This window comes from Rhinopithecus roxellana, chromosome 10 (assembly GCF_007565055.1).
Source record: "Rhinopithecus roxellana isolate Shanxi Qingling chromosome 10, ASM756505v1, whole genome shotgun sequence".
NCBI lineage: Eukaryota > Metazoa > Chordata > Mammalia > Primates > Cercopithecidae > Rhinopithecus > Rhinopithecus roxellana.
The window spans coordinates 101,814,777-101,955,537 of record NC_044558.1 but is presented as its reverse complement, the minus strand read 5'-3'; the positions used below and the strand labels follow the sequence as shown (position 1 = coordinate 101,955,537).

General features: G+C 40.3%; 2 protein-coding genes and 1 long non-coding RNA gene across 5 annotated transcripts; 1 reads left to right on the top strand and 2 right to left on the bottom strand.

Moving 5' to 3' along the window:
- Window positions 1-21,184: 21,184 nt before the first annotated feature.
- On the bottom strand, window positions 21,185-36,518 carry LOC115900030. The gene is made up of 3 exons (XR_004059715.1): window positions 36,283-36,518; window positions 21,671-22,056; window positions 21,185-21,267 (listed from the first exon to the last, which is right to left on the bottom strand). It is a non-coding gene; the product is annotated as an uncharacterized LOC115900030 (long non-coding RNA).
- Window positions 36,519-36,799: 281 nt separating this feature from the next.
- Window positions 36,800-80,314, top strand: HCFC2 (host cell factor C2). Of its 2 annotated transcripts, XM_010357290.2 has the most exons (15): window positions 36,800-37,059; window positions 38,489-38,637; window positions 40,243-40,403; window positions 52,034-52,242; window positions 53,340-53,424; window positions 55,101-55,207; window positions 55,314-55,502; window positions 60,357-60,524; window positions 61,443-61,495; window positions 66,840-67,017; window positions 69,049-69,252; window positions 70,049-70,122; window positions 72,011-72,148; window positions 75,751-75,936; window positions 76,741-80,314. In XM_010357290.2, exons 1-15 carry the CDS (start codon window positions 36,897-36,899, stop codon window positions 77,053-77,055), a joined length of 2,379 nt encoding a protein of 792 aa, XP_010355592.1. In that variant the 5' UTR covers window positions 36,800-36,896; the 3' UTR covers window positions 77,056-80,314. The 2 variants fall into 2 exon arrangements, with proteins under 2 accessions (XP_010355592.1, XP_030795467.1); XM_030939607.1 differs by lacking the exons at window positions 75,751-75,936; window positions 76,741-80,314 and having other exon boundaries at window positions 69,049-69,155; window positions 72,011-72,134.
- A 13,505-nt stretch (window positions 80,315-93,819) lies between these two features.
- NFYB (nuclear transcription factor Y subunit beta) lies at window positions 93,820-114,611 on the bottom strand. Of its 2 annotated transcripts, none has more exons than XM_030939643.1 (8): window positions 114,463-114,611; window positions 111,765-111,849; window positions 104,403-104,496; window positions 102,110-102,240; window positions 99,254-99,451; window positions 97,262-97,343; window positions 96,415-96,494; window positions 93,820-95,798 (listed from the first exon to the last, which is right to left on the bottom strand). In XM_030939643.1, the coding sequence occupies exons 2-8, from the start codon at window positions 111,768-111,770 to the stop codon at window positions 95,766-95,768; spliced, it is 624 nt and encodes a 207-aa protein (XP_030795503.1). In that variant the 5' UTR covers window positions 111,771-111,849; window positions 114,463-114,611; the 3' UTR covers window positions 93,820-95,765. The 2 variants fall into 2 exon arrangements, with proteins under 2 accessions (XP_030795503.1, XP_010355593.1); XM_010357291.2 differs by lacking the exon at window positions 114,463-114,611 and adding an exon at window positions 113,697-114,339.
- Window positions 114,612-140,761: the final 26,150 nt, after the last annotated feature.

Here is a 140,761-nt window from a genome sequence, read left to right as displayed (position 1 = left end):
AAAAACGTTGGGAACTCTTTAGAGGCTTGACAATGTGACAATGAAATGGAAAGTGTGAACCTTGGCTGGGCACAGTGGCTCACGCTTGTCATCCCAGCACTTTGGGAGGCTGAGGCAGGTGGATCATGAGGTCAAGAGATGGAGACCATTCTGGCCAACATGGTGAAACACCATCTCTACTAAAAATACAATAATTAGCTGGGCATGGTGGCACACACCTGTAGTCCCCAGCTACTTGGGACGCTGAGGCAGGAGAATCGCTTGAACCCGGAAGACTGAGGTTGCAGTGAGCCAAGATCACACCACTGCACTCCAGCCTGGTGACAGAGTCAGACTCCATTTCAAAAAAAAAAAGAAGTGTGAACCTTGACTGCATCCTGGACCAACTGTTTAAAAAGAGCTACAAAGTTTATTTTTGGGAAATTGGGGAAATATTATGGTATTAATGTTAAATTTCCTGAGAGAATAAATGTGGTATGGTTATGTAGGAGTACATCATTGATAGCAGGAGACACATATATTCATTTAGGGGTGAAAGGTCAAGAGGTTCAGGGGTGTTTGTGTGTAGAAAGAGAGAGTGAGAGGTACTGAGACAATGCTAACGTGGCAAAATTGGTTGAGCCATTATACTCTTCTTGCAACTTTTCTATAAATTAAAATCATTTATAAATAAAAAGTTGAGGAAATGAAGGTAATATAAGGCTTTATGAGGATTAAATGCAGTAATACATTTACATGCATTAAGTACTTACAACAGTGCTTGGCAAACAGTTGGAACCCCACTTGTACAAGCCATTATGATTGTGTGATCCCAGGGAAATCACTCCATCTCTCTCCGTCTCAGTTTCCTCATCATTATGACTGAAGAAGACAATTCTATTAGATCTAACATTCTAGAACTTTATATAATTATGCCCTCAAAAAAGTGATGGGGGTTGAAAGAATCAACATTGTCAAAATGTCCATAACACCCAAAGCAATCTACAGATTTAAAGTAGTCCCTATCAAAATTCCAGTGGCATTTTTCACAAAAATAGAAGAAAAAAAAAATCCTAAAATGCATATGGAACCACAAAAGCCCCCAAATAACTAAAGCAATTTTGAGCAAGAACAAAACTGAAGGCATCACATTTCCTAATTTTGAATTATATTTACAAAATTATAGTAATCCAAAAAGTATAGTACTGACATAAAAACAGACACATAGACCAATGGAACATAAACCAATGGGACAGAATAGAGAGCCCAGAAATAAATCCATGCATATATGGTCAATTATTCTTCCATAAAGGCACCAAGAATACACAATGGGGAGAGGATAGTCTCTTCAATAAGTGGTGCTGGGAAAACTGGATATTAATTAAAAAATTTGGATCTTTATCTCATATCATACACAAAACCAGTTGAAAATTAATTAGGCCGGGCGCGGTGGCTCAAGCCTGTAATCCCAGCACTTTGGGAGGCCGAGACGGGCGGATCACGAGGTCAGGAGATCGAGACCATCCTGGCTAACACGGTGAAACCCCGTCTCTATAAAAATACAAAAACAGCCGGGCGAGAGGTGGGGGCGCCTGTAGTCCCAGCTACTCCGGAGGCTGAGGCAAGAGAATGGCGTAAACCCGGGAGGCGGAGCTTGCAGTGAGCTGAGATCCGGCCACTGCACTCCAGCCCCAGCGACAGAGCAAGACTCCGTCTCAAAAAAAAAAGAAAGAAAGAAAGAAAGAAAATGAATTAAATATTAAATAAGTAAATATTCATTTTTATTAATTATTAATTTAATAATAACATAATTAAATGTTTAAGATGTAAAACTATAAAACTAGAAGAAAACAGGGGGAAAGCTCTGTGGCATTGGTCTTGGCAATGATTTTTTAATATGACACCAAAAGCACAGTCGACAAAAGCAAAAACAAGTGGGAATACATCAAACTAAAAAGTTTCTGCACTGCAAAGGAGCAATCAGTAAAACAAAAAAGCAACCTGTGGAATGGGAACGATTATTTACAAACCATATACCTAATAAGAAGTTAATATCCAAAATATACAAAAAACTCATACAACTCAATAGCAAAAAAAAACAACTAACTTGATTTAAAAATAGGCAAAGGACCAGAATAGACATTTCTCTAAAGAAGGCATACAAATGGCCAACAGGTATATGAAAAGATACTAAAAATCACTAATAATCAGGGCAATTCAAATCCAAACCACAATAAGATATCACTTCACATCTGTTAGAATGGCTATTATCAAAAAGTCAAAAGATAACAAGTGTTGGTGATGATGTAGAGAAAAAGGAACCCTTGTACATCGCTAGTGGGAATGTAAATTAGTACAGCCATTATGGAAAACAATATGGAGGTCTCTCAAAAAATTAAAAATAGAGCTACCATATGATGCAGCTATCCTACTTTGGGTTATATATCCAACAGAAAGAAAATCAGTATCAAAGCTAAATCTACACTCCCAGATTCATTGCAGCACTATTTTTTTTTTCTTTTTTTTTTTTTGAGACAGAGTCTCGCTCTGTCATCACCTGGGCTGGAATGCAGTGGCACAATCTCAGCTCACTGCAACTTCCACCTCCCGGGTTCAAGCAATTCTCCTGCCTCAGACTCCCGAGTAACTGGAATTACAGGTGCACATCACCACGCCTGGCTAATTTTTGTATATTTTTAGTAGAGACAGGGTTTCACCATGTTGACCAGGCTGGTCTCCAACTCCTGACCTCAGGTGATCTGCCCGCCTCGGCCTCCCAAAGTGCTGGGATTACAGGCGTGAGTCACCATGCCCAACCTGCAGCCCTATTCAGAATAGCCAAGATATGGAACTAACCTGTGTCCATAAATGGATGAGTGGATAAAGAAATGTGGTATATATATATGAATATGTGTGTGTGTGTAGACATATATATACACAAAATAAAATATTATTTCACCTTAGAAAAGAAGAAACTAATGCCATTTGTGACAATATGGGTGAACCTGGAGGATGTTATGCTAAGTGAAATAAGCCAGGCAAAGAAAAATAAATACTGCATGTTCACTTATATGAGAAATCTACAAAGTTGAACTTAGAGAAACAGAGAGTAGAAGGGTAATTACCAGGGACAGGGAGATGGAGAAATGAGGAAATGTCAGTCAAAGGGTACAAGCTTGCAGTTTTAAGATGAGCAAGTTCTGGAGACCTAACACACAGCATGGTAACGGTTATTACTAATAATGTATTGTATACCTGAAATCTGCTAAGAGGGTAGATCTTAAGGGTTCTCACCACACCATACACAAAAGGTAAATATGTGAGGGTGATGGATTTGTTAATAAGCTTGATTGTGGTAATCATTTCACAATGTGTATATTAAAACATTGTACTCCTTGAAGATATATATATATGTGTGTGTGTGTGTGTGTGTGTGTGTGTGTATACGTATGGGTGTATATATATATTTTTTTCAGAGACAGGATTGTCACCTAGGCTGGAGTGCAGTGTGCAATCATAGCTCATTGTAACCTTGAACTCCTGGGCTCTATCAATCCTCCCACCTTGGTCTCCCAAAGCACTGAGATTACAGGCATGAGCCACTATGGTTGGCTGAATATATACATTTTTTATTTGTCAATTATACCTCAATAAAGCTGAAGAAAGCAAACAAAAAAATCTTATTTTAAGAACTAATAGTCGATAAAATGTTCTTGTCCACAACTTCATGTCGTTTTAATTATTTAGACAATATATACAAGAATATGCTTACTTCCTTAAAAATTATTTATGCCTGGATTCTGTTCCAAGATGGCCAAATAGGAACAGCTCCGGTCTGGAGCTCCCAGCATGATCGACACAGAAGACGGGTGATTTCTGCTTTTCCAACTGAGGTACCTGGTTCATCTCATTGGGACTGGTTGGAGAGAGGGTGCATCCCACAGAGGGTGAGCCGAAGCAGGGCAGGGCATTGCCTCACCCAGGAAGCCCAAGGGGCTGGGGGATTTCCCTTTCCTAGCCAAGGGAAGCCGTGACAGACTTTACCTGGAAAAACGGGACACTCCCGCCCAAATACTGTGCTTTTCCAATGGTCTTAGCAAACAGCACAACAGGAGATTATATACTGTGCCTGGCTTGGTGGGTCCCATGCCCACTGAGCCTTGCTCACTGATAGTGCAGCAGTCTGAGATCAACATCGACCTGCAAGGCAGCAGCCTGGCTGAGGGAGGGGTGTCTGCCATTGCTGAGGTTTGAGTGGGTAAACAAAGTGGCAGGGAAGCTCAAACTGGGCGAAGCCCACCACAGCTCAGCAAGGCCAGATGCCTCTGTAGACTCCACCTCTGGGAGTAGGGCATAGCTGACCAAAAGGCAGCAGAATCTTATGCAGACTTAAACATCCCTGTCTGACAGCTCTGAAGAGAGCAGTGGTTCTCCCAGCATGGTGTTTGAGCTCTGAGAACGAACAGACTACCTCCTCAAGTGGGTCCCTGACCTCCGTGTAGCCTAACTGGGAGACACCTCCCAGTACGGGCCAACTGACACCTCATACAGGTGGGTGCCCCTCTGGGACGAAGCTTCCAGAGGAAGGATCAGGCAGCAATATTTGCTGTTCTGCAATGTTTGCTGTTCTGCAGCCTCTGCTGGTGATACTGAGGCAAACAGGGTCTGGAGTGGACCTCCAGCAAACTCCAACGGACCTGCAGCTGAGGGACCTGACTGTTAGAAGGAAAACTAACAAACAGAAAAGAATAGCATCAACATCAACAAAAAGGACATCTACACAAAACCCCAACTGTGGGTCACCAATATCAAAGACCAAAGGTAGATAAAACCACAAAGATGGGGAGAAACCAGAGCAGAAAAGCTGAAAATTCTAAAACCCAGAGTGCTTTTTCTCCTCCAAAGGATCGCAGCTCCTCACCAGCAAGGGAATAAAGCTGGATGGAGAATGACTCTGACAAGCTAACAGAAGTAGGCTTCAGAAGGTCGGTAATAACAAACTTATCTGAGCTAAAGCAGGATGTTCGAACCCATTGCAAGGAAGCTAAACACCTTGAAAGAAGATTAGACGAATGGCAGTGTACAGAAGGCCTTAAATGACCTGATGGAGCTGAAAACCATAGCATGAGAACTACATGATGCATGCACAAGTTTCAATAGCCGATTCAATCAAGTGGAAGAAAGGGTATCAGTGATTGAAGATCAAATTAATGAAATAGATTGAGAAGAGAAAAGAAAAAAGAGTAAAAAGAAATGAAGAAAGCCTACAAGAAATATGGGACTATATGAAAAGACCAAATCTACGTTTGATTGGTGTACCTGAAAGTGATGGGGAGTATGGAACCAAGTTGGAAAACACTCTTCAGGATATTATCTAGGAGAACTTCCCCAACCTAGCAAGGCAGGCCAACATTCAAATTCAGGAATACAGAGAGCACCACAAAGATATTCCTCGAGAAAAGCGACCCAAAGACATATAATTGTCAGATTCACCAAGGTTGAAATGAAAGAAAAAATGTTAAGGGCAGCCAGAGAGAAAGGTCAGGTTACCCACAAAGGGAAGTTCATCAGGCTAACAGCAGATATCTCGGCAGAAACTCTATAAGCCAGAAGAGAGTGGGGGCCAATAATCAACATTCTTAAAGAAAAGAATTTTCAACCTAGAATTTCATATCCAGCCAAACTAAGCAAAGGAGAAATAAAATCCTTTACAGATAAGCAAAAGCTTAGAGATTTTGTCACTACCAGGCCTGCCTTACAAGAACTCCTGAAGGAAGCACTAAACACGGAAAGGAACAACTGGTATTAGCCACTGCAAAAACATGCCAAACTGTAAAGACCATCAATGCCAGGAAGAAACTACATCAACTAATGGGCAAAATAACCAGCTAACATCATAATGACAGGATCAAATTCACACATAACAATATTAACCTTAAATGTAAATAGGCTAAATGCCCCAATTAAAAGACACAGACTGGCAAATTGGATAAAGAGTCAAGACCCATCAGTGTGCTGTATTCAGGAGACCCATCTCACATGCAGAGACACACATAGGCTCAAAATAAAGAGATGGAGGAAGATCTACCAAGCAAATGGAAAGCAAAAAAAAAAAAAAAAAAAAAAAAGCAGAGGTTGGAATTCTAGTCTTGGATAAAACAGACTTTAAACCAACAAAGATCAAAAGAGACAAAGAAGGTCATTACATAATGGTAAAGGGATCAATTCAACAAGAAGAGCTAACTATCCTAAATATATATGCACCCAATACAGGAGCACCCAGATTCATAAAGCAAGTCCTTAGAGACCTACAAAGAGACTTAGACTCCCACACAACAATAATGGGAGACTTTAACACCCCACTGTCAATATTAGACAGATCAATGAGACAGAAGGTTAACAATGATATCCAGGACTTGAACTCAGCTCTGCACCAAGTGGACCTAATAGACACCTACAGAACTCTCCACCCCAGATCAACAGAATATACATTCTTCTCAGCACCACATCACACTTACTCTAAAATTGACCACATAGTTGGAAGTAAAACACTCCTCAGCAAATGTAAAAGAACAGAGGTCACAACAAACTGTCTCTCAGACCACAGTGCAATCAAATTAGAACTCAGGATTAAGAAACTCACTCAAAACTGCACAACTACATGGAAACTGAAAAACCTGCTCCTGAATGACTGCTGGGTAAATAACGAAATGAAGGCAGAAATAAAGATGTTTTTTGAACCCAATGAGAACAAAGACACAACATACCAGAATCTCTGGGACACATTTAAAGCAGTGTGTAGAGGGAAATTTATAGCACTAAATGCCCAAAAGAGAAAGCAGGAAAGATCTAAAATTGACACCCTAACATCACAATTAAAAGAACTAGAGAAGTAAGAACAAACAAATTCAAAAGTCAGCAGAAGGCAAGAAATAACTAAGATCAGAGCAGAACTGAAAGAGATAGAGACACAAAAAAACCCTTCAAAAAATCAATGAATCCAGGAGCTGGTTTTTTGAAAAGATCAACAAAATTGATACACCACTAGCAAGACTAATAAAGAAGAAAAGAGAAAAGAATCAAATAGATGCAATAAAAAATGATAAAGGGGATATCATCACCAATCCCACAGAAATACAAGCTACCATCAGAGAATACTATGAACACCTCTATGCAAATAAACTAGAAAATCTAGAAGAAATGGATAAATTCCTGGACACATACACCCTCCCAAGACTAAACCAGGAAGAAGTTGAATCTCTGAATAGACCAGTAACAGGCTCTGAAATTGAGGCAATAATTAATAGCCTACCAACCAAAGTCCGGGACCAGATGAATTCACAGCTGAATTCTACCAGAGGTACAAAGAGGAGCTGGTACCATTCCCTTCTGAAACTATTCCAATTAATAGAAAAAGAGGGAATCCTCCTTAACTCATTTTACAAGGCCAGCATCATCCTGATACCAAAGGCTGGCAGAGGCACAAAAAAAAAAAAGAGAATTTTAGACCAATATCCCTGATGAACATCAATGCAAAAATCCTCAATAAAATACTGACAAACTGAATCCAGCGGCACATCAAAAAGCTTATCCACCACGATGAAGTTGGCTTCATCCCTGGGATGCAAGGCTGGTTCAACATACACAAAGCAATAAATGTAATCCATCACATAAACAGAACCAACAACAAAAACCACATGATTATCTCAATAGATGCAGAAAAGGCCTTCAACAAAATTCAACAGCCCTTCATGCTAAAAACTCTCAATAAACTAGGTATTGATGGAACATGTCTCAAAATAATAAGAGCTATTTATGACAAACTTATAGCCAATATCATACTGAATAGGCAAAAACTGGAAGCATTCCCTTTGAAAACTGGCATAAGACAGGGATGTCCTCTCTCACCAGTCCTATTCAACATAGTGTTGGAAGTTCTGGCCAGGGCAATCAGGCAAGAAAAAGAAATAAAGGATATTCAATTAGGAAAAGAGGAAGTCAAATTGTCCCTGTTTGTAGATGACATGATTGTGTATTTAGAAAACCCCAAAATCTCCTTAAGCTGATAAGCAACTTCAGCAAAGTCTCAGGATACAAAATCAATGTGCAAAAATCACAAGCATTCCTATACACCAGTAACAGACAAACAGAGAGCCAAATCATGAGTGAACTCCCATTCACAAGTGCTACAAAGGGAATAAAATACCTAGGAATCCAACTTACAAGGGATGTGAAGGACCACTTCAAGGAGAACTACAAACCACTGCTCAACGAAATAAAGGAGGACACAAACAAATGGATGAACAGTCATGCTCATGAATAGAAAGAATCAATATCGTGAAAATGGCCATACTGCCCAAGGTAATTTATAGATTCAATGCCATCCCCATCAAGCTACCAATGACTTTCTTCACAGAATTGGAAAAAAAATACTTTAAAGTTCATATGGAACAAAAAAAGAGCCCACATTGCCAAGACAATCCTAAGCAAAAATAACAAAGCTGGAGGCATCATGCTACCTGACTTCAAACTATACTACAAGGCTACAGTAACCAAAACAGCATGGTACTGGTACCAAAACAGACATATAGACCAACAGAACAGAACAGAGGCCTCAGAAATAACATCACACATCTACAACCATCTGATCTTTGACAAACCTACAAAAACAAGAAATGGGAAAAGGATTCCCTACTTAATAAATGGTGCTGGGAAAACTGGCTGGTCATATGTAGAAAGCTGGAAGTGGATCCCTTCCTTACCCCTTATATAAAAATTATAAAAATTAATTCAAGATGGATTAAAGGCTTAAATGTTAGACCTAGGCTGGGCGCGGTGGCTCAAGCCTGTAATCCCAGCACTTTGGGAGGCCGAGGTGGGCGGATCACGAGGTCAGGAGATCGAAACCATCCTGGCTAACACGGTGAAACCCTGTCTCTACTAAAAATAAAAAAAAATTAGCCGGGTGTGGCGGCGGGCGCCTATAGTCCCAGTTACTCAGGAGGCTGAGGCAGGAGAATGGCGTGAACCCAGGAGGCGGAGCTTGCAGTGAGCCGAGATCGCGCCACTGCATTCCAGCCTGGGCGACAGAGCGAGACTCCATCTCAAAAAAAAAAAAAAAGTTAGACCTAAAACCATAAAAACCCTACAAGAAAACCTAGGCAATACCATTCAGGACATAAGCATGGGCAAGGACTTCATGACTAAAACACCAAAAGTAATGGCAATAAAAGCCAAAATAGACAAATGGGATCTAATTAAACTAAAGAGCTTTTGCACGGCAAAAGAAACTACCATCAGAGTGAAGAGGCAACCTACAGAATGGGAGAAAATTTTTGCAATCTACCTATCTGACAAAGGGCTAATATCCAGAATCTACAAAGAACTTAAACAAATTTACAAGAATAAAACAATCCCATCAAAAAGTGGGCAAAGGATATGAATAGACACTCTTCAAAAGAAGACATTTATGCAGCCAACAGACACAGGAAAACTGCTCATCATCACTGGTCATCAGAGAAATGCAAATCAAAACCACAATGAGATACCATCTCACGCCAGTTAGAATGGCGATCATTAAAAAGTCAGTAAACAACTGATGCTGGAGAGGATGTGGAGAAACAGCTTTTATACTGTTGGTGGGAGTGTAAATTAGTTCAACCATTGTGGAAGACAGTGGCGATTCCTCAAGGATCTAGAACTAGAAATACCATTTGACCCAGCCATCCCATTACTGGGTATATACCCAAAGGATTATAAATCATGCTACTATAAAGACACATGCACACGTATGCTTATTTCGGCAATATTCACAAAAGCAAAGACTTGGAACCAACCCAAATGTCCATCAATGATAAAATGTGGTACATAAATACCATGGAATACTATGCAGCCATAAAAGAAAGATGAGTTCATGTCCTTTGCAGGGACATGGATGAAGCTGGAAACCATCATTTTGAGCAAACTATCACAAGGACAGAAAACCAAACACCACATATTTTCACTCATAGGTGGGAATTGAACAATGAGAACACAGGGCAGGGAACATCACACACCAAGGCCTGTCATGGGGTGGGGGCAGCGAGAGGGATAGCATTAGGAGAAATACCTAATGTAAATGACGAGTTAATGGGTGCAGCAAACTAACATGGCACATGTATACCTATGCAACAAACCTGCATGTTGTGCACATGTACCCTAGAACTTAAAGTATAATAATAAAAAAATTATTTATGCCTGTAGAATTGCAATCTTTGATAACAGTATCTGCAATTCACTCACCGTTATTCAAATGAGTCAGATTAACTATACATCTCTTTGAAATAAAAAACAACAAACTGAAAAATTAAGCATCCCATTTTCTAAGTACTATGAGACTTGAGTGTATAGGTACTTTTAACTTTTTAGATGCTGTATTGTAACTTTACTGGCTGTAAATTTGTAAGTTCAGAATTCTACTGAATATGAGAATAAATAAATTTATTTTTAACCTTACAAAAGTGATTGGGAAGTCAGCACTGTTTTCTGGCAAGGTGTTAGAGATTTTGCTATTAGAATGTAAATATGAGTTAACTAGTTATAGCTAAAAATGATAAGGGGCTGGGCACGGTGGCTCACACCTGTAATCCCAGCACTTTGGGAGGCCGAGGTGGGTGGATTATCTGAAGTTAGGAGTTCGAGACCAGCCTGGCCAACATGGTGAAACCCCGTCTCTACTGAATATACAAAAATTAACTGGGTGTGGGGCCGGGCGCGGTGGCTCACACCTGTAATCCCAGCACTTTGAGAGGCCGAGGTGGGTGGATCATCTGAAGTCAGGAGTTCGAGACCAGCCTGGCCAACATGGTAAAACCCTATCTCTACTAAAAATACAAAAATTAGCTGGGCATAGTGGTGGGAGCCTGTAATCCCAGCTAGTCGGGAGGCTGAGATAAGAGAATCACTTGAACCTGGGAGGCAGAGGTTGCAGTGAGCCAAGATCGCATCATTGCACTCCAGCCTGGGAGACAGAGAGAGACTCTGTCTCAAAAAAAAAAAAAAAAAAATTAACTGGGTGTGGTGGCACACACCTGTAATCCCACCTCTTTAGGAGCCCGAGACAGGAGAATCGCTTGAACCTGGGAGGCAGAGGTTGCAGTGAACATAGATTGCACCACTGCACTCCAGCCTAGGTGACAAAGCAAGACTCTTTCTCAACAATAACAGCAACAACAACAAAAAGCTAAGAAGGGATAAGGGCCCAACCCCCAGGACAAGAAGGTAATTAGGGTGGCTCCCTTGACGTTTCATTTATTCATTCAACAAACATTTACTCAACCTCCACAAATATACCAGGCACCCAGGCACTAGAGATTCAAAGGTAAGTCCCCAGTTAGTCCACATTTGGGGGAAGGGAGGGGGAGACACCAGTAAATATATCATGGCAATGCAGTATGCTTAGATGCCTTGGTAGATGTAAGCATGGGATATTGTTTAAGCATCAAGGAGGGGCACCTGACCCAGAACATGGGGGTCAGAGAAGGCTCCTGGTCTTCACCAAACCAAGCTAAGATACTCTGTTCATTCTTATGTTTCCTTAGTAGAATGCAAGCTCCAGGGACAGGATGGGTACTACGTTAATCATTTCTGTATTTCCAGTTCATGGCAAGCATTTGGCAACACACTTGGTAGTGTGTGTTCATGGCAACACACTTGGTAGTGTGGCAGCTTTGATAGCTGGCTGATCCAACAGCTCTTCCCATCCTTTTCTCCTTTGCCTGTTTCCATATGAGAGATAGGAAAATTCAAATAGAGATTTTACCAGCCTTCTTTGCAGCTAGTAGTAGCCACATAATATAGATCTGATGTTCAGAGACTTAAGTGGAAATCTACCGGGAACATCTGAGAAAACTTTTCCTTTCTGGATGAAGTGTCAACTCCCCCTTCCTCCTGCCTTGCATGGGGCCATAATGGCTAGAGCTAGAGACCATGAGGGAGAGGTCAAGAGCTACACAGAATGGTCAGCTCTTATGTCATTGAACTGCTGAATCAATGCCATCAATACCTACCTCCTCCAAACTTCTTATGTGAGAGAAATCAACCCATGTGTTTAAGCTGCTGTAAATCGGTGTTTCTGGTATTTGAAGTCAAAGATATTCCAGTAGATTAAATAGGTGCTCAAGAAATGTTTGCAGAAGCCCTGGGATAAGCTGATTGTGGGGAATTAAGAGAGGGATCAGAGTTATAAAGAGGTAGAAAACTGATAGTTTCAGGGATGGAGAACTGGAGAACCAAGGAAGTGATGCTGGACAGCTTAAGAATGTGTAGGGCGGAGTGTCCTATCTTCTGGCTTCTCTGGACCACATTGAAAGAAGTGTTGTCTTGGGCCATATATAAAATACACTAACATGAACCACAGCTGATGAACTAAACAAAAAAAAAATCACACACACACAAAAATCTCATAATGTTTTAAGAAAGTTGACAAATTTGTGTTGGGCTGCATCCAAAGCTGTCCAGCACTGCATGCGACCTGTGGGCCACGGGTTGGACAAGCTTGGGGTAGGGTAAAAGGCAGAGATCGGGAACCAAGAGAAACTGGAATGGGGCAGAGTCTGGGGGGAACATCTTCTGGCTAACAGACTACGTGCCCACTCTCTCCTCCTTACACGCTTCCTGTATGTGGTTCAGGGGACTCAGCTCACCTGCTTTTCCTCCACCTTTCTGATGGCTCATTCTCGGTCTCTTTCACTGGTTGCTCCTACCTCCTGAGCATCCACATGTTAGAACACCTTGGCGATTTCTTCTCTTCTTTTTCTAAACTCCCTCCTTAGGAGGCTTTATCCTGTCTCATGGCCTTAAATATAATTTATATGATGACAACTCCCAAATTTGTCTCCAGGCCCGCCTTCTCATACGGATTCCAGACTCCAGATGCCACTTGGCATCTCCACTTACAGGAATCCACATGTCCAAAACTGAGCTTCTGGTATTTCCCTTGAAACATGCCCCTCCCATAATCTTCCCCAAATCAGTTCATGGTGACTCCATTTAGTTTTTATTTTTATTTTTGAGATGGAGTTTTGCTCTGTCTCTCAAGCTGGAATGCAGTGGCGCAATCTTGGCTCACCGCAACCTCTGCCTCCCAGGTTTGAGCGATTCTCCTGCCTCAGCCTCCCTAGTAGCTAGGATTACAGGTGTGTACCACCGCACCCAGCTAATTTTTGTGTTTTTAGTAGAGACGGAGTTTCGCCATGTTGGCCAGGCTGGTCTTGAACTCCTGACCTCAAGTGATCTGCCCACCTCAGTCTCCCAAAGTGCTGGGATTACAGGTGTGAGCCACTGCGCCTGGCTGTGACTCTGTTTTTTAAATTGCTTCACAAAAAAATCAGCTTGGTGTTTCCTTGACCCCTCTCTGTTTCTCATTCCCATGTGCACTGACAGCAAATCTTGTCAGTTCTACTTTCAAAATAGATCCAGAATTTTTACCACCTTCTGTGGCTCCACCTTGGCACATTGTTAGCCTTTGACTATATTATTCTGCCTTTGTCTCCCTTCAGCTGATTTTCAATAAAGCAGCCAGAGTGAACCTCTGAAAATATGAGTCACATTGTGCTGTGCTCTGTTCAAAACCTTCCAAGGACTTTCTGTCTCTCTCAGAGTAAAAACCAAAGTCATTACAGCATCCTTCCATCAGATCTCGCATGATCACACTGGCTTCCTTGCCAGACAGCCTCCTGCCTCAGAGCCTTGCCACGTGCTATTCCTGCTGCCTGGAATCCTCTTCCCAGATATCTACATGGCGTGCTCCCTCATGTCTCTCAGTCTCTTAGTCAAAAGCCTCTAACCCCAACAGTGCACAAATTGCATCCTCTCAGCAATTACCATCTTCCAGCAGACTGCCTCCTCATCACCAGTGTACTGTCTGCCCTCCAAATGATAGATTATAAGCCCCATGAAGGCAGGAAATTTTGTTTCATTCATTGCCATATATCCAGCATCTAGACAAGTGCCTGGCAATATAAGCCCTCAGAAAACATTTATGGACCAAAGGGATGAATGTGCAACCCTCTCCTCAGGGTGCTGCAGAAGTATCTCAAACCCCCTACACTCACAACTGAAATTAGCACCTCCCCTACAGAAACTCTGGGGTTCTCAGATTCCTCTTCAACTTCTCTTTCCAAATTCTCCTTCAATCACTGAGTCCTACTAATTACACCTCGGCAATAACCTCCCACCTGGTCTTCCTGTCTGTAGAATTTCTGTACCCTCCCCTTCTTCAATCCATCACTGGCCTAACGGCCATAGTAACTTTTTGTTGTTTGATAATCATATCAAGTTCATTTGAAACACAAATGCAGCTTGAGTAGCCTTAATTTTTTGTTTTGATTTCCTTTTTCTTTTTTTCGCTTGAAACATTTCAAGTCTGCTGAAAAGTTCGAAGAATAAATAGTCACATACCTTTCACCAGATCCACCAGTTACTAACATGGTGACATATTTACTTAACTGAACTTCATATGTACATATGTATTTTTGGAATTGTAGACATCATGACACTTCTCCCCCTAAATATTTCAGCACATCTATCTTTAAAAGAAAGACATTCTCCTGTATATCCCCAATGCCATTATTACACCTAAAATCACATTAATAACATCCAGTAAGCAGTCCATATTCAAGTTTCCCCCATTATTCAAATATTGTCTTTTTTATATATATAATTATTTTTTACTCCTGATCAGCCCCATCCCATACCCACTGCCTTTTTTGGATGACATTAATTTTTTTTTTTTTTTTTTTTTTAAATACAAGCCAGTTGCCGGGTAGAATTGTATTGAATGATTGAAACCCAACTCTGAGTGTTCCTTTCCTGCCTAAAGCCTTTCACTGGAAGCTGCTACAGGGGGTTAAGGTCTGAGCTTCTTAAGTTGGCCACTGGTCCTCCGTAGCATGCCTCTGTTCTTGCCAAACTGCTTCACAGTCTCTGGGCCTCCACTGTCCTCCACACCCAATAGTCTATACTTTTCTTCCCTCTGGACTTTGATTCAGGCAGTCCCCTCTGCTTGGAACACCCTTCCCCTTCCTCCTTCCATAACAAATTGTTACTTATGCATTAAGAATTCAACTCAGGCACTGCCTCCTCCAGGAAGCCTCAGCTGACTACCCTGGCTGGGTGCTCCTCCAGTCTCCATTCCTATCCCTGCACTCACCAGAATTTTTTTTTTTTTAAGATGGAGTCTTGTTCTGTCAACCAAGCTGGAGTGCAGTGGCATGATCTTGGCTCACTGGCAACTTCTGCCTCCCAGCCTTCTTGTGCCTTAGCCTCTCGAGTAGCTGCAACTACAGGCGTGGGCCACAACGTCTGGCTTTTTTTCTTTGTGTGTGTGTGTGTGTGTGTGTGTGTGTGTGTGTTTAGTAGAGACGGGAGTTTTACCATGTCGGCCAGGCTGATCTCAAACTCCTGACCTCAAGTGATCCACCCACCTCGGCCTCCCAAATACTGGGATTACACACATGAGCCACTGAGCCCAGCCTAACCAGACCGTTGTCTAATACTGTGGTGTGCCTATCTCTTCCACTAAACCACCAGACAGACCACTGAGGACAGAGACTGTGGCTTCCTCACCTCCATCTGCCTGTCCTGCCCCAAGGTGGGAATTCAATAAATGTATGTTGAATCAATGAGAATCAGGAGAGAGAAAGAAAAGGGAAGAGGTTCTTGTTGCTCTGCTCTTCAGTCCCAGAAAGAAACGGGTCAGCCAGAAGGAGGGAAACTACTGATGATCCCACTCCAGGAATAAAAGCAGAGGGCTCTGGTTGTCTTATCAGCCTTCCTGCTACCATCACAACAAAGAGCCCCAGAACTGCACCCCTTGCACCTCTGTGAGCTTTCCTAGCCCGAGTGACTTCTGTGTATGGTTTCTCTGTGGTAATAAATAGCCAAGACTTTAACATGAAATTGCCTGCAGGCCTGTCTTCAGGACAGACAAAGAGGTGGAGCTGGGAGCCACTGCAGGGCAGGCAAGGTACTGGGCAGTGGCATCCTCAAAGAGGGGAGAAAAGAAGGTTGAGGTTCTAGGGCCTGTGAGTAGGAAGAAAAGGAGAGTTCAGAGAGTTGTTCTGGGCCTGAGAAGAGGCCTGTAAGTTTAAAAATCAGCCCCTGAAGAACTTGCATGGGGAGCCATTTTACCAGATGCCAAAGAGTTTAGGCATGTGGCCAAACCTGGAAAGAATGTTTTGAGACCTGGCAGTGGCTAAGGGAATTTGCTCTGCCTTGGAACAAAAAGCAAAGTGGGAAAGGCTCTTCAGAAAAATACTCCAAAAATCAGTGCCCCTATGCTTCAGCTCTGTCATGTTAGCTCTGGTCAGCTATGGTATGGGCTGTTGGGATTGCTAGACTGAGAAGAAATCTAAAACCATCACTGGAAGGAAGGAAGGAAGGAAGGAAGGAAGGAAGGAAGGAAGGAAGGAAGGAAGGAAGGAAGGAAGGAAGGAGAGTGCTGTGATTGATTAATTATGTCTGCCATGGGTACAGGTAGGGAGTAATAGGAAATGATCTGGGAATCAAAGGGAAGATAAAAGGGGGGGTTCCTAAAAGTACTGTTGAATGACTTAAATATGAGAGCTGTGTACATTAGTGGAAATATGGGCTTTATCCTTAGACAGAGCTGACTGTGAATCCCAATTAGCTGTGTAGTTGTGGGTGACTTACAAAACCCTATCTGTAAAATGGGATTGTTCTGCATATTACAAAACTATTGCTACATAAGTATTAACTATTATTATTTTAACACTTACATAGCAATTCTATGTGTCAGGCATTGTTCTAAGACTTTTACAAATATTAATTCATTGATTATCACAACAACTCCTTAAGGTTATTATTCCAATACACAGGTGAGAAAACTGAGGCTCAGAGAATTAAGAGCTCTGCCAAGGGTCGCACAACTAATGAGTGGCAGAGCTAATATTTACACGCAGGCAGCCTGGCTCTGAGTTCACATTCTTAACCACCTTGATAGTTACTACAGCCAACCACTTTCCATTGCTATGGTTGCTATCATTGTGACAAGCAACTGACACAAGCTCTGTAAGTTAACTCTGCAAGACTTGCACCCTGAAGTTCTCAAATGCATAAAACACATTTAACAGAGCACTTCATTTTAAGCTTTGTGAGCTACAGAGTCATTAACAGGACAAGAGTAAGGGTTCACTGAAGGAAAGAAAAAAATCAGGACTCAGGAGTCTGTCCTCTAACAAAATACCTCTTGCCTTTTGACTTTTTGCTATATGTGAAAGGCTTACTCAAGATTCACCAAGATACATAGAACAGGTGTCTTACTCCATTCACTGAGCTGCAACAAAATACCATTAAATGGGTGGCTTTTTTTTTTGGACAGGGTCTTACTCTATTGCCCTGTATCAGGACAAGCCTCAGACAAAACTCCTCACACACCGAGTTAAAGAAGGAAGGGGTTTATTTGCCCGGGGGCATCAGCAAGACTTCTGTCTCAAGAGCCGAGCTCTCCGAGTGAGCAATTCCTGTCCCTTTTAAGGGCTCACAACTCTAAGGGGGTGCAAGTGAGAGGGTCGTGATTGATTGCGCAAGCAGGGTGTATGTGACTGGGGGCTGCATGCACCGGTAATTAGATCGGAACAAAACAAGATAGGGATTTTCACAGTGCATTCCTATACAATGACTGTAATCTATAGATCACAGAACCAATTAGGTCAGGGGTCGATCTTTAACTACGAGGCCCAGGGTATGGCGCTGGGCTGTCTGCCTGTGGATTTCATTTCTGCCTTTTAGTTTTTACTTCTTCTTTCTTTGGAGGCAGAAATTGGGCATAAGATGATATGAGGGGTAGTCTCCTCCCTTAGCCCAGGCTGGAGTATGGTGGCATGATCGTAGCTTACTATAGCCTCAAATTCCTGGGCTCAAGTAGTCCCCTCACCTCAGTTGCCCAAATAGCTGGGACTACAGGCATGCACCGCCACCACGTCCAGCTAATTAAAAAAATGTTTTTGTAGGGACAGAGTCTTGCTATGTTGCCTAGTCCAGTTTTGAACTCCGGGCCTCAAGAGATCCTCCCACGTTAGCCTCCCAAAGTACTGTGATTACAGGCATGAGCCACCATGCCTGCCTGAACTGGGTGGCTTCTAAACAACACAATTTTATTTCTTATAGTTCTTGAAGCTGGGAAGCCCAAGATCAAGGTGCCGGTAGATTCAGTGTCTGGTGTCAGGCCTCTGAGCCCAAGCCAAGCCATCGCATCCCCTGTGACTTGCACATACAAGCCCAGATGGCCTGAAGTAACTGAAGAATCACAAAAGAAGTGAAAATGCCCTGCCCCGCCTTAACTGATGACATTCCACCACAAAAGAAGTGAAAATGGCCGGTCCTTGCCTTAAGTGATGACATTACCTTGTGAAAGTCCTTTTCCTGGCTCATCCTGGCTCAAAATCTCCCCCACTGAGCACCCTGTGACCCCCACTCCTGCCCGTCAGAGAACAACCCCCCTTTGACTGTAATTTTCCTTTACCTACCCAAATGCTATAAAACGGCCCCACCCAGGCCGGGTGCGGTGGCTCAAGCCTGTAATCCCAGCACTTTGGGAGGCCGAGACGGGCGGATCACGAGGTCAGGAGATCGAGACCATCCTGGCTAACACGGCGAAACCCCGTCTCTACTAAAAACTACAAAAAACTAGCCGGGCGACGTGGCGGCGCCTGTAGTCCCAGCTACCCGGGAGGCTGAGACAGGAGAATAGCATGAACCCGGGAGGCGGAGCTTGCAGTGAGCTGAGATCCGGCCACAGCACTCCAGCCTGGGTGACAGAGCGAGACTCCGTCTCAAAAAAAAAAAAAAAAAAAACAAAAAAAAAACGGCCCCACCCTTATCTCCCTTCGCTGACTCTTTTCGGACTCAGCCCACCTGCACCCAGGTGATTAAAAAGCTTTATTGCTCACACAAAGCCTGTTTGGTGGTCTTTTCATACGGACACGCATGACGGTGAAGGCCTACTTTCTGGTTCACAGATAGCACGTTCTAGCTGTGTCCTCCATGGTGGAAGGGGTGAACCAGCTCTCTTAGGCCCTTTTACTCTTTTTTTTTTTCTTTGAGACAGAGTTTCACTCTTGTTGCCCAGGCTGGAGTGCAATAGTGCGATCTCAGCTCACCACAACCTCCACCTCCTGGGTTCAAGCGATTCTCCTACCTCAGCCTCCCGAGTAGCTGGGATTACAGGCATGCACCACCATGCCCAGCTAATTTTTTGTATTTTCAGTAGAGAAGGGGTTTCTCCATGTTGGTCAGGCTGGTCTCAAACTCCTGACCTCAAGTAATCCACCCGCCTCGGCTTCCCAAAGTGCTGGGACTACAGGCGTGAGCTACTGTGCTCAGTCTCTTAGGCCTATTTTATAAGGGCACTAATTCCACTGGTGATGGTGCTGTCCTCATGACCTAACCACCAGGTTACCAATGCCAAAAGGCCCCACTTCCTAATAGCATCACCTTGGGAGTTAGAGTTTCAACATATGAATTTTGGGGGGAACACAAACATTCAGACCATAGCACTAGGGGAGCCGGACAAGAGAGTCTTCAGTTTACAAAGAATGTGTTTTGCTTTCTCCTGTGCTGACATGAGAAATTCTTTCACAAAAAGCCTTTAGATTAGGGGTCAGCAAACTATGGCCCCAGGTCAAATCCTGCCTGACACTAGTTTTTGTAAATAAAGTTTTGTTAGAACATAGCCATGCTTATTTTTTGTTTTCTTTATGTCTATTTTAACACTACAACAGCAGAGTTGAACAGTTGCAACAGAAACCATATGGCTTATTATCAGGCCTGTTGCAGAAAAAGTTTGCTGACCTCTGATCTCCACTTTAGGCCAGATTTTCTATATACCAATACAACACATATGATAATCTTACGTCCTTAACTTGAGAAGGAAAAACAAGGTATCCCCTTGGATGAGCTCCAGGGAAGGTGGGAAATAGGATGTCCATAAGAGAAACCAAAACGAAAACAAGTGTGGCCAGAATAGCACATTCCAGAGTGTGGTCCTAGAAATGTTAACTTATATTATGCGATAAAGCGGTTCAGCCATCAACTGTTTGGGAATCATTGCGTTAAACAACCTTAAGAGGATTTCTCTACTACAGGACTTCTCAGGACCTTTAAAATGCTATTATGCCTTGCGATCTCTAAGAGGGTAATATAGTTCACAGAGTTTCCCATGGGACTGTTTTTCAGAACATTCTTTGGAAAATGCTGAAATTAAAAAGGATTTAGAATCATTTTCCTCGGGAACTAGAAATGATAACTATGAGGGCTGTGGCTTAATGAACCTCATTTTCTCTCAGCAACGAAAGAGGAAGCACAAAGAAGAAATAAAGAAAGAATGGAAAATAAAAGAAAGAGAGGTGTTTGAAGGAAGAAAGGAAGAAAGCAAAGTGCTGGAGAGATGACATATTAGGGTATGAGGAACACTTGGACGACTGGACTGTCAGAGGGAACCATATGCCAAAAGCAGAGGTGTTGCCAAAAACAGGATGCATGATCACCGTTGTCACCACTGCCATAATCAGCACCATCAGAGAAGCTAACCTTTCCTGAGGCCTAACTACTTTGCAGGTCCTGTATTATGTCCTTTATAGACATTAGGTCATTTAATTTCCATTTTACAGATGAGGAACTAGGGTGCACGCAAGTTAAACAATTCACCCAGAGTCAAGCTTAGAAAGGTGTGTAAGTGGCAGAACACAGATTCAGTCCTGTAAGCCTGACTCCAGAGCCTATGTTCTTACCACTGCATTGCACAGCTCTACTTCCAAGTGCATTAAAGGGAGAACTGGAATTTCATTATGTAATATAGAAAGGATATTACACAGAAGTGCCACACCAGAACATTTGGAGGAAAAGGAAAAGACAAAAACCAACCAATATGACTTTGGATAGTTGGCTGCACAGGGCCAAACAACGAGAGGACTGATTTTGTTTTCCAAAGCACATCCAGACGCTCAGATATCATCATGTTTTCTTTCTCTCACTCTCTCTCTCACTTTTTTTTTTTTTTTTACTCTCATGTTAACTATCCTTCTTATTTCATAAATTATATATTAGGCTTATCCAATGTGTGACACTTGCTCATAAAGTAAACATAAGAAATTTTTTGAATGTTTAAAAAGCATTTTCAACCCAAATACCATGACTACTGTATTTACAATAAGCCTCACTTGGATTTCCACAATGGCCAGTTCTTTCTGGGGGGATGGAGATCCTCAGAACAGCTTCCTAAGACAGATTCTGAAAACATGAATCACAGCTCAGTTAAATCATTTGTGGCTCAGGACATACCTTCATTAAATGCTAGCATTCACCCACATCCTAACTGCTGATTTTTATGTTTAAAATCTGATACAAATAGTAAATTATAATATTTGTGGAAAGAAGGAGGAGAAACCCAGGTCTGGAAAAGCAGCCCAGGACGTGAGAAACATTGCACACCGGATTTGCTGGAAATGGCCGAAAAGGGCTCCGCTGGAATGCTACAAATTCGTACTGGGAAGTTTCTGAAGGCAAAGTTTGTGTGGGGCAATCTGACACCTCTGATTTGCTTTCTTGGGTCTGTAGCAGAATAAAGAACTGCTGCAGACCGGCCAGGATAAAATGGAACAATTGCACGCTGCTCGTAAATTTCTCTATTTACCTGGTGAATGGTGAGGGTAGGGCTTTGGGCTCCTCGGTCCAGAAGAGCTGTAAGGCAGAGCGTTCAAATCGTGGCTGGCCCTGGGCTGCCGCCCTCACGATGCTTCTGCCGCTTCTAAGATCTCATTGGAAGTCCCAAAGGGCTGGCGATCCCCAAGGCCAATATTACGTTTCCAAAAGAATATTCCTCCCCGACCCGCACTCCCCTTTGCTTGCGTTGACTTTGGAGCGTCTCGGGTTTCTTCCACCTCTGTGCTGGGAACCCAGGAGTTGCGCTGTCAGAGAGGGGCGGCCCCAGAAACCACTTCCAGATGTGCTCGGCTGGCCGACTCGGATGAACCAGACTTCCTCTGGCTGCGTGCAAAACATTCAAAAAACAACGCGGTTCTGGAGGAAAAGACACAAAACCAGAGAAGAGCAAATGCTTGCAGGGTGAATTTCTACCACACGTTGGGTCGAAGCAAAGTTTGACAGAACACAAGTGAAAAATAAAGTTCATGCTGATTTTGAGAATCTTCATGGCCACTAGCTTCTCCTGAAATCTCCTAGTCATTGAAATGCTGTTGTCCCCAACTCACAACCCAGGTAACAATTGTGGTCTCCTTCTACCAAAGCAATAATGACAAAAGTTTCAAGATGGAGTGTTTTTGTGCCTGAACAAAAGAGGAATCAGAGAGGAATGAGGCAGGGAGCTGGGAGCTGACCTCAACAGCAATCTGCGCTGTTCTGTATGGGTTCTCAAACCCAGGAGATGGTGCCAGCACTTTGGGATCACAGAATTTACTTCTGCAATGGCTCCTCTTCCTAGTTCCTATAAGGATCTCCCTGTTCGCTGTCTCTTTCTAAAGTGGTGCTCTCCAACAGAAATAAAATGCAAGCCGGACTGGAATTTTACTTTGTGTGTTTTTTTCTTTTTTGAGACAGAGTCTTACTCTGTCTCCCAGGCTGGAGTGCAGTGGTGAGATCTCGGCTCACTGCAACCTCCGCCTCTCCGGTTCAAACGATTCTCCTGCCTCAGCCTCCCGAGTAGCTGGGATTACAGACACCCGCCACCACGCCCAGCTACTTTTTGTATTTTTAGTAGAGATGGGGTTTCGCCATGTTGGCCAGGCTGGTCTCAAACTCCTGACCTCAGGTGATCCGCCGCCTCAGCCTCCCAAAGTGCTGGGATTACTGGCGTGAGCCACCTCGTCTAGCCAATTGTACTTTTTTTTTTTTTTTTTAAAGAGACAGGGTCTTGCTCTGTTACTTAGGCTGGAGTGCAGTGGAGTGATCACAGCTCACTGCAGCCATGAACGCCAAGGCTCAGGCGATCCTCCCGTCTCAGCCTCCTAAGTAGCTGGGATTACAGGTGCACATCACTACACCTGGCTATAATTTAAAATTTTCTAGTAGCCACATTAAGAAAAAAGTACAAAGAGGTAAAATTTATCTTAATGATATATTTTACTTTACCCAATATATACACAATATTATCATTTCAACACATAATATAAAACATTATTAAGAAGATGCTCTATATATCTGTTTTGTTTTTAAATTTAATTTGTTTTGATACATATTCATGTAATAATTGTATATATTCATAGGGTACATAGTGATGTTTCAATATATATAATGTATAGTGATCAGAACACTGTAATTAGAATATCTATAATCTCAAATATTGATACTTATGTTGGAAACATTCAATATCCTCCTTCTAGCTCTTTGAAACTACATATTATTGTTAACTATGGCCATACTACAGTCATATAGAACACTAAAACCTATTCCTCCTAACTAGCTGTAATTTTATATCCTTTAACAAATCTCTCCCTATCTCTCCCTTCCTCCTACACTTCCCAGTGTTTTTTTTTTTTTTTTTTTTTGTAACTAAGTCTTTGAAATTTGGTGTGTATTGTACACTTGCAGCACATCTCAATTCAAACACTAAATTTAAACAGAAACACTGCACATATATTTAGACTTTATAAAATTTACCATTTAAAAAGTAGATTCATTTAAGGTAACAGATATCCCAGTTACACTGATTTCATCTTTACAAATTATATGAATGTATTAATATTAAATGTTTGAATGCACACTCAAAATATATATATCTATTATGTATCAATAAAAAATTAGAAAAAACACCGGGAAAAAAAGTAGATTCACAAATCCAGGTTGGTCCAAATGTACTTAAAAATTTTCCAGTAATTGAATAGAGTATCAGTTTTTCAATTAAAATTAGTTACAGTTAAATAAAAATTAAAAAGTCAGTTCCTCGGTTGCACTAGTCACATTTAAGTACTCAGTAGTCATTGTGGCTAGTGGCTACTATATTGAGCAGTTCCATTCTAAAGGATTTAGTAGGGATTTTCTTAGACATGAACTTTGAAGGTGGGAGGATCCTGAATATCTTCCACGTATATAGAACTTTGAATATAGCCAAAGCATTTTCATATCTTCTATTTCTTTTTAGCCACACAACGTTTCTGGTAGGTAAGTTGAACAGATGTTATTTTTGCCCCAATTTACAGATGAGCAAACTGAGGCTTTGAGCAAATTAAAGCCCTAGTTCCCAAAGCAAGTTAGTGATGAAGCCAGGATTGGAATTCTTATTCAGCACTTCTTAAGTGTTTCGTTCTTGAGGCATGTTTCAAATACTAGGATCTGGGGCTGCAACAGTAGGGTTAAGTGGCATCCACATTGGTCATCCTTCAGCATCAAATTTGCTGCTTGTGTAGAATTATTGACTGCCTTGTGATCCCTTGGGTGCCCCTATTCTAAAGCCCCCACACAATCCAGCAAGTGTGTCCTTTCTCCTGGAGAGGCTTGACATGATGCCACTCCTCTTCTCTCTTGACCCCCAGCATCTTGTACCTTATTTTATTTATTAATTATTATTATTATGATTATTAGAGACATGTCTTGCTATGTTGCCGAGGCTGGACTTGAACTCCTGGGCCTTTCTCCTTAGCCTCCCGAGTAGCTGGGACTGTAGTCATGCACCACCATGCTCAGCAAGTTGTACCTTATTTTAAAGCACAATTCCATTAAAACATTTAGCTAAATGTTTTTAGCTAAAACATCGGTCACCTCTGGGAAGTCAGAAGGTTGGGGGCAGTGCAATATACTATACTTTAAATACTCACTGCACACACATGAGCGAAAATAAGATAACCATTTCTGGCTCAGGGTTTCCCACCGCCCTTCCAGAATTATGTGCCGTGAGGTGCAGCAGGCCAGTCCCTCAGACATGTCCCAGGCATCATGTGGACAGCAGCCTGAGCTGACACCTGCCCTGTGTAATTTCCTTCACAGATCATGTCATCTCCTTTGCATCTCTCATCCACCTAGCAGAGAATGTTGTAGAACTTTTCCCTGACCCTCACTGTCTCTGATTCCAGCTTCTTTCTCCTTTATTCTCGCTGTGCCATACTCCAAGGGTGCAATAGGCTTGTTATCTATGACTTAGATATCCACACTGTATGCACAGATTCTTCCCTGGGGAATAAATGAGAAAAGAAACAGAGGATATGCATGACACCAGAGTGGGCTTCGGAGACAGACAGACCTAGTGTGAGCTCAGCCACAGGTCTTACCTCCGGTTTCCTCATCTGTTAAGTGGGGACTACCAATAGGACTCTTGTGTGGGTTAAAAGACATCATGCATGTAAGGCACTCAGTAAGGACTCAAGAAATGGAAGTTTTTATTGCTATTGTTTTTAAACAAAAATAATATTTAATTGAAATTGAATTATATGTAATTGATTTTATTGAATAATATATAATTGAATATTTAATTTTAAATTTAAATGTTTGACAAATAAAGACTGAATACATTCAAGATGTACAATGTGTTGACTTGATATGCACATACACTGTGTAATGATTACCACAATCAAATCAATTAACACATCCAACACCACCCATTTTCTACACTAGATCCCCAGAACTTGCTCATCTTATAACTGAAAGTTTATACTGTTTGACTAACATATCCCCATTTTCCCCTCCCCTCACCCTAGTAACCACCATTCTACCTACTCCCTGCTTCTATGAGTTTGACTTTCTTAGATTCCAAATACAAGTAAAATTGTACATATTTATTTTTCTGTATCTGGCTTATTTCATTTAGCATAATGCCCTCAAGTTTCATCCATATTGTCAAAAATAGCAGGATTTCCTTTTTATGGCTGGATAATATTCCATTGCATATATGTACCACAATATCTTTATCCATTCATCCATCAATGGATACTTAAGTTGATTCCATATCTTGACTATGATAAATAATGCTGCAACGAATATGGGGAGGCAGATGTCCAAAGGAAATAAAATCAGTATTTCAAAGAGATATCTGCCTCCCCATTGAAATACTGATTTTATTTCCTTTGGACATCTGCCTCCCCATATTCATTGCAGCATTATTTTTCCCTTTTAATAGAAACATGATTTCATTTGAACAGCAATATGCCCATTTGAAAAAATTCTCCTTCTTGGATGTCTTGCAGCTAGAGTGGCATGTGAGCAGATGTCTGCTGTCTAGCACTTCCTCGAAAGCTAGTGTTTTCCTGGCAAAGAGCTCTTTGGTGTCTTTTGCCCTTTCTTCCTGTTTAAAATCCAGCCTTGAACCTTGTATGTGAAGTAGCCACCTTGCAGCCCTGGGGATAAGAGGCCCACACTGCGCTGCTGCGTATGGCCACATTGGCTGTGCACAGTGACTACACAGTTGAATCAGTCAGGGTCCTGGTGGGATACAGACAGCTCCCTCCAATAAGGTAATGGTGGAGACTTTTTAAAAAGGCACTAATTGAAAAGGTATAATCACTGTCAGGGAAACATGGTTAAGAGATGATGCAGTACCCTGGGGCTAGCAATAGCAGGGAGTTATTACAACCCCAAACTCTGAAGGGCAACAAGACAGAGTGGTTTCCGGGACTTGGAGAGAGGATATGGAGAGGGGTGGCCAGCAAGAGCAGCCCTCCCACTGGGATACAGCCAACCTGTGGTGCTCTGCACAAAAGGAACCAGGGGCTGATTACCCCAGCCTCACAGTCTCCTGTTGGTAGTGTCTCCCATTGACCAAATCCAACTAGAAGTCAGAGGGCAAGGAGCTCAAGTGCTATAATCCATTGAGGTCAGCCTTTCAGGACACTGAACAGGTTGAAGGGTGGAGAGTAGATCTGTAGAAGTAAATGAAAAATATCCTTGCATGATACGAATGGGGTCCCTGGCACTGTGTCATTCTGCAGCCTGGCATATGCTAAAGATGGCAGAGAATCACCACAGCAGCCCTGAACGAACTACTTATGGAAAATCTTGCTATGTGATGAAAATAAACCCTTAAGTGGTCAAGTAACTTCGGTTAGATTTAGTTACATGCCTGAGTGCAACCACATGCAATATGTATGCATTTCACATGCATTTTATATTTGTGGTATCATTTGTCAACAAAACATGTATCTGAGTCATTATTATTCTGTGTTTATATCTTACTAGTTGAAGGTCAGATGTTCATTGTTTCTTCTTGCTAACTGGGTCTGCCTTGACTGTGTATATTACTTTTAGATAAGGTCCTAGATAAAATCTATTAAAGCTGATAATGTTGCCTGGGAGGAAAGGAATAAGTCTTCTCTAGTAGTACATGAATTACCACATTGGGTCAGGCTGACAAGCCTCTTTGCCACGTTTGTCTCCCATGGCTGGGCTCCAAGATCACACACATGGGGCAGGAATTACCATAGCAGGCTCAATTCCCTCTCTTTTGCCTGGTGTGGTTCAGTTGCAGGTCATCTTCTTGTTGCCCTGAGCTTCAGTGCTCTTGCTCTCCCCTGCTACTCCCTAAACTGCAGCAATTACTCCAGCACCTGAGTCTCGCACTAGAGTTCCCTCTCTCCCACATGCTGTAACTGTTTTTCTTCCTTGGCCCAGTTCCCTGTTCTGGCAATTAAGTTAGGTTCTATCTAGCCTGGAGCACTGCCTTGCTCTTGCCAGCTGCCCTCTCTGTGCTTTGGCCATAGCTTCAGCCAAGATCCATGGTTGGAGCCCTGCAATCTGTAAACAGACCTCTCAGACACCATCTGTTTCCCTCACTTCGGCAACAGTCCCTGCCCAGGATCTCTGCTACTGAGTTCTGCCCACTTGCTAGCACTCCCCAGAACCTCTTCTCAGACCTCTGGCAAAAAGCCCTTAGCCCTTGGCCCGAGTCCTCAATTGAGATTAAAGACATTGCAATTTACACTCTTGGCTGAAAACACAGGACTGTCTGCCACCTCCAGCACCAGATTCTCACTCTAGGGTTGACTTTTTGGCCTGCAGCTCAGGAAGAGGAATAGAAACTGTAGAAATATAATAACATCATGATAATGATAGAAATAAAACAATCTACTGCTTACTAAATGCTCACTACATGCCAGTCCTTGCATAAGTATAGCACAGTCCTTGCTTGGCATGGCAACAGCACATATTTCAATTAGCACCATTTAGTTATATAACACAAGTCCCCCAATAACACAGTTCAAATTTCAGTTACCACAGTATATTAACTGTGAGTAATTGCATAAATACAAGCTTTGCTGTCAGGTTTTCAGTCCACAAAATTGCTATGCAAATAACAGATGTACACCATGATCAGTGACCATAGCATATCGCTTCATTTGTAGTCTGCTGATGACTGGTCACTGGACATCTGTTATTTAGTTATGCACAGACAGCAAAGTATGTAGTTGTGTTGCCTCCTTATCTCCCCATGTGACATTTTAATAAATGGACTATAGAATTTGCCAATAAAGATAAAAGTGAAGCAAAGAAACGAAAAGTGATAATTGTGGGAGTGAAGTTCAAATCAAAGATCACTGGAGTTACAGAAGAAATTGTTGGCCATGGGAATGTTGTTGTTGCCACTGTTCAACTCCAGATGGGCATCCAGAAAAACTTAGTAAAGGTAAACTTATGAACATAAATAAGGAAGGAAGTTGGAAGTTGTAAGGACAAGGATAAAGATGTTCCAGAAAGTGCATGAGCAAAAAATTCACATTAAAGGAACACTCAAAGATATCTCACAACATTGAAAGCACAAAGGAAAACTTAGAAAGGAGGCTGGGCGTGGTGGCTCACACCTGTAATTGTAGCACTTTGGGAGGCTGAGGCAGGAGGATTGCTTGAGCTCAGGAGTTCAAGACTAGCCTTAGCAACATAGGGAGACCCCGTGTCTACAAAAAATAAAAAAGTTAGCCAGGTGTGGTGGTATACACCTATGGTCCCAACTACTCAGGAGGCTGAGGTGGAAGGATCGCTTTAGCCTGGGAGGTCAAGTTTGTGGTGAGCTGTGATCATGCCACTGTACTACTTCAGCTCAGATGACAGAGACCCTGTCTCAAAAAAAAAAAAAAAAAAAAAAAAGGCCTTAGAAAGGAGTATGACAATTTGCCACAGCATAGAAAAGATGTTCACTCCATATAGTAAGCTATATGACAAGAAGGTGGTAAGCATGGTTTAAACTACTCATGGTAAGTTTTATGCGAAGAAATAAAACTCTTTAATTTTCAATATTTCTGTTTTAAATTATGGCATAACAAAGAAATATTAGTTTTACAATTTTTTCATTTTCTCTATATAGTTATAAGCAATAGTAAGAAAGTTTTTAATACTTTGACAAAAACGTTTTTAAACATCACAAAACAACTGTAATTTTTCCCACTGGTAATTAAGATCACTTTGAAGGGTGTTGGCTTGCATATCATGTTTACAGAACAGTATTATCATGCAAAGTGAAGGCTGCCTGTACTTTACATGTATTATTTCATTTATCTATTGATTTCTTTCTTTTTTCCCCCTCGCTAGGTCGATGCCCCATTTTCAGCACTAGATGGTGCTGAAACCCATGTTTGCCTCCATTCTAATAAATATTCAGTGTCCCTTGTCCTTAATGGGGGTATCCCAGTAGTATGGGAAGGCTGACTAGGGGTTCAGCGTCCAAGGGACCCATGGACCCAACCTCCTACAGTGTGGTGCTACTGAACAGCCACTCTGATTTGGTGTCACCGTCTCTTTTTGTCAAGTTACACAGCAGTTTCCAGAGCTGGGATACTAGTCTCACCTCTCCCCTTGTCTCTGGCTATTCTCAGGGATATTTTTCCTCCAGGGACTGCTGATGCTTCTAGTGGTTGAGGCAGGGACAGGTCTTCTGCCAGGGAACCTAAGATTGTGGAGAAGCTGGTTGTCTATGCCTTGATCTCACTTTTTACAGTGTACAGACTGTGAGCTGGGGAAAATTTTCATGCACTTGGTGCCTGGCAGATTGTGGGGAGGGGATTACAGATGTGGAAGTCTACTTCTCTTACCATCTACTCAGAGTTTTTTAAACTTCTCTGTGGCCCCAGCAAATGTCTCACCCTCATAGTTGAGTTCTTGGATATTGCTGGTGATAATTTCAGTGATGAATATTAGTTTTTGGTTTTCCATTGGGGGGTGTGAAGCCAGCTTGCTTCCTTGCTGCCACTTTGGAACCATATTATCTCACTTAATCCCTTGACTAATCCTGAGAAGCAGATGCTCTTACTATTCCCATTTTCTAGACAAAGAATCTGAGGTTCAAAGAAGATAAATAATTTGACCAAGGCCACACAACTAGTTAAGTAGCTACAACCTATTGGGTCTTAAAGCCCATGATCTTAACCCCAAATGAAATAGTCCAGGTAAATGACTCTGGTGGGTGTTTGATATGGAGGAGTAGGCAGAGAGGAGAGGAAGTAGTGAGAGATGAAAGTACCTTCTCTAACATATGCCTAAAAAGTCTAGAGCAGCACTGTCCAGTAGAGCTTTCTATAATAAAACAGATGCCCCCTTACCCAAGGGGGATACATTCAAAGACCCCCAGAGATGCCTAAAACCACAGATAGTACCAAATCCTGTATAACTCTAACTAAGACAGCTACTAAATGACAAATGGGCAGGTAGCATATACAGTGTGGAAACACTGGACAAAGGATGATTCACATCCCAGGCAGGTAACAGTGGGACAGTGCAAGACTTCATCATGTGACTCAGGATGGTACACAATTTAAAACTTACAAATTGCTTATTTCTGGAATTTTCCATTTAATATTCTCAGACTGCATTGACTGTGGGTAACTGAAACCATGGTTAAAGAGGGATTCCTGTATATGTATAGAATACATAATATTTATATAATCTATAATAGAGAATTAATATATCTATTCAGCTCTGGTATACATGTAGATATACATGGACTTCAGGATCCATCTTTTCTTGATCCTCCAGGACCTTGATCCACCAAATCCCAGCTCTTTCTGAACAGACCTACTTGCCCTATGGGATGTAATTTCCAGTAGAGCTGCTCTACTTCACTAAGTCCTCAGGAAATTAGGCTCCTTCCAGCTCATGGTCCAAGATGGCTGCCCCAGCTCTAGCCATTACATCTACATTCCAGCCAGCAGAAAAGAGTAAGAGAGAGGAGGGTTCCCTCCTCCTGAACACATTTTGGAATTATATACATTACTTTTGTACACCCCATAGGTCAATATTTAGCCACAGGCCACAACTAGTTGAGGGAAGTTTGGGAAATGAGTTTTTATTTAGAATGGTCATGTGCCCAGCTCATAGTCCAGATTCTGTTACTGAAAAGAAGAGGAGGGCAGACATTGGGGGTCATCTTGAAGGAGAGTGGGTACAGTAGTCTGGGAAAGTGCTTATTTGTTTGTTTTTTTCCTTCCCAGTCTCAATAATGAGAGGCAGGCAAGGAGAAGAAGGTTGGAAATGATTGCTGGTTGTGCACTTCCAACCTTTTGTTTGCAACTGGATCCTTCTTCTGGGCCTGCAATCATGCTCAAGTCTCACCATCCAAAATAATAACAATTTACACAGTACCTCTCTCTCCTTGCCAGCCATTGTTCTTTCTTTCCTTACATGGCCAAGTCTCTGTAAATAGTAGACTATACATGTTATCCGCATTTTCTAATTCATGCTTCAGTTCTCTCTGGCTTCTTTCCCTCCCACTCCATTGAAAACATTTTAATTCTAGGCCACTACTAACCTCCTAATTTGCACATCCAACAGTTGCTTCTTCATTCTCTTCTTCCCTGACTTCTCTATGGCTTTTGGCTTTCCTTACCACTTCTGCCTCTATGAAACCCTCTTTGCTGGTGGCTTCTTTGACATCACCCTCACCCAATTCCCTTTTAACTTCTCTGGCTACCTATTCTCTATTTCCTTCATGAGTGCCTCCTCTTGTCTTTACCCCATCAATGCTGGCTTCTTCAGGGTGCTATTTTCCATCCCTCTTCTCCAAACTCTCCTCCTAGGTTGTTGTTTCCAAACTACAATCTTGAAGTTTCAAAGACTGAAGGTACTTTATTGTGAAATGGGGACCTCTTTTAGATGCTTCCCTCAAGGAGAGAGTACTCAAAACTGCTCTACTAAAATAGCTTTCCCATTGGATTACGTACTTTGTCACTGATTGAATTGTATCTCCCCCAAACGATATGCTGAAGTCTTAACCCGCTGTACCTGTGAATATGACCTTATTTGGATATGGGGTATTTGCTGATATAATCAAGTTAAGATGAGATCACAGGATGACCCCTAATCCAATATAGCTAGTGAATTTGCAAGAAGAGGAGGAGGTTGGGCGCAGTAGCTCATATCTGTAATCCCAGCACTTTGGGAGGCTGAGGCAGGAGGATCACTTGAGCTCAGGAGTTTAAGACCAGCATGGGAAACATGGTAAAACCTCATCTCTAGAAAAAATTTAAAAATTAGCCAGACATGGTGGTGCACACCTGTAATCCCAGCCACTCCAGAAGCTGAGGTGGGAAGATCACTTAAGCCCAGGAAGTGGAGGCTGCAGCAAGCTGAGATTGCACCACTGTACTCCAGCCTAGGTGACAGAGCCAGACCTTGTCTCAAAGAAAAAAAAAAAAAAAAAAAAAAGAAGAACAAGAAGAAGAAAGAAGAAGAAGAAAAAGACAGACACACAGCGGGAACACCATGTGATGATGTGATGGAGACAGAGATGAGTGATTCATTGATAAGCCAAGGGTTGCCATGGATTGACAGCTGCCACCATAAGCTAGAAAGAGGCATGGAAGCATTCTCTCCTACAGGTTTTGGAGGGATCACAGCATTATTGACACTCTGATTTCAGACTTATATATCCTTCAGAACTGTGAGACAAAACATTCCTATTGTTTTAAGCCACCAGATTTGTGGTACTTTATCACAGCAGCCCTAGGACACTAGTACACATTTCCTCATCACCCTGCAGCTCCCTATCTAAGCCACCAATTATAGCTTGCAATCCCTTTTGTCTTAAAAATATTTGCCTTCATTTTCCTCCTAGTTCAAGGGTTCTCTGGCTTTCAAATATCATAGACTAGTGTTTTTTTTTTTTTTTAATTTGAAGTTCAACATTAGGGTTGCAACTTTTGATTTTTCCTTTAACCTTGTGCTGTAAGGGCATTAGAAAAAACTACCATCTAGGCACAAAACTCTCAGAACAAAGTAGACTTCCTTAAATTAAACACTTTGGGTTTTATGAAAAACTCACTGCTTTATTCCAACTCTTCCAGTTTTATTTCAGATTCATAAAAACTTATTATGGCAACATTTAAGAGCCTATCTTATGTACGTGACAAATAAAAATATTAATAAATATTCATAACCTCTTTTCTGTTTGTAGGCATCTTATTTCTCCCTCCCTTTCCAAATTCTCTTTGGACATATTATGAAATTGGACTGGCTGGGCACGGTGGCTCATGCCTGAAATCTCAGCACTTTGGGAGACCAAGGCGGGCGGATCACCTGAGGTCGGGAGTTCAAGACTAGCCTGACCAACATGGAGAAACCCCGTCCCTACTGAAAATACAGAATTAGCCAGGCATGGCGGTGCATGGCTGTAATCCCAGCTACTCAGGAGGCTGAGGCAGTGGAATCACTTGAACCCAGGAGGCGGAGGTTGCAGTGAACCAAGATCACGCCATTGCACTCCAGCCTGGTGAACAAGAGCGAAACTCCATCTCAAAAACAAACAAACAAAATTGGGTTATACTCAGTGAGAGGGAGAATTTAAGAAGCAGAAGCTAAAAAGAATAGTGAGAATTCCTTTTCCTTTTTATTTTATTTTTTTTGACAGAGTTTTGCTCTTGTTGCCCGGGTTGGAGTGCAATGGCACCATCTTGGCTCACTGCAACCTCTGCCTCCTGGGTTCAAGCGATTGTCCTACCTCAGTCTCCCAAGTAGCTGGGATTACAGGCATGTGCCACCACGCCCAGCTAATTTTTGTATTTTTAGTAGAGACGGGGTTTCACCATGTTGGCCAGGCTGGTCTCGAACTGCTGACCTCAGGTGATCTGCTCTCCTCAGCCTCTCAAAGTGCTGGAATTACAGGTGTGAGCCACCATGCCCAGACTGAGAATTTCTTTTTAAAAGCTAGAGAGGGCCGGGCGCGGTGGCTGAAGCCTGTAATCCCAGCACTTTGGGAGGCCGAGACGGGCGGATCACGAGGTCAGGAGATCGAGACCATCCTGGCTAACACGGTGAAACCCCCGTCTCTACTAAAAAAAAAAAAAAAAAAAAAAAAAAAAAAAAAACTACAAAAAACTAGCCGGGCGAGGTGGCGGCGCCTGTAGTCCCAGCTACTCGGGAGGCTGAGGCAGGAGAATGGCGTGAACCCGGGAGGCAGAGCTTGCAGTGAGCTGAGATCCGGCCACAGCACTCCAGCTTGGGTGACAGAGCGAGACTCCGTCTCAAAAAAAAAAAAAAAAAAAAAAAGGTAGAGAGTTCTCTTTCAAAAAGAAGCTTAGATGAATGAGAAGGTGGAGAAGCATGCTGAGGTTTAAGGGAGTTGGGTGAATGAAGCATATAAGAGAAATTGAAAATGGTAAAAGATGAGGAAAAAAGAGCTTTAGGAAATTTACTATACAGTGTATTCTCCTTTCAGTACCTCTTGAGAATCTGAGGTAGGGATTTAAATTGCTTTCAATTTTTTCTTCCACTGGACTTGTATCTCTATTTATTTTATTTTATTTTGAGACGGAGTCTCGTTCTGTCGCCCTGGCTGGAGTGCAGTGGCGCAATTTCCGCTCACTGCAAGCTCCGCCTCCCGGGTTCATGCCATTCTCCTGTCTCAGCCTCCCAAGAAGCTGGGACTACATGCGCCTGCCACCACGCCCGGCTAATTTTTTTTGTATTTTTAGTAGAAACGGGGTTTCACCACGTTTGCCAGGATGGCCTCGATCTCCTGACCTGGTGATCCGCCCGCTTCGGCCTCCCAAAGTGCTGGGATTACGGGCGTGAGCCACCGCGCCCAGCCTTATTTATCTTTGTTTAATAAAAATAGGGATAGGATCTCACCATCTTGACCAGGCTGGTCTCGAACTCCTGGGATCAGTGGATCCTCCTGTCTCAGCCTCCAAACGTGCTGGGATTACAGGTGTGAGTCACTGTGCCCAGTCCTTTTTCAATTAAATTTTTAAAAAACAACTTGTGCATTTTAAAGATATACAATATGAAGTTATGATACCATATAGACCAGGGGTCTCCAATCCCCAGCAACCAGTCCTCGGCCTGTTCGGAACCCCCACGACCTCCCGAGCTCCGCCTCCTGTCAGATTAGCCGCGCATTAGATTCTCAGAGGAGCTCGAACCCTACTGTGAACTGCCCATAGGAGGGATCTAAATTGTATACTCCCTATGAGAATATTATGCCTGATGATCTCAGGTGGAACAGCTTCATGCCGAAACCATACCCTCCACCCCCTGCCAAGTCCATACCCCCCACTCCCCTGCCAAGTCCGTGGAAAAATTGTCTTCCATGAAACCGGTCCCTAGTTCCAAAAAGGTAGGGGACAGCTGATACAGACAGTCACAAGGTTACTATAGAGCAGCATATTAACATATCCATCATCTCATATAGTTACCACCAACCCTTTTTGTGTTTCTGTGGCAAGAGCAGCTAAAATCTACTCATTTGGCATGAATCCCATATGCAGTGCAATTTTACTCCTAATGGACTTGTGTGATTACCTATAGGATCAAATCACAGGGCAGCTAGGCCTTATTAAGAGTTGCATTGGCTGGGTGCGGTGGTTCATGCCTGTAGTCCCAGCACTTTGGAAGGCTGAGTTAGGAGGATCGCTGGAGCCCAGGAGCTGGAGCTTGCAGTGAGCTCTGATAGCGCCACTGCATTCCAGCAACAGAACCAGACCCCATCTAAAATAAATAAATAAAAATAAAGAGTTGCGTAAGGCTGCTATCAGAGGCAGTATTGTACAATGGTTGGATATGACTGCTATCAGAGGCAGTATGGTATATAGTATAAGGGCTTGGGGGTTCTGGAATCAGAAGCCCCGTGGTTGAATCCTGGCCCCAATCTTTTTTTCAACACCTTTCCTTTGTGTCCATCAGAAAATTACTTAACTGCACTGTGCCTCATTTCTCCATCCACGAAAGGGAGACAACAGGAGCCACATCACTGGATTGTTGGATGGATTACGTGAGTTACTTCAGGCATTCCTGGCTGTGGACAGCCCTCACTTGTTAGCTAGCAATGAAACAGAAACCTACAAATCATCTCTTCTCTGCTTAAGCCAAACAAACCAAAAATACCTCTTGTGGCTCACGGTTCCCAAGCTTCCTGGCATGGCTCCCCACAAAGCTGCCCTCGGTTCGCCCTGGCAGGCTTTGTAGCGACCTTCCCTGCCCGGGTCCCAGTCACGGTCGGGAGAAGCGGCCGTAGCCCGGGCTCGCGAGGCGGGCTCCCGCCCGCACCCTCCCATGCGAGGTCCCCGCCCTGCGCTCCCAGCTCTTCGCACCTCTACCCGAGCTTCTCTCACGTTGCTTGTGAGACTGCCTCGCCCACACATCCTAGATGCTCAATTAAAGTGGACGTAAAGGAAGATGCTGTGCCTTCTCCCCAAAATACCTAACGGGAGGCTCTGGGTGGGAACCCGAGACGTGGTCAATGGCAAGTGTCCTTCCACCCTAAGGTGCATTGCCCCGGGTGGCCGCTGGACACGTCGCCTGGGGTGCGGGTGGGGCTCCCCTCTCAGGACCCCCCCTTCCCCAACGTCTCTCCCCTGCCGGCGGGCCTCCAGCCTGGCCCCCGGCGCCCGCGGCCACGTGACCCCAGCACAGCTGGAGGCGGTTCCCCGCCCTCCCCAGGGAGCAGCGGGTTGAGGCAGGAGCGGTGCATTGTGGGCAGAGGGGCGGGGGTTGGGAAGATGGCGGCTCCCAGCCTCCTCAACTGGAGGCGGGTTTCTTCCTTCACGGGGCCGGTACCCCGCGCCCGACACGGACACCGAGCGGTGGCCATCCGGGAGCTGATGATCATCTTTGGAGGGGGAAATGAGGGCATCGCGGATGAGCTGCACGTCTACAACACGGGTAAGCGCATCGGTGGCTCGTCGGCCCCGCCTGCGGGAGCCGCGGAGGGGGAGGGGAGGCGAGGCGGCGGCCGCGGCCCTGACAGCTGTCACTGCCCGGTCACTGCTTCCTCGGGCGGGCGGCGGGGAGCGCGGCTCGGCCGGGCGGCCCGGGTCCCGCAGCTCTGTCCCGGACGGCAGCTCTGGATCTTCAGGACCCGCGGGGCGCAGCGGACCCCGAGCGGGGTGCACCGGTCTTCAAGCGGGGGATCCCAGACGCCCCCGCCCCAGGCCGGCTGGAGGACGCAGGCTACAGAAGACCGTGTCCAACTGCCTGGGCCACTCCCCGAAATCTCGCCCCTGTCAAAAACAAAACCCACTCCAAACCAAAGTTCCGTCGGGCCTTTCCCGTCTTTGCCTACCTGCCTACATCTAGGGGGTGAGGAGGGAAAACGAGAGGCCTTCTGGCACTCTCGCCTCAAATACAACCCGGTGTTTGGCAGGTAACGGTCAAGAGCCCCTCCGTGGGCCGCGCTCTAAACCGGCGGGGACGTGGTGAGGCGGCCTTGTGTCTGCATACTCGGTGTGGGCGCTCTTCTGGACTGGCCCTCGGAAAGAGGACTGTCATAACTTGAGCACCACTGCAGATCACAAGTGTCCCTGGGCAAGGAGCCCCTCTCTTTGAGGACCTCTGTGGAATAGAAAGGAAACTGGAATTTAATTTTTTTCCCCCTTGTAAATGCTCAGGCTGTCACAAGAAATCTTTTCGGTGTAAAGACAGTGATGGAATTTTGGGTCTACTTCATGCCCGGTAACTTTTCTTGGACGAAACAGTTTAATCACAGGAATAATTTGAAGGTTAACAAAATAGTGGAGTCTGAGAAATTTTATTTTTTTCACCCTCCTCCCAGCGCCCCAGCATATGAAATTAAAAAGTTACTGACAGTTTGGTCTTAGTGTTCAAAACCCTGGCTTTGGAACAAATTAGACCTGATTTGAATCTTGCTCTGCCAGTTTCCCAGGATCAGCGCTAAAGTTACCAAACCTTTTTTAGCTTCACAATTTTCAGTTGTAAAATGGAGATTTTTATACTCACCCAGCAGGGGTTTTATAAGAATTAAATGATATAGATCAGGGTTTTTCAACAGCAGCACGGTCGACCTTTTGGGCCAGGTAATTCTTTGTCGAGGTCGGGGGAAGCTGCCCTGTGTTGCCCTGTACATTGTAAGATGTTTGACAGCATCCCTGCCTCTACCTACTAGATGCCAGTAACAGCCCCCTCCAGTTGTGACAACTAAAAATGTCACCAGACTTTGCCAAATGTCTTCTGGGGGGCAGAATCATCCCCAGTTGAGACCCACTGATAATGATGATATATGTAAAGTACTTGCTGATAGTATGTGATAACCGTTGTTGGTTATAATCAGTTTTAATTTTATTTTGGCAACTAGCAACGAATCAGTGGTTTCTGCCAGCTGTTAGAGGAGATATCCCTCCAGGCTGTGCTGCCCATGGATTTGTCTGTGATGGTACCAGAATATTAGTATTTGGGGGTATGGTTGAATATGGAAGATACAGCAATGAGTTATATGAGTTACAAGTAAGTGTATTTAATATTATTTCATTCTGAGGCTTTAATAATGATATTGTTCATAATTTTTCAAAAGATTGCAACATTACTAACATTGTTTAATACATTTTAACATTGTTCAAGTAATGTAAACTTCACATTTAATAGCTTTATAGAAAATGTTTCCACTTCACTTAAAAGCCAAAGTTTCCTGGCAAGTCTTTTTCCCATACCCAGTGCAACATTTATAACATCAAGATACCTGTTACTTAGTATCAGTTGTACATGTTATATACTTAAGTTTTTGTATCTTAGTGCAGTAGAAACTTTAGCCTGCAACAGGAGCACCTGGAGGACCTGTGAAAACGCAGATTGCTGGGTCCTACCCAGAGAGTTTCTGAGTCAGTAGTGGGTGATAAGCATTTGCATTTCTACCAAGTTCCCAGCTGCTGATGCTCCTGGTTTCTAGAGTATACTTTTTGTTTGTTTGTTTTGAGACAGAGTCTTGCCCTGTTGCCCAGGCTGGACTGCAGCCGTGCGATCTTGGCTCACTGCAACCTCCATCTCCTGGGTTCAAGTGATTCTCCTGCCTCAGCCTCCTAAGTAGCTGTGACTACAGGCACGCACCGCCATGCCCAGCTAATTTTTGTATTTTTAGTAGAGACAGGGTTTCACCATGTTGGCCAGGCTGGTCTTGAACTCCTGACCTCAGGTGATCCACCCGTCTGGGCCTCCCAAACTGCTGGGATTACTGGCGTGAGCCACCGTGCTCTGCCGCAAGTTCTTAAGTATTAAGTACTGCAGGACTCACAGAGGGATAGTTGGCATTGGCATCAACTGACAGATTCACAACTTTGAATAAAACTTTCCACATTTGGAAAATCACCATGCCTGGCCCCTGGGCTATACTTTGATAACCACTGCTTTTGTGTTTTAGAAATTGTTACCCTCATACTAATATTTGCTACACCTCCCACCTTGACAATACATACAAAAGAGGAGTAACAGTTTCCCATAACCTTTCTAAATTTGACTCTTATTAAACCAGACTCATAGCCCTTGTTGACTTTTCTTCCTGACCTGTGCCTTATCCCTAGGGTGGTGATCATGCGGGTATCTGCTAATTGGCAGATGTGAGTGGTTATACCTATTTACAAGCAACTCACTGCAAAAATAATTTCAGCTAAAGAAAACATCCATGGCCAGAGAATACGTTTTGGAATTTTATTTGTTAAATGAGCTTTATGTTTACCTTTAAAAGGTTAAAATATTTACCATTCATGGATTACCTTATTTCAGAAAGTAAGAATGTATAAATTACATTTAATCTTGAAGCTATGTATAATATTTTATTTTTCATTTGGAAAATACTTTAGAACTGTTGGAGTTTATTATTATATGGTTAGTTTGCCATTGTGGAAATCTGTGAATTGGAATAGTAACTTGAATGTCTACTGGAACATATATTTTAATTCCAGAAGTTAGCTTGTTATTTGTCATTTGTCCCAAAAGTAGTTTATTAGTGCCTTCTGATGGGATTTGGATTAAAATGTATTGATATGATGTTGCACTATTGACAATATAGGCGTGCTTTCTTGATTTTGTTTGACTGTATTTGTGCTCTTTTTTTTTTAGGCAAGTCGTTGGTTATGGAAAAAAGTGAAACCCCATCCCCCTCCTTCTGGTTTACCTCCTTGTCCTCGGCTTGGACATAGCTTCTCTTTATATGGTAACAAATGCTATTTGTTTGGTGGCCTGGCAAACGAAAGCGAAGATTCAAACAATAATGTTCCCAGGTATGCTGACTCTTTCAGACCAAATGCATATTTTATGATTTAGAGTAGGAACATTTTATTTTTTCCATCTTTAATTTTTAAAAGGGATGATGCTTAGCTTTTTGCATTTCAGTCTAACAGTGGACAAATTTGTGTGTGTTTGTGTTTTCCTTAGTCCCTGGAGCATATTTATTTTCAAAACTGTGTCTTCAGAAAGCATTGGAGCTAAAAACCAAAAAACTGTGTCTTTTCTAATGAGAAATCATCTTATTAAATTAATATTAATGTAACTGCTTGTATCAATATATTTGTATATATTGAGCCATTATGCATTTTAGCTACCTCATAAATGATAATGAAAAGTAACAGATGGTTATTTTAAAATTAGATTTCTCTGGGAATTTGGCAATGAAACTCTGACTGTAAAATGAAAGCTATCATATCCATGTTTTATACAGGAAGCTGTTAGAGTGGTTCACACTAGCAAATACTTTTACAATCAATTCTTTCCTCCTTTTTCCCAAACAGAATTAATTCACTACCTCTTTTCTTTTCACATCGTGTTTTATTTGTTTGTTTGTTTGTGTATTGAGTTCCAATAAGCCTTTATGAAACAGCTCGTAGGCAGGTTTGGTCCACAGGATGTAGTTTGCTGACACAGATTGTAAATAATGGGGATATCTACATTGTTGACCCCTATTATAGCTAATGTTGGTTTTGTCTGCAAAGAATTCCTCTTTCCTTTGGGGAATTGTACTGTTCCATGTAGTGGGTTTTTTTTTAAATAAATTTTATTTGTGTAAATTTAAGGTATATAACATGATGGTATAAGATAGATATTTTATATATATATATATAAATGGTTATTATAGTGGTAATATATCCATCATTTCATATAGTTACCCATTTTTTTTCTGCCTGTGGCATGAGCAGCTGTAGTCACCACCGGGCGTTGTGGCTCATACCTGTAATCCCAGCACTTTGGGAAGCCGAGGTGGATGGATCGCTTGAGCCCAGCAGTTCGAGATCAGCCTGGGCAACATGGCAAAACCCCATCTCTACCAAAAATACAAAAAATTAACTGGGCATGGTGGCACGCGCCTGTGGTCACAGCTACTCGGTAGGCTGAGGTGGGAGGATTTCTTGAGCCTGGGAAGTGGAAGCTGCAGTGAGCCAAGATCATGCTGCTGCACTCCAGCCTGGGTGACAGAGTTAGACCCCATCTCAAAAAAAAAAAAAAAATCCTGAATACAATGCATTATTATTAACTGTAGTCCTCATGTTGTACATTAGATCTCTCAGTTTGTTTATGCTATGTATTTGCTACTTTGTATCTTTTGACCTACATTTCCCCATTTCCTTCTCTTCCTGCCACCCTGACCCTGGTAACCACTGTTCTCTGTTTCTATATGTTTTACCTTTTTTGTTAAAACAAAACAAAAATCAAGATTTCACATATGAGATAATACAATATTGTTCTTTGTGTCTGTCTTATTTCACTTAGCATAATGTCCTGCTGCTCCATCCATGCTGTGGCAAATGGTAGTATATTTTTTCTTTCTTTTTTTTAGACTTTCTCTTTTTTTATTTTTTATTTTTATTTTACTTTAAGTTCTGGAATGCATGTGCAGAATGTGCAGGTTTGTTATGTAGGTATACATGTGCCATGGTGGTTTGCTGCACCTGTCAACCCATCATTTAGGTTTTAAGCCCTGCGTGCATTAGGTATTTGTCCTAATGCTCTCCCTCCCCTTGCCCTGCAACCCCCGATATGCCCTGGTGTGTGATGTTCCCTTCCCTCTGTCCATGTGTTCTCATTGTTCAACTCCCTCTTATGAGTGAGAACATGCAGTGTTTGGTTTTCTTTTTCTGTGCTAGTTTAGTTTGCTGAGAATAATGGTTTCCGGCTTCATCCATGTCCCTGCAAAGGACATGAACTATTTTTTTGAGACGAGTCTCGCTCTATTGCCCAGGCTGGAGTGCAGTAGCGCAATCTCAGCTCACTGCAAGCTCCGCCTCCTGGGTTCATGCCATTCTCCTGCCTAAGCCACTCGAGTTGCTGGGACTAAAGGCGCCCACCACCACGCCCGGCTAAGTTTTTGTATTTTTAGTAGAGACTAACGTGGGGTTGCACCGCGTTAACCAGGATGTTCTCGATCTCCTGACCTCATGATCCACCCACCTCGGCCTCCCAAAGTGCTGGGATTACAGGTGTGAGCCACCGCGCCTGGCCAAACTCACTCTTTTTTATGGCTGCAATATTTTTTTCTTTTTAAGCCCAAATAATATTCACATAGTGTTTTGATCATTGTCATTCTAGCACTCAAGCTTTGGAGATTTAGAGTCCAAAGGGCTGTTTTCTGATTCAGCGCTTATCATGTGTGTCCTTTAGAGCAAATAATCTAAGCTTGTTTCCTTCGCTGTGAAATGGGAGTGATTAAATACCTGTTTTACAGTGTCATTGTGATAGTGAAATAAGATCATTGGTGTAATTTTCAAAGCACTTTCAAGTTGCCATAGCATATAATACAGTAGAGTTATTAACCGTTATGTCTTTTTACTTGCATTAGACTGATGGTAGGATCTTAACTTTTTTTCCAAACTGTTTTAAAATATAGAAATACTAAAATATCATGGAAAATTTGGAAACTGTAGAAAAGGAAAAAAAAATTATCCCACCACAGTAATCCAGATACTTTTACTTTTTTGTTTGTTTGTTTTGAGACAGAGTCTCGCTCTATCACCCGGGCTGGAGTGCAGTGCTGCGATCTCGGCTCACTGCAAGTTCCGCCTCCTGGGTTCCCGCCATTCTCCTGCCTCAGCCTCCCGAGTAACTGGGACTACAGGCGCCCACCACCATGCCCGGCTAATTTTGTTTTTGTGTTTTTTTTAGTAGAGATGGGGTTTCACCATGTTAGCCAGGATGGTCTCAATCTCCTGACCTCGTGATCCGCCTGCCTCAGCCTCCCAAAGTGCTGGGATTACAGGCGTGAGCTACTGCGCCCGGCCAGTACTTTTACTTTTAACATATGTCTTTTAAAAAAATTTTTCCATTAAACAGGTTTTTAAAATAACACTGGTAAAAAGTCAAGAAATTGGAAAGTGTACAATGTTCTTTCAACAGCACTATCTCCCAACATAGGCAGATACACATAATTCAATTTGATGTACATCTTTTGGAACCTTTTTCATGTAACACTTTTCATGTACCCTTTTTCATATATTAGCTTTTGTTAGGTTATTGTTTATAATGGGGCAGTCTTCTCAAGGTTATTCTACTTCAGAGGGCCAGTAGGTGCATACAATTACGTACAATGCTTTTTAAAGCCTGTGTTCAAAGCACACATTCATTTCTGGTCACATTCCGTTAGTCAAAGCCAGCCATATGGCAAAGGCCAGAGTTAGTGGTCTAAGGATATATACTCTGCCTACTGGGAAAGAATGGGAACACATTAATTCGATTCTCCATACAGATCTATCTATTTTTTTTTTTTTTTTTTTTTCGAGAAAGGGTCTCACTCTGTTACCCAGACTGGAGTGCAATGGCACAATGTCAGCTCACTGGAGCCTCCACCTCCCAGGCACAAGTGATCCTCCCACCTCAACCTGTTTAACTTCTTAAGAAATTCTACCAAATTGCTTTCCAAACTGACTACACCATTTTACATTCCCACCAGCAATATATAAGGGTTTTAATTTCTCCACCTTTGCTAATAGTCATTATTGTCTGTCTTTTTTATTGTTGCCATCTTAGTGGGAGTAAAGTGGTACCTCATTGTGGTTTTAATTTGCATTTCCCTAATGATTAATAGCGTTGGACATTGTTTCATGTGCTTTTTAGCCATTCATGTATCTTTGGTGAAATTTCTATTCAAATATTGTGCCTGTTTTGAAATTGATAGTTTTCTTATTATTGAGTTGTAACAGTTCTTTATATATTCTGGATATAAGTTTTATGTTTTGTTTTATTTTTTAATCAGAAATGTGATTTGGCCAGGTACAGTGGCTCACACCTGTAATCCCAGTACTTTGGGAGGCTGAGGCCAACAGATCACTTGAGCCCAGAAGTTTGAGACTAGCCTGGGCTACATGGCAAGACCCTGTCTCTGCAAAACATTAGAAAATTAGCTGGGTGTAGTGGTATGTGCCTGTGGTCCCATCTATATGGGAGGCCAGCGCAGGAGGATTGCTTGAGAGCAGGAGGCCAGAACTACAGTGAGCCATGTTTACATCAGTGCACTCCAGCCTAGGCAACAGAACAAGACTCTGTCCCCCTCAAAAAAAAGTAAAATTTGTGCAAAAAGGCTTACTGGGATTTTTCTTTTTTTTTGAGACGGAGTCTTGCACTGTCACCCAGGCTGGAGTGCAGTGGCTGGATCTCGGCTCTCTGCAAGCTCCGCCTCCCGGGTTCACGCCATTCTCCTGCCTCAGCCTCCTGAGTAGCTGGGACTACAGGCACCCACCACCATGCCCGGCTAATTTTTTGTATTTTCAGTAGAGATGGGGTTTCACCGTCTTAGCCAGGATGGTCTCGGATCTCCTGACCTCGTGATCCGCCCATCTCGGCCTCCCAAAGTGCTGGGATTACAAGCATAAGCCACCGTACCCGGCCCTTACTGGGATTTTGATAGGAATTTCATTGATTATATATTAGTTTGAGGAGAATTGCCATCTTAGTAATATTGGGTCTGCCAATTCATGAACATGGGATGTTTCTCCATTTATTTAAATCTTTTAAATATTCTCTCAGCAATATTTTGTAGTTTTCAATGTATGTGTTGCTCTTTCTAATTTTGATTAATGTATTCCTAAGTTTTTTATTCTTTTTGAGGATATTATGAATCGATTTGGTTTCTTTCCTTTTTTTTTTTTTTTTTTGAGGTGGAGTCTCGCCCTATCGCACAAGTTGGAGTGCAGTGGTGCGATCTCAGCTCACTACAAGCTCCACCTCCTGGGTTCAGGCCATTCTCCTGCCTCAGCCTCCCAAGTAGCTGAGACTACAGGCACCCGCCACCATGCCTGGCTAATTTTTTTTTTTGTATTTTTAATAGAGACTGGATTTCACCATGTTAGCCAGGATGGTCTCGATCTCCTGACCTTGTGATCCACCCACCTTGGCCTCCCAAAGCGGTGGGATTACAGGCGTGAGCCACTGTACCCAACCGATTTAGTTTCTTAATTTCATTTCTGGATTGTTCATTGCTAGTATATAGAAATACAGTTGGTTTTGTTATTTATCTTGTATCCTGTGACCTTGCTGAATTCATTGATTATTTTTAATATTTAAATGGATTTCAATTTTTTTATTACTGTTGATCCTTAGGAGTTCTTTACATACATATTTTTCATATGTTCCAGATGTGTTTTCTAAGTCTTCTCTTTGCCTTTTTTTTTTTTTTTTTTGAGACAGCGTCTAGCTCTGTCGCCCAGGCTGGAGTGCAGTAGCGCGATCTTGGCTCACTGCAACCTCTGCCTCCTGGGTTCAAGTGATTCTCCTGCCTCAGCCTCCCAAGTAGCTGGGATTTTAGGCGCCTGCCACCACGCCCAGCTAATTTTTGTATTTTTAGTAGAGGCGGGGTTTCACTTTGTTGGCCAGGCTGGTCTCGAACTCCTGTCCTCATGATCTGCCTGCCTCGGTGCTGAGATTACAAGCACGAGCCACTGTGCCCAGCCTACTTTGCTTTTTTTAAAAAGGGTTTTCAGTTTAGTTTTATCACGTTTGACAATATTTTCTTTTATGGCTTTCTGGTTTTGAATCTTGCTTTGAAAGACTCTCCTTCAGAAATATTATAAAAATAAATTTTCTGTATTTTCTTCTAGTACATTCATAGTTTTGTTTCTGTTTAGAACATTAATACATTTGTGATATACTTTTGTGACTAGTGTGAGGCTTTTTCTTTTCCTAATTGATTTTTAATTTTCCCAACACCATTTATTAAATAAGCCATTTTTTCTATTGATTTGAAATTCCATCTCTGTCATATCTTTATTGTATAAATGTGTCTTTCTAGGCTTTCTAGACCAGGGGTTGCAAACTATATCCTGTGGGCCTGCTGTCTTTTTATATTAATAAAGTTTTATTGGAACACAGCCATCCCCATTCATTTTGTATTGCTGTTGGCACCTTTCATGTTGAAACAGCACAGTTGAGTAGTTACAATAGATTTTATGGCCTGTGAAGCCTAAAATATTTACTGTTGGACCCTTTACAGGAAACATTTGTTGATTCTTGCTCTATATTCTTTTCATTAATATATTTACCTTTCTATCATTAATTGTGGCATTTGCTATAGGTTGTTGGTATGTGATTTTAATAACATTAGGGACATTTTCTTTTCTTTTCTTTTCTTTTCTTTTCTTTTATTTTCGAGATAGAGCCTCACTCTGTCACCTGGGGCTGGAGTACAGTGGCATGATCACAGCTCTCTACAGCCTTGACCTCCTGGGCTCAGGCAGTCCCCCTGCCTCAGCCTCTTGAGTAGCTAGCTGGGACCACAGGTGCATGCCACCATGCCCAGTTAATTTTAAAACTTTTTTTTTCTTTTTCTTAGAGACAAGGTCTTTCCATGTTGCCCAAGCTGGTCTTGAACTCCTGGGCTCAAGTGATCCTCCCACCTTGACCTCCCAAAGTGTTGGGATTATAGGCGTAAACTGCCATGCCTGGCCAAAATGTTCTTAAATTTCCAGCTTATTAGTTTTATTTTTCTCTTTTTTTTTTTTTTTTTTTTTTTTTTTGAGACGGAGTCTGGCTCTGTCTCCCAGGCTGGAGTGCAGTGGCCGGATCTCAGCTCACTGCAAGCTCCGCCTCCCAGGTTTACGCCATTCTCCTGCCTCAGCCTCCCGAGTAGCTGGGACTACAGGCGCCCGCCACCTCGCCCGGCTAGTTTTTTGTATCTTTTAGTAGAGACGGGGTTTCACCGTGTTAGCCAGGATGGTCTGGATCTCCTGACCTTGTGATCCGCCTGTCTCGGCCTCCCAAAGTGCTGGGATTACAGGCTTCAGCCACCGCGCCCGGCCTTTTCTCTCTTTTTAACAAGAAATGTATATTGAGATAGTTTAAATTCATTTTGCAGCTTACTGTGTCTCTCCTTTAATCTATGAATTTTGTGAATTTTTTCTTTGCTGAATCACATTTCTAACATTTATTTATAATACCTATGTTTATTAGCGATTTTGCCTGTATTATCTGGGGGAGTAGGGTGCTATTGTAATCTGATTTGAGTATCAGGATTATGTTATCCTTGAAAACATAATCAGGGTTATGTTCTGAGGTCATGGAAAGCCCTCCATCTTTTATTATATTTAAATAACGTAATTCCTTGAATATTTAGTAGAAATTTTCCATATTTACCTGGGATTGGTATTTGATCTTTGATTGCCTTTTCAATTTCTTCTTTAAGTATTGGTCTATTTAGGTTTTCAACCTTTTGTAATTTTTGGTAATTTTTTTTTTTTGAGAAGTTACCCATTTATCTAGATTTTTAAATTTATTTCTAAAAGTTATAAGATAGCCAGGTGTAGTGGTACACACCTATAGTCCCAGCTGCTTGGGAGTCTGAGGCAGGAGGATCATCTGAACCCAGGAGTTCAAATCTAGCCTGGGCAATGTAATAAGCCCTGTCTTAAAAATAAAAAAAAATTATTTATTTAAAAATGTTTTAAAGTTATAAAGACAATTCTCTCTATCTTTAAAATCTCTATATCTTTTGTTATATCTCTTTTCTTATCCCTAAGTGTTAGTATTGTCTAATCAGACTTGCTAGTGATTTGTTATTTTATTTATTTCAAAGAGCCATTTTTTAGTTTTATTGACTGTTTTTCTTTTTATTTTCTTTAACTTTTTAACTCTATTCCATTTCTTTCAACTTCATTCCTAACCTTTTTTTCTTTTTCTTTTTTTTTTTTTTTAGAGACAGGATCTCATTCTGTCACCCAGGCTGGAGTGTGGTGACACAATCATAGCTTACTGCAGCCTTGAACTCTTGGGTTCAAGCTATACTCCCACCTCAGCCTTCTAAGTAGCTAGGACTATAGGCACATGCAGCCATGCCTCGCTAATTTTTAAATTTTTTGTTGAGACAGGATCTTGCCAGATTGTCCAGGCTGGTCTTGAACTCCTGGCCTCAAGCAGTCCTCCTACCTCAGTCTCCCAAGGTGCTGGGATTACCCGCTAAAGCCATCACGCCCAGCATCTTTTAAACTTCTAGTAGTTTGAATGCTTTTTCTAACTTCTAATAATTTCAATGCTCCTTAGTTCATTTTTCAGTGTTATTTTCATGTGATTCTATCTTTGGCCGTATCCCATAGGGTTTGATACATACTGCTTTTATTGTCATTGATTTCTATTTTCTCTTTAAAAGTAATTTGCTACAATTTTTTAAAGATCTCCAAGTGGAAAGTTTTGTTATTATTGCCAATATCTAGTTTTATTATATTGTGGTCAGGAAATGCAGTCTATAAAGATGTTTGTGTCTATTTCACAGTCAATTTTTGTGATTCCATAGGTGCTCATTAAGACCATGAGTTCTTGACTGTGTGCAAGGTTGTTTATCTATTAAATCAATGTTTTATGTATTTATTATTATTGATTTTAGAGATGTGGTCTTGCTGTGTTGCTCAGGCTGGATAACTCCTAGGCTCAAGTAATCTTCCCACCTCAGTCTCCTGAGTAGCTGGGACTGCAGGCATGTGCCATTGCACCTGGCTCTATTAAATAAATGTTCAAAGCTTTTTATTTTGTGAGTCTAGGTCTCATCAACTTTTGAGTGACATGCTCAAGTCTCCCACCGTGATTGTGGATTTGTGTTTTGTTTCTTGTATATCTAATTTTCAACTTGTGTACATCGTTTTGTTGTAGATTTATCTTTTGTAAATGGGGCTAATAGCCAGTATGAACTGGATAGCATACTGGCTGATGTCCATTCTCAACAGTTCAAGCCTATTCCACATTATTTTAAGATAGTGTTAATATTATCCTTGATTTTCATCACTTATACTTAGATTTGGGGTTCTTGTATTTTGTTTCCTCTGTATTTCTGCCCCCACCACCAACCCTGATCAGACTTTGTCTTATAATAGGGCAGTTTTATTCTGCCCTTGTGTTTTGTGTTTTCCATCTACACTGCTTTGTTGCCCTCCCTCCCTTTTCTTGCCTATGCCAGATTTTTTGCTAAGTTGTGATGAAGGAAAACATTTGCATATGTATATGTATATGAGTGTTCGTGTACATGCATGTTTATACGTCTGTGTCTGTGTGTCTGTATGTATATATATGTTTATGTAATTTTTATTTCCTGTTCTGTGAACTGTCAGTTTATATCTTTTTATCTGTGTCTGTTGTGTGAGTGGTCATTATCTTGGTTTTTAGGAAAATTTGACCTTTTTTTCTGCAACCTGTGCTAAACTTTTTAAGTTTGTCCTTTTTTCTTTTGACATTGTTTATGGTGGGGGTTTTTTGTTTTTTGTGTTTTTTTGAGACGGAGTTTCGCTCTGTCACCCAGGCTGGACTGCAGCCGTGCGATCTCAGCTCACTGCAACCTCCACCACCCGGGTTCAAGTGATTCTCCTGCCTCAGCCTCCCGAGTAGCTGGGATTACAGGCACCTGCAACCACGCCCAGCTAATTTTTGTATTTTTAGTAGAGACAGAGTTTCACCATGTTGGCCAGGCTGGTCTTGAACTCCTAACCACAGGTGATCCACCCGCCTCGGCCTCCCAAACTGCTGAGATTACAGGTGTGAACCACTGCACCGGACCCCAGCCTGTTTTTTTTTTTTTAAACTATCTTATTAACTGCTTTCTATATACTATACTTTGCTTTTTTTTCCCCCATTTCTTTACTTTTCCCCTATTTATTATTTTTCTTTGACTGTTTCCCTCTAGTGATCTAAGAATTATATGTGCTAATTTTGTGCATACCTTAGTTGCTTGGAAATTAACACATTTAAAATGAAAATATCCTGTTAACCTTGGGAATAAATTACTGTCTTTATTTTAACATTCTTTTGCCTACCTCCTTTTTCTGTATGTTCCATGTATTTTTGAATCTTAATCCAGGTTATGATAAATTTTAAAAATTAACTTAGTAGTAAGTTTTTCTTAGTGGTTATTTAGATCTTATAACCACAGATTTCAACATCAGTTTAGATGTAACCACAAATTACTACCATTTCTCTTATTCAAAGTATTATTTCTTTCTTTATTTTTTATTTATTTATTTATTTTGAGACGGTGTCTCGCTCTGTCACCCAGGCTGGAGTGCAGCGGTGTGATCTCGGCTCACTGCAAGCTCTGCCTCCCAGGTTCACACTATTCTCCTGCCTCAGCCTCCCAAGTAGCTGGGGCTACAGGCGCGCCCACCACCATGCCTGGCTAGTTTTTTGTATTTTTGTTAGTAGAGACGGGGTGTCACCGTATTAGCTAGGATGGTCTCGATCTCCTGACCTCGTGATCCTCCCGCCTCAGCCTCCCAAAGTGCTGGGATTACAGGCATGAGCCACCACACCAGGCCTATTCAAAGTATTGTATTTCTTTTTCTTTCTCCTAGATAACATCCTAGAATTATTTTCCCCAAAACAATTATGTAGCTAAACTTTGAAGTTTTATATGTCCTGAAATGTTTTAATTTTTGCCCTTACACTTGAATAATAATTTTGTAGGAAATAAATTTCTACAAAAGTCATTTTGCTCAAAACTTCAAAAACATGCATGAAACTTACTGCCAGTTTCTAAAGTTAAAAACTATGTAGGACATTGCTATGACAATATAATGAAAATTTTAATAGTTGCAAAGCAGTATTTTTAGTATGCCTCATTTATCCATATGTGTTTATCCATAGACAGAGGTGTCTTAAGGGATATTTACCAAAATATTTTCAATAGTGATTGTTCTGGTTATCTAGTGCCATACAGTAAACTGCCCCAAAATTTAGTGATGCAGAATAATAACCATTTGATTATGTTCATGGATTCTGTGGGTCAGGAATTTAGATAGGCCACAGGAGGGATGGCTGGGCCCTCAGCTGAGAAGTCTTGAAGGGGTTACTTCTGTGTCTGATGCCTCAACTGCGATGGCTGAAGGACAGACTCAGCTGGTTCTGTCACCCTACATACCTACATATGGCCATCCAGATGGTAGTTTTATGGGAGTTGCACTTCTTACATGGCGGTTCAGGATTCCAAGAGTAAGTATTCTACTTAAGCCGTTTAGGCCTTCTGCGATGCAGCCTCAGAAGTCACATAGTGTTCTTTCACCATACCCTATTAATCAAAGCAATCACAAAACAGTCCAGAATCAAGGGAAGGGAACATAGACCCAACTTCCTGATGGGAAGAGGGTCAGAGGATTTGTAGCTATGATTTAACACCAACAGTTGACAAGTTGTCATTGATAAGAGTGTTGGCTAAATGATAACAGGAATTATTTTTAATCTCTTCTGCTCACTACTGAGCTCCAGAAGAGTGCCTGGTACATAGTAGTGTTTGATAAGTATGTATTGTATGAATGAGGTTTGGGGTTTCTGCTCTCCTAATGCCTTTCTGTACTATATGAACTTTTCATAGTAAGCACATTTTATCTTTATAAATAGAAATAAAATGCAAATAAAGAGTATATATTATCTGAATATTTTAATTTTCCCTATGATATCCTAGATATTTAAATGATTTTTATGAGTTGGAGCTACAGCATGGCTCTGGTGTTGTGGGCTGGAGCATTCCAGTGACTAAAGGGGTTGTGCCTTCTCCAAGAGAATCCCACACAGCTGTTATATATTGCAAAAAAGATTCTGGAAGTCCAAAAATGTATGTTTTTGGTGGAATGTGTGGTGCTCGCCTGGATGACCTATGGCAGCTTGACTTAGGTAAGTTTAACTTGATTCAGGCTCAGGAATAAGGCAAATTAAAAGATGCTTTGAAAAATATTATTGATTGCAGTATTTATTGAGTTGTACTTAGATTTATAACTAGCACTTGTGGCCCCAGGGACGGCTGATGTGTTATATGAATGGTTGCTGATAAATCAGATTGAGAAAATGAATGTTTGGTTTATGATAGTAACTCTCTTGTGCGTTCTATAAACAGGGTTACCGTATGTCCTGGTTTACCTGGGATGATTCTGGTTTATGCTTATTGTCTTGTGTAATTATCAATAGTACAATACTCCCTTTCACTCTGAAAAATGTCCTGTACAGGATGATAACTTTATATGGTTACCCTATCTACAGGAAATGTAGCATTAACAATGTTATTCGTGGTCAGTAGAAAACCCTTAAGTAGTTCTCTCTAAAGGGATCTTAGGAATGAATGATTGGAGGGTAGTGTGCCTCTCACCTTTGACTATCTTCTGTCCAGTGTACTCTTACTTTAAATGATAAAATCTCTAATATTATTCTTAATTCAAAATTGGTGGCACCCTAAGCACACTTATTTATTACAAATACAGTCATCCCTCGGTATCTGTGGAGGATTTATTCAGGACCAAAATCCTCCCCTGATACCAGAATCCATGGATGTTCAAGTCCCTGATATAAAATGGTGTAATATTTGCGTATTCACCCATATACTTTAAATCATCTCCACTTGAGATTACTTATAACACCTAATATAATGTAAATACTATATAAATGGTTGTTATACTGTATTGTTTAGGGAATAATGACAAAAAGAAAACATGTTCAGTGCAACCAAAGTTTTTTTGTGAATATTTTCAATCTGTGGTTAATTGAATCCATTGATGCAGGACCCATGGATACAGAGGGCTAACTGTACTAACATTAAGTGTAAATAGATTTCTGATTGGCAGTTTATGTAAGCTAGAAATGTTTAAGATAATGTTCAAATAATTGTTTTAAAATACTTTGTTTTATTTTGGTAAGTCCTTGTTTTATTTTTTGAAATTATGCAAGTTGAAGTAATTTACTGTTGTTAGATCAAGTTGCTAATATATTTTTACTTTTAGAAACTATGTCGTGGTCAAAACCAGAAACTAAAGGGACAGTGCCACTTCCACGAAGCCTTCATACAGCCAGTGTTATAGGAAACAAGTATGGTGGTTTTTGTATTTTGCTTCTGTTTTGTTTGTTTTTTTTTAAAACAACTTAAGCACACAAAGAAAGTAACGCTAGTAGTTTCTTAGAAATAGATTATGAAGCTTAACAAAGTTTGATTGTGCTTACTGGAGCTAAAATAATTTGTCTGTAGAAGCAAAAATACTTAATATGCCATTTTCTTATGCTCTCTCTTTTACTTCTTTGCATTCCTTATAATGCCTTGCCCAGAGTAGGCTTTATGTAAGTGTAAACCTGGGTGTTGCCAAACTAATCACCTAACTCACTGTTTCCTTTTTCATATTTTTGGTATTGCTTCATTTGTACTGAGGCACATGCTCTTAATGATTATGCTTTAGATGGCAATATAGAGTTGATGGTTAGAATACAAACTCTGTAACCAGATGGCCTAAATTCAAGACTCAGCTTTGGCACTTGTCGTGTATGACCTGGGGCAAGAAAATTTAATATGTTTGTACCTCACTTTCCTTAAGTATACAATGTGGATTAAAGTAAAACCTACTTGACAAGGCTGTAATGAAGACAAAATGAATTAATACATATGAAATGCTTAGAACAGTTTCTGGTATGAAGTGAGCACTCCATAAATGTTGACTATTACTACCATCAACAAATTCCCTTATTTGTGCAACATTGTGCCACAATTAGGAGTACTGTTTAATCAGAATTTAATGAAATAGTTACTATTTCAGGGATTCTACCTTAAATGTAATATTTTAGGAAATGATTGTTGTAATTTAGAACCTAGTTTTTTTTTTTTTTAAATAAACTCAAAACCAAACAGGATGGTCTTTACATTTAAACAAAATCTTATACATTTTTGTACTTTTTTTTAACTGAAGAGCCATTTTATAAAATGAAATTTTCCATTGAAACCCCAACATATAAAATGGATTTTAAAAAATAGAGCTCTGGCTGGGCATGGTGGCTCACACCTGTAATCCCAGCACTTTGGAAGGCCAAGGTGGAAGGATGGCCTGAGCCCAGGAGGTTGAGTTTGCAGCGGACCATTATCATGCCACTGCACTCTAGCCTGGGCAACAGGACAAGATCCTGTCTCAAAAAAAAAAAAAAAAATCTCTGATTTGCATAAAAAAAAAATAGATCTCTGGTTGACATCAGGTCACATGGGCCCTGATATCTGCCTGATGAGCATTTCTCTTCCAGCAGCCATCAGGCTTGTCTTAAGAACTCCTAGGGCCCTAAAGGAACACAGTTTAAAGTTTTTTGTTTAAGTGATATCAATGACCAAAGTTATATGAAATTTAATCCTCTTCGGTTACTATATGCATACAATTTTAAATTTGACTTTGGATGTCATAGATCAATTGAGTATCTTTCTGACTGAGGTACCCTTAGTATATTATAGGCAATATTGATTTTTAAATATATTATAATTGAAATATTCTTCACTTTAAGTAACTTGCCAGAGAGAAATAATTGTGATTCTGTATTGCTTCATAAAATTGTAAACTCTTGAAAGAAGACCACTTTATTCATCTTCTTATTCCCATTACTTTGACAATGGTAAGTGAATGAATAGTTCTGAAGCTCTGAGTCAACTGATAGGAGAGTTTTCTATTCTTAGCACTTCAAATCCAAGAAGTAAAATGAAATAAGCTACTTTATGTTTTTGTTTTGTTGTTGCTCAGGATGTACATTTTTGGTGGATGGGTCCCACATAAGGGGGAAAATACTGAGACTTCACCTCATGATTGTGAATGGAGATGTACCAGTTCATTTTCTTACCTAAATCTGGGTGAGTTTTTTAAGAGTTACTCATTGAATTAAACTTTATTAATAAGGTAATTTTTGTAATTTTGTTAAGAACAAAAGATTAGTCATGGATATTTCTATCTTTTCAGATACAACAGAGTGGACCACCCTAGTATCAGATTCTCAGGAAGATAAAAAAAATTCAAGACCAAGACCAAGAGCTGGCCACTGTGCTGTTGCAATTGGCACTCGATTGTATTTTTGGAGTGGAAGAGATGGCTACAAAAAAGCACTGAATAGTCAAGTTTGCTGCAAGGATCTTTGGTATCTTGATACTGGTAGGTAAGAGTAATTAACAAATAAACTTTTTCCTTTAGGTAAGCACTCAAATGTCTGCCTTTTGAGACTTACTGTAAATGTTACTACCTCTGTTTCCCATAATTAAGTATGAATGGAAGAAACAATATGTGTAGTTATTCTCCACTCCTGAGAAGTATATAATTATCCTCTCCTTGAGTGTAGACTGGATTTAAAGACTCCTTTGCAAAGAATAGAGTATGGAAAGGGAAAATAGTAGCTTTACAGAAACCTGGCAAGCAGGAGAAACCTGGCAAGTACCACCTTAATCAAGTGATCAAGGTTAATATCATTAGTGATAAGTTAGTATCATTTACTCCCTAATATCATGTGATAAGTAAAAGTACCTTGGTGGTATTCCCAAATCCATAATCTCAGTCTAACTATGAGAAAATATCAGACAAGCCCAAATTGAGGTATATTCTAGATCTTCTGCAAAGAATATGTGAGCAGTACTATTCAGAAGTTTCAAAGCGAAGGAAAACAAGGAAAGACTAAGAAATAATCAAAAAGTGGAGGAGACAAAGGAGACATTACAGCTGAATGTGATGTTGTGTTCTGGATTGGATCCTGGAACAAAAAAAGACATTAATTGAAAAACTGGTGAAATCTGAGTTGTCTATAGTTGAGTTAATAGTATTACACCAATAATTTCTTAGTTTTAACAAATGTGCTTCTATTAGGGGAAGCTGGAGAAAAGGGAAAACTGGGGCCAGGGGGTTATGGCAATGCTGTACTATCTTTGCAACTCTTCTGCAAACCTAAAATTATTTTAAAATAAAAGGTTTTTAAAAAGAGGCTGGGTGCAGTGGCTCACACCTGTAATCCTAGCACTTTGGGAAGCTGAGGCAGGAGGATTACTTGGGGCCATGAGTTCAAGACAAGCCTGAGCAATATAGTGAGACCCCCATCTCCACCAAACAAAAAATTAGCCAGGTACAGTGGCTCATGCCTATAGTCCCAGCTTCTTGGGAGGCTGAGGCAAGAGGATCACTTGAGCCCAGAAGTCTGAGTCTACCTGCAGTGAGCTCTGATTACTCCACTGCACTCCAGTCTGGGTGTCAGAGCAAGACCCCATCTCTAAAGGAGGAAAAAATTATTAGAGTGCCACAATTTTTAAAAATGTGTACCTCACATCAATTTTTAATAAATATTGATTGACAGCTGTGTAGCAGGAATTGTTCTAAATGCTGAGAATATAGCAGCAAACAAGACTGATAGTGCCCCTGCTCTCACAAAGAACTTACATTCTGAGGGGGTACGACAGCAAGGAGATAATGAGCAATAGTGAAACAGATTAACAAAATAAGTTCAGTTTCTGTTAATCATGTGAATACATGAGATAGTGGTGTTAGGTATTGGGCACGGGAGTGGTGGCTGCTTCAGGGTGGGTAGGCAAAAAAGGCTTCTGTGATGAGATGACGTGGGATGTTATTCGACTGGTGAGAAGGAGATACCCACATAAAAAGGCCAGAGAAACCACTGCAGGAAGAGGGAACAGCACATACAAGGAGTCTGAGATGGGAATACTTGGCATGTTTGGCAACAGATTTGAACTGGGTAAACAAAGAGGAAAGTGTAGGAATGGAGGTTAGAGAGATGACCACAGGACATAGGGCCTTGAATGTGGTGGTAGAATTTCTAAGTTATTTTTAAAGTGCAGCAGGAAGTTACGTGTAAGTTTGAAGGAGAGATGTGACACATTCTGATGTGCATTTTGAAATGGTCACTGGCAGTTGTATGGAAAATGAATTTTCTTTTTTTTTTTTTTTGAGGCGGAGTCTTGCTCTGTTGCCCAGGCTGGAGTGCAGTGGCCAGATCTCAGCTCACTGCAAGCTCCGCCTCCCGGGTTCACGCTATTCTCCTGCCTCGGCCTCTGGAGTAGCTGGGACTACAGGTGCCCGCCACCTCGCTCGGCTAGTTTTTTTGTATTTTTTAGTAGAGACGGGGTTTCACTGTGTTAGCCAGGATGGTCTCGATCTCCTGACCTCGTGATCCGCCCGTTTCGGCCTCCCAAAGTGCTGGGATTACAGGCTTGAGCCACCGCGCCCGGCCGACTCCAGTGTTTTCAAAATTATAAATAGAAAACTTGGAAGGACACACACCAAAGCATTATCTGAGAGCTGAGATTATACATTTTCTTCAAAGCTTTTCTGTCTTTACTTGTCTGTATTTTCCACAGTAGCATGTGTTGTTTTTGTAATGTAAAAAGAGTTTAGTGTTAAAATTAAGATAGTTGAAAAAATAATGAAACAATGAAGAGAGTAAATGCTTCCTATGAAAGAAGCATGTACTAGCAAGCAAGAAAAAAAGATAGAAAATTGAACTTACTGGTTCATCTTTGAAATTGGAAATTATTATTATTATTATTTTTTTTTTTATTTTTTTTTTTTTTTTGAGACACAGTCTCACTCTGTCGCCCAGGCTGGAGTGCAGTGGCCAGATCTCAGCTCACTGCAAGCTCTACCTCCCGGGTTCACGCCATTCTCCTGCCTCAGCCTCCTGAGTAGCTGGGACTACAGGCGCCCGCCACCTCGCCCGGCTGGTTTTTTGTATTTTTTAGTAGAGACGGGGTTTCACAGTGTTAGCCAGGATGGTCTCGATCTCCTGACCTCGTGATCCGCCCGTCTTGGCCTCCCAAAGTGCTGGGATTACAGGCTTGAGCCACCGCGCCCGGCCTGAAATTGGAAATTATTAACTGAAGTCTAAGGATAAGCTTCAGTCTCTGAAATTGGATGAAAAAATGTGTATGACTGAATTTTCTCTGTAGGGATTATATGACTTTGAGCAGATTCTCTAAGGGATCTATGACTTAAAAAGGTTTTAAAAAATGGATTTGAATGGCCTGTTTTTCTATAAACCTTTTCATAATAAGTTTTAGATATCAGTATTATTCTAAAAGTAATCATGGCCACGATCATAAGGGCAAAATATAGATTTTGCTTTTCCTCTTGATAAGTTAGCATCAGTTTTGGTGGAAGAGGGGGCTCATCTTGTTTTGTTTTTTTTCTTCACTTTTAGTTAAACTTTGTGCATTTGATAGCATGTAAAAGAGTAATAGAATTCCATGAGGCTTTCTATGAAAAATCACAGTTCTTTGCTCGCACCTTTCCTCATTTTACTTGCTTTACAAGCATTTATTTGTTCTTAACTCTGTTAAATGATTCTTTAGGTATTTACTTCCATATCTCTATATCACACACATATATTATTACTTTGATATATATATTTTTTTTCATTCAGGGAATAATGTGCTCACTTTCTGCTATGGAAGTTGAGGATTTATCTCTTCCTCCCACCATTCCTTTTTTTTTTTTTTTTTTTTTTTTTTTTTTTTTTTTTTTTTTTTTTTTTTTTTTTTTTTGAGACGGAGTCTCGCTCTATCTCCCGGGCTGAGTGCAGTGGCCGGATCTCAGCTCACTGCAAGCTCCGCCTCCCGGGTTTACGCCATTCTCCTGCCTCAGCCTCCCGAGTAGCTGGGACTACAGGCGCCCGCCACCTCGCCCGGCTAGTTTTTTGTATTTTTTTTAGTAGAGACGGGGTTTCACCGGGTTAGCCAGGATGGTCTTGATCTCCTGACCTCGTGATCCGCCCGTCTCGGCCTCCCAAAGTGCTGGGATTACAGGCTTGAGCCACCGCGCCCGGCCCCTTTTTTCTTTTTTTTTTTTGAGATGGAGTCTCACTCTGCCACCCAGGCTGGAGTGCAGTGATATGATCTCGGCTCACTGCAACCTCCACCTCCCATGTTCAAGTGATTCTCCTGCCTCAGCCTTCCAAGTAGCTGGGATTACAGGTGCCAGCCACCACGCCTGGCTAATTTTTGTATTTTTAGTAAAGACAGAGTTTCACCATGTTGGCCAGGCTGGTCTTGAACTCCTGATCTCAGGTAATCCGCCCACCTCGGCCTCCCAAAGTGCTGAGATTACAGGCGTGAACCACCATGCCCAGCTGGTAGTACAAGTCCTTTTTTTTTTTTTTTTTTTTTGAGGCGGAGTCTCGCTCTATCGCCCAGGCTGGAGTGCAGTGGCCAGATCTCGGCTCACTGCAAGCTCCGCCTCCCGGGTTTTATGCCATTCTCCTGCCTCAGCCTCCCGAGTAGGTGGGACTACAGGCGCCCACCACCTCGCCCGGCTAGTTTTTTGTATTTTTTAGTAGAGACGGGGTTTCACTGTGTTAGCCAGGATGGTCTCGATCTCCTGACCTCGTGATCCGCCCGTTTCGGCCTCCCAAAGTGCTGGGATTACAGGCTTCAGCCACCGCGCCCGGCCGGTAGTACAAGTCTTGATAAGGGGGTATTAATTTCAGAGAAGTTATGCTTTTATAAAATATCATGTCCAAGTTATCTTTGCTAACATTAACAGAATTGCTAACATGTATGCTGTTGGCTGAAAATTGGCTCATAAAATTAAAGAATATTAGAACTTCTAAGAAAGATAAAATAATGTAGCGTTAATACTTAGCTCCCCTTGCCTCTCCCCAGCCTCCCTCAAAAAAAAAAAACTCCTTCTAGGATTCCCAGCTTCCCCCAAAAAAACTCCTAGGATTAAACACATTTCCGAATCTGATGACTCAAATAGTTCGGTAGTTTCATACTGGATTGTTTTGTTTATAGATATGTTTGTCCAAGAAAATAAATAAATAAATAGAATAGGAACCCCAAACTATTTTAATTTGACCTACTATAGCTGCATTTATCTGAGTAAACTTTCCTTGTCTTGGTAAGCAGATGAAATGTTCATTGCTGATGTTTTCAAAACTCAAGTCCAAACAAACTATATCAGCAAACCATTTATACACTGGAAACTTAAATGTATAATATCTTTATTGTTCTATAGAGAAACCACCAGCACCATCTCAAGTACAGCTGATCAAAGCCACTACCAGTTCCTTTCATGTCAAGTGGGATGAAGTGTCTACAGTTGAGGGCTATCTTTTGCAGTTGAGTACGGACTTGCCATACCAAGCTGCATCATCAGATTCTTCAGCAGCACCAAATATGCAAGGTAACATAATTTTCATGCTTAAAGTATGTGTGCTCACATGCTTTTAAAAATATATACTGCAGGCGAGGCATGGTGGCTCACGCCTGTAATCCCAGCACTTTGGGAGGCTGAGGCAGGTGGATCACCTGAGGTCAGGAGTTTGAGACCAGTCTGGTAAACATGGTAAAACCCCATCTCTACTAAAAATACAAAAATTAGCTGGGTATGGTGGTGCATACCTGTAATCCCAGCTACTTGGGAGGCTGAAGCAAAAGAATCACTTGAACCCAGGAGGTGGAGGTTGCGGTGAGCTGAGATCATGCCACTGCACTCCAGCCTGGGCAACAGGCGAGACTCTGTCTTAAAGAAAAAAAAATACACACACACACATGCATGCACACATATACTGCAGTACGTATATGTGTGTGTGGGGGGGTGTGTATACATATATATATATATGTAGAATATCTGCATAAAAGTCTGTGATTAGGTTTGGTTTAAGAAATTTTATGGCATTAGGTCCATGCCTGATAATACATTGTATTTCAGTTCTGAAACTTGGCTGTCTTACCATTATGCTGTAGTAGGATACATAGAAACGTAGGATAGATTGTGTTTTCTGCAGTTCATTTTTATGTACTTTCCTAATTTGACATATTACTTGACTTCAGCAGATTGGCTTTAATTTGCTTTCATAAATATCTCAGCTTTTCAAAAGTATTTTTAACTAAATAGGCCTTGGAAGTAAAAGCAAACACAAATTTTGCACATTTTTCCAGAGAGAATTTCAGTCAACTTAAGCAAACTATTAAGAAAACATATAACCTTTGGTAAAGATACTACTTTTTAAACTTTAATATGTAACTTTAAAAATATTTAATTATATTTTATTGAAGCTAATTAAGAGCATATCAGTCTGAACCTTTCTCATTCCTGCAGGAGTCAGGATGGACCCTCACAGACAAGGCAGTAATAACATCGTTCCTAACAGTGTAAGTAAAAAAGTGTATGAAGGTAATTGGATGTTTATGGTTATAGTTTCAATTTTTATTCAGATTTTTAGCATACTACTACTCTAGAAGAGGGGTCCTTAATCCTGCCTCCACTTGAGAGTTATCTCTGAGCTAAACAAACAAACAAACACACACACACACACACAGATTCCCAAGCTCTTCCTCAAATCTAGTGAAGCAGAATCTTTAGGAAAATGCCCAGGCAGCTCTGTTTTTAAAGAAAGCTTCACAGATCACTGTGACAGAAGCCTGAATTGAAAACCCCAGGCCAAGAGAAGCCTAGCTGCATTACACAGAGCATCAGACTAATTCAATGTAATGTGTACTTACGTGTCTATATTTTTGTCATTTCTAAATGTCACACAGACATCTAAAGATGTACTTTAAAAATATGTATAAAATATTTTCTTTACTATGTATTTTGTTTACTGAAAAATTTCAGTTACTAAATTGAACACGTGTTATTTCTTGTTTATGAAGTGCATCATAATAGGTCTTAGTAGAGGCTAATGAATATGCTTACTAAGATTATTTTTATTTGGTAAACTGCCGTCTACCTCAGTAGACTGTTTTCAATCTTTGATGAAAATGATGTAGGTATTGACTAATATGTTCTGAGTGTGACAGAAGACCAGTAAAGGCATAGGTCTGGAAGTATATCATGTCATACTTATAGTATGTCAGGAAGGTGTTATTACAAGTAAAGCTCATGCAGTTTGTAAGTAGCCTGTCATATTAGACATAATATTTCTGTTATATGTAGTCATACGTTATATGTTGATTATATACTATGTATGTGTATATATATGTGTGTGTGTATCACAAATTTAGATGATACTGTAAAGCTTATGATGAAGAGCAGTAGTTTCCTACCCTGTCCCTACCTGCTCTTGATTTCTGTTCCCTAGAAGCAACTACTTTAAACTATCGTAGCTTTCTTTTAGTATCTAACTATGCGCAGTTGTCCTTCTGTATCTGCAGGGCATTGGTTTCAGGACCCACCCCCCAACAGTCCCCTCGATATTCAAGTCTTGTAGTTGGCCCTGTAGAACGTGCAAATGCAAAAATTCGGCCCTCTGTATTCACAGTTTTTGCATCCTGCGAATACTGTATTTTCCATACATGTTTGGTTGAGGACATGGAACCCACAGATATGGAGCACCAATTGTATTTCTTAAAAATAATCCACGGCCAGGCACGGTGGCTCACACCTGTAATCCCAGCACTTTGGGAGGCCGAGGCGGGCGGATCGCGAGGTCAGGAGATTGAGACCATCCTGACTAACATGGTGAAACCCCGTCTCTACTAAAAAAAAATACAAAATATTAGCTGGGCATGGTGGCGGGCACCTATAGTCCCAGCTACTTGGGGAACTGAGGCAGGAGAATGGCGTGAACCCAGGAGGCAGAGCTTGCAGTGAACCGAGGTTGCACCACTGCGCTCCAGCCTGGGTGACAGAGCAAGACCCTGTCTCAAAAAACAAATAAATAAATAATAATCCACATAGAAATGGACCCTCACAGTTCAAACTCATGTTGTTGAAGAGTCTACTTTTAGATCAATTGTCTTCAATAATGAAAGATGACAATTTTAATGATCTCTTACAATTCTGCCTTATCCCCTCCTTTCCTGTTCCCACATCCTTCACATATTTTTAGTAGAGTTATGGCTTGATGTTTATACTATGATGGTGAAACAGTTGCAGGTGAGCCATGTAGTGTGCTATGAGAATTACTCCTTTTTCATGCAACTTTGTTTTTCCTGGCATTAACTGCCTCATTTTTTCACTTGCTTGGTTTTCTTCTTCTCTATCATTAATTCATAATCAAATTTTCCAAAAAGTTATAAAACTTAAGATATTTGGACATAAAGGTAGTTTCTTTTTTCCACCCTTGGAACAATTCCTCCTGGAGCCCCCTGTCCTCTAGGCCTGCTGCACAGCTGTTACCTTAGAACTACCTTCTCTGTTTCATAGTAGGAATTTATCTCTTTCCTGTGTTACAGCCCATATTTCTTGACCTTATTTCTTCCTCTTTCTTTGTGTTTTCCTTTATTTTGTTGCAACCCCCTGAGAAGTGGGCTTATGAAAAGTAAAGTTTTTGAGATCTTGCATATCTGAAAATGTCTTTAGCGTATTTAACTGATAGCTTGGCTGGCTTATAGAATCCTATATTGGAAGTTTTTCCCTCAGAAATTTATAGGAATTTTTGTAGTGTCTTTTAGCATTTGGTGTTGCTATTGAAAAGTGTGATGCCATTTGTATTCCTGATCCTTTATATATGACCTAATTTTTTATCTTTTTATCCCCAGTATTCTGAAATTTCAACAATGATGTGCCTTAGAGTGTATGTCTTCATTTGGTGTGCCTCACCCAGTGGACCCCATTGTTCTGGAAACTCATGACCTTCATTACTGATGATTTCTTCCCTCAATTTCTTTTCATTTTTTTTTTTATAACCTAGTCCTCTGATTTTGCTTTTTATCTTCTGTTTTCTCTGTCTATTCCAATTTTTACATTTTAAATATATCCAACCACATTTTTAATTTCTAAAAGCCTCATTTTATTCTTTATTTCTGTTATAGCACCCTATTCTTGTTTCATAAATATAATATCTTTCCTTCTCTCCTGAAGAATTATACTTTAAAACATTTTGGAGTTTTAGTCTGCTCTTTATTATGTTTCTTTTTTGCAAGCTCTTTTTTATTTTTTAATGTGTTTTAATCTTGGACTTCCACATTAGAGGTTGTCATCAAGTGTCTGCTGATGCTTGGCTGTCCCTTTATGTTTAAAGTGAGGCTTTAAGAAAGCCTGGAAGGCCTATGCATGTGGATGTGGCTTGTTACTTAGTAAACCTCAACAAGAGTAAGTAGGTGGGGACCAACAAATGTCAATATCTGTGGGTCTTTTTTCTTAGACCAATTAGTTTCCCCTAAGAATTCTCCAACCTCTTGCTTAAGGGTTATGAGCCTGGCTGTCAGAATCTGGGAGCTTAGTAAGGGGATTGGAGGGAAGGTATATTTCTGTTCAGCATTTAGACTTTCATTTAATTCCGATTTTCAGTATGGCGCCTCTCCCCATACTTGTATCATCTTCATACTTGTATCACTCGTGGGATACTGTAGTGTAGTCTAGAGACTCACATTTCAACCTTTATACCTATTTTCCATCTTCAGCTAGAATGGAGGAGAGGAATTTCTCTGCCTTGGTATGCTGGGAGAGCAGAACTAGGGCTACAACACTTCTTAAACCGGCTTCTGTGTGACAAATTTCCAGCGTTTTCTTGTACTCTGCACCTCTGCCACCACTGACTGCCCTGGGCCCTGGGGCACAAACAGGCCACATCTTAGTGACTTTCCACTTAGGAGAAGGGTCTTAGCTCCAGCTGTTCTGTTTTACATCTTATCTACTATTTTCTTTCCTGCCATTCTCTTTTTTCTTAAAAGGTTATAGCTTCATACTTTAAAAAATTCCTTTTTTGTCATTTGAATTGGGTTTTGGAGAAATCTGAAGCAAATGTGTTTAATCTATCATGTTTAATGAAAATTCTCAGGATTTATTTATACTTATTTTATAAAATTTCAGTTAGACTGAGTGTCTGATTTTAAGCAAAAAGCACATTCCAGATGTAAGGATTTTGAAATGAAATAAACCAAATTCGAATTCTAGCTGTTACTTACTAGCTACCTGCCTGTAGGTTTGTAACTTAAGTTCTGTGAGTATCATTTTCTTCATCTATAATGGTGTCAAGTTATCTTACTAATAGGATTCTTGTGAAGATTAAGTAAGATTCAGAGTTTATGGGTATATATAGTACACTGCCTGCCATAATGCCTGGCATAGTTGTGGCTATCATCATCATCATCACTTATAAACAGTACCACCACCAATTAAGGGCAAGCACAGGGCATATTATAGACAAGTATCCTCAGAGCCATGAGAAATTATGAGCTGACAATAAAAATAGAGACAGAAAAGTAACAAAAAACAGGTAATTAGAAAGAACAACAGTATTAGGGTATTTGAATGAAGCCAGGTCACTTTTATGGTTAGGTAGACCTGTAGGTATAATAACTGATAATTCACATTGATGACTTGAATTATCAAAACATTTTAAACCTAGCAGCTGGGTTCTGTGGCTCACACCTGTAATCCCAACATTTTGGGAAGCCAAGGCGGTAGATCCTTCAGCTCAGGAGTTCAAGAACAGCCTTGACAACATGGCAAAACCCCATCTCTACAAAATATAGAAAAATTAGCTGGGTATGCTGGTATGTGCCTGTAGCCCCAGCTACTTGGGAGACTGAGGCAGGAGGATTGCTTGGCAGGTGGTGGCTGCCGTGGACTGTGATCGTGCTGCTGCAGTCCAGCCTGGTCAACAGAGCAAGATCCTGTCTCAAAAAAATAAAAAATAAAAATAATTTTTTAAGACCAGGTATGGTAGCTCACTCCTGTAATCCCAGCACTTTGGGAGGCTGAGGTGGGTGGACCACCTGAGGTCGGGAGTTCAAGACCAGCCTTTGCCAATATGGTGAAACCCCGTCTCTACTAAAAATACAAAAAATTAGCCAGGCATTGGTGGTGGGCGCCTATAATCTCAGCTACTCGGGAGGCTGAGGCCGGAGAATCACTTGAACCTGGGAGGTGGAGGTTGCAGTGAGCTGAGATTGCACCATTGTACTCCGCCTGGGCAACAGGAGCAGAACTCCATCTCAAAAATAATAATAATAATAGTAATAATTTTTTTAAAAGTTTGAATGTGTTTATTATAGTGTGTTTAAGAAGGTTAAGAAAAATGTAATTAGGGAAATTCTTATCCAAAATACCTCATGCTATAGGATAATTATATGTGTATGTATGAAATCTTTATATGGAAAACTCAGTCATATAGAATAGTTTATTTGCTTGAAGATTCTATATAGCTGAGATTTTACTTTTGGAGTTACCATATTTTTAGGATACATGTCTGCCCTTTAAGAAAATTTGACCAGATCCAGTAGCTTTGTTCTCTCCTGTGTTATATATGTATTTGCTTGTGATACTAGCTACCACTTATTAAAATGTAGATTTTTTTTCCTCAAAATATACTCTCCCTTTCCTCTTCAAAACGGATCTTTTGAGCGTGGAGATTAAGTGAAAAGAAATTGTTTTCTTAGAAACTATTATAAAATTGAATAAAAATCCTGTAGAAATTAATAATGTAATTTTTGGGTGTTTTATATTCTGATAAAATATTTAAATTGTAAATTATTTTGCTTGTTTTTTACATGTATTTTTATTTCATTGAATATTGCTTGCTACAGTAATCTGTTATATTTCTTGTAGATCAATGATACAATAAACAGCACAAAAACTGAACAGCCAGCCACAAAAGAAACTTCAATGAAAAACAAACCAGACTTCAAAGCACTGACGGATTCTAATGCCATTTTATATCCATCTTTGGCATCGAATGCTTCTAATCATAATAGTCACGTGGTGGATATGCTAAGGAAAAACGAAGGTAAATGGATGACATTTTAAACTAAAGCTTTTTATAAAATTGGTAGGGAATTTAATAGTCATTGAAAAAGTAAATGTTGTACAGTTTTGATCCATTTTCCTAATAGCAAAAAACTGCCATGTTCAACCTGGTTAGAATGATAGGTTTTTGTTTTTTTTTTTTTTCCTTTCTTTATATAACTTTTATTATAAAATTATATAAAGTTATATAATTACTGAATCTCATAACTTGTATTCTAGTACAATTAGAAAAATCTTTCGATAATGTAGTAGCCTTTTATTTTTTTTTATTTTTTTTATTTTTTATTTTATTTTTTTTTTATTATACTTTAAGTTCTAGGGTACATGTGCATAACGTGCAGGTTTGTTACATATGTATACTTGTGCCATGTTGGTGTGCTGCACCTAGAATGATGTTAAAATACTAAGTAAGCACTTACCAATAGTAATGATTGGTTATGAACTATGGAATTTAAATGAGGCAAATTTTTTTTTTTTTAAAGAATAGCCTCTCCATCAGGAAGAACTATAGTAGAAAATGATTAGGAGACTTGTTAGGGATTCTTTTAGGACTCCAGGAGATACATAGAGACTAAAGCAGTGGCTGAAATGGAGAGGAGAGAATTCATCATTTAAGAGACTTTTAGAAGGTTTCATCTATTAGACTTGACAGCTGGCTGTATATGAGAAATAAAAATGAGTTGAATATGACTCCCAGTGTTTTCGGTTGGATATGAGAGTAGGTAATGATAGTCTTCATCAAAATAGAAAATATAGGAGCAAGAACGGATTTTGGAAAAGATAGGTTCAACTTGGAACTCTGTTTTTGAGGCACTTCAGGAATATACTGGTAAAGATTTCTAATGGGCAGTTGGATACTTAGGCCTGGAGTCTAGAAGGCAGTACTAGGCTAGAAACATAAATTTAGAAATTAAGAGTATTTAAATGTAATCTCCAAAAGAGCAAGGATCTTGTTGACTTGTTCACTGCTAGATTCCTAGCACCTGGTGCAGTGCCCGGGAGATATGTATGGATTTGGGAATGGTATTTAACGCACAGAAAAATATGTAAGGGCGACAAGAAGAAGGCTTAAGTTTGTGAGGCATAATCTATGTCTGCCTTATTTCACCATTATAAAAACAAATACAATATCTCATACATGGTAGACTTCACTGTTATGGAATGAATGAATATACGTCCTGGGGGGGAAAAAAACAGCTTCAAAAAGGAGTATGTGGTCAGCATTGTTTACAGTGCAGAAAAGTCAAGTAAATGAAAATTGAAAAATACCCCCTAGAAATCATTGATGTTTGCCAGAATTATTTTATTAGAGTAGTGTGCTAGAAATCAAATTTTGGGGAGATCAAGGAAGTATAAACTGCTCTAAAGGGAATTAGTAAAGGGAGAGGGTAATTGGTGGGAATTGTTGGGTAAACGAAGAGGTGTGTTGTTTGCTTCAGGAATTTGATGATATTTATGGGCCAAGGACCAAAAACTACTGACAAAGAATCTGAAAACCCTAAAGAGAGAGGAATGATTGATGAGGGTCCCAACATATAGGGGAAGGAATGGGACCAAGAATACAGGAAGATATATTCAGATTTTTTAGGAGAGAGGTCAAATCTTCTGCAATGGAAGATAGGGAGGATGAGCACAATTATTAGTACAATTCCAGTTTGCAGCCAGAGAAGGCAAAAAAATTGAGATAATTCATGCCTAATGACCTCTAATATTTTTTTCCTGAAATGAAGGGCAGAGCCATTTGATCTATGATTTAGTGAAAAGTCAAGAACAATGGCTCAGTGTTTAGAATGAACGAGGAAGGTAAAAAGTTGGACATCCATTATGGATATAATGTACTTTATTTTTCTAAACATTTTATGCCTAGTGGTTAATTCATACTAATACCATTTGTGGTGCTCATGTATGATTTTAAAACTGAAAGTACCAAGAATCGTATGACAAGAACTATAAGACACAACAATTATCTGCAGATGTTATATTAATAATTACCTTTTCCCTTTTATTTTAGGTCCTCACACTTCAGCAAATGTAGGTGTTCTAAGTAGTTGCCTGGATGTAAGAACAGTAATTCCTGAAACTTCTGTATCCAGTACTGTTTCCAGCACACAAACTATGGTAACCCAGCAGACCATTAAAACTGAATCATCCAGTACAAATGGGGCAGTTGTTAAAGATGAAACTTCACTAACAACATTCAGTACCAAATCTGAAGGTTTGAAATGTGTTTCACATACTGTATTTTGAGCCATTTATGTATGTAAATTCATCAAACTTACTTGTCTTAGATGGGAATTGCATTTCATCTTGGAATTTTGTTATTAGTCATTTCAACTTAATTTCTGTGAGCAAGAGTTTTCATTTGACCTAAATTTAACTTTTAGAATCTTTAAGAATTCTCTTTAGTTTTTGTTTTCTTTCAATCATGACTTTATGGATTTTGACCATATATTTACCTTTATCAGCTTTCATCTTTCCAGAATGTAATGTAAACAGATAAAGCATTTCAGTTAAAATTATTTTATAAACTATTCTCTGCATAAAATATTTAGATTAGCACACACTACTGAAATACAATCAGAATGTGTCTTTCCTACTGTGAATAAATTTAGCAAACTGTTTTTTAGATAAGATTGGTTCTAGACTGTGTATTAACAATTCTTCCAACTTGCTTGATTTCTAATTTGATAAATTTTTATTCTTTTGAAATAGGAATTGTATTGCATCTTTAGTAAACATTCTCTGAAGTTCTAGCTAGTCATCAAACCCTTAAAAAATGAAGTTTATGAATTGTTTTGAGTTAAAGGGTCAATATTACTACTTACTGTCAATAATAGTATAATACCCTCTGGCTGTTTTTTTATTGTGATAAAATACATATAACATAAAATTTGCTGTCTTAGCCGTTTTTAAGTTTACAGTTGGTGGCATTAAATATATATTTAAAAATTATATTTTAATGTATCTGATAAGTTATGTAAATCTTATCTGATAAATTGTTTAATTTTTAGTTGATGAAACATATGCACTGCCTGCAACGAAGATCAGCCGTGTAGAGACACATGCTACAGCAATGCCGTTTTCTGTAAGTACATGACCTGGTGATGATGCATGTTTACACATGATTATGTACTTTTAAATGCTGAGCAACTTCTAAATAACTTCATAAAAAGATTCTCAGGTCTCAGTAATGAATTGACATACATTTAGAAATAAATGATTGAATAGGAAAATGTTCACAGTATAATGTTTAGTGAAAAAGCTGGATAAAAAACAACATGTGTTGTGTTCCCAATTTTGTTAAAAAATACATGCAATTCATACATTTATACTCTCACATGTACCCACACATAACCACTCTAAAATCCAGGTGGGGGGCCACAGATACTTTTTGCTTTCTTCTTTATGCTTTTTATATTTTTCTATAATGAAATGTTATTTTTATAATCAGAAATGTGTGTATGTGTATATACATACATATATGTGTATATATGTGTAAATTACATTAATGGTTAAAAGATAGGATGTGTTATGGAACATAAAACTTAAATGGCTGTATTGCTAGCTACTTAATAGGAGCACAACAGAATATTGCAATAGTGGATTGACATAAATGTAGGGTAGCCCAATAATCTCTGATATTTGGTTGTTTTACGTAGGCCAAATTTGGTATGCATGGCACCAAACTTGAAATGTCAGGAAAGTGCCTTACAAATATACCAAGATTGTCTTACTTAGATAAATACAAAGATAAAACATATATATACTTTTGAGGGTTTTTTTTTGTTATTAGTCATTTCAACTTAATTTCTGTGAGCAAGAGTTTTCATTTGACCTGAATTTAACTTTTAGAATCTTTAAGAATTCTCTTTAGTTTTTGTTTTCTTTCAATCATGACTTTATGGATTTTGACCATATATTTACCTTTATCAGCTTTCATCTTTCCAGAATGTTAAGTCCTAGTGTTTTTAGACTCTTCTTAGGGAAGGATTACTAAAATGAATTTTTTTTCTCTTGAGTCTATTTTGCCATGCATCAGCCAGAATTGTATTTGTTATTTGAGTTGGAGCCAGTTGTTTTATAAAAGTTGTTGAAGAGAGTTTTTACAACAAGTTTAAAGCTATTACTCTTTTTTTAACTTTAAAGACTCTTCTAGTTAGCTCACTTTGTCATGTGTGATAGCCTAAATATTAAAAAAATGTGAATTATAAGCATGTACCTCTGCTGTTATATATTTAAGACAGAAATAAATAACTGAAGTGCACATTTGTTTTGAGCTTCTGGAAACAGTGTCTCATTTATAAGAAGATGGCTTTAAAAGGTTAGTTCCAGGGATAAGTATAATTCACTTACCACTAAAAGTAGCTTAAGGTAGAGGAAGTTTATTTGTTTTAAAACAGGATAAAAAATGTAAAACTGTTTAATCTACTCCTCTTTAGTATATACTAAAGTATATTCAAATTGCATTTTAGTTTTGAACATTTTTTCTCCTTTTAGGTTTGGAGAATCACAGGTATTTCAAGTGCAAAGATCACTGAATTTTTGCTAGTTGTTTTTGGATCTAGAAATGAGCCAGCTTGGAATGAATTTTTCTTTATTTGCTCCTTTTGGAGCAAGTTGTAATGTTAACGCTAAAGGAATTACATTTTCTGAGAGAGTCTCTGAAATGACAATGTTCTATAAAATAGCTGGCATTTTAACATATCACTGATTGGAAAGCATGCTAACTCCAGCTAGGTTGATAGTACAGAGCTACTGACTTGGAGAATGCCTGTCACTCCTGTGTTTGAATTGGCATCCCTGTTTCACTGTCAGTTGACCTAATCTGTTAAGACTTTATTTACATATGAGTTGTTAATGTTGTGGTGTTTATCCAAATACCTACTTGTAGATCACTGCATGGACTTATTAAATCTTGAAATTTTTCATATATTCAATAAGAGTCTTCATAAATTTTTTTTCTCTGAAATTAGAAAGAGACTCCTTCAAATCCAGTGGCCACAATGAAAGCAGGAGAACGACAATGGTGTGATGTGGGAATTTTTAAAAATAATACAGCTTTGGTGAGCCAGTTTTATTTGCTGCCAAAAGGGAAGCAAAGCATCTCAAAGGTAGCTATTGATATATTTTCTACATTGTAAATCATAAGCCTAAAGGATGAGATTTTTCTCTACCAATAACTAAGAAAGGGAAAGAAAAAAAATAATTAATAATGAGATTTCTTTTTTAGAACCCTAATTCAGGTCACTTGAATGAGTAAAATTGGGATCCATCCACAATCTGTATAATTGTGAATTCTGTATACCAAATGTATTAGGCCATTCTCACATTGCTATAAAGAAATACGTGAGACTGGCCGGGTGCAGTGGCTCACGCCTGTATTCCCAGCACTTTGGGAGGCCAGGGTGGGTGGATCACAAGGTCAGGAGATCGAGACCATCCTGGCTAACACGGTGAAACCCCGTCTCTACTAAAAGTACAAAAAATTATCCGGGTGTGGTGGCAAACACCTGTAGTCCCAGCTACTCAGGAGGCTGAGGCAGGAGAATGGCGGGAATCCAGGAGATGGAGCTTGCAGTGAGCCAAGATGGCGCCACTGCACTCCAGCCTGGGAGACAGTGCAAGACTCCATCTCAAAAAAAAAAAAACAAACAAAAAAAGAAATACCTGAGACTGTATAATTTATAAAGAGGTTTAAATGGCTCAAGGTTCCACAGGCTATACAGGAAGCATGATGCTGGCATCTGCTCAGCTTCTGGGGAGGCCTCAGAAAACTTCCAATCATGGCAGAAGGTGAAGGAAAAGCAGGCATGTCTTACATGGCAGGAACAGGGGCAATGCGTGGGGTGGGGAGGTGCCACACACTTTTAAACAACCAGATCTCATGAGAACTCACTATACAATACTAAGGGGGGCTGGTGCTAAACCATTCATGAGAGCTCTGCCCCTACGATCCAATCACCTCCCATCAGATCCTACCTCCAACACTAGGGATTACAATTCTGCATGAGATTTGGTAGGCAAACAGATCCAAATCATATCACCAAGTTACACTGTATTCTTTGTTAAGGCCCTTTGTATGGACTACATCACAAGCATGTCATTTAAAAAATCTTTGAACCAGGTGTGGTGGAGCATGCCTGCAGCCCCAGCTACTCAGGAGGCTGAGTCAGGAGGATTGCTTGAGCCCAGGAGTTTGAGGCTGCAGTGCAGTATGATTGCACCTGTGAATAGCCACTACATTCCAACCTGGGCAACATAGCAATACCTATCTCTAAATTAAAAAAAAAAAAAAAAAACTTATACAATCACTGAGGTGGAGAGTTTTTTGTTTGTTGTTTGTTTGTTTGAGACAGGGTCTTGCTCTGTCACCCAAGCTGGAGTGCAGTGGTGCGATCAGAGCTCACTGCAGCCTCAACCTCCTGGGCTTAAGTTATCCTCACACCTTGGTTTCCTGAGTATCTAGGACTACAGGGACAAGCCGCCATTACCAGCTAATTTTTGTGGAGACTGGGTTTCACCATGTTGCCCAGGTTGGTCTCCAACTCCTGGGCTCAAGTGATCCTTCCGCCCGAGCCTCCAAAAGTGCTGGGATTACAGCTACGAGCCACCACACCCAGCCAATGAGCTGGGTTTTGAGTCATAAATAATTTAGTCTGACTAGCACAGATAAGAGTTTTTTGAAATATCTCTAATTTTGTTAACCAATGTGTCTAGAGAATGGAACTTTATTTTTCTATTGAAAAAAAATTTTTTATTTCTGATTTTAAAATTTAAAAAAAATCTAAAAGCCCTGATACACTATTAAATACAATCTAATGTTCCCTTGATGCTGAAACCCCTTAAAGAGGACCTCATATACATATATGAGATATTTTATATATATGTAAATTAGACATTTAACCTTCTAAGAATTATTACATAGATAACAGCTCCAAAGCACATTGAAAAAATTTATAAAGGCCAGGTGCAGTGACTCATGCCTGTAATCCCAGTACTCTGGAAGGCTAAGGTGAGAGGAGCTTGAGCCCAGGAGTTCCAGACCAGCCTGGGCAACATGGCAAGATCCTGTCTTACAAAAAATAAAGAAATTTTATGGGCAAGGTACATGCTTCTGCTCCCAACTACTTGGGAGGCTGAAGTGGGAGGATCATTTGAACCAGGAGGTCAAGGCTGCAGTGAGCCATGTTCAGGCCACTGCACTCCAGCCTGGATGACAGAGTGAGATGCTGTCTCCAAAAAATAAATAAATAAATAAATAAATAAATAAATAAATAAATAAATAAATAAATAAATAAAAATTGAAAAAATTATTAAATGGAGAATTTCTGAGAGAGAATTGCCAAGGAAATAGATGTTCATTTTGAATCTCCCGAAGATATGTACAAATGGGGAATATATCCTATATATTTATATGTATTTTAGTTGCTCTACTATTACTCCTCATATCCCTCTTTTTCATATAGAATTTTTCTAACTCTTGACAAAAATAGAAATTCTAGTTAATAATTAGTATTATGCCCAATGAAATTTCTCACTGTAGTTGGATTTCATATATAAAGATGTGTCTGTGTCCAAGGGCCTAGTAGCTACCTGATTTTTCCTAAAAGAAAAAATAGCCTAAAATTTAGAGCTAGTAAACTTAGGTTTGAATCACTAGTTCCAGCATTCAGCAGTGTGATCTTGGCAAGTCAACTTGTTTAATCTCTCCTAGACTCAGTTTCCTCATCTGTAAAGTAGGGATGACATGGCTCCCTTAAAATAGGAGAAAACATTGGCGCTCTCTGTCTAACTGGGAGAGTTAGGGAGCATATGTAAAAATTGTTTGAAAGTTGTAAATGTTATTATATTCCTACCTACAGTATATAATCTAATTATTTAAGGTTTATTTGGTGTCTGCTGAATTTTAATTTTAAAAAATGCTCTATAGGCCGGTCGTGGTGGCTCATGCCTGTAATCCCAGCACTTTGGGAGGCCGAGACAGGTGGATCACCTTTGCTCAGGAATTCCAGAGGGGTGGATCACCTTTGGTCAGGAACTCCTGGCCAGCATGGCAAAACCCTATCTCTGCTAAAAAAATATGAAAATTAGTTGGCTGTGGTGGCAGTCATCTGTAATCTCAGCTACTTGGGAGGCTGAGGCAGGAGAATCGCTTGAATCTGGGAAGCAGACTGTTGCAGTGAGCTGAGATTGTGCCACTGCACTCCAGCCTGGGAGACAGAGCGAGACTCCGTCTCAAAAAAAAAAACAAAAAACACTCTGTACTACATGCTAGTTCCTCCTTTTCTATCAAGCTTGCCTGCCTGTCTCTAAAGGGTATTGTTCCTGGGCAGACTATTATTTGACAGTATATCTTCTGAGATTTCTGCTTCAAGATAAGTTTACATGATGATGGGATAGTTGATACTTTGTTTATAGTGGTTGTCAGCTTTTTTTCTACCTTCACATTGTTCGCGTGAAGAATGCTCTTACATTTATCTGTATAATCAGTGATTCTCAGTTGGAAAGAGTGCTCCCCTCTGGATAAGGAGCAGATGTATGGACTTAGTTGCTTCTCTGTTGTGAGAGAGAGCGAGATAAATGTGAACCAGAACCTTAAAACATAATTTATGTTTTAAAAGTTTTTTTGTTTAATAAAAATTGAATTAATTCTTGAAACTTTAACAATGTTAGTTGTACCTTTTCTTTGACTTTTGCATATATTACATTTTAGGTAGGAAATGCAGATGTACCTGACTACAGCTTGCTTAAGAAACAAGATCTTGTTCCAGGCACAGGGTACAGATTCAGGGTTGCTGCAATCAATGGTTGTGGGATAGGTCCTTTCAGCAAAATCAGTGAATTTAAAACTTGTATTCCTGGTTTTCCTGGAGCTCCTTCTGCAGTCAGAATTTCAAAGGTGAGACATCGGGTCAACACTTGTTGATTTTAAATTATTTGAAATTTCATATGTGAAATAAACTGTCAGTTTAGAAATTCTTGTTACCATCTAATGAAATGAGAGATACCTAAAAGAATGGATTAAAAGTTTAAAAAATAATTTTAGCTAATCATTCGTATTTTTTTAACTTTTATTTTAAGTTCAGGGGCATATGTGCAGGTTTGTTCCAAAGGTAAATGAGTGTCATGGGGGTTTGTTGTGCACATTATTTCATCACCCAGGTATTAAGCCTAGTACCCATTAGTTATTTTTCCTGATCCTCTCCCTCCTCCCACCATCCACTCTCCGAAAGGCCCCAGTGTGTGTTGTCTGCCTCTACGTGTCCATGTGATTTCAAGCAAAATTACAGCATCCGAATCACAGAAAGGCAGGGAAATCTGGTATGCTTCTAAATTTGTTCTTGTTATTATGGAATGAAAACATTTGGCTGGAGAATTTTAATAGAGCACTCGAAACTGAATTATATTTTATCCTAATGTCCCGTCCTTCCCTAGAGATTGTTTAGGAAATAAAAATCCCTGTTTTGGGACATTACAGGCAGACATTTAAACTTAGTTGTTTTTGAAAAGCAAGCATGAATTAAACATTGTAGATTCAAATGAGGTAGGTTTTAAAACTCAACAAAAAAAAAAATCTAACATCTAATGCAATTATTTTAGCAAAAATGAGCATTTTTTATTCTAAAGATAGACTCAACATAATGAATGATAACAGAGGAAACTTAAGAACCTTTAACCTGTTTTTTTTCCCGCCCTCTTCAAGAATGTTGAAGGTATCCACCTTTCCTGGGAACCTCCAACTTCACCTTCTGGAAATATTTTGGAATATTCAGCCTACTTGGCTATCCGCACAGCACAGATACAAGATAATCCAAGTCAACTTGTGTTCATGAGGATTTATTGTGGTCTTAAGACATCATGTACAGTAACTGCTGGGCAACTTGCAAATGCACATATTGATTATACATCCAGGCCTGCCATTGTGTTCAGGATATCAGCAAAGAATGAAAAGGGATATGGACCAGCTACACAAGTTCGGTGGCTTCAAGGTAATAATAAGAAAGCACCTTTAAATTGAATTTTTTTTTACTGAAGCTATTGTGATGATGATTATTTATTAGTAACTGGTTATGAAGATTTGTCATTTAAAAGAGTATTCTCTGACTGTATTTCCAGCAGTTATGAACTTAAGTTTGTAAATTGTTCTTAAAATGTATTTGCTGAATTATAGATCCAAATAAAAGAAAAGAAGCAAAGACTCTCTGAAAATTAGTATATGAATTCTTCCTTACAGATATAGCTCTTTTATAAAGAAAAACAGTGAAATTAAGATAAAAGCTAGAAAGCTTTATTACCCCAATATATTTTATAAGGGCTATGTAACCCAGTCATCCTAGAGTTATTGAGATAATTCTAGTAACTGGCTGTTGTATACTATGCTGTCTTATGTAGTAAATGTTCTCTACTTTGTAAATGTCCTATCTTTGAGTACTCCCTCTATCTTTATTCTATATGAGTAGTATTCCTCTAACAGCTGTCTTCTGTTGGATACTATGTGTGATACTATAATAATTCTAGTAGTTGTTTGATTCCTTTCTTTGTTTACAGTTAGCACAGAGCTTAAGAAATTAAAAAAGAAAGAGGCAAGTTTAGAAACTGCTTTTGAACTTTTATTGTTTTCCAAGAATCATGGTAAAATACAATAAGAACAATGAGTTTTCTTGATTCTTACCAGGCCAATATATTTGAATATATTTTTGGCCAAAGCACTTATCTGGCCCTCATTTTCCTCATAACAGATGAGGGAGTGAAAACAGTTTATCTTTTAGGTCCCTTTCAGCTCTAAGGTTTTGTGTTTTTAGTAGAAGTGAAATATATCCCTGAACATTTTCATCTGTCTTAATGGCTCTAATTTTGCTTTTGCTAAAATTAAAATCTTCATAATTGAATTCAAAATTAAAGTATATGTCCTCCTATTGGAGAAAGAAACAAGCACCTTAACAGGACACAAGTTTTAAAATAGTGTTTTAAACATTTGTAAGATTTTTGTAAATGCTCTAAATGTTTTATTTTTGCATTGTTTTTACCTTGAAATTGTATAAACTTTTTTACTATGAAAATATAAGCATTAGACAGCTAACTCAGGTTCCATTACAACCTTAAAGATACAGATAGGTATTATAAACACTCTGCTACAGGTAACTTGTTTTAAACCTTTTAGGAATTTCATGGTTCCACTGCCTATTTAAACCTGGAATTAATATACAGAGCAATAATTGCAGAAAAGATATTTCAAACTAAGAGCTTCAATAACTACAGGGGCACAGGTCTATCTTTTTTTATACCACATAACCTTATGCCAGTTTAGGTTGACTGAGTAGCTATGTCCTCAAATTTCATGTATAATACCCCCCAGCAAAGATGGATTTAATTGTGCAGAATTGATATATATGTGTGTTCCAGTTACTAATTTAAAGTGTATAGAATATTTTAATATATAATTTTTGTAAAGAACTGGGATTTTTATACTACAGTATTTGTAATTAATGTGTCTCACTAATTTTCTCTTGAAGAAAATATGCAAATTGTTAGACACATAATAAGTGGTTTCCAAACTCTAAAGATAAAATAAATGCACTACTATGGTGTTGTTAGAATACCTTTTTTGTGGCTGTATGAATCTTTACTCTTTAAATGTGTACTTTACAATGTTTACAAGGAGCTTCTCTGGTTTGTTATCCCAGCAGTGCCCTTGGTGAGAGCTTCATTCTGCATTTGTTTAATTCATATGCTTTGCTTTTGGCATATGCTTGCTTTTTGCACTAGTAGAATTTTAACTTACCTCATTATTATGTTTGTAATCATTTGTCTAGCTTCTGTAATGTGTCTGATGTAGGCTAAACAAATACTTAACCAAAGTTAAAATACATGGTAAGCAATTTTGCACATATTAAATATTAGGGTTTGTTGTGTATATGTGTATACTTAATTATAAAAAGAATATGAATGGAAAGTTATACTAAAAGTATATGTTTGAAGCCCAATTATTTTAAAGATCTATTGCTTTAATATAAAAAGTTTGGCTTTCAACGCTTTCTTTTCTGCATTAATTAACAACGTGCATCTTGAAGCACTTCTAATGACAAGGAATAAGTTGATTTTAAGCAAAGGATAGAATATTTGTTTGAGTGTGCACATTTATACCTGTTTAGTATTTGATTCAGTTTACTTTGCTTAAATGCCTCCACTCTTCTGGACCAGGAGGTGATTCTGAACCTGTGGTTCTAACATATGACTTACTTTTTAGAGGGAAGAGAAGTCTTTCTGTACTGAGGGATTTGTTAAAATGATAAATGTTTTTTGTCTTGATACTTAGCCCAGATTCTTTTTTTTTTTTTTTTTTTTTTTTTTTTGGCATTTGTACTTTAAACACCAGTCGTATTTATCTCTGTGATAAGGGATTGGTGACTAAAAAATGCCATTAAGAAATCTCTGTGGCTTTGACATTAGTGGTTAATAAGGAATCTTAGAGCTGTGTGCTGATGAATAGAATGAATTGGAGTAAATAGCAGGAGAAGTGCATTTAGCTTCTTATGATTTGCACATTTTCTAAGTGAAGATCCCTCTGTGTAGCAGTAGGCTGTATCATGCAGATATTTTTCATAGGATTTGCACTGAGTTGAATGACTTTCTTTACTCTTCCCAGTCGGGTAAGCAATTCAAATGTAACAAGCCTTTGTGCCAGTCCTCTTCTGTGTTCTGCAACTCTGGCTCTCATAAGTAGTAAAAGTATTTTTGATGTTGCATGCTCTCAGAATTATGTTTTCTAAAATATCATATTGGCTTCATTTTAGTTTAATAAACTTATTTGGCAACTTAATTAGACATAGGGTATATATAAACTCAATTTTATCTGCATTCTTTAAAAAATTGAAATAATCTGATTGCATGTATGAAGGACTCCTGCCTCATTACCCAATTACATAAATACAATTATCTGTAGGAAGGTGAAATTGTTGATCTATTATTTCAAAGACTCGTAGACTAGCAAAGATTCATTCTGATTAGAAATAAGGTCTATAGCTAAAGATATTTTTATTTTTAAAAATTACAGCCCTTGTAACATAAAAATCATTTGTAACATTGGATATGAAGAGATTAGTATTTAAAATTATTGTAGTCATTTGATCATAAATGAAGTAGATTGCAAAATAGCCTTGGTCTTTGACCCTTTGAGTTGTAACTGACTGACTGTTGTGTTTTCCAAGACTGATTTTAGGCAGTTTTATGTATCGTGTACCAATGATATGTAAAATAAAGCACCTTTTCTACTATAAACAATTACAGGTGTTATTTATTTTGAAGGATATGAAAGAAAAGTTAGTGATGGCAGAGTGAATCTGTAGAAATGTTGATTTTATATTTAAAATAACATGTAAACATATTAAACATATTAACATGTTTAATTAATATTTGATAATTAACATGTTTAATAATTGTTAAACATATATTTAAAAGGCTGCCTGTATTGTTTGAAATAATATAGGCAACCTTTAAATTAAGAATGGATTGTGTTTAAAAACTTGTTTTTAAGTTTTTAAGATGGCAATTGGGAGTAATTTTCTCATAGAAATGTAAATCCTATGTAAGTAACCCTTGTCATACCTGAACTAGTATGCTTGAAAGTAAAAAGGCCAATGACTCCAAGAAACAGTCTAAACTTGTTGTCACCTTTTTTTTTGTCTTTCATTTACTCTAAAATATTTTTCTTTATTCTTTTCATCCTTTTAAATTCGTAGCAGCCAGACTTCTGACCTGCTACTCCATTGAAATGGCTCTAGCAAAGTTCAAGGATAACTTCCCATTTCCCAAATCCAGGGAACTCTTTTATCGTATTTAATCTTGTCGTTTGAAACTTTTGTCCACTGTCTCGGCACTTCCTCATTTTTGTAGTGTCTATGATACCATGCTTTCTGTCCATCTTTACACACCTCCTTCTGTCTATGGTCCCCCTTTTTACTCCCACCTGGTCCCATTCATCTTTTTTCCTAGATTCAGGCCAAATTGCCAACCTGAAGAAGTCTTTCCTGACATACTCCACCACCAGCTAGATTTAACCCCTTCTTTTTGTTCTCCCACTGTCCTTTGTTAAATCTTCTGTCATAGCAGTCTAAAAACTTAGTGCCCCTATTTGTTAGCATGCCCCTCTCCGTCTGCTAGATGGTAGGTCTTCGAGGCAGAGATTGTGTCTTTATACCCGTTCCATGTTGGCCGGCTAGTTAACTGGTACTTAAATATTTTAACAAGTGGGTAAAGAAAATTTACCTTTACACCGTTACACTTCTTCATATTCCCACTCCTCCTAAATAGAGGTCAAAAATGGGAGGGAAGCTTTGAAAGGGAAAGAGATTTTTTGCAGATTTGCCAAGTTCTGAAGGAAATACAAACTCTTTAGCTTTGTCTTCCCCTGCCCTGCTTTTAGGTTAAAAGAAGTTCTGGGATAAGAGATTTAGTATAGGAGGTCTTTGATTTGAAAAGGTCCTTCTATCAGATCAGGTTTGTTTTTTTAAAAAAAAAGGAAAGAAGAAAGATCATAGTCTTTGATGAGGTTATGGGCATTGCTGGATTATGATTTTTAACACTGGATGATCAAAATGAGCTAAAACTGTCAAAGTTAATCTCTGTCTGACACTAGAAATTACCTACCTATATAAGTTCAGGAACTGCTAAAGGACATGGGTACCAGGATTGGAACTGCACTGGATTCTGTTACATATCAAGTCAGGTCACTGTTACCACCTCTAAGCTTGTAGGACAAAAGATTCTTACACTCAGGAAAATGAGATGACATTGACAAAACTCCCTTCTAAGTTTTCTAGTTATAGTTGTTAGTCCCTAGACTTATAGATTTCTGTGACTCCAGAAAAAAACTTACTTTGATCATTCCTGGAAAAACATGAACTACAAAATTCTGGGGGAAAATTAATAAATTCTGTAAACTAAATGAAGGGCTCATGTCTGTAATCCCAAGCCAAGGTGGGTGGATCACCTGAGGATTGACCAGCCTGGCCAATATGGTGAAACCCCGTCACTACTAAAAATACAAATATTAGCTTGGTGTGGTGGCGGGCGTCTATAATCCCAGCTACTTGGGAGGCTGAGGCAGGAGAATCACTTGAACCTGGGAGGCAGAGGTTGCAGTGAGCCAAGGTTTTGCCATTGTACTCCAGCCTGAGCGACAAGAGTGAAACTCCATCTCAAAAAAAAAAAAAAAAAAAAAAAAAAAAGCCATAAAATCTGAGAACACCAGCCTCCTTGTTCAAAATAGATTTCTACATTTCATTAGTATCAATTTGCTTCTCTCCTGTTTTCTGCAGAACTAATTATCAAGAAAGTATCCACTTGTGGGCCTGTTAATCTCAGCAGAGGGGATCTGGAACTGAGCATGAGGTTCTTTTGTTTTATATATTTGGTATTTTGGATAAATTAGGTTGAGCAAAGGCCTGCTACTTAATCATCAAATTCACAATCTGGCCACCACTCCTGTTAGTACCTCACATTCAAAAAAGTTATGAGAATGCAAGATTATAAAGCCTTTGGTCTTGGATAGAGAGAATGCTGGGAAGTCATAGAGATGAGGTTGTGAAGGTTACAGAAGTGTTCCTTATTTACTGATTTTAATTTGCTTGTTCAAAAGATATTTGAAGAGTGCCTAGAGCTGTCAGGGTGTTTACATATAAAAGAGAAGAAAGTATGAATTGGTGGCATATCAGATATAGAAGATGTCATGGAGAAGGAAACGTCCTCCCCTCCACCCACCGTTTTACCCACTTCCCCCTTCATGGTCTTCTTACCCCCCAGAGATATGAAACTAAAAGATCCATCATTCCTGAGCATGAGAATTGAGGAAGGCACAAAAGGAGCCCTTTGGTATGAGCACATACAGGTTAAAAATAAAAGTTAGCAGCTGGTGTTTGGTTTTGAACATAGAAAAACCATGTCCACTAGTAAATTATACTCCAACAAATGTCCAGCGCCAACCAAAAAGATTATCCATTCCTCCTACTGAGAAGATACAGTAGACGTTCTCTGAGAATTTAAGAAGAGTTACCTCCTTTTCTCTTTTCATACTGGGGAAGGGGCAAAAAGCTACAGCCATAATGTTCATCATCCTTTTTAACAAAGCATAGCATGTAAGAGCGCGGGCAGAGATCTGAAGATAAAACTGCTTGATTCAAAATCATCCTTCCAGTTGTGGTTTAGCACCCCCTGGTGGCATTGTCCAGTCCAGTTTACATGTGGGTAAGATTCTAGGTCTTGTAGCTGCCCAGGATTTAAAAAATAGCTACAGCAATATCTGGAGCTTTCTGGTGAGTTGGCAACCCTGTGTTAGACCCAGTTGGAGAGACTGGACCTGGAGAATATACTTTCTACTTTCCTGCAACTTCCTAACCCAAGATAATAACTTTAACCCGCCCTGTTTAGATACAGGGACACACTGATATTTCAAGATTCATTTAATTTTTGAGGATTTCTAAATTGTATATCAAAAGTTCTAGCTAGTTTTCTGAATCAGGAGAAATTGCATCTTAACTATGTCTCATTTAAGTCTACAAAATGGCACTGACATTGATAATCTTGGTAAAGACATGATTGCAAAATTGTTATAACATTTGTGTGACCAGTAAGACACCTGTTATTGAGCAATGTGGAGAAACGGTCAGTTGCTGCCATGCACTTTCCATATTTTTGGAATACTTAATACATAAATGCATTATTAGGAGAATATGTGAAAGGAAATTTGTACTTTTGAAAGTCAACATAATTCAGTAAAGAGGTGGTGTCTTTGTCAATTTATTTGGAATATATATCACCAATCATTTCATTATCTGCTTTATATAAATAATTATACCCAGAGAACAAAGTAACCAGTTAACCAGAGTCATGCCAGTGAGTCCAAGCCAACTTGGAAGAACAGTGCTATAATATTGCCATCTCACTGGATCTTGACCCTGTGGGAATCTCGTTAACTTTGGTGAGGAATAGTCCATACTCATTTCTTTTTCATATTATCATGTATTGCTTCCCTCATTATTATAATTGACTGATTTGCATAGCACAGTAGTGGCTGAAATATCAGAAAATGTTTTCTCTTTGTTGGTGAAAGTATGTATTGCATAACCTTATATCTTTTTTCTTTTAAAATGTTTGTTGTGAAATAATACATACAAAAGTATATTGTGTATGTATGGTTTAAAAAATAACATGGCCACACAGTACTCAACCTTCAGCTTAAGAACTAGAACATTCTCAGCTGCCTAGAATCCCCCATTTGTTCTCCCTCCATAGTTTATATGAGGTAAACATTCTTCTGGATTTTTTGTTAATAATTCCCTATGTTTTCATTTGTGACTCTACCATCTATGTATGTATTCCTAATAATATATTGTTTAGATTTACTTGTTTTTGAGCTTTTATGTAAATGGAATCATGCTGTATGTATTCTTCTGTGACCTCTTTTTTCTGACATTGTTTTTGGGATTCCTATCCATGTTTATGCATGTAACTGTATTTCATGTCTTCACGGCTGTATGATATTTGATTGTTTATGACTGTTTCACAATTTATTTATCCATTCTTCTATTTATGGAGATTTCGATTGTTTTCAGCATTTTGCAATTACAAACCATGCTGCTATAAACATTCTGCCCAATTACAATGTAAGCTGTGTGCGGGCAGAAGTTTTGTCTGTTCTGTAATCTACCATATTCCCAATGTCTAGAACAATGTCTGGCACCAGGTAGATGCTCAATAAATATCTGAGGAATGAATGACTTCTTGTATTGTCTCCTGGTGCACTTTTACAGCAGTTGCTCTAGGACAGTTGTTGTCAAAGTGTGGTTCAGGGACCCCTGGGGGTCCCTGAGACCTTTTTGGGAGGGGTCTATGAGGACAAAACTATTTTCATAATACTACTAAGGCAATATTTGTTCATTTCATTCTCATTTTTTCACAATTTTCCAGATGTATGATAACATCATCACTCTGGCAGCTAATCAAGTATACTTGTATATTTTTTTTTTAAAGTCTGAATTTTAATTTCTAATATGGTAAATATTGATAGATATAACCCACATGAACAACAGCTCTTTGAGGCCGTCAATAGTTTTTAAGGTTAGAAAGAGGTTCTGAGACCAAAACTTTGAGAACTGCTGCTTTAAGGAGTGGGTTTTACTTGGTAATTGTTTTCTAAAGCATTTGTACCAACTTACACTCCCACTGGCAGTGGTTGAGAGTTCCCATGGCTTCACATCTTGGCAAACACTTGGTCTTGACTGTCTTTGTATGTGCCAACTGGATGGCTATTATGTGGTTTCTTACTGTGGGTTTAATTTTCATTTCCCTGATTACTAATGACATTAAATATTTCTTCATATATGGGTCCATCATGATTCCTCTTCTGTGAAATATTCATGTCTTTTGCCCATTTTTCTGTTAGGTTGTCTGTCTTTTTTTCATTGATTCATATGATGGATACCAATCCTTTGTCAGTTAAATATATTGCATACATCTTCTCTCAGTTTGTGTATTGTCTTTGTAATTGTAAAGAATCTGTTGATGTACTTGGAGAGAACTGACATCTTTTCAATAATGAGTCTTTCCAGCCAAAACCATTTTGTAGCTTTCCATTTATTAGATCTTCTTTAATGTCTCAATAAAGTTTAAGAACGTTCTACATAAAGGCCTTTACATCTTATATTAGATTTCATCCTAGTGGTTTTATAGTTTTTAATGCTGTAGTTAAACTGAGTTTTTATCTTTTTAAAATTTGTTTTTATCTTAAAATTTTTCTCATTATTTTTATTGACTTTGTTAATTTCATTCGAAGTACATAACAATATTTCTATATAATCAGCAATAACCAGAATGGAAAGTATAATTTTAAAAATTCAGTTTGGCCGGGCACGGCGGCTCACACCTGTAATCCCAGCACTTTGGGAGGCCAAGGCGGGTGGATCATGAGGTCAGGAGATCGAGATCATCCTGGCTAACACGGTGAAACCCCGTCTCTACTAAAAATGCAAAAAATTAGCCAGGCGTGGTGGCATGCGCCTGTAGTCCCAGCTACTCGGGAGGCTGAGGCAGGAGAATGGTGTGAACCTGGGAGGCAGAGCTTGCAGTGAGCTGAGATCGCACCACTGGACTCCAGCCTGGGCGACAGAGTGAGACTCTGTCTCAAAAAAAAAAAAAAAAAAAAAAATTCAGTTTACCTGTTATGGATGGTAACTGAATTTTACTGAATTACTGAATTTTTAAAATTGTACTTTCCATTCTGATTGTTGCTGATTTTTAAAATTCAGTTTAATTAAATTTAGTTTACCCGTTTCCATCTCGTAACAGGTAAAATTAACACCTGTTAAAATTATACTTTCCATTGTGATTATTGCTGATTATATGGAAATAATGTTGATATGTATTGATTTTAGATCCAACAACTATGCTAAACTTTTATTAGTTCTAACAATGTATCTAGATGTCCTTTGAGTTTTTTAATTAACGTTTGCAAATAATGGCAATTTTTGTCCTTTCTGATCCTTACTTTTTAAAAATTTCTTCTTATATTTCTGTGCTAGCTAGCACCTATAGATGAAGAGAACTGATAGTGAACATCTTTGTCTTAACCCTGATTGAAAGATTTTCTTTTTTTTTTTTTAACATTTCACTGTTTAGTTTTTTTTTTTTTTTTTGTAAATGGCCTTTATTAGTTTAAGGAAGTTTTTGTTTTTTTGGTTTGGTTTTTTGTTTCTGTTACCCAGGCTGGAGTGCATGGCATGATCACAGCTCACTGCAGCCGTGATCTGCTGGGCTCAAGTGATCCTCCTGCCTCAGTATCCCAAGTAGCTGGGACTACAGGCATGTGCCATCATGCCCAGCTTATGTTTAAATTTTTTTGTAAAGATGAGGTCTCATTATGTTGCTCAGGCTGGTCTCCAGTTCCTGGGTTCAAGCAATCCTCCTGCCGCAGCCTTCCCAAGTGCTAAGATGGCCAGTGCTCCGCTGCACCTGGCCAAAGAAATTATCTTCTTTATCTAGTTTGCTAATAGTTGTATTATGAATGGATATTGAATTTTATTCAAGGCTTTTTCCTGTCTCTCCTTTAATCTGTTAATGTATAAATTATGGTAACTGACTTTTTAATATTAAACCAACCTTTAATTCCAATTATAAACCCAACTTGGTCATGGTGTGTGTTTTAATACATTGCTGGACTCAATTTGCCAATATTTTATTTAGTTTTGGTCCTATAGGCCAGGCGCGCTGGCTCACACCTATAATCCCAGCACTTTGGGAGGCTGAGGCGGGCAGATCACTTCAGGTCAGGAGTTCGACACCAGCCTGGCCAATATGGTGAAACCCCATCTCTACTAAAAATACAAAATAACTGGGCATGGTGGTGTGCGCCTGTAGTCTCAGCTATTCAGGAGGCTAAGGCACCAGAATCACTTGAGACCGGGAGGCAGAGATTGCAGTGAGCCCAGATCACACCACTGCACTCCAGCCTGGGCGACTGAGCAAGATGATATCTCAAAAATAAATAAATAAAAACAAATAAATAGTTTTGCTCCTAAGTTCATGAGTAAAATCAGTCTATAATACTTTCGTGTCCTATCATTGTCTGATTTTGGTATCAAAATTATACTAGCCTCATGAAATGGTGAGTTTTTCAATTTTCTGGAAGTGTTTAAGATCAGAACAGTCTTTAAAACCATTTGGTCATTAATGGAAGATTTGTATTCAATGTCTTTAAAGGTTATAAGAGCATTAAGATTTTATATTATTCGTGTCAGGTTTTTTTTTTTTTTTTTTTGAGATGGAGTCTCCCTCTTGTCGCCCAGGCTGGAGTGCAGTGGCGTGATCTCAGCTCACTGCAAGCTCCACCTCCTGGGTTCATGCCATTCTCCTGCCTCAGCCTCCCGAGTAGCTGGGACTACAGGCACCCGCCACCACACCCGGCTAATTTTTTGTATTTTTAGTAGAGACAGTTTCACTGTGTAAGCTAGGATGGTCTCAATCTCCTGACCTTGTGATCCACCTGCCTCGGTCTCCCAAAGTGCTGGGATTACAGGCATGAGTCACCATGCCTGGCCTCTTGTTAGTTTTTTTATTTTTTCTAGGGATTTATCCATTTCATCTTAGTTTTTCTCCTATATGAAGCTGTCTGTATTATTCTTGTATCATTTTAGTCTCCATAGCATCTGTTAGTTAACCCCATTTCATTACTGTTGATTTGTGCTTTCTCATTTTTCTTGATTAATCCTTCAAGAGGTTTAAATGTTTAACACATTAGTTTCTTTAAAAGTATATTTCCAAATGTCAGGGATAGGTTATAGTAGGTTGTCTAAATCTATATTTCTTTTTTTTTTTTTAAGACACAGGGTCTCACTGTCACCCAGGCTAGAGTACCGTGGTGCAATCATAGCTCAGTGCAGCCTTGAACTCCTGGGTCATGATCCTCCTGCTTCAGCCTCCTCCTGAGTAACTAGGACTATAGGCAGCGCCACCACACCGAGCTAATTTTTTTTTTTTTTTTTTTTTTTTTTTAGAGATGTCTTGCTATGTTGCCCAAGCTGGTTTCAAACTCCTGGGCTCAAGCTGTCATTCGATCTTGAACTCCCAAAGTGTTAGGATTACAGGTGTGAACCACTGTGCCTAACCTTAATCTATATTTCTAATATCATTTGCCAGAGAACATGATCTCTTAAGAGTTTGGTTTTCTGAAACTGAGACTAGTTTATGTCCTATTATATGGTCAGTTTCATGAATATTCCATGTGTATTGGTAAAGAATGTGTATTACCTAATAGTTGAGTATTATGTTCTGTAAGTCGCAGATCAAACTTGTTAGTTGTGTTGGGTACAACTTTATTGATTTAACTTGTACCTGATTTATTTACTGGAATCTAAGATTTCATTGTAATGGATCTTATAATTTCTCTTAAAGTTGTACTTGCTTTTTCATTGGCTTTATTACTAAGTGCATACTAATTTAGAATTGTTCTATTTCCCTAGTAAAGTGAGCCTTTTAAAATTGTTTAGTGGTTCTGTCTCTATGACTGCATGTTGCCTGCATCTTCTTTGTTGTCAGTACTTACGATAACGATGTTTTGGTTAGTCTTTGTCTGGTATGTCTTAGATTTTTCTTTGGCCTTTTAGTTCAAGTTTATAGGAGACATAACTAAAAGATAAAGCCAAAGAAAACCTGCCTTTTTAACTGCATAGTCTAGTCCATTTATACTTATTGTGATCACAAATATCATTATATTTATTTCTAGGTTTTTGTCATAAATTATCTGTCACAGATTTTTGTATCCACTCCTGCCTTCTTGCCTTGTCTTCAAATTTTCTTTTTCCCCCATTGTTTTTAGTTTTCAATTATTGTATTTTTTTCTTACAAGTTCTATTTGGTTTACAAATCTCCTTGTTTCTGTGCAATCTTTTGTTCCTTTTTCCATGCTTCTATTTCTCTAAATGTCATTAATTTTTTCCTATGTTAATACCAATATTGAGTCTTTGTGGATGCTTCTGTTGTCTGTTGTATATTTTTTTACTCATGGTGCCATCCTCCCTTGAGTTTATAGTCTCTGTTGCCCAGGCTGGAGTGCAGTGGTGCAATCTTGGCTCACTGCAACCTCTACCTCCCAGGTTCAAGCAATTCTCCTGCCTCAGCCCCCTGAGCAGCTGGGATTACAGGCACATGCCACCATGCTTGTCTAATTTTTCTATTTTTAGTAGAGATGGGGTTTTGCCATGTTGGCCATGTGGAGTTTGTGATATCTTAAACTTCTATTCCTTGCCAAATAATTTGAAGCATGGACTGAAATTGAGATCTTTGAGAGAACTTTGCTCTGCCAGACATCCAGAAGCAACCAACCTGAGACGACTTTTCAATTATCAACTGACATTTCAGCTGAGGAACAGCCTGTCGTTATGAATTTGAGGTTATGGGTAATTTATACCCCTTCATCCAGCACCAAAATTGAGGCAGGCAAGCCTCCTTGCTACCTATTTCTCCATGGTGGCTGTAATAAGGCTTCTACCTAGGTAAGCATTCAGCTTTATGTCCAGGCCCCCCTCTCCTGCTAGGTCATGAACACTAGAGTCCAAAAGAACTCTTGGAGCAAAAGCAGGCTTTGGTGCTAGCTTACCTCACAGGTTATTTTTGCTTCATTTTTGGAGTTCTGCAAATTCCTTGCTTTCATGATACACTTTAAAAATGCATTATTCAATTAATTTGCTGATAGTTCACATTATTTTGTTATAAAGCATTTGGGGGTTTTTAAGTGGGAGTTGTTAGGGTATCTAGGCTGTCTTACTCTTGGAACTAGTCTAGATTAACAGTTTGCCCTTTATGTGAGTAGAATACATGGTACTTTGTAGTAGTCTATACAGAATTGCAAGATGTCTGGTTCTGTCTGTACAGTTCTGTAATAAGATAGCACTTTTACAATGTGGAGACTACTACTTGCAAGGTTGGGAATGTGCAGAAAGAAACCATTTTTTAAAGATAGACTCTTCCTCCAAAGTAAGGAACAGCTCTGCCATTTCCTTAAATGTCCCAAACATTGTGTTCTTTGATTAACGATTGCTTTGATCTGAAAGAAGAATTCGGATCTGGTTTCTTGTAAAACTAATATTGGGGGATTATATATGCATGAATGAGCCTCCTTGGCATACCTGTCCTGACTGAAAGGCACTTTCTGTTATGACTTGTCCTTGCCCAGTAACTTGTTTTCAACAACTGCCTAGTGTTCAAAGTTCAGAAATATCTTTCATTCAGATGTACTCTGAAATTGAGCCCTGGAAAACAGTTGCAAAAGTATGTCACAAACCTGTTACTGCTTGCTTTTAAAGGATAATCAAGGAAGATCTAAATTATACCTTAAAGAGGCAAAATTTTGGCCGGGCACGGTGGCTCAAGCCTGTAATCCCAGCACTTTGGGAGGCCGAGACGGGCGGATCACGAGGTCAGGAGATCGAGACCATCCTGGCTAACACGGTGAAACCCCGTCTCTACTAAAAATACAAAAACTAGCCGGGCGAGGTGGCGGGCGCCTGTAGTCCCAGCTACTCAGGAGGCTGAGGCAGGAGAATGGCGTAAACCCGGGAGGCAGAGCTTGCAGTGAGCTGAGATCTGGCCACTGCACTCCAGTCCGGGCGACAGAGCGAGACTCCGCCTCAAAAAAAAAAAAAAAAAAAAAAAAAAAAAAAAGAGGCAAAATTTTATGCCATGGATCAGAATTGTATAATCTCAGTATATTTTTGTGGAAGAAAAAAGAATTACCGATTAACATAAATTGCTCTCCTAAAACTAGTACATGGCCTTTGAGACAGTGCCAGTGGCCGGGCGCAGTGGCTCACACCTGTAGTCTCAGCACTTAGGGAGGTCAAGGTGGGTGGATTGCCTGAGCTCAGGAGCTGGCAACCAGCCTGGGCAATACAGTGAAACCCCGTCTCTACTAAAATACAAAAAATTAGCCGGGCTTAGCAGCGTGTGCCTGTAGTCCCAGCTATTCGGGAGACTGAGGCAGAAGAATTGCTTGAACCCCAGAGGCGGAGGTTGCGGTGAGCTGAGATCACACCACTGCACTCCAGCCTGGGCAACAAAGTGAGACTCCGTCTCAAAAAAAAAAGTGCCAGCACATATTTTAATGACTTTATTCTGACACACTTGCTCAAATTAATTTTGGTAAAGGAGTTCTTACAATACATTGCCTTGCACAGGTATCCCTTTAATATGCAGTGGAAAAAGAAAACAGTCTCTGGAGTAGGATCAGGGAAAACTGTAACTTTACTATTAGGCAATTGCCTCTCTTTAAAGGCAATGGCCAGAAGCCAGAGAAATGAATCCATGCCAGTGCCATCTGTGGCCCAAGATTTGAAGAGATTACGCCTTATGGTTTCACAAATCCTTAAAATCAGGTACAAAAAGCAGTCATCTTGAAACAAGTTTCTAAGGGGCAGTACAGCAGCCAGTATAAAAGGCTGTATTACACATCTCAGTTTTGGGTGGTGCTGTTTTCTATATCTGGTGATTAGTACAAAGGTTTTACAAATGTGTGAGGACCTTTTCTGATGAAGTTGAGACCCGAAGAATGAGTGGGACTTAGCTAGGCAGAGGGAAGCCTATGTATTTTAGGCAAAGAACTTGGCATAAGGAGCCAAGACGAGATCAGGGGTGACTGGAGCTTCCCAATCAAGATAGAGCTAAACTTGGTAAAGTAACATTTCTAGCTCTAAAAGAAAACATAAATTAAAACTGAATATTTTTCAGGCAATGTAGTATAGTTCCTTAAAAAACAAAGTTAGAGTTCCATTTTTTACTCACAAGCATATAGGAGTTTAAGGTCAATAAATACAAATTAATAACTTATGTAAATTAATTTATCAGCTAATTCAGGGAAACCAAAAAGTACATTTAAAATAGACTAGTAAAATAGATTTTACCCAGTATCACTTTTCTTTTAAAGCCCTCTAAGAAGCTGCCTAATTATCACTTATTTGAATGATTTAAACTATATTTTATCATATAAAGCAACAAACATCATCTTGTTTAGATTGTTAACAATTTTCCTTCAGAGAAAATATTTTTTAAAACTCTTGCATTGCAAGATTTCATTCTTAGCAAATGGGAGAAACTATTCTTTCCACTTTTCATGCCTAATTTCTACTGCTGTAGAAGTCCTTTTAATTAGGCCTTCATTACTATATTCACTTAGAATTATTAAAGTTAATTGGTATTCCTTTAACTCACTAAGGCAACCCAGAAAACAGACAATAAGGCATGTTTTTGAAGAAAGGAAAACATTGCACACGTAATACAGTGTAGGAGGGGAAAAAATACAAATAGCTTCAAACACTGTCATACTAAAGTATGTGACATTAGGAAGGCAGCATTTAAAAAACAATCCTCACTGGACTCGAGGATTTTAAAGCATCTCTATTAGAGTGAGGTAGTGAGGATGGATAAATAGAAGCTACCTAAGACAGAAACTACCGAAGTCCCCTTCTTCTACCTGGAACTCACTCACGGAAACTCATTTCTCTCTGAGATACTCAAGAAAGCAATGTTTACAAAATTATAAAAACATTTTTATAATAGGTTAACATGGGAGCTTGCATACATAAGTTTCAGAGGAGAAAACATGACATTCAGTTAAATGCAACATGGGCCAAGGAAGACACAGACCCCAGCTCTGACAAGCATAAATTAGGATATCATACACCTGACACATTCAGAATGTCCATTTTCTTTCCCATCAGAGTATGAAGTCCAACAATGAAGTCAATACAAACAAAGGTGACCTGATTTTACCTGGTGTAAAGTTTTAGTTAGCAGTACTAGCAAATTACGAAGTTTGGAAATTTGTTGTAGTATATACTAATTTAAAATTTACTCAAATTCCTGGGTTTTTTTTTTTTTTGAGACAAGAGTCTCACTGTATCACCCAGGCTGGAGTGCAGTGGCACAATCTCGGCTCACTTCAGACTCCACCTCCCAGGTTCAAGGGATAATGCCTCAGCCACCAGAGTAGCTGGGACTACAGGTGTGCACCACCACAACCTGCTAATTTTTGTATTTTTTGTAGAGACAGGGGGTTCTCCATGTTGGCCAGGCTGGTCTCAAACTCCTGACCTGAAAGTGATCCGCCTGCCGCAGCCTCCCAAAGTGCTGGGATTATAGGCATGAGCAACCCCGTGCCTAGCCTCAAATTCCTTTTTTATCTTCATTGTCTACTTGAACATATATTAATCTGTAAATTAATTTTAGAGACAGTATCTGTTAATCAAAGACCAAGTGCTTTTACCAGTTATATAGTGACATACTGCTTGGATCAAGTAGAAAATATCTCAAAAACACACTCATAACGAAGTATCAAAAGCCTTAAAAGTTTGCATATTTGGTAACCCAGCAATTCTAAGAATTTAAGAAAATAGTCATGGATGTACATGAGATTCAGTGAAGTGCTGTTTATAACTGTGAAAAGATGTAAATAGTCAAAATATCCAATAGAAGATTAAATAAATTATGATTGAGTCATACAACAGAATAATAAACCAATAAAAATGATGCAGAAGACTATGCATGACCTGGAAAAGATGTTCCCAATATATTGTTAAGTGAAAAAAGCAGGTTACAAAACGGTATGCACAATATGAGCCCACTTTTATAAAAATATACATATTTAGCAAAGTAAACGGACAAATGATATTTATCAAAATATTAACATTGGTTCTTTCAACATAGTAGGATGATTGTTGATTTTGCTTAACTACTCCCCCATTTTTTCCTATTTGAATTTACTATAATGAAGATTGCTTTTTAAATTTTGGACAGTAGGAGATGAGGGCATTATTAACCTCTGATTAGCCCAAATATACTCCTAACGGTCCTTCTGGCAAAGTAAATGTTTCTATTCAGCCTATATCTGGGAAATTGCTCCGACCTTATAAATTTGAGTGTCCTTCAAAGATGATATTCACTCCAACTTCCTTTTAGGCAAACTATACAATAGCAATTTTTGATATTAAAACTTAAAAAAAACCTCAAGTTAATTAACACCAAAAAGAATAGATGAGAAAATACAAATCCTCACTTTTCAAAAAGAAACAATCCAAGTACATACTACTAAATTATACAAAGTTACATTATCTAAGTTTAGTTTATTGCAAAGATGAAGACAACACGCTAGAAGTTGGCAGCTTCTACTTCACACCGTTCACAGCACTCAACTCTGTTCTCCATTTCATTCACTCACCCATGTAAAAGGTCTATACACGTAATGTCTGATGTTTCTTGGTTTCCATAGTATAACAGGAAACTTGACGTTTCAATTAAAAAGGTAAAATGAAGACATTTACCATCAGACTATAAAATTCCTCTTCTGTAAGAGGATACTATAGTACTTGAAGATATGATTTGAAACAAAATCATGTACCAAATGAAAAGGGCACCATTTCAAGAGCACTAGGACTACATTAAACTTAAATGTATTCCAACATTCTTAAAAATGTAACTCAAAACCAAATCTAGTCTTAAAAAAGCTCCAATAACTAAAACTACATTAACAGGCACGATGAACAGTGTAAACACTGTTAACGGGCACTAAGTTTAACAGGGCAGACAATATTTGCTTCTGCATTCGCACTTATTCAATTACATTTTTCAAAAAAATGATGCTGCTTAAACTATTAATGTTTTACAAAAAAAATAATTTTAATAAATACAGCAAATGCTAGAAATCTAGCTAGGTTATCATGCAAGGTATAACCAAGACAAACTCAAATTTGTAATAAAGGCAACTTGCATTCAAAATGAACTCTACCCTTATATTTTATTAAAAGGGCAAACATCATGAATTAACCCAGCTGCTTACTTGAATTACAAAAGTAACATGATTCAATATGAAAATAAGAAACTGTCTACAAATCTCTGACAGTAATAAATTGCAATATACAATGCATACAGGAGTCATACAGAGCAACAAACTCTCGTACAAAACAAAAATATTTTAATACCTTTAAAATCCAAATTTTTCTTTAAAATCATTCATGAAAAAGATTCTCAAGTCAGAATTAACACCTCAATTAGTCAAGCATCAGGAAGCTACATTACAGCTATTAATATACAAAGATACATCTTTTCACCAGTCTTTCCTTCTGATGTCTCTGTTCCAGAATCATACAGACTCTCATTTCTCTACACTTTCCATTCCATCATTTCTTCAGATCATGAAAACTGAATTTGCTGAACACCAGAAATCTAAGATTAGAAAATTTAAATTGGACAGAATTAAAGAAAAGGAGATTAAAGTACAATATCCATATTATAAAAATTCAGTGAATAAAAAGACAGTAACAAGTAAGTCTCCTTCCCATTTCTTGTGTATCTTTCTAGAAATCTCCTATGGAAATATGAACATATGCTTATTTTTAACTATTAAGAGAACACTATATATAGTTATCTATATTGAGAAAACACAATTTTAATAACCTTCTTTATCAGGTCCTTCATAATGTGTTGAAATTAACTATATCAATAGGTATAATCAAAAGACAGAGTCTCACTCTATTGCCCAGGCTGGAGTGCAGTGGTGTGATTTCAGCTCACTGCAACCTCCACCTCCGGGGTTCAAGCGATTCTCCCGCTTCAGCCTCCGAGTAGCGGGGATTACAGGTACCTGCCACAACACCTGGCTAATTTTTGTATTTTTAGTAGAGACAGGGTTTCACCATGTTGGCCAGGCTGGTCTCGAACTCCTGACCTCAGGTGATCCACCCGCCTCAGCCTCCCAAGGTACTGGGATTACAGGTGTGAGCCACAGGGCCCTGCCAATACAAGCAAATTTTTTAAGCGTTTAAAATATAAAGAACTGTACCTGTTGATATGATGTTGTGTAAACCATAACATTTTGTTGTTGACCATCTGTGGTTATTAAGCCAGCTGGTAACTGGTTAGCTAAAAGGAAAAAAATTAGTTAAAGAGGGAAAAGAACTGTATCTACTTTCTTGGGCTGAATCTTAAGGTTGTACCATTAATGTCTCGTTACAATTCTGCCCCATATCAATGATGTAGTCTTGGACAAAATAATAAATCCTCCAATTTTCCATTTTAAAAAATGTTCCCTAAAAACCACATTATTTTATATTGCGTTTTTCAATTTTCCCATCTCTAACATGTACCTTAGCTAACTGCCCATGTGTACAAATCTGTAGACAGACTAGACGCAGTTTCTGATTCATGATTACACTACACCATGATGTTTGGCTGGGAGCAACATGTAACTGAGCAGCATACAGTTTACATATGAGAAATACATATAATGAGAAATTGACTCACCATAGCCCTTTTATTTCACCAATATGACAACACGATACTCAATTAAAAAAACAAAAAAAAACCTCAGTTCAAATTTATTTAAATCATAAGATTTTATATTACAAACTACAATTCCTTAATATTCCTATCTCATATGAATCTTCACCATAAACTAGGGGCTACGGAACTCAGTCAGAACTATCAGTGAAAGGTTATAATGTCTACAGAATTAAACTTTTCTACACTTATCACTCACTGACTTCAAATAAAAGGGCATGAACGGATAAGATCTATTTAAAATAGTGCTTTGTCAAACTACTCAGTGCTGACATTCCAAAAATACCATTAAACACTTAGTATGAATCACTGCTAACAATCTACATGACTTGTATTATAAGAATGCTTACTAAATGCCTCCTCTGTAAGCTCTTCACTTAGTCCATCTGTAGCTGTGACTGCTCCACCAATTCCCTTTTCTCCTTTCATAGCCTGAGGAAGGAAAAAAAAAAGTCACTGATACTCAAATGAAATTGTCTTCCAAACACGAATGCTTACTTACTGCCTAAAATTAGGAGCTTCTATTATTACAAACTCTAAGCAGAGTATTTATTAACATGTCTGGTTAATTACATACGAAGAATGCTTTCAAAAGGCTTTTAATATAAGCTGTAATCATTAACAAGACAGAGTAATGACCTAGAAAACAAAGTACAGATAAAAATAAATTATTCTAATTCCACACCATATCAAAGGGGTAAGAGAACTCTACTTACAGATGAAGAAATCTGCAAAATACCACCAATATTGAGCTTATAAATCTACAAATGATCCAAGTGATCACTTAAGTATATATATGCTTCTCAGTCAACTGAGCAGTACTGCAGCAAGTTGAGAGTTAAAAATTCCTAAATTAGTTTGGCCAAATACCTCTAGGTTCCTATGATACTGAAGATTTGTAAAAATACTGTCAGGAATTTACACATTCTTTTCCTACTTCAATCATTTCATGCAAATATCACTAATTTGATGGGATTCAAACACTAAAGATATTAAGAATATATTTTGAAAGTAATGTGAATCTGACACCTAAGTTGGCATGTGGAAATAAATATGCTAAACTCAATTCCTTTTCACAAAATCCATTCCTACAAGCAAAGATAAACCTAAGAAGAATAGAAGAATTCAATCAATAATAAGAAAGACATGATTATACCTTCCTCTTTTTATTATCTGTAAGACTCCAACCTTACTACTTTTAATGCTACTTCTTTTAAATTAACAATAGCAGCAAGAAGTAACACTAATGAGCACTGAATATTATTTATTTAGTCCCATCAATAATTCTATGATATAGGTACTCATTAGCCTCATTTTACAGAAGAGGAAACCAAGGCCTAAAGTAATTAAATAATCTGTCCAAGGCCACAGAATTTGCATGTGGCAGAGCTGGGATTCAGCCTCCTGGCAGTCTGAATCCAAAGTCTGTGCCTTAAATCATTATATAACTATGCTATAGTTAGTAATAAACAAAGGGAAAAAGAAAGGACTTACTATTTAAGTACTGTAATATAAGTCAGTGATCCCAACCCCAGGCTGCAGACTGATGAGGGTCCATGGCCTATTAAGAACCCGGCCACACAGCAGGAGGTGAGGGTCTGGTAATCCAGCATTACCATCCGAGGTCCTCCTCCGGTCAGATCAGTGGCCATGTTAGATTCTCATAGGCGCTCGAACCCTATTGTGAACTGCGCATGCAAGGGATGTAGGCTATGCATTCCTTATGAGAATCTAACTAATGCCTGATGATCTGAGTTGGAACAGTTTCATCCTGAAGCCATCTGCCCCTCGCACCCCTCCCCTGACCCCAGTCCATGGAAAAATTGCTTTCCACAAAACAGGTCCCTGGTGCCAAAAAGGTTGGGGACTGCTGATATAAGCAATTAAATAATTCTGAGAAATGTTACATAATTTACTACAAAATGAATTTTTTAAACAAATAATACATTTAAAAAGTTGAAGTAAATAACGTCTCTTATTTTCTTAAAAGCACAAAGGGGGCCGGGAATGGTGGCTCACACCTGTAATCCCAGCACTTTGGGAGGCCTAGGCAGGTAGATTACCTGAGGTCAGGAGTTTGAGACCAGCCTGGCCAACATGGTGAAACCCCGTCTCTACTAAAAATACAAAACTTAGCCGGGCATGGTGGCGCACGCCTCTAGTCCCAGCTACTCGGGAGGCTGAGACAGGAGAGTTGCTTGAACCCAGGAGGCAGAGGTTGCAGTGAGCCGAAATCTTGCCACTGCACTCCAGCCTGGGCAACAGAGCGATACTCCATCTCAAAAAAATAAAAAAAGAAGAAGAAGGAAAAAAAAAAGCACAATGGGAGACATTTTATTTACCTCTCTGAATTTCTGAAGGTATAATTTCAGAGGTTCCACATAACTGTCAAAGCCTAAGGTAGACATAGCAAAGAGAATATCTTCTCCATTGATTGTTTTCCGTTTCTCTTGATGGCACCTTTCGCTTGCCTCAGATGTTATAAAGCTGATGAACTCACTCACACACTCTTGAACACATTCTTTGGCATCTTTTGCAATCTGAAGAGAAAATCATAGGTAAATTACAGAAACTATAACCATCACCTTCCTAACAACCTACAAAAATAAAAGCCTATTCAGAAGAACACCTCTTCACCTGATGACTATTTAATCTTGTAAATATATGTTGTAACATTAACACAATGTGTGTTATCAAAAGTCCACACCTCAGAGTCAGAATAAAAACTAAAATACAACTGAAAGAAGCCTTGACAACTATTTACAGAAAACAAGTCTAATTTAGATATAAAAGAGCACCAGGCACGGTGACTCATGCCTGTAATCCCAGAACTTTGGGAGGCTGAGGTGGGCGGATCACCTGAGGTCAGGAGTTCGAGACCAGCCTGGCCAACATGGTGAAACCCCATCTCTACTAAAAGTACAAAAAATTACCCAGGCATGGTGGCAGGTGCCTGTAATTGCTGTTACTCAGGAGGCTGAGGCAGAAGAATTGCTTGAACCCAGGAGGCAAACGTTGCAGTGAGCTGAGATTGAGCCACTGCACTCCAGCCTAGGCAAAAAGAGTGAGACTCTGTCTCAAAAAAAAAAGTTAAAAATTTTTAAAAAGATATAAAACAGCAATCACTGGATGTTCCTACCACCCCACAGAGGATGAAAACTCTTACTAACCCAGTACCCCTGGAAAATCAATTCCACCATGCATATTTTGTGGGTGACTTAGGTACCACTTCTCTGCCCTAGCAGAGAAGTGAATTCACAAAAGGCTTGGAAAAGAGAAATAATAACATATGGTGACTTTGACTTTTTTATCATTTGGGATACACAGTGTCAGATACAGGTTTTGAGTTTACTAAAAAGCCTGCCTAAAGAAGCACACATCTGCCATTTCATTATAAAAACAATTTTTCCCTTAAGGGTCTGGGGGTCTAAAAATGAAACTCCAATGGATTAATCAAGCAACTGCAAAGCCACCTGTAACAGCAATACCACTCAAAATCCCCGCTGAAACACACTGTCTTTCACCACCATGCCTATTTTACATACTGGAGAAAGTAAGCAAGAACTGCACAAATGCAGTCAAGCAAGATAATATAATGTGAGCCACATATGAAGTTTAGATTCTCTAGTAGCCATATCAAAAAAAAGTAAAATTAATTTTAATATATTCAACCCAATATATCAAAATTATTACCATTTAAACACAGAATCAATTTTTAAATGAGAAATTTTAATTCTTTTCTTCATACTAAGTCTTCAAAATCTGGTGTTTCAAATTTGCAGCACATCTCCCTTCAGACCAGCCACATTTCAGGTACTTCTGAGCACATGGCTTGTGACTACGGTACTGACCAGTGGCAGCCATAGCCTATGTAAGCAATAATCAGCATTTGTGCTTTTTTTCCCTTAAAACATAAGGACAAAATTCTCAAACTGAAAGTTCTAGGCTTAGGGATATATTTTAATAGTATATTTATTTGCAAGCTTTATTACTGCCATAAGTCTTTTTAAATTATAAAATGACAGAAAAATTACCAATGGAAAATGATATAAAACATGTGAATTTTAATTCAGACCAAGTGATGAACAATGACAATGAGTTTTTAAAAGTTCTAAGAAGACAAAACTACTTAAAAAAAAAAGTATCAGTTTAAATGTATCTTAGTATCTATAATGATGTAAAAATAGCTGTTTCCAAATACCAGAATTTGCTTTGGAAAATTCTTATTACACCTGTATCAGACCAGTAAGACCTAAATTTGCTGCAACATTATAGAAGTTACAGCTTCAGGCTGGGTAGTGGCTCACGCCTGTAATCCCAGCACTTTGGGAGGCTGAGGTGTGTGGATCACCTGAGGTCGGGAGTTCGAGACCAGCCTGACCAACATGGAGAAACCCCGTCTCTACTAAAAACACAAAATTAGCCAGGCATGGTGGCACATGCCTGTAATCCCAGCTACTAGGGGAGGCTGAGGCAGGAGAATCGCTTGAACCTGGGAGGCGGAGGTTGCGATGAGCCGAGATTGCGCCATTGCACTCCAGCCTGGGCAACAAGAGTGAAACTCTGTCTCAAAAAAAAAAAAAAAAAGAAGTTACAGCTTCATACACCCAAACCTGATAGTTCTGACAACGTACCTATTTTTTAAAACAGTCGGGCCAGGCACAGTGGCTCATGTCTATAATCCCAGCACTTTGGAAGGCCGAGGCAGGCAGATTACCTGAGGTCAAGAGTTCAAGACCAGCCTGACCCACATGGAGAAACCCCATTTCCAGTAAAAACACAAAATTAGCTGGGCATGGTGGTGCATGCGTGTAATCCCAGCTACTCGGGAGGCTGAGGCAAGAGAATTGCTTGAACCTGGGAGGCGGAGGTTGCGGTGAGCTGAGATTCTACCATTGCACTTCAGCCTGAGGAACAAGAGTGAAACTCTGTCTTTTTTTTTAAAAAAAAAAAAAAAGCAGTCTAAATTCTATTTTATCTGCCTCCAAAAAGTGGGAGAGGGGAGAACATTTAGGGACATGACAGAATTGAAAATGGGATACGGTTCAGTAACTGTGTATGTAGACATGAAAGAAATATTTGATTTCCCGAAAGCCTGAATGATTGAAATCAACAGTTAACTGTACCCACGACCTATGAATTTATGTAGTTTCGTGTTTCCCTTGTAAAAACCTAGTTAAACTTCTCCTTTACATTACCTTTCCTGTTTGAGGTATGGCATTTTTCATTATCCTAGCCACATTTGCTATTGGAAGATATATATCTTGTTCTCTGAAACTTTCTTTTGAACCATTTGTGTCCTCATGATCATTCATGCTGTCCTCAGTATCTAAAGAAATAAAAATATTTAGGTTTAAAGCTTCTTATTATTTCTATTTCAAGATAGAAAAAACTACCAAAAAGATCCACTGAATAAAATCATTCTGGTTCATCTCTTAACCCTTATTTAGGGATTAGGATAGCAAGTCTCTTCATAATTTTTACAGAGCCAGAACTGAACTTCTTTATTAATTTCAGACTCACTGCCTAGAATGCTTTTTATCCTCAAATATACCCGCTAAAATCCTACTTGCCCATTCTCCAAAAATCTCAAATAACATCTCCATAGCACCTTCAAAAATGATCTTTTCATAAAATATAAGTGTTTCTCTACGCCTTTTCTCTTACACAGTTTTAGAATTTTTATTATTCCTCATGTCTCTATTAGATTTTTGCTACTTGATGTCACGAATCAGCTTTGTGTTTCCTACAGCTTGGTATAGTACCTTCCACAGAGTAGGTACTCATAAATATTTATTGCATGACTTAGCTATAAAACTTACAGACTGTAACCTATGGCTATTTCAATATTACTAGATTAAGAGGTTGTATGTTTCTCCAAACCCAAGTTTATATAAACTCATTTATGTAAAAGTCTATATAAAACTTTTTTAAAGTTGATACAAAGTTGTCTATATAAAGTTTATATAAAATTCTATAAAGAACAGAAAAATTGGACTTGAATATTACTGATCCAGTTGGATTACTAATGTAATTAGTTTTTGAACAAAGCTATAGCAGTGATCCAACTGTTCATACAAGTGACTTTGTGAATTATATAAATTTAGCTATAACTGAAGCTTGCGCAGTACCAATAACATCCTTTTATGACTAAATGCAGTATCCTGTAAGTAAACTGCCCACTCTTCATATGTACTAAGTAAGTAGGCAAGGCACCTAAGTTGATTCAATTTATGTTTTTGTGTGTTTAAAATGATGTTATCAGAATTAATTTATTTGAATATCTGTTTCAGGATGAATTTAATCCCTCTGGCAAATTTCTTCTAAAAATATATCTCAATTTTTTAAAATTTTATAGATCAGGTCAGGCATGGTGGCTCATGACTATAATCCCAGCACTTTGGGAGACTGAAGCAGGCAGATCACCTGAGGTCACGAGTTCGAGACCAGCCTGACCAACATCGCAAAACCCTGTCTCTACTAAAAATAAAAAAAATTAGCTGGGCATAGTGGTGAGCCCTTGTAATCTCAGCTAATGGGCAGACTGAGGCAGGAGAATCGCTTGAATCCAGGAGGTGGAGGCTGCAGTGAGCCAAGACTGCACCACTGCACTCTAGCCTGGGCGACAGAGCAAGACTCTATCTCAAAAAAAAATATTTTTCTTACAAATCAAAATGCCACAAAAGTAAATTATTTCTGATAGGCCAACATAACATTGTCGTGTATTTTTTTTTTTTTTTTTTTGGTTTTGTTTTTTTGAGACAGGGTCTCACTTTGTCACCCAGGCTGGAGTGTGCAGTGGTGCAAACACGGCTCACTGAAGCTTTTACCTCCCAGGTTCAAGTGATCCTCCCACTTCAGCCCCCAGCCCCCTAAGTAGCTGGGACCACAGGTACATGCCACCAAGCCCAGCTAATTTTTTAAATTTTTTGTAGAGGTGGGGCTTCACCATGTTGCCCAGGGTGGTCTCGAACTCCTGAGCTCAAGTGATCTGCCCACCTTGCCGTCCCAAACTGCTGGGATTATAGGCATGAGCACCACACTGAGCCAACACTACCATTCCGATACCTGACATAGTTCAAAGTTAATATTGAATGAAAACCAAAAATAAATCATAAGTGCAAGAAATACAATAGCTAGAAATTTAACTCACCCTCTAAATAATTATTTTAGTTACCCTATCAATTGATTATAAATTTCTCATATTTAACATTTAAACAGGAAGTCACTAACAAATTTCAAAAGAAACTGTACAGGTTTTAGACAAGGTGTATTTTTATAGTAAAAATCTTTTCAAGGACTCATTCTTTTGAAGACTATTTCTAATAGAAATAGCATGGTATGCCTTTTTAGACTTTCTCATTGAACTGTAACACAAGACTGTAAATTTTCCTATAAAGACAAAAGTAACCTAGAACACCACATTAATGAAATGTCCACTTTCTAACTTGCTTCATCTTGTGCATTTGGTTCTAACTGTGGCTTGCTTACCATCATGAGGCTGTATAACATAATGACTTCCTCCAATATAGTCTGCAGAGATTCCTAGTTGAGAAGCATCTGTTGTAGAACTGTCACCATCCATCTATGAGGAGAAAAACAGTTTTTTAATACTTTTCAAAGTACTAACAAACGTAACAGATTCAACACTTATAAACTGTCACAGGATGATGGGTCAATTATACTTTTCATAGCCTTAAGCTTACTAAAAGAGAATTTATATTTCTTTTCTAAAAAATTAATTATTTTTTTGAGATGGGGTCTTACTCTGTTGCCCAGGCTGGAGTGCAGTGGCATGATCACAGCTCATTGCAGCCTCAACCTCCCAGGCTGAAGCAATCCTCCCACCTCAGCCTCCAGAGTAGTTAGACTACAGGCATGCACCACCACGCCTAGCCAATTTTTTTGTATTTTTAGTAGAGACGGGGTTTCGCTATGTTGCCCAGGCTGGTCGGGAACTCCTGGGTTCAAGCAATCCACCTACCTCGGCCTCCCAAAATGCTGAGATTACAGGCATCAGTCACCACAACCAGCCTGTATTTCTTGATTTGGAAACTTTCCCACAATTTGTCCACGATTCAAGATTTTCCTATCCATCTTCCCTAAATGATAAGCATAAGGCCAATAATGACAAGGAAATGAATCTAAACCATATGCCTCTTTCTTTTCAAGTGCATAATCTTCAAATATAGTACCACAGGCAACCCTGACTTATAACCTAATTTATCCCTGGAATGATGATCAGCTTAATAAAGCTGGACACACGCCTGTAGCCCCAGCTACTCAGGAGCTGAGGCAGGAAGACTGCTTGAGCTCCAGAGTTCCAGACCAGCCTGGTCAATGTAGTGAGAACCTGTCTCTTAAAAAAAAAAAAAAAATCAGCTTACGTCATCAACTGGAATCTACCTGTATCCATCACTTCCAGTTCTCCTGCTAAACCCTGATTTTCCTTTTGCTCCTGCTGCAAACTTTCTTTGCTTTCTCATAGAAGTTCCAAAATAGGCTGGGCGCGGTGGCTCAAGCCTGTAATCCCAGCACTTTGGGAGGCCGAGACAGGCGGATCACGAGGTCAGGAGATCAAGACCATCCTGGCTAACACGGTGAAACCCCGTCTCTACTAAAAAAAAAAAATACAAAAAACTAGCCGGGCGAGGTGGCGGGCACCTGTCGTTCCACCTACTCAGGAGGCTGAGGCAGGAGAATGGCATGAACCTGGGAGGCGGAGCTTGCAGTGAGCTGAGATCCGGCCACTGCATTCCAGCCTGGGCGACAGAGCGAGACTCCATCTCAAAAAAAAAAAAGAAAAGAAGTTCCAAAATAGACAACATCTCCGTTCAAACTGTTACTTGGTATAAGAAGCATGTGGATTCCCTGCACAATTCTGTACCCAGGCAAGCCAAAAGTACACCCATGTTTTGAATGAGCCCATAAACTCTTGATTCTAGTCAAAGGTTAATTTTCTCTCCCTGTGCCAAGTCAGGGCCAGGTGTGGCTCATGCCTGTAATCCCAGCACTTTGGGAAGCTGAGGTGGGAGGATCACTGGGGCCCACAAGTTCAAGATTAGCCTGGGCATCACAGTGAGACCCTGTCTCTAAAAAAATAAAAATTAAAAAATTAGCCAGGCGTTGTGGCATGTGCTTGTAGTCCTAGCTACTTGAGAGGTTGAGGTGAGATCACTTGGGCCTAGGAGGTTGAGGCTGCAGTGAGCCGTGATCACACCACTGCACTCCAGCCTCAATGGCAGAGTGAGACCCTGTCTCAAAAAAAAGGAGGGGTCAGGAAGATCTATGTATAAAGATAGGAAAATTACCTGCACAGACAAGAATAAGAGTTAAAATTCCTATTTTAAAAAAAAAGCCTGCTTAATTAATTTTGCTGAGAGCTAAGAGAATTCCAAGAGGGAAAGTCTGGAAAAAAAGTAAATCATAAGCCCTGAACTGGCTCCATTCAATTTCACCAACGTGGCAGATCCTAGAAGGCTTTCTATTTTGCAACTACTACTACTCAAAATAGGATATCTGTGAGTGAAAAAATTTTAAATGCATTATGTGAACAAAAAGTATAGCAAAAATCAAGTGTAATTCATATATACTTTCAGGCTGAACAAAAAAGAGAAATTTGACCATTCATTAAGGCCCAGGACCCAGTATAAACTTCACGTTATTAACTGCAAAATTTCAGTCCTTGTATAACACATGTCTTCTCCATCTCTGTTGGATTTTTATTTAATATTAAAATACCGGGCTAGTTTTCAGGTCTTCAATAACAGGGCGTTTCTTTCATACATCTGTTGACTGTGATGCCTAATATAACTGTAGATAAAGACACATTTCTATAATTTATATAGTTGTTGTAAGGGGGTAGAAAATAGAATTCACAGACCTTTAATAATCTGTGAACACAGGGTACCTATTTGATACTTTTTAGTAGCCTCTAAGAAGTAAAAAACAAAGTCAGTGACCTGATTCTGACTCTCCTACTGATCCCCTGAAAATAAACATCCCTGTAAATTAAATGTATTTCCATATAAAATGTAAATAATACCACCCTCCCCATCTTAAACTAACACAAATGAATGTGAAACATTGCCCAAAAATCAAATGCTATTTTGATTCTAAAATGCTAACATACTATGAGAGTATCCTTTAATAGACATGATGATGGATTTTTTTTACAGCCATAAAAGAATGGTCAATTATGATAGCTGCGAGTTGACTAGCTTTTACAATGACCTAAGGAAGATCAAGGTGCAGGAGACAGGACCAAAGTGGTTGTTTCAGAACCTACAATTGGAAACAAAACTTTGATTGGGGTGGGGAAGCCAGGCAGTGGGTTGGGAAGAATAACAGAAATTCTTTCCTGAATGAGTGTTTACATGATACCGTAAATCTTTTAAAAATGGCTATGAGCAAGACACTGTTCAAATAACCAAGTGGATCTGGGAGATGAATTAATTTAGAAATATAACACAAACAAAAGTATTAAAGGGAAAAAGTTTAAATCATATTATCTTGTCATGCACTGGAATTAGCAACAAGATTATCATTTGGACTAACAGCATTAGCCTCTCTAAACCTCAGTCTTCTAAAAGTGAAGATACAAGTATTTCCTAGAGTTGTCAGAATTAAATAAAGACTAGAAAGCTGCTAAAGACAGTGTTTGGCACGTAGTGTACCCCACAGACATTCGATCTCATCCTCCCTCCTTTGAAGAGAAGCCGCACATCATCTGCTTAACTGTATGTGTCTTCGGTTCCACAAGTTTTAGCTTTCTATCATTTCACACCTTCTGTCTTCCTTTCCTCTATCCTTCTACCATTAAAATCCTGCCCCAGACTTTAATCCCAGTGTTCTCTATCCTCCTTGAATCTGATTTATCCTTTCTGCAATTCAAAAACAAATGTTCTGTTCTTTAAAGCTCTATGGCACTTAGTACCTTTCACTCAATAAGTCAGCCTAATCTTTGATGCCTAGAATATGCCAGCCATTCGCCTATATATAAGAAGGATGGGAAAAAACTTGCTAGATGCATCCCAAAGGTTTTTTCTAGGTCTAAAACATCCTATAAAAATTTATAAAACAGACTGTAGATTTTCAGTAAGCCAGCCAACAAATATTTACTGAGTGAGCGCTTAGTATTTACCAGGTCCATGCTATGTGCTGGTCACATAGCTGTCAACAACAGACAAGGTCTCTGTCCTCAGCTTGCAGGACAAATGTTACATAACCTGGGAGGCAGGGTGAAGGGGTAGAGAACAGAGCCTATTAGTCCTTCCAGGACACAGGCTCTGGAATCGAATCACCTAATTTGAATTCCCTGCCCCTTACCATGAGACCTTGAACAAGCTGGATGAGAACAAGACTTAACCTCCCAGGGCTCCTGTACAGGTTAGGAGCTAATCCATGTAAAGACAGCATAGTACAATAGGCATACTCAGTAAGTGGTATATATAGCTATTAAAATAATTACAAATAATTAAGTAATTGCTAGTGCCAAGTACGAAGAAAAACAAAGATGTTTTGTTATGTGCTATGTGAGTTTACTCCAAAAGGGGCCTCACTAGTCTGAGGAGTCAAGAAAGGCTAGCTTAGGAAATGACATTGAAAATGAGACTGAAAGGTGAATAGAAATCAGTCAGACAAAAAGAAAGGTGGGAAACGAATGTTCCAGGCAGAGAAAACCAAGAAATACAGTACTGGTGGATTGGAAGGAGCTAAGGAGGGGCTAGATCAAGCAGTGTCCTGTGGACAAGAGGAAATCAAAGAAGAGTTTTAAGCAGAAGAGCACAAACCATATTTAAAAAAAAAAAAAACAGGTTCCCTCTGGCTACAGTTCAGTACAGAAACCGACCTGGAAGGGAGCACAAATAGGCACAGAAGACCAGTGAGGACTATAATGCTGCAGTCAGGGCATGACTTCAGGCAAGATAATGATCATTTTAGCATCAGGTCCGGGCGAGAGCGCTAGAGATCAAGAGAAGCAGAACAACTAGACAGCTTTTTAGTAGGTGACTTGGTTAACGACTGATAGAGCTACAGGAAGACCAAGGATAATGCTAGGATTCTTGCACCTGGAGAGACAGACAGTTGTCACCACAGAGAATGGGAGAGGAAAGGGAGGGGAGTGCTGGACAGCATAGAGCCTAGCTGAAGCTAATGACTGTGAATTTACAGTAGTGCCAATATGTCCAGTGTGACACTTGAAAGGCCTAATATGAGAATACAAAAGAGAAAGTGTTGGATTTCACCCAGGTAATGAGGCTGGAAGAGCACAGCATGTAGGATAATGACAAGGGGACAATGATGAATCGTTAGACCCAAGGGAACGATAAATATGGACAAAGAGTGGTTAAATCCCAATAAATTCATTTTAATGACTATTCTAATTATTTAGTTGAATTGACAGAATTATTTTTGAAAATATGATGTGAAACAAACAGGTAGCGGGCTAAGCTAATAAATCTTTATTCTTTTTTTTGATGTAGCCGTACTTAAACTATGCTAATAATTTGTTCCACAAACAAATACTGCCCTCTTTAATGTTTACATTTATTGAACACTTTCTAAATACCTCATGCAATGTTCACAAGCCTGTGATGCAGGTGAGAAAACTGAGGAACATGAGGCTAATGATTTGGCTGAGGTGACACAGTAAATGGCACTGAAATCCAGGGCCTCAGATGCCAACTACTCTCTACAGCATTCCTGCCTAGTTTTTCATGTAGTTCTTACACCTATTTCTTTAATTTGTCCCCTTTACATTCTAAGGCTACCAATTATACGTTGAAAACACTGAAATTAGCTTCTCAACCCAGGATGGTGTTTGTGAGATGGTAAAGAAGCGCACCCTGGACAACGGTGAGGAGCACTGGCTCTTAGGACCGATTTCGTGGGTTTGAAGCTTGGCTCCCCGTTTATGAGTTCTCTTTGTGTTTTCAGCTTCCCCATTTTTAAAGTGATGTTACTATGAGGAAGCTATTGTTTTAAAAAGTACTTAGCAAAGTGTAAGATACATAGTCAGAACTCGACAAATGTAATCTTAATACTGCCCCCTCAAATACGGTTCTCATTATTCTTCCAGGCAGAGATTCCTCTCTCTCTTAATTTACCCTTTACCTGTTTTCTGGGTTACATTCCTTTTATCTCTCTGAGGATAAGAAATAATACAAAGATTCCTCTTCTCTAATGTATCTTCAACCCTCCTTACCAGCTCCTTCACTCTTCCTTAAACATGCTTAGTCTCCCTCATTAAGCACACAGAAGTACAAATATAAAATCTTAATTCTGCCCCATACCCTTGCCTAGCTACCATTCTTGCCCTGACAGTTAAGAAACCTCTTCATTTCTATTTAAACTCCTGAATGTGTACTTTTTAACCCCAACCCAGAATGAAACCACTCTTCAAAGCTGCCAGTGATCTTGTCCTCATCCTACTTGACTTTGTTCTTTGTAGTGCTGGCTACTGCTGGCCACATATATTTATGCTTAGAATTCTCTCCTGCTCTGATTTCCAAAGCAATATTCTTTCCTCCCCACCCCTTAATTGTTAACATCACCCAAGGTTATCCTTCTCTTTCTTCCCTTATTTTAATGAACTCACTAAGTATCACTTCTATGCTCATACATTCCAAATCTACAACCAATATCCTGCTTGCAACTCAAGCAACCCATGCCTGTACAGCATGTCTAATATCCCATCACTGCAAATTTAAGATATTGGGAAATGAAACTCACCTTCCCCCATCCCCTGCAAGGAGGCAAGGAGGGAGATTTCCCTTTCCACTACTGTAATTCTGCTAAGAAGAATACCAGTCTTTCACACTGCCCAGCTAAATATACCAGCATCATCTTAGGTTATTCCATCTCCTTCAAGCTCTACCTCATCTATTACCTCTCTAAAAACGTCTCCTAGATATGCTTTCCCTTTCCTGTTTCCACTGGATTACTACCCCAGCCCATCTTAACATATTGTTGTAAGGCTAATTTCACCACAACACCACTTCTATACTCTTGAACCTATTCTCAAAGGTTCCTAAAGGCCTCCTGTGTCAAATCCAAATCTCATTTTTGTGACTTCACATGAGCAGATCGCACATTTAACCTAATCAAACTTGTTTCCTACTTTTCTCTATCTTCATGGTTAATAAAAATCTTTGTGCTAGAATGTGCTTTATTTAGGGATCACTGAGTGCATTTCTTTCATTTTAGGAGTGAAGCAACCATAGCTGGCCCAAAGCTGTAACACGCCCGCCCCAGGTTAGAGATAGAGTAGCACATCCAGAATTAAATATCCAGAGGGGACAAGTGCTTTCTCTTTCCTACATTATCCTTTGAGATCTACCCTGGACCATGCACCTCTACTCCTGATCCCCTAAACTTAAGTTGCCCATCCTGCCACCAGGCTTTTGCTTTTGGTGATACCCTTCACCAATCCACTCCCACCCTCTATTTCAAGGCTCAGTTCAAGGTCTGCAGGATCCCTCTGTGACATTCCCAAGTACCCAGGCCCATCACACCTCTCTTCTTCCCACATCTACTGCACTTAAGAGTTAGCATTTTCCATTCTGGGCATAACTGTCCCCTAAGTATTCAATTAACTGGCTAAACAGACAGCCCCTTTACAGCCGGGACAGGTTACCCTGTAGCCTCAACAGGACTTAGGGACCCATGGGAAATAATATATGCAAGAAGCTGAAAATAAGGAAGCAACAGGAATGAGCAGAGGTACTATCTGACTAGACTTGAAATGCATTCATTCTATCAGGCACCTCCAGTATAAATCAGTTATAATTTTATTTCCAGCCAATTACTATTCAAATCTAATTAACAACCAAAATGGTAAAACATACTTACTGTCATGAAATACTGTCAGAACCGTGTTGTCAGTGGTGCTGAAGAACACCTGTCTAAAAAGGTGTCTAATCTTTGTGATTTCAACCTAAAAGATAAACATCTATTAGGACCTAACATCTATCAGTAGTAAAAATATATCACATGTATCACTTACAGGCTTTTTAGCTCATAAAATTAAAGAGGGCATGTACAATTTTGACTACAATTCATAATCCATGGAGTGCATGGTATAAAATAGTATAAAAAGGCATCATCCAATAAATGTTTGTTGACTTGAAAGATTTATTTTGGAGAACTTACAAACAAGTTAATTTCATGGGGAAAGGAGAAAATGGATTTTCCAACATAACCCTGAATTTAGCCATATTCATCATAAACATTCATTACAATACAACAAACAGGGACCAAATTATATACTATGCAAGACACCAAAAATTATACATCTACATCACTTAAAACATTAACACTCAAGACGCAAATACACCCCTTATCAACTTAATTTTTTGGTGGCGGTTTTCTTAAATGTTTCAGAGTAACATTTAGGCATTATATCACTCAAGAGGAGGAAAAAATTATCTGAGAATATAATGCTTTCCAATTAAGAATCTCAGTTATACTGTAATGAAGATACATTCTGCACTGAGAGGATATCAAAAAAGCAACACAATCAAGACCCTTATTTATAATTTTGAAGCACCACCATTTTTGACTAAAATTGCATCGAAATAGCACTTCAGTCTCACTGTAAGGCATAAATAGCTGAACAAATTAGTATCAATTGCAGTGTTACAAGTTTCATTTCTCATTTGTTCCCTTCTCTTTTTCAAAGGAAACAATTAAATGGGTGAGGGGTAGGATGCCAAAACAAAAACACATCCTTTCAGTGTTAATTTTAAAGGGAGAAGATATACTGATACGCATCCAATCATGAAATCTAGCAAATAGCAGAAAAAATTGTAGCCACTGAATTGAATGTTTTTAATGCCACTAAAAGGGTCCAGGTAGCAAAGACTGCTTGACATTTGCTATAATATTAAAAGTAACTTATAATTTATTTTCAAATATTAATAGTATCCTCTAACCCCAAAACTGCTCAGAAAAGTCCTTCCTTGTAACGAGAAATGTTATTTTTTTAAAGGGTGTCTTTGAAAAAATAAGCCCTCAGAACACTTAAAATATGGGAGCTATATTTATGTATTTTGCTTGGAATGGGGGAGGAGGGTATGGACAGGGGAGTCACACCACACTCACTCACCCAAATAGTTGATTCAGTATATATTTAGATTCAGTACATTAAAGAAAAACACTGCCACCTCATATGGTATATATTTTCTTAAGGGCAGGTTGATATATGTAAAAGCTCAAGGGAATGCATACATCTGTTTAATGTTTGAAGAAATGCAAATTTGTATCCAAGAAAAGCAGTAGTCCCTTCCTCCACCCTCCATTCTTTGGCATCAACAACCAGAGTTTTGCATCAATATACAGTAATCCTTAAATTAAGATACAAGAGCAGCGCAGGGAAGGAATAATTTGCCTTTTAAGGAATTTTTGTTAAACTTTCAATACTTTACAAATAAAACCCCCCACAGATTAGTGCCACTGATATTGATCCGTTTGCTTTCATCACTTTATGTTGCTGATGAGTTTCCATACTAAGAGAGATGAAACCACCCCAGTGATTTGTGGCACGAACCACGGAACTATGGGGTCCATGCGGGTTAGTGGGATGCCATTTTTTTTTAAAGGTCGCAGGCTACCTAACCTTGTTTAAATTATCCTGTTAGAGTGCTTTGAGAGAGATTATGATTTGTGGGTGCTCTGTAATTCTTTGTTCTCTAAGACTACCGTTCCTTAAGGCCCTGCATATCCTCCCGCCTCCCACCACTAATGATTAAAACCTTAGTCCAATCCAAAGGGCTTCCTTCCCACCTTCGGGGCAAGTCCTGGGACCGCAAGCCGCCAGATGGCTGCATTCTTTACGCGCAAACCAAACTGCGGGGAAGCCAAAGCCATGCCTTCCTCCCCACGCAGGTGCCTGGGTGGCCCCAGCCCCACGGCCCGGTCCGAGCGACCTGTCAGCCCTGCGAGTGCCGGGAGGCCGCCCCCAGAGCGCATCCCCTGACTCGCCCGGCCGCCCTGGCCCCCGCGCCCAACGCCTGCCTCCTGCCCGCCGCGCGGCCCTCGGGATGTGCGGGGAGACAAAGCGCCGGGCCCCGCCACAGCCCCGCGGGCGGGAGGGGGGCGCCCCCGGGGGCCCGCGCCGCGGCCGGGGCTACGGGGCCAGGGCCCGCGCCGCGTCTCCCGCCCCTCCGCCGGCTCCCCGCACAAAATGGAGCCGGCCCGGGAAGCCGTCGAGAGCGGGGCCCCGACGCAGCCCCGCGGCCCCTCCTCGGCCTCAGGCCCGGAGCTCAACGGCGGCGAGCGGGAGGCGGCCTGGCCCGCGTCCCGCCGCTCCTCAGCCCGGCGCACAAAGAGCCGCGCCGCGGCCCCGCGCCCGCTCCCCGGCCCGGCCCGCTGCGGGAGCGGCCTCGCAGGCGCGGGCCCCGGCCCCGGCCCGCGCGGGAGGGCGGGAGGCGAGTGCCCCCGGCCGCGGCGGCGTTGGCGGCGGGGACGGCGCCGGGAGGAGACGGACATTTCATTCGAGCTAAAGTGGAGTCGGTTTAGGAGCGATCATTGGCCGAAGCGAGACACAAACCTCCAATGCAGCCCTGGTTGGCTCCCGTCTCCAATCGGCTGTTTGGTTGGACAGAAAATGGCTGCGAAGGAACCAGTCCCAGCGCGGAGCTCCGCTTCCAGGACTCGGCCTCCCCTCCCTCCGCCGCGGGCCGCTTCCCTCGGCGCGACACCCTCCCTCCGCGCCGCCCGCGCGCCCGCCCGCCGCGGCCCCGCCCCGCCCCCGGCTCCGCCCCGCGCTCCTATGAGGCCGCGGCGCAGCTCCGGATCCCGCTCTTCTTGGCTCTAGGTCTTCCAGGGCCGGGCCCGGGCCCGCCGTTCGGGTCTAGGCGGGCGTTTTTCCCTGTGCTGACCCGGGCCTGTGCGAAGCGGAATCTCTCGGGCCTCCCTCTCTTTGTCACCCCTTCCCCCGCCACGTGAAGGTGTCTCAGCCGCCCGAGCTCAGCCTGCGTGCGCCTGGATTTTTAAGAAGGGGAAACCAAGGACAGAAGCCGCCCCCTAGGACGACGCGCCCGGGCCACGAGGAGAGTTTGAATGGCGGGGACCTCTTGGAGCGCCTTCAGCGCCTCGTGTTTTCTTTCCTTGGGTCCCTGTTACCGTCGCTGCATGCACAGCGCTCCCTGTCATTTGGTCCCTGAGCTTGGGTGTTTTTCACATTTCATCTAAAGATGCAGACCCCTGCTAAGTCTAGCCAGCCTTCACCCTGAATCTTGAACTTAAGATGCTGCATTTTCCACCCACCCCCGCCCCTCTAGTAGCTGCAAATTGCCAAGCGGCTTTTCCCAACCAGATGACATTTTGGCTGCAAGAATCCGTGGCCCGTTCTTGCCTCTGTGCAGCCAAGCTCCTTCGCTTTCTCTGACTGCAGTCCCGGGTCCAGCTTCGCTCAGCAGTGACCATCCCAGAGGTGGGTAATCCAACACCACTCACTGCAACTGGAGCTGGGGATGGCGTGCCCTCTGCTTCCACTAACCAAGTGGCTTGTGCCACATTAAACTCTCTAGCTTTGATTATGTAAAAATACAGAGAGATCTTTTATTTATAGAGTTCCCACTGTTTCTCAGAGTATTTAAACATTTCTGGGACAAGTATGAAAGAAAGGACAAATGAAAGCCCCAAATTGTGAAAAGAGGAGTAAGTAGCAATGCCACTGTCATCAGACAACCTGACTTGAATTCCAGCTCCCCTTCTTACTGGCTTGTGATCTTGCTCAAATGTCTGCTTCTCAGGGTCGTTTGGGATAATGTATACATGTAAAGCCCTTAAAAAAAAAAAAAAAAAGTTATCCCAGCACTTTGGGAGGTCGAGGCGGGTGGATCACCAGAGGTCAGGAGTTCAAGACCAGCCTGACCAACATGGCAAAACCCCGTCTCTACTAAAAATACAAAAATTAGCCGGACGTCGTGATGGGCACCTGTAATCCCAACTACTCAGGAGGCTGAGGCAGGAGAATCGCTTGAATCCGGGAGGCGAAGGTTGCAGTGAGCCAAGATCGCGCCATTGCACTCCAGCCTGGGCGACAGAGCAAGACTCCATCTCAAAAAAAAAAAAAAAAAAAAAAAAGTTATCCTAAGATCTTTATATAGCATGAATTTCTTCAATCTCCATCAAACATTTAAAAAGTGTTATTTGCAAAAAAAAAAAAAAAAGGAAGAATTGGCCTGAGTTTAATTTGTCCCTTTCTCTATGCTTACCCATAGTGGGGATTTAGGAGTGAAATGATGTGTTCAAAGGTTCAAGGGCAGGAAATATAAAAACACAAGTAATAGAATTGGGAGAAGGATGACTAATCCTTCCAATTGTGAACAGTGAACCAAAAGATGTGAAGATGACTACTTTTCTGAGTTTATCACTTCAGTACTGTGTATCTAAACTATGTACTTAATTCAAATTCCACTAAAAGGTAGTATCAGCTCCTACGGTTCTGCAGGCATTGTACTAGGAGCCCCAGGGCTGCAAAGGTGAATGAATCACTCTGCTTACCCTGGGGAGCCAGAACTCTAGGAGAAATGGAACCCAGTCCACATCCCCTCTGCAGTTGGATCCTAGGTCATCCTGCCTTGACAACCAACCTGTGTTCTCTGTGCCTTCTGTGTCTATTTCAGGAAGCCCCCAGTAAATGTTAACCATTTTTCTGATGTCTTGGTGAAAGAGGGAGGCCAAGATCATAATTTAGTCTTGGAAAAAACACTGCAGCTAACCTAGTCTTTGCATTAAAAGTCTGAGACAGGTAATTGAGTGTCTTTATTTTGAGTCTGTACACCACAGCTGCCAGTTAGTTTATATCACTATTTATCTAGGCATCATAATTCAGCAAACAACGAAACAGAATCCCTGGCCCCATGAAGACTTCACAGTTAGATTTTACTTCATCACTTCAACGAGGCCTCGTAAAATTCCCATGAGGACAGTGTCTAGTAGAATATTGTCTCCACTTCCACCTTCCTGATTCTTTTCTTGCTCCACTCTTCTCAATCCATTCTATGCACTGAGGCCTAGAAGGATCTGCCTTCAGCTTCCCTCTCCCATCCGGCTTGTGGCTCTTCCTCAACCCTGACCTCACCACCCTCTAGACCCACTGGCCTATGCATTGCTCCTCACACATGCACCAGCCTTAAGATCCTCACTGGCTCCTTTTCATCACTGAGGTCTTGCCCCTTCAACAAGGGACTTCCCTGATCCCTTCTTCTTAAGTAGCCCCACCCAGTTACTCTCTATCCTGTCATCCAGCTGTATTATTCGATGTAAAAGTAAATATGATTATGTTTACTCCAATACCCTTAGCCTAACTGGATTATCTTGTTTATTTGTTGGCTATAAGTACATATATCTGAAATGGAAACAGGCTAGGCTCAGTGGCTTACGTCTGTAATCCAAGCATTTTGGGAGGCTGAGGAGGGTGGACTGCTTGAGCTCAGAAGTTTGAGATCAGCCTGGCCAACATGGTGAAACCCCGTCTCTAAAAAAAATACAAAAATTATCTGGGCATGGTGGTGCATGCTGGTAGTCGCAGCTACTCGGGAAGCTGAGGTGGGAGAATCACTTGAACCCGGGAAGTGGAGGCTGCAGTGAGCTGAGATTGCTGCAGTGAGCTGAGATTGCATCACTGCACTCCAGTCTGAGTGACAGAGCAAGACTCTATTTCAAGAAAAAAAAAAAAAAAAGGGAAAAAACACTCCTCATTGCCCACACTACTACCACCATGGTCAAGTCACATCTCCTGAAAAGATTTGGATGTTCTGCCCAAATCTCATGTTGAAATGTAATCCCCAGTGTTGGAGGTGCAGTCTGGTGGGAGATAATTGGATAATAGGGGTACCTTTCTCATGAATGGTTGAGCATCATGCCCTGGATGCTGTCCTCGAGATAGGGAGTGAGTTCTCTTGGGATCCAGTGGTTTAAAAGTGTGTGGCGCCTCCCCCTCTCCCTCTTGCTCCTGATTTGGCCTTATAAAGTGCCTGCTCACACGCTGCCTTCCACCATGATTGGAAGCTTCCTGAGGCCTCCCCAGAAGTAGATGCCAGCCTTATGCTTCCTATACAGCCTGCAGAACTGTGAGCCAATTAAACCTCTATTTGTATAAATTACCTAGTCTGAGGTATTTCTTTACAGGAATGCAAGAACAACCTAATACATCTCTCATCAGGGTGACTGCAGTGACTTGTCTCCCTTCTTCCACTCTGATACACAGCAGCCAAGATTTCAGATCCTCTGAAAATATAAGTCAAATCCCATCACTCCACTGCTTAAAAATCCCCTATTAACTCCTCATTTCCCTCAAAGTAAAAGATAAAGACTTGTCCAGTGGCCTTGCAAGACAGTGGCAAGCTTCTTCATTCCAAGTTGAACATCAAAAAGATACTGATTGTTCTTTGGTCATAGTGACCAGAAACAACCAGAATCTGTTTTAATCAATCAATAACAATCTCCTGATCAGTGACTTACTTCTGAAAATTAGCCAATCAGCAACAGCCACACTCTAGTAGTCCTTCTTTCGCAGCTAAAGGTCAACTCATCTCTAAACAGTCCAGCTTCTAAGAGTTCCCCAACCTCCAAACCCCATGCTTCCCAAAACACTATATAAGAGTCACAGATTCCTTTGTTCAGAGACACTGTTTCTTACAAGTACTGCTGTCCTCCGCTTAGCAAGAAATATATTCCGCACTTAATTGTTGCAGATGTGAACGGTGGCCTCTTCACTGGACAACACCCTATGGGATCTTTGATCTATTCCCTTTCCACTCCCCCTCTACCTTCATCTCCTCCTACTTTTTCCTTTGCTAATTGTGCTCCTTGCAGTCCTTATTTCTGCCAGGAATGCTCCTGCCTCAGGGCCTCTGCACTGGCTGTTCCGTCTGCCTAGTGCATTCTCCCTCAGCCGCATAGCTCACTCCCTTACCTCCTTCCATGCCTTCATGGGGCCAGCCCTGATCACTTATCTAAAAGTTGTAATTCCAACTCCCTACCCCCGCTCAGCTATAACCCTCTAACATACTATATCGTTTCCTTATTTGTTATGTTTATGATTTATTGTCTCTCTCTTCCCACTAAAATGTAAGCCCTATGAGGACAAGGAATTTTGCTTGTTTTGTTTACCAATGCATCCCACGGATCTAAAATAGTGTCCAGCATTCACTTGGTACTCAATATTTGTTGAATGAATGGACTTTGAATGTTTCACCTTTTTAGAACTTCTTTAGTGCAAAGACTGTGTTTACCATTGTATTCTCAGAGCCTAAAACAGTGCCCCTGGCACATAGTAGGTGCTTCATAAGTATGTACTAAATGAATGCATGCACAGGTATGGTATAAAATTGTTTTAATTGTAATGTAAATGACCCTGAGATTACGAAAGCCTTATGTGCCATCTTCCTCCACAGAAACACAGTTAATGAACACATTTAAAATTCCTCACATTATTGTGATGTGTTAATCAAAAAGTCCAAAACATTCATCACTATTTCCCCAGGTATTAGGTGAGTTAATATACAAAGATGACTAAAAAATTCTTGATCAGTTTGAAAAAGCAGCATGATCACTCTCCTTTCTAGGGCTGTTGAGGCTGAGGACAGGAGGAAACCCTTGTCTCTGATAGGAAAGAAGGGCAGAGAACATTCTTTTCTCATTTCCTTTATTTTTTTGCTTAAACTCTTGGGTCATTTCCAAACTGGTGTCCCTGTCCATTTAATATAACATGGCCATATTAATCTTCCTGAAAACTTGTTTTTTTAAATCCTACATGTGAATGCCAGGTCTTAGAAAACATAGTTCTTATTGTGTTATTACCTTTTAAAAAATCATGAAAACAACTCTCATCTATGATATAGTTACTATGTATCAGGCACTCTGCTAAATGCTACCTGCATGTTTTCTCATTTCAGCCACACAATGACCTTATAAATAGGTGTTATTTACCCAACTCAAAAGACATAAAAACAAGCTCATAGTTTAAGAAACTAAGAAGTGAGACAGCTGGAAGCCAAGCCTCAAACCTGGCCCCAGTCTCTCTTATAAAAAGAAACAACTATTTATTCAAAGGGTCCTAAGAGACTTTTCTCTAAAGAAGATACACAGATGGCCAACAAGCATACGCCAAGATGCTCAACATCATTAGTCATAAGGGAAATTCAAATCAAACCACAGTGAGAGACCACTGCATACCCACCTGGATGGCCAGAATCAGAAAGGTCGATCATAACAAGTGTTGTCAAGGATATGGTGAAACTAGAACCTTAACACATTGCTGGTGGGAATGTAAAATGGTACAGCCACTATGGAAAACAGTCTGGCAGTTCTTCAAATAGCTAAACATAAAAGTTACCATTTGATCCAGCAATTCCACTCCTAGGTTTATGCTCAAGATAAATGAAAATATATATCCATACAAAAATTGTACATTTATAACAGCTTTCTTCTTTTATTTTTATTTATTTATTTATTTATTTAGAGACAGAGTTTCACTCTTGTTGCCTAGGCTGGAGTGCAATGGCACGGTCTCAGCTCACTGCAGCCTCCACCTCCCAGGTTCAAGTGATTCACCTGCCTCAGCTTCCCAAGTAGCTGGGATTACAGGCATGCACCACCACACCCAGATAATTTTTGTATTTTTAGTAGAGACGGGGTTTCACCATGTTGGTCAGGCTAGTCTTGAACTCCTGACCTCAAGTGACCCACCCACCTAGGCCTCCCAAAGTGCTGGGATTACAGGTGTGAGCCACCACTCCTGGCTGCAGCTTTCTTCTTATAGCCAAAAAGTGGAAACAACCCAAATGACCATCAACAAATGAATAGATAAACAAATATGATATATCAATGCAATGGAATATCATTTGGCCATAAAAACAAATGAAGCTGTAATATATGCTACAACATGGATTAACCTTGAAATCATTATCTAAGTAAAAGGAGTCAGACACAAAAGACCACAGATATATGATTTCATTTATATTAAATATCCAGAATAGTCAAATCCGTAGAGACAGAGGCAGATTATTCTTTGCTGGGGGCTCAGGGAGGAGATGGGGGAGCCAGAGGTGTGATAGCTAAAAGGTATAGGGTTTCTCTTTGAGGTGATGAAAATGTTTTAAAATTGTGAGGGCCGGGCACAATGGTTCACACCTGTAATCCCAACATTTTGGGAGGCCGAGGCAGGCAGATCACTTGAGGTCAGGAGTTCGAGACCAGCCTGGCCAACATGGTGATATCCCATCTCTATTTAAAAAAATATACAGATTAGCCGGGTGTGGTGGCAGGTGCCTGTAATCCCAGCTACTTAAGAGGCTAACTCAGGAGAATTGCTTGAGCCTGGGAGGCGGAGGTTGTAGTAAGCCAAGATTGCACCACTGCACTCCAGCCTGGGCAACAGAATGAGATCCGTCTAAAAAAATAATAAGAAAATTAAAGAAAAATTGTGAGGATGGTTGCACAAATCTGCGAGTATACTCAAAAACAGTAAATTGTAGACTTTAAATTTGAAAATTGTATGGTATGTAAATTATATTTCAATAAAGCTTTTGCCAGAAGGATCCTACCTTTTCATATGTGTTCATATCTTTTTATATTTGAAGCACACACACATTGATAAGCAAAACACTAAATTCTAAGCAAAACACTAAATTCCCAATAGAAAAATGAGCAAAGGACATAAAATAGAAAACTCATAAAAGAAAAAATACAAATGGTTCATGAACGTGTGAGCAGGGAAAAAGGTTTACCTCAAAGACAAATTAAAACAAGGGGAAACCTAATACATAAGCAAATAATTTTACAGCAAATTTTTTTTTGTAGACATGAGATTTCGCCATGTTGCCCAGGCCGGTCTTGAACTCCTGGACTTAAGCAATCCACCCGTCTCAGCCTCCCAAAGTTCCGGGATTACAGGTGTGAGCCCCTTCGCCCAGCATGAGATTGGTGTTCTTATATGCTGATAATGGGAGAGCTTTCTAGAAAGCGGCGTGTGCTTTGGCAGCTTTTAAGGTGTTTTTATTAGCCTGTTCTCATGCTGCTAATAAAGACATACCCAAGACTGGGTAATTTATAAAGGAAAGAGGTTTAATGGACTTACAGTTCCACATGGCTGGGGAGGCCTCACAGTCGTGGCACAAGGCAAATGAGCAAAGTCTCGTCTTACTTGGCGGCAGGCAAGAGAGCATGTGCAGGAGAACTCCCCTTTAAAAAACCATCAGATCTCATGAGACTTATTCACTATCACGAGAACAACATGGGAAAGCCCCACCCCTATAATTCAATGACCTCCCACTGGGTCCCTCCCATGACACATGGGAATTATGGGAGCTACAATTCAAGATGAGATTTGGGTGGGGACACAGTCAAACCCTATCAGTGTTCTTACACACCTAGTCAAAAAATCTATCACAGAAAATAATTTGTAATACAGGTAATAAGTAGTAAGATATTCATAACAACGCTGTTAACAATAGAAACAATTGGGGAAAACTATGTGGTAAGCAAACTAAAACGGCCCGAAGGCTCTGCACCTCCTAGTATTCATACCTTTGTGTATTTTCCTCCCCTGGGATATGGGCTGCACTTATCGACTCACATCTTTTTTTTTTTTTTTTTCATTTTTATCTATTTATTTTGCTTTTCTCTATTTTTCTTCTATTATATAGGTTTTTAAACTTTTCCTTTTTAAAATTCTGTACAACTATTATGATTTTAAGAAGGGGAAGAGTTAGAAGCATTTACAGACTTTTCACAACAATGACCCTGCCTGGTAAAACCCTTTTTTCCCCCTCCTTATTTTCTCACACTTTGCGGTTAATGAGTTTTAAGATTTGCTTTCCCCAAATATCCACCAATTTGTTCATCTTAACAGCTCCATCCAGACATAGAATACAGAAAACCTTAGGGAAGTGTCATAAACTTGGTTGAGGGTCATCAAAGTGCCTCTCTAATTACCAAAGCACTATTATCTTGCTGTTTTAAAAGCAGTGACACGTTGTTTTTCCTTTTATTTTTTAAATTTTTTAGTTTATTTTTTGTTGAATCGCTCTAAGCTGTGTCAAGAACAGCCATGAGGCAGGAAGGGGGTTGTCCTCCATTCCCCCTCCATTTGACACAGGGCTACACATACAGCTGCAATAAAAAGTCTGGTCCTTTGGTCCCTAAATAGCTGAAGGAAGAAGAGATAGAGATGCTCAGTGGCCTCCCAGCTATCCCCTGTGCACTGGGCCTGGTTCAGGTGCTTGTAGGCTAGAAAAGCAGCATCTCCTCCCAGTTCCCAGCCCTTCAGCCTCACGTGTGGTCTCATGTTATTTTGTTTTAAAGTTGCCGTGTGTGCATGTGGGTTTTTTTTTTTTTTCATTTTTCTTCATCATCTTCTTTATGTCATATATATTTCCCCCAAATATGTGAACTCTGAACTCCATAGATGCTATCTTTTTCTTGAAGAAATGTTACAGTCACACAGACAGTATCTGGAGTCTTCAGCTTGATTGATATTGGCTGATATGTCAAGGGTGTCATCCAACAGTTCTCATATATAAATAGAGAGAGAAAGGTTTATTTATTTAATTTGGTTTGAAATTCCGGTATACATGTACAGGTTTTTAAATGGAGCCCGTTCGGCATCCTGCCCTGTTCGAGTCCTGATCTCCAGTGGGAGACGCTCCCACAGGTGTTCAGTCCAGGTGATTGGCACCTTTGGACCGCTTCAGCTGCACCTGGAGCCTCTTCATGCTGACCTGGAAGCTATTCATAGCCTGGATGGCGGTCTGCGTGCTGGCCAGGTTGTCAAAGCTCAGGAAGCCTGTGGGTGGAGGAGTTTATTGGACACTGTTCTCCCTCACAGGAGGGGGCCTGGCAGTGTGAGGGCACAGGGTGTTGGGCTGGGGAGAGAGAGGAGTGCCAGGGCGACTCACTTCTAGTGAATGAAAGTCAGCAGGCAAAATGGGAGGTCACTTCTAATATTAGATTACAAAATAACCGTGAATTCCATCTTGGGTCACCTTTCTCTCTCTCTCATTCTCACTGTGTGTGTGTGTGTGTGTGTGTGTGTGTATCTCTATATCTATCGATCTATCTATAGATAGGTCTATATATTTAAATATCTATATCTATAGTTATATAGAGGGATACAGATATGCATAGATATAGATAAATAGAATAAGGAACTGATGTCTCCAACCAACAGCTGGCAAGAAGCTGAATTCTGCCAATAGCCAAGTGAGTGAGCTTGGAAGTGGGTCTTCCTCTGCCTGAGTATTGACATAGCCACAGCCCAGCTGATAGCTTAATTGGAGCACTAAAAAACCCTGAGCCAGAGCCACTCCCAAATTCTTGGCCCGCAGAAACTGAGATAGTAATACTAAATGCTTGGTGTTTTAAGCCATTGAGTTTTGGGATAATTTGTTACACAGCAGTAGATAACAAATACAACTGCATTGTCTAACAATTTGAAATGATTAAGAAACATGTCATAAAATAGAATATTATCCTGCTATAAAAATGTTTTCAAAGACTTTTTTAAAACATGGAAAGATGTTGAGAATAAAGCAAACTATAAAGAGATACCATATGATCCCAATTTGTATGTACAGGAATACTTACAGAGAAAACCTGCAAGTAAATATGTTGAAGGTCAACAATTTTCTCTGTAAAACAGAATAGGTGCTCAAAGCATTCTTGTTGATTTCAGTTAGGAACTCATTCATTTGGTCCATTTTTATTGAACATCTACAGTGTGTCAGCCAGGCCCTGGGGAGACAATGGAGACAAAAAAACCAAGTCCCTGCACTCACGGAACTTATTTCTTGGTGAGCCCTCCTGTTGGTTTCTTCTATAGCAGTGGGGATGGAGGTGGAAAGATGGAGTGTAGTGAATGGATTGTTGATACATTTCAGGTGTAGAACATTTTGGTGCAAAAAAGGAATAAGGCCAGGTGGCTCACACCTGTAACCCTAGCATTTGGGGAGGCTGAGACAGGCAGATCGCGTAAGCCCAGAAGTTCAAGACCAGCCTGAGCAATATGGCAAGACCCTGTCTCTACAAAAAATTTAAAAATTAGCTGGGCATAGTGGCACGTGCCTGTAGTCCCAGCTACTTAGGAGGCTGAGGTGGAAGGATCACTTGAGCCTAGGAGGTTGAGGCTGCAGTGAGCCATGTTCATGTTAGCCTGGGCAACAGAGCAAGACTTTATCTCAGATAAAAAACAAACAACAACAGCAATAACTAAAGCCAAAAAGGGAATAGTGAAGAAATAGGGTTTACTCTTAGGTGGTGGGTTTGGGTAATTTGAGTGGATGGTAGGATGGGCTGTGGAGTAGAGTGTTTGATTTTGTGAAAGTTGTCAAAATCAAAATGGAGTCACTAATATTAAGAAAACCCTAACAAGTTATCTTTTTCCTCATGGCAAAGTCTACGAAGAAAGGATCTCCTACTTGTGTACCTGATAACAAAAAGACTGCAAAAATTACAACCTTGCACAAAACATGTTTTTACAAGAGCATCTGTCCAGCAGCTACCTGTCCAACCTTGGACCAGTATCACCCTTGTTATTGATCTTTGTAGCTAAAGATAATTATTTCAAAACAATTTTGTAATCCTTCTCATTTTTTTTCTTTAGAAACCTTTGTCTTCCTTTACCTCCCTGAATACTCACGTAGTTTACAATGGCAGGTGTTTTCCCATTGCAGTGCTCTATTCCCAAATAAACATCATTTTCTTTTAGAGGGCCCCTCTCTGTTATTTAGGTTGATAGATTAAAATCTTGCTGCTACTAATTACCAGCTGTGTGACCTTGGGTCCACAGGCTACATAATTTGTGTGCCTCAATTTCCTCGTCTGCAAATCGATGACCTTCCTCATCCACTTTGCAGATAACAAGCTAATCCACAGAGTTGTTGGGAGGCATGAGTTAGTATAAAGATCCTCAAAGAGAGCCTCACACATTGAAAAATAGCTAAGATTATTAGCCATTATTATTATTGTTTTACAACTGTTGAGATGAGGATTACTAAAAAAGAAATCAAAATTAAGAATGACTGTGAGTATTTAAAAGGTGTGGTTATTAATTTTTCTCTATTACAGTGGAATCATGCCACCTATTAAAGTTTACCTAGTTTAACAGTTATGGGAGTAATTGATATACTATGTGATAATTAACACTGTGGATTAGAGGTGGCCAACGGAAGGAATAAAAGAGCAGTACATTTTAATAAGGACTCTAGGAAATGACCCTAAAAGGAAAAGATGCTGAGGCAGGCTAAGCCGGGAGGGGAAGAAACTGCAGAGGGAATGGAGGAGAGAAAATGGGGGGCCAGAGACATCCCTTCCACCTCTGAAGCCAAGGTGACTCCTCAGGCTGTTCACTGGCTTCAAGCACTGAAAAGGTGATGATGCCGTATCTCCTCCTATGTAATTCAAAATAAAAAGGATGCTTCACTGCAGAGTATGTGGCTAGAAGTCCCACAAAGTTCTGGCTTTTCTCATGATGGACACTTTTATATGTTTCTCAATATCAAATTCTTTTTGAAAAAATTCCTTGCTTTGCTGATCCCCAAGCACATTCTTGGTTTGCCTAATCTGTACTCCCACCTGAAAAGTTGTGGCCACTGACTCCTCAGTCCTTGCCATTTGCTTAGCTGACTCCTATACATCCCTCAGAGAATTTAGTTCAGGTATCACTTCATCCAGGAAGCCTTCCCTGATCCTCCAAGACCAGGTCTTGTAGTTACATCCATCTCTCTCACTAAAGCAGGGGTCCCCAACCCCTAGGCCATGGACCATTAGTGGAATCAGGCTGCACTGCAGGAGGTGAATAGTGAGTAGGTAAGCAAGCGAAGTTTCATTTGTATTTACAGCCGCTCCCCATCATTCACATTACTGCCTGAGCCCCGCCTTCTGTCAGATCAGCAGCAGCATTAAATTCTCATAGGAGCATGAATCCTATTGGAACGGTTTATGCCAAGGATCTAGGTTGTATGCTCCTTATGAGAACCTAATATCTGATGATCTGTCACTGTCTCCCATCACCCCCAGATGAGACTGCCTAGTTGCAGGAAAACAAGCTCAGGGCTCCCACTGATTCTACATTATGGTGATAATTATTTCATTATATATTACAATGTAATAATAATAGAAATAAAGTGTACAATAACTGTAATGCATTTGAATCGTCCTGAAACTAACTCCCCTCCCCAACTACCACCATCCGCGGAAAAATTGTTTTCCATGAACCTGGTCTCTGGTGCCAAAAAGATTGGGGACTGCTGCACTAAAGCACATTTCCCCCTGGAATGAAATTCTTTTTTTTTTTTTTTTCGAGACAGGGTCTCTGTGTCTCCCAGGTTGGAATGCAGTAGCATGATCACGGTTCAGTGCAGGCTCAAGCGATCCTCTCACCTCAGCCTCCAGAGTAGCTGGCACTACAGGCACGTACCATGCCAGGTTAAATTTTTTTAAATTTTTTTTTAGAGATGGAGTCTCCCTATATTGCCCAAGCTGGTCTTGAACTCCTGGACTCAAGCGATCTTTCCACCTTGGCCTCCCAAAATGCTGGGATTACAGGTGTGAGTCACTGTGCCTGGCCTGGAATGTAAATTTGTGGAGAGACAGACCATGTCTCTCTTTTTCATCCCTGCACCCGCTGTGCCTAGAACAGTGCCTGGCTCAAAGCTGAATAAATGTGTACTAAATGGGCTGGGCATGGTGGCTCACGCCTGTAAACCCAGCACTTTGGGAGGCCGGGGCAGGTGAATAACGAGGTCAGGAGATCGAGACCATCCTGGGCTAACACAGTGAAACCCCGTCTCCACTAAAAATACAAAAAAATTAGCCTGGCGTGGTGGTGCGTGCCTGTAGTCCCAGCTACTCGGGAGGCTGAGGCAGGAGAATGGCGTGAACACGGGAGGCGGAGCCTGCAGTGAGCTGAGATCGCACCACTGCACTCCAGCCTGGGTGACAGAACAAGACTCTGTCTCAAAAAAAAAAAAAAAAAAAAAAAAAAAAAAGGTGTACTAAGTGAATAAATTATTGAAAGAGTGATTCCACTTCACCCCACGTCCCCTGACTCCTCCACCTCCAACAAACACCTGGTCAGAGTTATCCCGCAGGCTTGGGATAGGTCCCTCCCACCTGTCTCCAGAGCTCTTACACTTCTGCTGCCTCAAAATCAGAGATCTTCCCACCTGCATGCCTCCGATTCCACACTGATTGAGTTCAATGAGAACCCAGTCAAAGGATAAAAAATTATAAGCACAGACAAAATTTCCACAACTGAATTTTCTGAGCCCTAGGTGATAAAGTTGAAGAAACAAAGCATTTATGACCTCACTCTGAGGGGGTCTCCGAGTTTTATGAAGTATTAAGTAAAGAATTTTCTGCAAACTGCCCCTTCCCAACTTGGCACAATCCTGTCTTAATCACTTTCCTAAATAGGGTTTTCCTGACAGGAAAGGCTCCCCACTTTGTTTGCCTATAATCAGTCACAGATTCAACAGCAGAATTGCTAAGAAATTCTTTTTTTTTGAGATGGAGTCTCACTCTGTCACTCAGGCTGGAGTGCACTGGCGTGATCTCAGCTCACCGCAACCTCCACCTCCCGGGTTCAAACAATTCTCATGCATCAGCCTCCTGAGTAGCTGGGATTACAGGTACCCACCACCATGTCCCACTAATTTTAATGTTTTTAGTAGAGACGGGCTTTTGCCACGTTGGCCTGGCTGATCTCAAACTCCTGACATCAAGTGACCTGTCCACCTCGGCCTCCCAAAGTGCTGGGATTACAGGCGTGAATCACTGCACCCAGCCAGAATTGCTAAAAAATTCTTGAGACCATCTAGCTCAAAGGTTACAAACTCCTATCCGGTTGCCTTTGTAGGCAGCATACTTATTTTTATTTCACCTATGCAAGTCTGGGGAGTTTCTACCCCAAACTTTGGGAGGAGTTTAAATGTATTTTGGGGAAAGCCATGGCTTCTTTCATTTCTCCCAAGCCCCACCACCAACCCCTGGCTTCTACCAGGCTATTTCTTAGTTTATGCTACCAACATGGCCTCTGATGACTGATCTGAGTTTTGGCCACTGAGGCTGTTTCAACCTCCAACCCATTCCAAAAATTCCTTCCCCAGCTGTCTCGTGTAGGGATGTCCTTGCCTTCCAAGCCCAGTTCAAGTCCCAGACCGCCTCTGGGAGACCTATCTCTATTCCCAGCCCCACCTTGCCTTTTCCTGCCTTTTCCTTCTGTTTTTCATGTGGTTACTGGTTGTGCTCACATCACAGGTGCAGAGACAGGTAAACTCCGAAGAGGCCTGCTGCTGTTTTTCATCCAGAATAGGCTTCCCCCCTTCTTCTGGGAAATGTACATTTCCCTGACTCCAATTGTGAGGTTCCAATGGGAACAGAGAGCAGACCACTCTCTTCTGACAGATCCCATCCCCTTGGCCCCTGGTGATTGGTGCAGGATTGGGCACCTGATTCAAGCCAGGGCAGACATGAGCCTCTCTTGCCCTACTGGATACAGTCTTTGAACCAGGCCAGAACCCTTACCCAGGATTTGTAAACTTGACCCCAGGGAGAACAAGGGTCAGTCCCTCTCTGGTGTCAAAGCTGGGTGGAGCTGTCCTGGTAGCTGTTGCTTGACTTGTCACCAGTCCTGGGGAGAAAGCCAAAACACTAAGAGAACAGCAGAAAGGAGAAACAGAGGAGAGACTCTGCAGAATTCAAGTCTCTAGTTCTCCATTTCGTCTAAGCTAGTACTGGTTGTATCCCGTGTCAGGTATGGTCCCAGACATAATAACTAAAAGAGAAGTTAATTTCATTCACTGTGATACTTCTTGACATCTCCAGTCATCTGAGTTAACATATATCACCTCTGGCCGAGCATGGTGGCTCACACCTGCAAACTCAGCACTTTGGGAGGCAGAAGTGGGTGGATCACCTGAGGTCAAGAGTTTGAGACCAGCCTGGCCAACATGGTGAAACCCTGTCTCTACTAAAAATACAAAAATTAGCCAGGTGTGGTGGCACACACCTGTAATCCCAGTGGAGGCTGAGGCAGGAGAATTGCTTGAAGCTGGGAGATGGAGGTTGCAGTGAGCCGAGATCATGCAACTGCACTTCAGTCTGGGTGACACAGCGAGACTCCGTTTCAAAAAAAAAAAAAAAAGCACATATTATCTCTTAAATAATATGCAATGCAAAATAAATTATTGCAAGGCTTTTCGTTAGCGACACAAGGCAAGGATCCCAGAGAGAACCCAGGATGAGAAGTACGCAGGGCTTGAGCGATACGAAAGAGGACTTCAAAAAGGGGAGACACTTCTGAACTAGGCTTTACATTTTTAAGATATTCAGCTAAAAAAATGTTTTCTCACATTTTATGGCACTAAAATAGAGCTTTTACAGGACACCTGCTCATTTAGAAAACTATTAGGTAGGTGGGGCATGGTAGCGCATGCCTGTAATCTCAGCACTTTGGGAGGCTGAGGTGGGAGGATTGCTTGAGCCCAGGAGATCGAGGCCACAGTGAGCCAAGATCGTGCCACTGCACTCCAGCCTTGGCAACCAGAGTGAGACCCTGTCTCAAAAAAATTTTTAAAAGGCCAGGTGAGGTGGCTCATGCCTGTAATCTCAGCACTTTGGGAGGTTGAGGCAGGCAGATCAAATGATGCCAGGAGTTCAAGACGAGCCTGGCCAACACAGTGAAATCCTATCTCTACTAAAAATACAAAAATTAGCTGGGTGTGGTGGCACACGCTTGTAGTCCCAGCTACTCGGGAGGCTGAGGCACGACAATCTCTTGAGCCTGGGAGACGGGAGTTGCAGTGAGCTGAGATCACACCACTGCACTCCAGCCTGGGTGAGAGAGGGAAACTCTACCTCAAAAAAAAAGAAAGAAAGAAAGAAAGAAAGAGAGAGAGAGAGAAAGAGAGAGAGAGAGAGAGAAGGAAGGAGGGAGGGAGGGAGGAAGGAAAGAAAGAAAGAGAAAGAAAGAAAGAAAGAAAGAAAGAAAGAAAGAAAGAAAGAAAGAAAGAAAGAAAGAAAGAAAGAAAGAAAGAAAGAAAGAAGAAAGAGAGAGAGAGAAAGAAAGAAAGAAAGAACTGTCATGTAGAATCCCTACCTAATATGAAAAATGAAAGAAAAATGAAGGTGAGTAGCAGGGCAACAGCAAGAAATGTTGGGTGGGGAACAAGAAGGACTGTGATTTGGACCACAATAAGGTTGCTCACTGAGCAGTGGAATGTTCTCTGTTGGGCAGATCCAAGGGGCAGTTCAACTTGGAAGGGCTTCTAGGAGCAGAGGTGGCCTAAAAACTGTTGTGCTGGCTCTCTACTTCCTTATGTTTCCATTGTTGCTCTAGACCTGAGGGCAGCAAACCTTTTCTTTCATGGGCAGATAGTAAATATTGTAAACTTTGCATTGCAACAACTCTGGGCGTGGTGGTGTACACCTGTATTCCCACATCTTAAACTAAATTGATTCCAAATGCCCTATTCATGCCCTCTTGCCTGACAACTGCCTCCACTACCTCCAACAGTGGCAGAAGTCAGTGGCCATGTTTGTTTAAGGATCTTAGCACTGCAATCATAGCAGGCAACTTATAAAAATAATTGTCAATGTAGTCGATAGAGTAGACTTCTCTTGTGAATACAGCACACACCTGTCTGCCCAGCATGCCTTTTCACCCTTCTTTAGGTGACGTTGCTCTCCTTCTTTGGGGATAATTGCTTTTCCCCCACCTCCAACCACACGGTCCTAGAGGGTGCAGCCAATCCTATTACAGGGATACTTGACACAAGCCAGGCTAATCACAGTACCTTACCTCCCCCAGCCACGGTGATTAGCTTGAGGAGTGGGCCAAATCAGGCCAAATATGATCATTCCATTGGGTTTTAAAGTCTAGATCTAGTGGAAGAAAAAGCAAACATTTACTTTGCTCCTAGGTGATAAAGTCATGATGTGACCCAGAATTCCCAACAGGTGCCTCCCTTGAGATATAGAAAATACTTGTCTACATAGGAAAGTTAATTCAGAGAAAAGATGGAAGGGGGACAGGGTGTTGGGGGAGAGGCACTTAATTCCTGAAGATCCCTGAGCTTCTCTAGTTCCTGTTTACCTAAGGCTGAATTGTTGAGCTTCAATTCTGAGAACTACTCTAGTATCCAATAAGTCACTCTTATCTTTCTTTTTTCCCCCTTTTGTAAGTTTGAATTCAGTTTCTGTTGCTTGCAATCAGAGTCTCAGTGAATATATAAATTGTCTGGGATCTATTTTGGTTTTGCTTGAAGAGCATTTCGGGAATGAAAAGGCTGCAATTTGGGAACAAACTTTAAGAACCAATCATTTTCAAGAGGACAGTAGAAGACAGAAAAAAGTTTAAGTAAGAAAGAGTATATTTGTTATCCCTTGTAATAATAATGGTTGTCATTACCTATGAGGTGGTATTATCTCTATTTTACAGGAGAGAAAATTGGCTCAGCAAACCAAAGAGCTAGAAAGTGACAGGTTGTGAATTCGGATGTGTCTGATTTCAAAGCTTAATCATTTCACCAGGCTAGAATATGTTCCTGGCATGAAAGGAAAACCTTCCTTTAGTTTAATATATTTTCAGAAATACCTTAAATCAAATGTTGGAACTGGAAATTCCTGTTCCATATTCCTCTTTAATAGTTAGTCAGCTACATATGCATTCATTCGGAGACATCCGTAGGAATTACAGCAGAATCTGACTCATTAATTCCTGGTACTCTGAAAGAAGTTCAGATAATTTATCCGGCAGGAACCAGTCCTGGGATAAGGCCCATTAAAAGTCTATCTGAAGATATATACACTACTATGCACCCACAACAATTAAAATTTTTTTAAAAAATTTCAGTGTACCTGAAGGCAAAACAATGAAAAACTTCTTACCTGTCTAGGGCAGGGGTTGGCAAACTCCGTCCTACAGCCCTGCTGCCTGTTTTTGTAAAGAAAGTGGTATTGGAACGCAGCCACATCTTTCATTTATCTATTGTCTTTGCTGCTTTCCTGCTACAATGGCAGCAGAGTTGTTGCAATGCAAAGTTTACAGTATTTACTATCTGCCCCTGAAAGAAAAGATGTGCTGCCCTCTGGTCTAGGGCAACAATTGAAATATAAAGAAGTGGAGAGCCAGCACAACAGTCTTTAGGCCACTTCTGTTCCTAGAAGCCCTTGCAAGCTGAACTGCCCCTTGGATCTGCCCATCAGAGAACTTTCCGCTGCTCAGTGAGCAATCTTATCGTGATCCAAATCTCAGTCCTTGTTCCCCATCCGACGTTTCTTGCTGTTGCCCTGCTACTCACCTCCATTTTTCTTTCATTTTTCTTTTTCCATGTCCATAACCCAGGTGTAAATCTTCCTCTGCTTCCTACTCCCTAAGGCAGTGGTCCCTAACCTTGTTGGCACCAGGGACCAGTTTGATAAAAGACCATTTTTCCATGGACAAGGGATGGGAGGGATGGTTTCGTGATGAATCAAGTGCATTATGTATATTGTGCTCTTTATTTCTATTATGATTACATTATAATATATAATGAAATAATTACACAACTCACCATAATGTAAAATCAGTGGGAGTCCTGAGCTTATTTTCCTGAAACTAGGTGGTCCCATCTGGGGATGATGGGAGACAGTGACAGATCATCAGGCATTAGATTCTCATAAGGAGCCCACAGCCTAGATCCCTCACATGTGTAGTTCACAACAGGGATTGTGCTCCTGTGAGAATCTACAGGGCTGCTGATCTGACAGGAGGTGGAGCTCAGGTAGTTCCTAACAGGCCACAGACTGGTACCACCAGCCAGTGACCCAGGGATTTGGGAACCCTGCCATAAAGCATCTATTCACCTCTGCCCAGCCCTGTGGCCTCCTCCTTCTTCCAGCTGCAGAACTCAAGCCCTACCTACTCTTGAGTTTGGCCAGTGAGGAGAGGTACCAACAGAACAAAGAAGAGAAGAAATCAAGGTTGGGTGTTTATTTCCCTGGCTCCCTCCTGCTAGGCCGCTGCCTCCCCCTACCCAAGTGAGTAGCCCTGGCAAGGCCACCCCCAACTCCCCCTATGCTCCATAGACTCTGAAATGCATCCTTCCCTTTGCTTCCTCAGACTCGGGTGTCAAGTGGTTTCCAGCTGTTGCTACCATGAGGAACTACACTGGCTCCTACTGGTTTTCCTAAACCCTGCTCACATCTGTGTAATAGTCCCTCTATTAGTTACCAATCATTGTGTAAAGTATTATTCCCAAAACTTAATGCCTTAAAACAGCAAACATTGGCTGGGTGCGGTGGCTCACCCCTGTAATCCCAGGACTTCGGGAGGCCGAGACGGGTGGATCACCTGAGGTCAGGAGTTCGAGACCAGCATGACCAATATAGAGAAACCCCGTCTCTGCTAAAAATACAAAGAATCAGCCGGTTGTGGTGGTGGGTGCCTGTAATCCCAGCTACTCTAGAGGCTGAGGCAGGAGAATTGCTTGAACCCAGGAGGTGGAGGTTGCAGTGTTGTGCCACTGCACTCCAGCCTGGGCAACAAGAGCAAAACTCCATCTCAAAAAAAAAACAAACAAATAAACAAACAAAAATAGCAAACATTTATTATATCACAGAGTTTCTCAAGGGCAAGAATCTAGTAGCAACTTTGCTGAGAGGTTCTGGTTCCAACTCTCTCTTGAGGTTTTAGTCAAACTGTTGGCCGAGGATGCCGTTATCTGAAGGCCTGAGTGAAGCTAGGGGATTCACTTCCAAGTTTTCTCACATGGCTGTTGGGAAGAGGCCTCAGTACCTTGACACAGGGGGCTCTCCAAAGGATTTCTCACAATGTAGCTGGCATGAGACAGGGTAACCAAGATGTATTTTATAGCCTCATCTTGCAAGTAACATTGATAAGGTAAAAAAATCAGTTATTCTTACATGTGTGGGTCTGTTTCCGGACTCTCTATTCTGTTCTATTGCTGTATTGTTCTGTCTTTATGCTGTATTGTTCTGTCTTTATGCTGATACCACACTGTCTTTTTTCTTTTAATTTTTTTTTCTTTTATTGAGACAGGGTCTTACTTTGTCATCCAGGATGGAGTGCAGTGGCACAATCACAGCTCACTGCAGCCTCAGCTTCCTGGGCTCAAGCAATCCTCCTACCTTAGCCTCCAGGGTAGCTGGGAATATAGGTGCACATCACCATGCCCAGCTGATTTGTTTTGTATTTTTTGTAGTGATGGGGTTCTGCCATGTTGCCCAGGCTGGTCTCAAACTCCTGGGCTCAAGTGGTCCTCCTGCTTCAGCCTCCCAAAGTGCTAGGATTGCAGGCATGAGTGACCATGCCCAGCCTTCTTCAACTTTTATTTTAGAATCAGGAGGTACGTGTACAGATTTGTTACAAAGGTATAGTTCATGATAGTAAGGTTTGGGGTATGATTGAACCCATCACACAGGTAACAAGCATAGTACCCTACAAGTAATGTTTCAGCCCTTACCCCTTTCCTTTTCTCCTCTCTCTAGTAGACATCAGCATCTATTGTTCCCGTCTTTTTTTGTTGTTGTTTATTTTTTTGAGAGAGTCTCACTCCATCACCCAGGCTGGAGTGCAGTGGTGTGATTTTGGCTCACTGCAACCTCCACCTTCTGGGTTCAAACCATTCTCCTCCTCAGCCTCCCAAGTAGCTAGGACTACAGGCATGTGCCACCAGACCCAGCTAATTTTTGTATTTTTAGTAGAGACAGGGTTTCACCATGTTGGCCAGGCTGGTCTTAACTACTGGCCTCAAGTGATCCACCCACCTCAACCTCCCAAAGTGCTGGGATTGTAGGTGTGAGCCACCATGCCAGGCCTCTGCATGAATTTTAGAATCATTTTGTCTTTTTTTTTTTTCTTTACAAAATAGCCTGCAGTAATTTTCATTAGCATTGAGTTAACAGCAATTTGGAGAGAACTGACATCTTAATAATACTGAGCCTTCTGACCTATGAACATAGTATATCTCTCCATTTGTTAAAATCATCTTTATCTCAGCAGTGTTTTATAGTTTTCACTGTTTAGGTCTTGCAATTCTTTGTCAGATTTTCACAATTAAAAAAATTATTGGAGTTTATAAGGAGAACTAGCTGGAATTATCATTTTGATTTTGAAGAAGGTGAAGAACATTTGTATTTGGTAGGCACATTTATTTTTATATTTTCCTCTTATATAAAAAAGTTAAATACAGGCCAGGCACAGTGGCTCATGCCTGTAATCCCAGCACTTTGGGAGGCTGAGGTGGGCAGATCACTTGAGATCAGGAGTTCGAGACCAGCCTGGCCAACATGGCAAAACCCTGTCTCTACTAAAAAGAAAAGAAAAATACCCTGTCTCAAAACAAAAAAAATTTTAATTAAGTACAGATTCAAGGGCAACTTTAGGTCTTATTTTGCAAAGTCTATGAACATTCACATTCCGAATGCAAGGAAGGACAATGACATCTAAAACAAAATTGTTCACTTTCTCAAAGTGCAAAAGCAGCTCACATGGTTAAAAATTCCACTTTTTTCCATGAACATTGCTGCTGCATTTTACACATGAATAACTGGAATTATGGTTCTTTAGCTTAAGATGACTATATTATTTTAAAACTTCCTTGATGAATGTGATACTTTTCTTTGCTCGCTCAAACTTTATACATGAGAAGATTAAATATTAACATACTACCATTCTTCTAAATAAAATATTTTAAATGTATTTAAATTAGGTATACAGGAGAGTGGGATTACAAGACTGAATGTTTAGTGTGAAAATTGTAGCTGTCTGTTTTTACGCAATTGTGTGAGTTTAGAGTAGTAGTGGCCGGGCATGGTGGCTCACGCCTGTAATCCTAGCACTTTCGGAGGCTCAGGTGGGCGGATCACCTGAGGTCTGGAGTTCGAGACCAGCCTGACCAACATGGAGAAACTCCGTCTCTAAAAATACAAAATTAGCCAGGCGTGGTAGCAGATGCCTGTAATCCCAGCTATTTAGGAGGCCAAGGCAGGAGAATCGCTTGAGCCTGGGAGGTGGAGGTTGTGGTGAGCGGAGATCACGCCATTGCACTCCAACCTGGGAAACAAGAACGAAACTTCGTCTCAAAAAAAAAAAAGGTTAGTAGTGTCACTCATTCTTTGTAAAGTTTTTGTTGTTGTTGTCTTGGGTTTTGTTGTTTGTTTGTTTGTTTGTTTTACTGTAACTTATTTTGCTTCAGCCATTAGGATCACAGGAAATTACCAGGGTCTTGGTCTGCCCTGGGATTTGAAATCGCAGAAGACTTAAATTTTCATGATTTTTGAATCTATTGAAAATGGTATTGTTTTTCTAATTTTAATGTCTGATTTTTCATTGCTAGTACATAGGAATTTTTGTAGAAATAGCTTGTATCCTGCAATTTCATTTATTTTAGTAGCTTTATTTGTAGATGCCATTGGATGTGAATGATCATGTTATCTATGAATCAACACAATTTTACTTCATCCTTTCTGATATAAATACCTTTTATTTCTTTTTCTTGGCTGGAATCTTCACTATAATGTTAAGTAGAATTGGTAAGAGCAGACATTCTCCCCTTATAACTAATCTTAGGGGGAAAACATTTAGTTGGTAGCCATTAAGTTTGATGTTATCTGTAGGTTTTTGATAAATACCCAAGAGCAGGTTGAGAAGTTTCCTCCTACTCCTATTTTGGGGAGATTTTATTTTTGTTTTTATTTTTAGACAGGGACCTCCCTCGCCTAGGCTGGAATGCCTTGGCACAATTAGAGTTCACTGCAGCCTCCACCTCCCAGGCTGAAGCAATTCTCCCACCTCAGCCTCCAGGGTAGCTGATTACAGGTTCACACCACCACACCCAGCTAATTTTTGTATTTTTTATAGAGATGAGGTCTCACCATGTTGCCACGGCTGGTCTCAAACTCCTGGGCTTAAGCAATCTGCCTGCCTTAGCCTCCCGAGTAGCTGCGACTACAGGCACGCGACACCGTGCCCAGCTAATTTTTTTGTATTTTTAGTAGAGATGGGGTTTCACCATGTTAGCCAGGATGATCTCGGTCTCCTGACCTCGTGATCCACCCAACTTGGCCTCCCAAAGTGCTGGGATTACAGGCATGAGCCACCGCGCCCGGCCGTTTTTTTTTTTTTTTTTTAAATCATGAATCTGTCAGATTCATCAGAACTTTGGTAGTTTGTGCTTTCAAGGAATTTGTCTATTTCACCTAAGTCGTTGAATTTATTGGCATAAAATTGTTAATAGTATTGCCTTATTATCCTTTTAATAAATATCATGATGTTACCTCTATTATTATTATTATTATTATTATTATTATTATTATTATTATTTTGAAATGGAGTTTTGCTCTTGTTGCCCAGGCTGGAATACAATGGTGCAATCTTAGCTCACTGCAACCTCCGCCTCCTGGGTTCATGCAATTCTCTGCCTCAGCCTCCCAAGTAGCTGGGATTACAGGCATCCCCCACCACGCCTGGCTAACTTTGTATTTTTTGTAGGGATGGGGTTTCTCCATGTTGGTTAGGCTGGTATCAAACTCCAGACCTCAGGTGATCCACCCACCTGGGCCTCCCTAAGTGCTGGGATTATAGGAATGAGCCACCGTGCCCGTCCCTACCTCTATTATTCTTAATACTAATAATCTGTTTTAGGTTGGGTGCAGTGCCTCATGCCTATAATCCCAGCACTTTGGAAGGGCAAGGCAGGAGGATTGCTTGAGCCAGGAGTTCAAGACCAGTCTGGGCAACATGGTGAAATCCCATCTGTACAAAAAATACAAATATTAGCCAGGCATGGTGGTGCGCACCTGTGGGCCCAACTAATTGGGAGGCTGAGCCAGGAGGATTGCTTGAGCCCAGGAGGCTGATGTTGTAGTGAACCAAGATGACAGAGTGAGACCCTGTATAAAAAAAAAATAAAAAAAAATAAAAAATTTATTACTTTTCTTCCTGAGCATTCAGCTAGAGATGTATTAATGTTATGGCTCTTCTCAAGGAATCAGCTTTTGGTTTTATTAATGTTTCTTTATTGTTCCTGTTTTCCATTTTACCGATTTTGGCTCTGATCTTTATAGTGTTCTCCTTCTACTTACTCAAGGCTTAATTTGCTTTTCTTTTTCTAGTTTCTTAATATGAAAACTGAGTCATTGATTTCACACCTTTCTTCTTTTATAATGTAAATATTTATTATTCCAAAATTCCCTCTAAATTCTCCTGCACTGTACAAACTTTGATATGTGGCATTTTCATTTTTATTTAGTTTGAAATACTTTCCCATTTCCATTTTGATTTATTCTTTGATCCAAGGGTTATTTAAGGGTGCTTTATTTAGTTTCCAAATATTGATATTTATTGCTAATTTAATTTCATGTGTTCAGAAAATGCACTTTGTAGGAAGTGAATGCTTTTAAATTTGTTGAGACTTGTTTTATGGCCCAGAATACGATCTATCTTGGTAAATGCTCTGTGTGCACTTGAAAAGAACTTGCATTCTGCTCTTGTTGGGCAGACTGTTCTATAAATGGCAATTAGGCCAACTTGATTGATAATGCTGTGTCACTAAACAAAATTAACTGTATTAGTCCATTTTTACACTGTTGATAAAGCCATACCTGAGTCTGAGTAATTTATAAAGAAAAAGAGGTTTAAGGGATTCACAGTCCCAAGTGGCTGGGGAGGCCTTACAATTATGGCAGAAGGTGAAAGGCATGTCTTACATGGTGGCAGGCAAGAGAGAATGGCAGCCAAGTGAAAGGGGAAAGCCCTTATAAAACCATCAGATCTCGTGAGACTTATTCACTGCCACAAGAACAGCATGGGGGAAACCGCCCCTATGATTCCATTATCTCTCACTGGCTCCTTCCCACAACATGTGAGAATTATGGGAGCTACAATTCAAGATGAGATTTGGGTGGGGACACAGCCAACCATATCAGGAATCTCTGAGAACGTATTGTGGAGAATTCCCCAGCCATATTTGTTCCTACTCTTTTTTTTTTTTTTACCTTCAGCCCGTTGTTGACATAAAGAAAGAAACTGAGATAAAAACAGGTAAATATTTATTTGGGCCAAGGTTGAGGACTGCAGCCTGGGAAACACTTCCAAATTACTTTGGGACGTGCTGTGGAGAACCAAAAAGTGACTTGAGTTTTTAAAGAAAGAAGAATGAATCAGGAGAGGGGCAAATACAAAAGTTATTTGTCAGGAATTCTCATTGGTTTAGAGAAATAACATTGGTTAGTGATTGGCTGTATATTACTGAACTATATATATGGTATGAGTTATGGTGTCCAGCCTGTGGCATCTTTAGGTTAATTTATAGTCATTTATGGTGACACTCAGTCTAGAGTCTATCTAACACGAGGATTCAAGAGATGATTACTCAGTTACTCAGCTGGAGGTGGGGAAATGGGACTTGGCTGCTGCCTCACTCCTCTGCCTCTCTGGACCTGATAACCTTCCTCAGATAAAAAGTTTTCTTTTTGGCTGGGCACGGTGGCTGATGTGTGTAATCCCAGCACTTTGGGAGGCCGAGGCAGGAGGATCACCTGAGGTCGGGAGTTCGAGACCAGCCTGACCAACATGGAGAAACCCTGCTCTACTAATAATGCAATACTAGCTGGGCATGGTGGGGCATGCCTGTAATCCCAGCTACTCGGGAGGCTGGGGCAGGAGAATTGCTTGAACCCGGGAGGCAGAGGTTGTAGTGAGCCTAGATCCCACCATTGCACTCCAGCCTGGGCAATAAGAGCGAAACTCCATCTCAAAAAAAAAAAAAAAAGGTTTTATTTTCTTTCTTACTGGCATGATTTCCTGTTGGATGTGAGGAAGCACAGAAGAGCCT

Coding starts and splice junctions, on each gene's coding strand:
- HCFC2 (XM_010357290.2), top strand. CDS start 36,897: ATGGCGGCTCCCAGCCTCCTCAACTGGAGGCGGGTTTCTTCCTTCACG. Junction 38,638..40,242: donor ATGAGTTATATGAGTTACAA/GTAAGTGTATTT, acceptor TTTTTTTTTTAG/GCAAGTCGTTGGTTATGGAA. Junction 55,503..60,356: donor TCTTTGGTATCTTGATACTG/GTAGGTAAGAGT, acceptor ATTGTTCTATAG/AGAAACCACCAGCACCATCT.
- NFYB (XM_030939643.1), bottom strand. Junction 102,241..104,402: donor TGTTATACAGCCTCATGATG/GTAAGCAAGCCA, acceptor TTATTTCTTTAG/ATACTGAGGACAGCATGAAT. Junction 97,344..99,253: donor ACCTTCAGAAATTCAGAGAG/GTAAATAAAATG, acceptor TTCCTTCCTCAG/GCTATGAAAGGAGAAAAGGG.